Raw genomic sequence first — 144179 nt, forward strand, 5'->3', positions numbered from 1 at the left:
AAATTTTTTATTTTTTATTTTTTAGCTCTTTCACAATGCTTATCATCTCAGTATCTCAGCAGCTTCTGGAAAAATGTGAAGCACTCAAATTTTTGACGTTTATGTTCCATCCTCTTAGTAGGTGAAACAATATAAAAAGTGGTAAGTTTTTATGTGGAACTTGTGCATGTCAATATAGGTAGATTTTGAAATATTGGGGTTTTTTAAACAAACAGGTCTTGTGCAACAGATGGAACATGATGAGGTTAATGGTAACTTTATTTCTGTCACCTGTGTGTTGTCTTGGCTCTGAAGAAAGGTTAGGATCTGTTTTTCTGAGTGCTCTTGAGAAAATTTTAAAAGGAAAAGTGAGAAAGGAAAAGGGGAAGAAAAGAAAAAAGAAGAAATTAAAAAGGAAAAGGAAAGAGAGAGGGAGAGGGGAAAAAAAGGAAAAGGAAAAGCATAGATTAAAAATAAGAAGGAAAAAAAAAAGAAAAAAAAGATAAGAAAGAAGAAACCTTTCTCCTTTCATTGATACCTCTAGCATTTACATTTTCCTTGGATATTGCCCTTTCAGTGACCCAAGAATTAATACAGACAGTGAAAGTAATAGCTGATAGAGAACATACAAGCTTAGTGGAGAAAGTGTAGGAAAGGGCTGTAACTGACCTGTCTATATTTCAATAAAGTAAAATAGCAAAAGAAATAGAAAAGCTGGATACATATATAAGTAAATATTCATATGTATGGATATTTTCCAATTCTAGCCATTATACATGTTGCTGATACTAGTCAATAACAAGTTGGCTTGCTCTAGAAAGGTTAATCTTCACTAAATTGGGGTCAAATTGGGGTCACTTAGAAACTAAAATGGATTTCCTCTCTTATGAGATTTGGTTTTGCTTTTTATTTATTTTCATGTATAGACCCACACTCTGTCAAGGGACAAGGCATTAATTAATTCATAAGCAGATACATCTAACTGCTTCTATTAGTACAATTTTATTTTTTATTGAGTAAAAATTGTCTTCTGATTATGTTGGATGAGTCAATACTGCATTTATATTAGCTAGCATCTAATTTACACTATATGCATGTCAATTTAAAGTTTCAGTTAAGGACACTTATAGCCAAGAACATTCTATCAAGGTTTAATCATTTAAGTTCTTTTGTGAAACTCAAATTGCAGTCAAATTGCAGACTGAAATTCTGCTGTCACTTGGTGTTACTTGATCAAATCAAGAGGAAGACAGAAGAAAATGTACCATACTGTTAGGCTATGAACAAATTTCAGTGAGATTGAAGTACCAGGAAAAGCACTGAAGATTTTCCAGTGAATGATGGGAGCGTCAGACTGGGACAGGTGAAATAACAAACAAAGTTGTAGCAACTGCTTCAAGAAACAGAGAAGCAAATTCTGTCTTCTCTGAAGCATCATGCATGGTCAACAAACAAATAGTAAAGTATTTCAGAGTTTACGATAGTCCTTTTGTAAATCTTTGTTCTCTAAAAGAATGTGCTTCAGTGATTTGAAACCTGAGGAGAAAGTTCATCCGTGGGGATGAATAGCATCATGCTGGTTTTATTTTTTTAAGATGTAGTTGTCATAGCGATAAATTTATGCATACATATTCAAGTATTTTTTTCTTGCTAAACATAAATACAAATTTTAAAACACAGAATCACAGAAAGGTTGACGTTGGAATGTATGGCTGCAGGTCATCTGGTTCAACACCTCTGTTCAAGCAGGGCTACCTGGAGATGATTGCCCAAGACTATGTCCAGATGGTTTTTGGATATGTCCAGGAACAGAGACTCCACGGTGTCTCTGGGCAACCTGTTTGAGTGCTCTGTCACCCTTACAGTAAACAAATGTTTTCTGATGTTCAGAAGGAACCTCCCACGTTTCAGTTTGTGCCTACTGACTCTGGTTCTGTCACTGGGCACCACTCAAAAGAGCCTGGTTCTGTCTTCTTTGCACTCTCCCTTCAGGTATTTACATACATTGCTGGCTTATGTTCAATTAGGTGTCTGACAGGACTCACAGAACCTTTTCTGACAAGCTGCTTTCCTGCTGCATAGACCCCAGTGTATATTGTTGCATGGGGTTTTTATTTCCCAGGTGCAGGACTTTGCACTTTACCTTGCTGAATTTAATGAGGTTCCTTTCAGTCTGTCACAGTCCTTCTGGATTGCAGCATGGCCCTCTGGCATATCAGCCACTCCTCTCAGTTTTGTATCATCAGCAAACTGGCTGAGGGTGTACTCTGCCCCATCATTAATAAAGATGTTAAACAGCGCTGGACCCAGTATTGACCCCTGGGGTACACACCACTAGTGACTTGTCTCCAGCTAGTCTTTATGCCATTCATCAGCAGCCTCTGCGCTGCTCTGAAACCATTCAGCCAGTTTTCAGTCCACCTTACCGTCTGCTCATCTAGCCCAGATGTAATTCCCATGAAGTGAATTAAATTACTATTGATATTAGAGGCATGTGCTTTTTTCAGCAACAATATTAACTCCCTTTATCTAGAAAAAATATAAAATATATTTGTACCCATTCACCTGGGAATATTGTGTACACAGAAAATAGTGGATATAACCAATATAGAAAAGCTGAGAGGTTAAAATCAGTTGTGTTTCAACTCCATGTGTTGTCTCATTGACATAGGTTTACTGGCCTCCCGGAACCCTCATCAACACTGATCTTGTCAGTATAGAGGTAAATGTATTTATGAATTACAGTCTTGAAAACATGCCTCACTGCCTATCTCACTGCCAGACTTTACAATGATACTTTTTTTTTTTGAATCTACAAAAATTCAAACAGGTGACAAGCCAGAAAATTGTCAAGATATATTCCTAGGTACCTTGAACGTACCTTCTTTTGATCCTTCTCAGATCTGATGGTATCAAGGAACCAAAGGCTCCAAAATCAGGCCTTCACTGAGAGCTTTTTTCTATGCTCAATTAAAGTAATTTCTTCCTTCAATTTAAAACCTCAATGTGCCTGCACCAGCAGATGGCAAGGGCTGCTGTTTTTCTGTGCTGTTGTACTGGACATGCTGGAACTGCAGTGTGAACTCAAGTCAAAACAACTCTGCAGACACTGGGGTGAGTTTAGAAGGAGGGAGATGAGGTGCTTTAAGGCAGCAGAGCAAGATTCCCCTGCAGCCTGTGGTGAAGACCATGGTGAGGCAGGCTGTCCCCCTGCAGCCCATAAAGGTTAACAGTGGATGCCTAAAGGACTGACTGCACCCTGTGGAAGGGGCCCATGAAGGAGCAGTTCATGAAGAACTGCAGCCCATGGAAAGGACTCACATTGGATACATTTATGGAGAACCGTTTCCCATGGGTGAGACCCCACTCTGGAGGCATGGGAAGAGTGTGAGGAGTCCTCCCCTAGAAGAGGAAGGAGTGGCAGAAATAACGTGTGATGAACTGACTGCGATCCCCATTCCCCATCCACCTGTACCACTTGTGAAGGGAGGAGGTAGAGAAATTGGGAGTAAAGTTAAATCCAGGATTTGAGTTGCATGTTACAGCAATTACTATAGCAGGAACCTCTTGTTGCTAGCCAGGCTAGAAGCAAAGAGAGTTTATTGCAATTTTAAACCCTATAACCTCACCCAAAGGGGCAAGGGGTGGAGGCTGTAATGGATACACCTTGAAATTGTTGTAACCCATGGTTTGAGTTACAAGTTACAGGAATTGCTATAGCGGGAACCACCTGAACCAATGGAGAACAAGCCTTACAAGAAGTAGTGCAAGTGCAGCAACTGAGCTGCTGAGGTGGCAACATGAGCTGCCTTTGGTGCCCAGTAACTCCACACAACACCACACACCATCTCACCTGCCCTGAAAGACTGCTATGACAGATGGAGCCCAAAGTCATGGACTAAATTAACTCAATGGACATTTATGGACATTTTACATATATTTCAAGGGGTGATCTGTGGACTAAGGGAATGATATCGACCTGCTGGAAGGTAGAAAGACGTTACAGAGGGATCTGGACAGGCTGGATCAATGGGCCGAGGCCAATTGCATGAGGTTCAACAAGACCAAGTGCTAGATCTTGCACTTGGGTCACAACAACCCCATGCAGCATTACAAGCTTGGGGAAGAGTGGCTGGAGAGCTGCCTGGCAGAAAAGGGCCTGGGGGTGTTGGTCAACCGCCAGCTGAATATGAGCCAGCAGTGTGCCCAGGTGGACAAGAAGGTCCACAGCATCCTGGCCTGTATCAGGAACAGTGTGGTGAATATGACTAGGAAAGTGATTGCCCTCCTGTACTCAACACTGGTGAGGCCCCACCTCAAGTGCCGTGTCCAGCTTTGGGCATCTCACCACAAAAAAGACATTGAGGTGCTGAAGTGGGTCCAGAGAAGGGCAACAAAGCTGGTGACGGGTCTGGAGAACAAGTCTTATGATGAGAGGCTGAGGGAGCTGGGTTTGTTTAGCCTAGAGAAAAGGAGCTGAGGAGGACCTTATCACTCTTTACAGCTACTGAAAGGAGGGTACAGAGAGGTGTGGGGTCAGTTTCTTCTCCCAGGTAACAGGCGATAGGACAAGAGGAAATGGCCTCAAGTTGCGCCAGGGGAAGTTGAGATTGGATATTAGGAAAAAATTTTGCCCTGAAAGGGTTATCAAGCATTGCAACAGGCTGCCCAGGGAAGTGGTTGAGTCACCATCCCTGGAGGTATTTAAAAGACGGGTCTTTAATTACCATCATTATTATTATTATTGTTATTTTCCTTTTCCATTATTGTTCTATTAAACTCTTTTTACCTCTACCCACAACGTTTTTATTTTTCCCCTTTCCCCTCCTTTTCTCCCTTTTCTCCCTACCCTTCTTGGGGAGGAAGTGGGAGTGACCAAGCAGCTGTGTGGTCCTAGTTGCTGGCTGGGGTTAAACCATGACAGCTCTATCCCAGCTGAAACTATGAAACTCCCCCAGCACTGAGTGCAATATATAGCTTCATGTAACTTCAAGTTATAATGGAAATGGAGGCTGGCAGCTTAGAGAAGGTGCAGTTCTCTTTTGACATCAGACCATCAAGTCTGTGGTCCATAACATGAACATTCATTGAGTCATTTGAAACCAGACTTTTATCTGTTATTTTCTCTTCTTAAATTTTGGTAGAATCCTCACTGAGAACTCATGGCACAAAATTACTTAAAATGTAGTGTCAAGTAATTATTACAGTTAGAAATAACAGAGCCAATGCAGGAAGAATATCATAACCTGGGACTTCATATAAGCCATTTACCTGAGTGGAAATTTATTTTAGAAAATAAACGCTAAAGAACTATAGTAAGTGAGGCCCTCTAAACATACCAGCTCCTGATTCAAACCACACAGTGGAAATCTGAATAAGATCCTGGGAAGCATCTCGCAGATCTTATAACACATTTAAATATGTGTTGTATTTCAGTATCTTTTAGGTTTCTTCTAAACTCATAAATCTCTTTATCTCTTTCTCCTTCCTCTCCTTGGAGAGAGACGTGGGGGAGAGCATCTGTCGTTCATATCAGTGGCCAGCCCGACCCAAACCATGACAGATTTAGTCATAAATTAGTATTGAAGTTATTTTTTATATGCTATTCAGCTGATGAAAATGATGTATAATTTAATAGAAAATGTACTATTCACAGACAAAAATATGATAACAGGAAATTTGCATTTTTTTTTCTGGCTTTATGAGCTGAATTATGCCAGTAGATGAAGGGATGGTTAGTGAATGAAAATATTTATTTGGCTACAATGCATAGCTAGTACTTTCAGATTTTCACATGACACATATAGTCACTTTTGTATCAATTAGTTCAATTTTATATTCATTTTTTTTCTGAATCCAGAAGAGATATTATTTTCAAAGTAAACTTGGGTTCTCACTAAGAAAGTAGTGCAATTCAGGTGGTGTTACATTCTGTAATGTTATATTCAGAGATTATTTTAAAATTAAGATTAAATCACATGTTATTTTAAGCCTTAGTTTTAAAATCTTGTTTGCCGCTGCTGCCTCAGAATAAATAAGCAGTCTGATGGATATATATATATTCATATGTTTTTTTAAATCATCATCCCACTATGTTATAGCAAATTTTGCTAACACATATATCTCAATATAAATCCCACTGAAGCAGTGATATGAATTAATTTGGGTCTTGAAATATACCAGTGAAGAAAATATGTATTCTTCTGTTTGCTGCTATTTCTGAAAACCTGTCCCTCATTAAGATTCAATGATTGCCTAAATAATTTTTTACAGGTATTTTGTATTACAGTTTGTTCTAACAGATGCTCTGAATGAGATGTGCTTCGTGTGCTTTGTTTCAGCTAATGCTGAATTACACATTTATCAAAATAGTATAAAGTAGGGTTTAGGAATAGAGTGTTATAATCAAGGTCCTACAGATACTGTCCCCATCTTAATAGCAGCTTAGGAATTTAAGAACTAATTTAAGAACAAACTAACTTTCCAATGTGTTCTCATACCAGATAGGTTGTATTCAAGATGACTATACGCTAACCGATTAGAAATAATAACTCTTGAATAACAGGAAGCTCATAATACCAGAGAGAAGACCACTATTGCCCTCTCCCCTTCTCTCCTACTGTCAGCCTGACATTTAGTGGTCTCTTCTAGCTGTACCACACTGTTCTCCTCCTCCAGTTTCTGACAGGAATACCCAACCTTATTTCCTCGTGTGTCAACAAGTATTAAGAAATTATCTACAGTGGAGGATTACTATCATGAACATCTCTAGACACTGCCCAAGTAAAATAACTGTTTAGGGCATCAGACTAGAGAGATCAATAAAATGGCCATGATACATCACATGTTTTGTCTATATGGAAAATGCAGAAATCATAGAAGTCATGGGAAACTGGCAAGTGTACTCGTTGCTATTGAAGGGAGATTATAGAATGCATATTTATGATTCTGCTCTTCATTAAATTATTTCATACTATCTTCAGGTATTACATTTTTTATCTTCTATATTTCCTGGATATAAAGATTTACTTTCTGGATCTGAACTGAAATATGGGGTCTGAGATGTAGGTAAGTGTTGCGTCTGAATGTAGGTCTCATTTTGTGGAACAAAATTTAGATGAGTACTGTATTGGCTTTGGTTAAGGTTTTGGTAGCAGGGGCTCTGCTTTGTTAGCAGGGATGGCTGCTTTGAGAAGAGGTCAGGGGCTATCCTGTGTGAGACACGGACCCAGCATAGGACACAACTGATCCCATCAGCCAAGCTGTTGCCACACCTGTGTTAACTTTTTAAAGAAAGGTCAAAAAATGTCAGATAGAAAGAAGAGGAGAGAACAAAAGGCGTAAGAAACAGCAGAGGGAACACCAAGGTCCAAGGAGGAAAAGGAGAAGCTCCAGGCACCAGAGCAGATAGTCCCCTGCAGTCCATGGGAGAGCCCATGCCATAGCAGAGGAAAGGCGTGAGAAAGAAGCAAGAGAGAGGAATCACTGTGTACTGACCATAACCCCCACATCCCACCTGCGCTGCTCAGGGCAGGGTAGGGAGAGGAACTGATATTGAAGGAGTGAAGTTGAGCCTGGGGGAACATGGAATGTTTTGCCTGTGGTAGTAATTGGTAAGCAATCTCAATGTCTTTATCTCAATGAGATTTCTTGTTCTTGTCATCTGCTCCACTAAGGAGGCTGAGTGAGTGAGTGGCTGGGTAGGAGTTTGGCTACTAGCCAAGGCTAATCCACCACAAGTATCAAGTTAGAGAAAAATTTCATATCTGATCCCACCGTAAGTATGAATAATTGCTCAAAATTTTCTTTTTAACAATTTGTCCTTCAGCAACTTTTTCTGTCAAGTTGCTGCCTCTATCCCAGATTTGGCTGCCTCTATCCCGGATTTGGCTGCCTCTAAGGAGACCTATTGTATGCTTTGCCATGTCAGATCTAAAAAATAAATTACTGCTTGATGATCTGGTCTTAAATGTTGCTTTTGATTTTGTCATAAGTTATTCTAGACAGATACATATTTGTCCAAACAGACAGAGGGTCCAAACAAGAGCCTATTATAATGCTGACTTGAGGAGAGAAAACAAAACAAAACAAAAAACCAAACGTAAACAAACATGTGTCAGGTGAGTGGAATGCAGGAAAGTCAAACTAAATTGCCAACACGTACTTGTGTGAAATGCCTTAGTGCCCTAGAAGAATAAATCAATAGTAGTAGTTTTCATTTAGACACTTCCTATAAAATATACCTAAAAGTGGTAGTCCAGGAAAATTTATATTTCTGATTTAGACATGACCTCCTTTTATAGTAAAACAGATGAAAAGACCTCAAAATGTAATACTATAAATTACATTGCTGGGGCAGAGACAACGTAAACTGTCAAACAGGATTCCAGACCATTAGAGTTTTTCTATTAAGAATACTTTTTGTGCATTCCCAAGAAAGAAAAATATTCACAGTATCTTCTAGTATTCTGATAATATAAGGACTTGTAAAGGTTTAGGGGACAATTATAAACCAAAATTAACCATAGACTGGCTGAATGGGACCACTCATCTGTCTCCTTTTCAGAGTCATGAGATAAGATAGTTTAAAATGGGACCTCCTCTTTTTGTTTTTCAACAAACTTTTCTATTCAAAACAACTTGCATCAAGATATTTTTCTCAAAATTACAGTGTTGTTTTCATTATCCTGGATCATCATTTGACCCCATGTTTAACAAGGTGACTGTATGGAAGTATATTGCTTATTACTGGGCTTGAAGGCATTTTCCCCATGCCTTCTTAGAAACATTATCAGCAACAGAATTAACAAGCATTTTAAACCTCCTGTTGCTGTTGCTACAGTTGCATTATAGAGCCTGCCCTGTAGCTTTGGGAGGAATGGCCTAAATCCAGAATATCATTATTTCTTGATAGGACCCAAGCTAATGTGGTAATGAGCAAATATGTAGCAAAGGCGTGGATCTCTGGATCATCAGTTCCTTCTATGTGTAGAGGCAATATTTCTCTGGCATGTCCCTACTGGCAGATCCTTACAAAAAAAAAAAAAAAAAAGTGTCAGGTACCTGCAAGATTGTCTTTCACCTGTAGAAAATTAAACTACTTGCATGCATCCAAGACATATCAACAGAAAAACAGGACACAGTGACATGAGCTAAAAGTCATTCTGGTCGCTATTGGCAGATACCTGGTTTTACTCTACTGACTGAAGAAGAGTACAGTGCTTAGTGAGAACAGCATGGTGTTCCAAGCCCTAGGAATATAAGATGCTAGTAGATAATAATATTCTGTCTGTGCTGCTCCAAACAGTCCCTCAGGTTCACTCATCTAACTCTCATGATCTCAGGTACCCAATATATATATTCAAATTATTCTGCCAGCAATTATAATTTCTCATAGTCATCTCTCTCATACACTTCTTACGTCACTCTGCGTGCTTTTCTACTCAGTTGTTGTGCTTTTACCATGACTAGATTGCTCCTCTTCTTCCAGTCCTTTTTTCTCAGATTCTGAAGAGTGAGAGTCTCATAAATGCTGTGCTAGGGAGTGTTATGCTCAACTTCTTGTTAGGAGCAAAAGGGGAAACTCCTCACTTACAGAGACAAAAAAAAATATTGTTTGTCTTATTACAATTTTAAGAGTCTAATCAAAATACAGCAGCTATTATTACTAGTTCACTAACAATGATATAAGCACTTGTAGCCTAACTTAACTATTACAGAAAAGCCTCGTCAGTAATACCATTAATGTTTTAATAGGAAACACCCTAGTATCTGCCCCTTTTTTATAGTGTGCTATGCTTACATATCCATTCTGGTTGGTGTTAAAGTCACTGGTGCCACATTACCTCAAGTAGAAATGGAGAAAGGATGAGGTGCTGTCAGGGTTCTAAATCCTCTAGGAGGAGTTCAATGCTGGAAGGTGGTCTTGCTCAGCTCTGAGGTTCACTGGGGGTTATTTTTCCACATTTTGTTAAAAAAGACTATTTTCTTTTCAATGATTCCTAGTTAAAATTTGATAATTGCACAAGACAAGGAACTTATAGGGGCATAAAAAGAAGATTCTAAAAAGTGTACTTAAGTTGTCTTACGTTTATCGTGTTTCCAGGTATTGTGGTGAGGGCTGGATTCAAAAGCTTTCTCTAAAAACAAGAAAGAGCGATGTTTCTGCCTGCATTCAACAACATCCTTAACAGCTACTCACCATGACTAGTTTTATCCATAGAGTAGATACGGTTTATTAAGAAGGCCTTGAATTTTTCTGGTAGGACATGATACTAGCTCACCTGTACATCATACAAATAAATAAATGAAGTATGCAGTATCCTAATCTTTTAACCAGTTTTCTGCATGCAACAGTGAACTTCCTTGATAAAGATATATTCCCCTTCTCAGTTTGATTTCTTGTGCTAGCTACTGTATTTTACATACTGGTAGCAGGATTGATGGTCACAATAAGTTGACTCGGTGATCCAGGTGATCTTTTCTAGTCCTAAATAGAGGTCATCAGAAGCCTCTTTTCCTATCATTTTCAAGTATGAATGCTTCTAAACACTGAATAGAAGTGTATATAATTTAAACTTTTAATGCCAGTGTTTTCAGTTCAAATAATTCATAAGTGCAATGAGACACCAATACTTTGAAATTGCTCAAGAAAAAATATCCAAGGAAAACTGTCATTTGTGGACAGCGAGAATATGTCATAAAAATATTTTTTACTTTCTTTGTTTTGGTATTTCATTAAAATCATTATTTTATAAAATACTTTGAAAACAAAAGTAATTCTGAAATTTAAAAAAATGGTCAATTCCAACTCCAGTGGTAGTATAGCTTTATTTATTATTATTATTGTTTTTTTCTTAGATTTTGTTACTACCCTGCCTTTAAATGAAAGAAGTAAGTTTGAATAAGATTCTCATGGTTTCACAGCAAAAGTAATTGTTTTCAATACGGCATTTCCCATTTTAAAGCTCTTTAGAGAATCATTTTCTCTTCAGCTCTTAAGCATCACACTTTTGAAAGTCTGATCACAGTTGTTTGTGCTCAGCATGACCCAATGTCTTTCCCCTACAACACGAAACAGTACAACAAATTCTACTTAGGTAAAAAGCTTAAGAAGGTGATTACTTAGTATCTCATTCTCCTCTACTTTCTCTGACAACAGTAAGTATGTTCATCTCTTGAAAAGCATAATTCCAAATTTTACTGTGGAACCATATAACCATAAGCATAGTCTAGATGAAAAAATAAACCAAAGCAAATGAAAAGAATAAATTTTTAAGAAGGAATTGTAAAAAGATAAAGGAAGGGACAAAAACATATACATACAAAATGAGAGTGGTATTCTGAATTCTGTCAAAAGATTCCTTGGACGGGAAGAGGATAATAGTCAGTGACAAAGTGAGTGCAGTCAAGCTTAAATCACCACTAGGTAAATCCCTAATCTATGAAAAAATCAGGAATAAGGAACTTGAAGGTAAACTTTTTGTAATTGCCACTGACAGCTGTGACATTGAGATGTTTTCTATCCATATGAAAGCAATTTGTGTTGGTTTTAACATATTTGGCAATATAAAGGCTAAGCTTTTAAGGCAGGAAATCACTACAGATTTGAACTAGAACACCATTTGTCTCTGGGCTATGTTTATATATCATCTTCTCAAAATCTCTAGTTATCTGGCATTTCTTATGATTTCAGGGCACCTACTTTCTCCCCCTCACCTCTGTTCAAAAATCATAGTGACATCACAATATTTGAGCTGCTTTTCTTCTGGTCCCAGTGTCAACCTTCTGCTGTCACATGGCAACAGTGCTCTAGGCATCTACAGTGCTTGTGCCAATATTTAATAATCTGCAAAAACCTACTGACACTTGCAGGCATACAAACTAAATTTAATGCACAAACTTTCAGGCAAATAATTCTCCTAATTCTCCTACTTCCACCACACCACCACTCACACAGAAAAGAGAGCTAGTTTTGGATGGGAAAGAGAGAAAAGATCTAAAATAAATTTACAGCAATACTCTGAAGTCTAAACCATGAATCTATACTGCTGGGGATTACACAGCTGGAGTCAAACAAAAGTAAGTATCTTAAAATAAGGTGTAAATGAAAATATCTCAAGACTATTCACATGAAAGAAAGGGTCCCTTGTGTTTAGGGAAGGAATTTAGCTTCACATAACCTCTTTAATCTGCTTCACTGCTTGAGTGCTAGTTGAGCAATGCTAGTTTGGATTCACGTTTCTCTCTGGATGAAAAAAGAAATTGTTAGACAAGTATGTTTCCAGGAAAATTAGGGACAAGCAAACTTCAGAAATATAATCAGATAAACCCTAAGGAATTTTGGATTCTTATAATGTTTCTGGATCTTTTGCATTTTCAACTTACTCTTCATCAATGGATTAGCCTTTTGTCATGGTTTCAGTTGGGATAGAGTTAACTTTTTTTATTAGCAGCTGGTATACTGTCATGTTTTGGATTTGGGATGAGAAATACTTTTGATAGCGCACTGGTGTTTTCAGTTGTTACTAGGCAGTCAAAGCCTTTTCTGCTTCTTATATCACCCCACCAGCAAGAAGGCTGGGAGTGCACAAGACATTGGGAGGAGACAGAGAAGGGATAGCTGACCCCAACTGAGCAAAGGGGTATTCCATACCATGTGATATCGTGCTCAGTATATAAAGCTGGAGGAAGAAGGAGGAAAAGGGGGGACATTCAGAATAATGGTATTTGTCATCCCAAGTAAATATTATGCGTGATGGAGCACGGCTTTCCTGGAGATAGTTGAACAACTGCCTGCCAATGGGAAGTAATGAATGAATTTCTTGTATTTCTTTGCTTGCATGCACGGCTTTTGCTCTACCTATTAAACTGTCTTTATCTAAACTCACAAGTTTTTTCTCACCTTTACTCTTCTGATTCTCTCCCCTGTCCAAACTGGGGAATGTGAGTGAGCGGCTGCGTGGTTCTAGCTGTTGGCTGGGGTGAAACCACACCACCTTTCTCCTCTGCCCTTAATCACTTCTTTCAAGTTGTCTTATATCCAACTAATTTAATAAGATTTACTGGGAGTAGGGGGGTGTATGTTTTTATAGGGAATCTATGCCAAGTCTATTAAATCTATGTGTGGATATAACCACTAGTTTTAAAAGCATGTTGAAACGATGGTCCAAAATACAGTGTCTTCCTGATACCTGGCACATGTCAAAACATATGAAATAGCAGTTTATCTCAATTAAGAACACATACATTTACACCGATTTCAGCAAAAGCCAGATACGTAAGGAAAAATTTGCCCAAAATCCAAGCTCAGTAAAGCTTGAATAACTTCTTTGTCTCAAGTTATGAGTGACAATGCTTTAAGTAGTTTATGGTTGTTTTCTAAATTATTTCTTATTCACTCAAAAAGACTTTAACTAAATGAGACTAGTTACCCTGAGGAGACTGTGTACCAAGTTCTCCATTTCTAGAAGGTAAACATGGGGGATCTTTCTGTGTTTCTGAAAACATTTTTTGTTTTCTTTTTATCCAGTAGAAAGCTATGAGGTGGTTTGAATGTCTGAATAGGAAAGTAGAAAGGATGTTGTTTAACAGAGTTGCTATAAAACACGCAATCTTAATACACCAGCCCTTATCAAGGAAGGAGAAACAACACAGAGGTATAACAAATAAGCCTTAGTTTCGACCAACAAAAAAGTGTACTGAACTCAAATTAAAAAATCATTTGATCTCCCATGTGAGTTATATGTTTCTGTCTTTTTACTGCTTTGCAGTGACCCAAAGGCAAAATTTCCAGGCATTCGATTAGAGCATTTTGAGGTCAATCAGAAGTTGGTCAGTAGGAAGATAATTCTGAGCTTTCATAGGGAATATACATGTAGTGCTGAAGGGAGAGATGGAAAATATGAGTCTTTTGATTACAATCTACATGTTTTGGCCTTGATTTCTGCATATATTCTCTTAAGACAAATTTTGTACCTTTGGTTTACTCTATTTAGAATATAAGTTATACTGTAGAGAAACTGCTCAAATTAGAGGTTTGTGGTTTTTTTTTTTTAATATTGTGCTTTATCAGCATCAATGCATTTGTATTTTTTTAGATTTTTTTTCCAAATATTTTGATTTACCTTTGCTCACATATTATGATGTGTTGCTGAACATCTTTATTCAGTGTTCATTCACATGTCTAGAAGACAGAGAAGTTACTGCAAGCCACTTCTGAAGAGATGCTTCTGCTTCACTGACTTTTCAGTCTTTGTTTCAGATTTCTGGAAAACATTATACAAATCAGCTCCATAAAAAAATGAAGAAGGAATTTCCCCCTTCTTCTCTGTTTTTAAACAAGCAGGCATCTCTTTCTCTTAGAAGAATATTTTTTTGTGTTACTTGTATGCCAAATCATATTCTAACAAAATTGAAACAAAAATGGCTATTTTTGAAACTTTAAAAATAGAAATGCTTATTCTGTTTTGTTTTTTTTTTTTTTTTAATCTAAGCAAAAGTAACCCAACACGTGGTAAGAGCAGTGAAAAACAAAATCCAGCAGGGAGAAACTAACTGCAAATATTAATTACTAGTTTTCATACAGGTTCAATGCCTTAGGAATATCTGATTTTGAAGTAGAGAGGAATTACTGAGAAATGTTTTCTTTCCTTGTCAGTGCTAACAATATTACCTCTCATCATTATTATAGTGTAAGAATGTTTTGCATCATGAAACAGGAATGTTTTAGAATGTAAATATCCATAAGTTAATAAAAAAACCTTACTTAATAAAAAACCAGAGGCAGGAAACCTAATTAAAAAACCAAAATATTATCGTTTTCTTTCTTAGCTTCAAATTCTTGACCCTTCCTTAGAAGAAAAGTTTTAGTGGTTTTTTTGAAGAATGAGACAGATAACAGAGACAGCCTTTAATGTTTCTACTTTAAAACAACTCAGCATCATTAAAAAGGAGACCCAGAGGTTAGATAATGGTCAAACACAAGATCCCTTTAATAAGAATGCCCTACAGGTACATCTTGAGAACCTCATTATTATCAGTCAGAAGGGCAGGAGCTGCAATATATCAGGAAAACTGCAAGAATTCATCCAGTAAAACAGCACTGGGTCTGCTTTTAGGTGCAGATTCTTTTTCACTTCCCATAGTACAGGAATGGTACAGGAGAAAAGTGGGAAAAAGAAATTTAAAATTAAAGAAAAAGAGGAATAAATTGCAGGGAGCATAAAAGCAATGACTGAACAACTCAACATACAGGAAAATTTCCCTCAATATATAATAAGTTATTCAATACATTGATATTTATTTTGAGGGTTTGTTTGGGTTTTTTGTTTGTTTGTTTGTTTTGTTGTTTTTTTGTTTGTTGTTTTTTTTTAATGCTGACAAACCTGAAATTCCAAGTAAAGATTACTGTCTAATATCTAGACTTGGATCCCAGGACCGTGATGCTAGAAGCATTTTGCAAATTAGTAGATGCAGGCTACAAGATTGGTTTAGTAGTGTTTAAGTGTTAGAGCATCTTTTTGCATAGTTTTGGTCCAGACCCAAAAGCATTCTCTAAGACAAAGGTTAAGAGATATTTGGAGGACAGTGTGTGTCAGGAAGAATATGTTCTAGGTATTTTAACATGCTGGGTTTGTTGGGTTTGTTTTTGTTTTTGTTTGTGTTTTTGGTTTTGTTTTTTTTTTTGAGTGGGAGATGTGCCTGTCATTTATTTTCTTTTTCTTCCCTGACTCATTTTATTTGCTGTCATAAACTCAGTCAGAGAGTCTTCCCAAAACGTTGACATAACTACATTGATTCTGCAAGGGGATTCATGGAGTACGAGTCAAATTGCACCACTTCATCATGGAGGATGTCTTAAAGTAGACACTGTTATCAGCCCACAAAAAAAATGTGAAGGAGTGATTACTCTCCCACATATTCCTGTCCTCTATATAGGCTGAGAGGTGAGTTTACCTTTAGATTCACGGTCCTACTGAATACTCAGTTTTCTTCCTACCTTATTCTTTGAAGATGTTTTTCTAGTGTAAGATAGAGTGAATACTGTTTTGTCAGCCCAAATGCTTAAAACTTGGGAAAGGAAATGTTGTCCTGACACACCTGTTCACAGCAAGAAATAGGGAATATGGCAAGTATGCAATAGAGTCTATTGATGAGGGGAATATCATCCAATTTCATATGCAGGGAAAAGCAAAACAGCTATTATGAAAATAGTATTTATAAAAGAGGGAGAAAATTGCAAAAATCGGTAAACACATTTTCAGAAAGTGTGTATAAATCTGGTAAATCCCATCTTTATAAACATTTGAAACATATATTTTTTTTAATAGTATGCATTTAGGTTTTGTACAAAATATTTTGCATGGGAGCTTTTACATCCTTTGACTTATAAAATTATAGTTTCTATGATGATAGCTTTAAAAATGAACTTATTTTCTTTTCTCCTTTCTTTTTCACAGCTCTGAAGCAAAATACAGCTTTAGAAGGAAAACCTGTACTGCAAATCAAAGCAGATGGATAATGTCTTGTAAATGCATTCACAGATTTCGCAAAAATACATAAGATTTTTTTTTTTATTTTTTGGGGACAGTCCAATGCCAGACAGTTTGATATATTAGTAATAGCAATGAGTTTTCTCTTAAGTTTCTTTGAAGTTTTTTTTATTTATTACAAAAATTATGGTCAATAAGCATCAACAATTCTGAATTAGGATGATCGTAGCAACTTGATTTTATTTAAGACAAAAGATACGTGTACAGTTGTAATGAGTAATAAAGATGTCACCATCAACTGAGTAATGGTTGCTCAAAACATGACTGATCTGTTTGACTTATAGTCAAGACTGATTTCTAAAGTGTCAAAATATGTGTGGATAATTAAACTAAAATAGAAATAAAACACCTTAAGAGGAATAAATGTCCATAGAGTGGATTCATAATGGGATTTAGACCAGTTTTCATCCTGAGTTTCTGTGAATCAATTGTGAAAAAATGATGGACAGGTCTAGGGCCGTATGCCCACATCTGAGGTTTGCTAAGAAGATCAATTAAAGTAAAAAGTTTTTTAAAGTGAGCATAAAAAGAACAACACTCGGTGTGGTATTCTAAGACAACTGAAAAAGCAGAGAAAACACTTTCCATTATTAACAATAACACTGACTGGTTTGTCAGTGTGAGTGGAAGAAAAGCCTACGATAAGTGTTAAAATAACAAAAAGATAACCACAGAAATGAATGTAATATGTGGACAAAGTTTGAAAGGAGTTTGATAGATTGTCTTCTTTAGCCTTCCCTTTTGTCTTTGTATCATTTTATTTCTGAGTCTCCTATTTTGAGCATATTTAAATTCCTTTTTTCTTCTTTTGGGGAACATCGCCTGGGTTGTATGGATCATCTGTCAATACTAACATGGGCTAGTTGTGTCATTTCACGGAATCTCAGAATCACAGAATGGTTCAGGTTGGAAGGGACCTTAAAGGTCACCTAGTTCCAACTCCCCTGCCGTGGGCAGGGACACCTCCCACTAGACCAGGCTGCTCAAAGCCCAATCCAGCCTGGCCTTGAACACTTCCAGGGATGGGGCATTGAAAACTTCCCTGGGCAACTTGTTGCAGTCCTTCACTACCCTTACAATAAAGAATTTCTTCCTGATATCCAATCTAAATCTACCCTCTTTCAGTTTGAGGCCATTACCCTGTGTCCTGTCATTACACTCCCTGATAAAAGAGTCCCTCCCCATCCTTCCTGTAGGCCCCCTGTACGTACTAGAAGGCTGCTATAAGGTCTCCCTGGAGCCTTCTCTTCTCCAGGCTGAACAACCCCAACTCTCTCAGCCTCTCCTCATAGCATAGGTGCTCCAGCCCTCTCATCATCTTCATGGCACTCCTCTGGACTTGTTCCAACAGGTCCATGTCCTTCTTGTGGTAAGGACTCCAGAGCTGGACACAGTACTCCAGGTGAGGTCACACCAGAGCAGAGTAGAGGGGCAGAATCAACTCCCTCGACCTGCTGGCCATGCTTCTTTTAATGCAGCCCAGGATGTGGTTGGCTTTCTGGGCTGCAAGTGCGCATTGCCTGCTCATGTTGAGCTTCTCATCCACCAGCACCTCCAAGTCCTTCTCCTCAGAACTGCTCTCAAGCCATTCTCTGCCCAACCTCTATTTGTGCCTGGGATTGCCATGACCCAGGTGCAGGACCTTGCACTTGGGCTGGTTGAACTTCATGAGGTTCGCACAGGCCCACCTCTCGAGCCTGTCAAGCTCCCTCTGGATGGCATCCCTTCCCTCCAGTGTGTCGACTGTGCCACACAGCTTGGTGTCGTTGGCAAACTTGCTGAGGGTGCACTCGATCTCACTGTCCATGTCACCAACAAAGATGTTAAACAGCACTGGTCCCAGTACTGATCCCTGAGGAACGCCACTTGTCATCAGTTTCCATGTGGACATGGAGCCATTGACTGCAACCCTTTGAGTGCAGCCATCTAGCCAGTTCCTTATCCACCAAGTGGTCTTATCCTCTCAGTTGAGGACTTGTATACAAGGTTTAGAGCCAAAGGCCATTTAGTAGGGAATAGATGAAAAAGGCTTACCAACAAGAGTATTTTTTGTAGCTTTTGTTTCAATTCCTATGCTGAAGCAAAACATTTTATCAGCTATTTTAAAACAAAGCCCTGAATTTGTATAAGTTGACTCAATACTTATGGAAGCCCTGTGATTAATAGGTTAGCATTTCGTACACTATTGACAATAGTTCTTGCAAAACTAGTGCAGATAGCAGATGTTACAGAGGAATTCTTCCTGTAGATTTTGTTCACAAAGCAGAATGCACAAAAGCTGCCTCTACAGTTAAACTCTGCCTTCATATGTTTGTGACTTGGAGGCACTCTGCTACTATGTCTGCAAACACAGCAAGTTTGTAAAGTCCTGTACTAGACAGATATATAAATTGGATAGGAATTGGAAACTTATTTTATATATGAGTAATTGAATCTCATAAGCAATACAATCGCAATACAATTTTGCAAGAAGAATTATTAAATTTCACATTCCTCCAGGCATAACTTCAAAACTAAGAGAATTCTTAAGGAAACAGTTTCAGAAAAACAAATTAATATATAAAAAAAGAACACTTCTTCTAAAAGACTGTTTCTGGAAATATTAATTATGCAATACTGTCATGGAGGATTTTGTGTAGGGCAGCTGCAAGAGCAAGGCCACACCACACTGTGATGTATAACCTAAATGTTATTTAATAAGCAGAATGGGCAAGGTAAGCGGATAGCAAATGTGTGGTGGTTCCATCTTGGGCTCAGACTTCAGTATGGTGTAAGATGTTGGATGGATATGTTACCCCACAGAGGGCTAGTGTCTTAATAGTTTATTGCTTTTTTGAATTAGATTGTGGGCATAATCTGCCAATGGATTTATAAATTAGGTAACTTCAGGTCAGTCTCTCTTACTTTCACATTATATAAAGCCAATTTGCAATTGTTACTTGGGTGACTGTTATCCTTTAGTCTCTGTCCCAATTGACTGAGAAGATTGTAAATTGGGCAACAGTTACACAGAAAGACTCATCCATGCTTCTCTGTTTTCCCAACACATACAGGAGTAATCTAGTCAGTTAGATACTGGCAGATTAGTCCAGGTCTCGTTTGAGCAGTACTTTCAGATAGGCTTCTTTCTGCAAGAAATACAGAAGAATAATTTAAATATGCAGAGGTTTAAAGTTGTTGCGAAGCAAGATAAGTAGCAAGTCTTTCAGGGCTAAACTTTGTCCAAGCTTCAGACAAAGTTACAAGAAAGAGAGGACTTTCTTGTACCTGCAGGTGAGAATGTTAGCATAAAAGAGAGGTCATTGTCCAGAACATCTTGCTCTAGGGCTTTTTCTAATCATTAATGTAAGCCACATTATTATAAATAGGAAAAAATGATGTAAGTAGAGTGTCACTTATCTCCAAGGAATCTAACTGTGAGTCTAACTCTCATATTCTTCTAAAACTTGTCTGATCCCATTCTATGATCATGCTGTTGGTGAAAATGTTATTGCTTCTTGAGCCCCCCATTTATGACCATTTCCTTTTATTCTTTTTACTTTAACATCTCTTGTTAATTTAATTTAGGCTAGAATTTAAAACTTTGTAGACGTTTTCACATCTACAAAAAAGCTTACAAAACCTGTTAGTATTACTTCAACTCTAACACACTCTGTATCCATTTACCGTTTGTTCCTTTGGTAAGAAGCAGTCATTTTATTTTGTCAGTACATTTTTCATAATTGACCTTTCATTCACAATTTGGATTCGTGGTACTGTAAAAGGTTTCCAAAAAGATAGTCCACAATATAAATTAGAATAGTTGCACAGCACCTCAACATCAGATCTCCAGTCCTTTGTAAATCTAAGTACAAAAGTAAGCAGCTTTAAAACTTCAGTGTCTCTTCACATAGACGTTAGAAGACAGTTTAACTGAAGCAGTTCTAATGAAACCAATACACTACGTGTGTAAATGAGGTCTATAAAAAAGGGAATATTGTGATCTTATATATAGAACTCATCAAGACTTCGGAAAAATCTTTAAAACTGATATTTTCTTTTTCAGGTCTCCTGCAAGGTTCCCCCCAAAATGAAACTATACTGTAGCTCATTCCCTATGCAGATGGATTCATATGGGAGATAAAGATATGCAAATATCTTGAGGAATATATTGCCAGTGCTTTGTATTGTTTATACATTTTCTTCTATGACTAGTATTGCTGTGGTTTTCAGTGAACTATTAACATCTGTGAATTTAAGACTAAACAGAAGTCATTGATGATCAGAAGAGAAAGAAATTCTTAAATATCTTGAGTGATGTTTTCAAATTCATAGAGATTTTCTGCATGATACTTGAAGCACAGCAGTGAAAAGTTTTATTTAAAATATTAGAACAGTTTCCCATTTACTAGCGGACTTCAAATTCCGTTTGAAGTATGTCCTGCAATATTTTATTTTAAGGTTTACATCAGTCCTGCATTTCAGAAAGCTACTTTCTTTCACACTGACAACAAAGGCTCTTCCATTTTGATTTTCCTTACAATTTACAGTTTTAAGTGTCAAACTGATAAGTCAAAAGATTGATGAATACAATAATTTATTAGTAGATATATGTCTTTCTGACTGACAAGAAATGTATTTTTATTATAGTTTATACTTGTCCTATTATAGTTTGTACATGTCATTTCCTATAACGCTTTCATATATTTCTGCATAAAATCAAATTTGATGAAACAAGAAACTAGCATGGATTAGACATCATGGAACTGTTAAATTTTACTCTAATGTGTAGTCACTACAAACAAATTATGTCCTATCACTGCACTCCCTGACAAAGAGTCCCTCCCCATCTTTCCTGGAGGCCCCCTTGAAGTACTGGAAGGCTGCTATAAGCCTTCTCTTATCCAGGCTGGAGCCTTCTCTTCTCCAGGCTGAACAACCCCAACTCTCTCAGCCTGTCTTCGTAGGAGAGGTTCTCCAGCCCTTTGATCATCTTCCTGGCCCTCCTCTGGACCTGCTCCAGCAGGTCCATGTCCTTCTTATGCTGGGGGCTCCAGAGCTGGACGCAGTACTCAGGTGGAGTGTCATGAGAGTGGAGTAGAGGGGCAGAATCACCTCCCTCGGTCTGCTGGCCACGCTTCTTTTAAAGCAATCCAGGATACGGTTGGCTTTCTGTGAGGCAAAAATGTCATTGAGTACCTCAGCTTTCTCCATATCTTGGGTAACAAGGTCTCCTGTTTGCTTCTGGAGAGGGCCCACATTTTCCCTAGTCTTCCTTTTATCACTGACATACTTATAGAAGCTTTTCTTGTTGTCCTTGATGTCCCTGGCCAGATTTAACTCTATCAGGGCTTTAGCTTTCCTAACCTGATCCCTAGCAGCTGGGACAATTTCTCTGTATTCCTTACAGGCTACCTGTCCTTGCTTCCACCCTCTCTAGGCTTTCCTTTTGTGTTCTATTTTCTCCAGGAGCTCCTTGTTCATCCATACAGGCCTCCTGGTGGTTTTGCCTGACTTCCTCTTTATTTCTTTTTTTTTTTTTCTTACGATATTATTTTGATGGAGTTCTACCTCATTGGCTATAAACAAATAATTTCACCCACTCCAAGGGTACTGTAAAGTACTTCGAGTACCCCTAAAATCTAAATATAATTGTAAAATTGGCTTCATATGAGAAATGAATGTATTAATACTTACTATGAAAAAGAATGTTACAACTTTATTTAGATTTTAAGGTGGTTTTTTACTCTATAAAGTCTTAAAGGCAAAAGCTCTCTAGGCTGTTTTCTGCTTTAGTCATCACCAGTTATGTTCCAGGTGACAAAATCCCACTGTATATCCCTTCACTTCTGCCTTTGCAAACCATTCCCATGAAAGTGTCTTGTGCGAGAGTATGGCTTCTATGACACCCATTGTAACTCTCATGTGCCTAAAAGCTTTCTTAGTCGTTTTCACACTGCTATGTTCTTGAGGGACCACAAAATACGACACCTGTGTCATAAGCCTTGGGTATTGCTTTCTTATTTGTTATTTTGCCTCCCCTTGCCTGAATGACACACATACCACTGTGCCATCCCAGGTATTTAACTCAGTCTGACTTTCAGCAATACCTGAAATACAACTGGAGAAAAAAGAGATTGGAAGAAGCAAGATGTACTAGAGCAGGCCCAGGACGTGTGGGTTATCAGGCCTCCTTTCTGCTCCCCAGCTGTACAAGGCAGCCCACGTAAACGTCCCAAAGAGGAAAAAGGATCCTTATGCTCCAGGTTTCCATGGCCAAATTTCTTTGCTGTGCTCTGGGATCCCCTCATAATTTCCCAGGTGTAAGATCTTGGCTCTGGATGTCTTTCTTTTAGGGGCAATTGTAAGCTCAGCCTGTATATTTCAATATTTGATTTTAGTAGAATTCATAAAAATAACTCAATGACTTTTTCATTTCATGGCAAAACGGTTGAGTAGGTTCCAGTGGTAGATTATGGAGATGGTACCTATGTGTAAATCTAGTGCTAACCCACAAGGCCTGCTGTGCTTGGCCAGTGTCACCTAAGTTCTAACATGATGGATTGCTATGAGATCCATAGTAGTTTTGAAGAAAAAAAATGCATCCAGAGTCAGAGACGTCTGTCTTTACGAAAGTAACAGTGTAAGCAGATAGTATATACAGCTATATAAGACAAGGCTATGTTATAGCTGTGTAGGTTCTTCTTGGAGGCTTTCCATTCATCATTGAGGGTTGATGATTCGGTTGTGACTACACTCCTCCTTTCTTAGAAAGTCCACAACAATGTTGCCTTGCGCCCAGATGCCATTCTGGTAGTATATAATTAGCCTAGTAAATAAGATAATTGGATGTGAAAATCCTGAAAAGGACACTAAAAATTGTAAAACAAGGAGAGGTAAGAAAGGAGAAAGATGGAATAAGTCAAGTAATAACTTAAAGGAAAGAGACATGGAAGTTTAATATGGAAATCAGTTTTACTAATGAAGATTGTACTTCTTGTTTTTTTCTTTAGTACAGAGCAAAAGTTTTGCTTTAACTGTGTTTCCTTTTGCAAATGTTATCAATAGACTCAGGTAAGACCTATGTGCATTATGTGTATTATCCAGACATTGATTTAACAGACTTCTGTACCGTAATATATTCAAGGTAACCAAGAAAAGCAAAAATGCAATCATAAACCTTAAAAATTCCTAAAATTACAAACTCTGGCAGATTCTTCCACTCAATTACACATAATTATTAAGCTATTTTAGCATAAGAACTACAGTAAAACAGTACAGAAAATTGAAATATAGCGTATGATGAAAATTTCAGAACTATGCTTCAAGCTAGTGTATTACAGTTATGGACTGCAGAAAACAAGCTTGAATGTGAAATTCAAACAGTGCTGCTCTTCCACCATGTAACTCCCCTATCACCTGCCCTGTGAAACTCTAATTAGGCTTTTTGACTACTGTCTCTGAGTGACTGGTGGTTAAACTCATCTTAACAGCTAAATTCTGCTTTGTCTTATATTCAGAGTGGTCACACTGAAATCAGAGCAAGGCAGTAAAGAATTTGAGGTATTTAGAATCCTGAATGTGTACTCTCTATATTTTAACTACTCCATCTGTATATTCATGCTGTATGACTTTTCCTTTTACTGTGTCACGCTATATTTCTGCAATAATAAGTAGGAATCATTTATGAGGACATAGTTAATGGTGATTCTTAACCCTAGTTGAAACCAAATATAGGTTTAGGTAAAAATATGGCATTATAACACAGCTGGAGTGCTTAGCACACTGTGATGGGAGTTGCAGTGCAGAAAGGCTTATTCTTGTACACAATGCAAAGTGGCAATTTTCTGATGTCTGTATCTCAGGAATAATTAGAGCCTTCATCATTAAATATAGCGTGTAGCATCACAGAAGGTCAGTTCCCACAAATGTTTAGTGAAATTTTGTTCAGACTTTTCAATTTTGCAAAGAGGTCAAGGTACTGTGAGATTTATGTACTCACGGAGATGTCATCATCCATTAGTATGAATAAGGAACCATTTCCATTAGCAGGAAAAATAGAAAAAGCTGAAATTTGACTGACCTAACCAGTTTGCATTTTTTGAGAAAGATTTTATCTGTATGTAAACAAAAGTGTTATGACATGAAATCAAATTAGGCAGATAAACATCAGATTTTTATCATTATTTAGAAGTTAATTTAGACAATACAAAAACATGAAGTTGACTGACAGACTCCCATAAACTAAAGTGTTAAAAAATATCTTTTGCAATAATTAATCAATTTTTTTGGGCACAAACCAGCTCCTGTTTTAGTTAATGGCAAAACTCCAGTCATCTGTAGGGAGAACAGACAAAGGTCAGGCTCTAAACAGAAAGGAAGGATCAGAAGATTTTGCTGGCTAGAGATTAAGCAACTGTGTGAAAAATCAAAATGCCAAATGTAGGATTAGCACAGTTAAATGGATATAACTCAGCTCCCTCAATGTGGGCAGAAAAAAGAAGAAAACAAAGGATATAGCAAGTTTCTTTGTAGCCTCATTTACATTAATTATAAATTTAGCATTGCTGAGCTGTATTTCAGTATGCAGACCTGGCAGGTAGGCCCTACCAGATTAGCAGTAGGAGTGCCAAGCTGACTCCATAGCAGAATCAAACCAAATTGGCAACAGCAGGAGCTGCAGGTGGAGGTGGTTGTACCTCTGCTTGGAACTGTAGTATGGTTTCCTCTTGACAGCAACTGACAACTAGAGTAGAATTAAGTGCTAGCATTGTTGAAATAGAATCATAGATTGTGTTGGCGTGGAAGGGACCTTTCAAGGTCATCTAGTCCAACCCCCCTGCAGTAAGCAGGGACATCTTTAACTAGACCACATTGCTCAGAGCCTCATCAAGCCTGACCTCGAATGTCTCCAGGGATGGGGCCTCCACCACCTCTCTGGGCAACCTGTTCCAGTGTCTCACCAGCCTCATTGTAAAGAACTTCATCCTAATGTCTAATCTAAACCTGCCCTGCTCTAGTTTAAAGCCATTGTCCCTCGTCCTATCACTACATACCTTTGCAAACAGTCCCTCCCCAGCTTTCTTGTAGGCCTCCTTCAGGTACTGGAAGGCATATAAGGAATTTGAGTCTGCATCTGTAAATCTGTAAATTAAACGTGCCAGGGAATGTCTGATGACACTGTGGACAACTGGCATGGTGTGGCCCACATCCTAGTTTCAGATCTCTTACAGCCTGTAACAGGATAGACATATCTAAATTCACTGTGCAGAATAGTCTCCAGCCTCAGCTAACTTCTGTCTGTGCCCAAGTTGATTGAGAGAGAACTATAAGAAATGAAACAAGAGCCTGAGAAGACATGTTTCAATAATATGAAAATATGTTGGTATCCTTTTTTCCCCTGCCTTTTTCCCCTAAACTGAAGACAAAAATTATCACATTCCCCAGAATTGTCAATAGCATGCCAGTGAAAAGTAACCTGCAAAGACAACTGGAAAGGTTTTACTTTTTTTTTCATAGAGGCATGAAGTAGAATATAGGTCTGTATGTAAGCTTTACTATAGCTGGATTTCTTACAGAGAAGACCTTGTGAACAAGTTGAACCAGTCTTTCCTGATGCTACAAGCCTTTGTAGGAAGCTTTACCATTAATGTGTTGAAGTGTGGAAGAAAAATAAGTTCATATTCCTGTGTATTTTTGAGCTTTATGAGCACTACAAGCCTTCTGAATTTCCTCTGTATTTCCTTAAATAAAATGCTGAGTAACTTCATCTCCAGAAAACAAGTGTGACAAATCATACATTTAAAGTGACTTTTCTGTTAATTTTTTGAAGGAATTTCTCTATTAGTGTTTTTAAAGATTTTGAATTAAAGTACAATCAAATTCCTGAAAAGGACCATGCAAGAAAAAGTACATAACACAGTAATAGATTGTACAATGTCTTGATAAACTCTGGGTATTCTAATGATTGATTTCAATATTTTTCAGGATCCTTGTTCCATTATTTCCAAATGGAAGTCATCTTATTGTGCTTGTTTCAGTGAAAAACACAAAAAACACTCTGCAGGTAACATGACTTAAAGGAACACCTGTTCTGTTAAAATGATTCTACACCATCTTTAAATCAATATTCAACTTTTCTTTTTTAAAATCAATGTTGGACTTTTGGAAAACTGAGGAAAGGTCATATCAGCTTTTTCTTACCTCCATTTGAACTGTTTTACCTTGTCATGGCTCCTTTACTCCTACTTGCTGTAGAAAAATGTGAACTGAGCAATCCAATTTGCTTTCTGTAAGGTTGTTATGATTTTTTTTTTCCTTTGTTGTTTCACTTTCAGTCCAATGAGGTCTCATGTTTTGAATTGTGATACTTCTGACAAATACTGAATTCCTTTTCACTGTAAAAAAATTAGGGGTGTTTTCGTAGAACTAAGTGTTCGTCATAACTCTTTAAAGGAAAAGGGGAAAAGATAATGGCCACAACTTGTAAAAACAGGGTCCTAAAGTCAGATTCTAGAAGTTGCACTGCAATTCCCAAAAACACGGTCAGACAGACCATTAAGTAATTGAATCAGAACGTTTTGAGAAGTACCACCCTCAGAAAGACAAGGTAATTATGTGTCCCATAATATTTCACTTTTCTGTGGCTTTTAGAACATAAATGTGTTTATAGAGTCTCAGCTTAAGGATGTTCACTTCCAGTTGATGAGATTTGAACTACATTTGCAATTAGAAATTCTTAAACCAAGAGCTTGCAAGTGACTTGATTTTTCAGCAGTGTTGAAAACCCAGCAGCTGTTCATGCCATAGTGGGTCTACTTAAGGAATGAAGTGTGCTGTGCCCAGTGAATAAGACTGAAAGAATTTGACATTTTAAAATACAGTCTTTAATATAGATGTTTTGTTAATAATTCTACATAGTGATATACACTGATCTTTTTGTATCAGTCTAGTGCAGACTACTTTAAATTTGGAAGATAAATGTAGACAATTGTTATTGCTTCTGTAAAAAAGACAATACTAATACTTTTGCATTCTTATCAACTACGTTGGCTAAAAGCATCTATCCTCCAGCCAAGCCACTCAATCTGACAGCAGGAGTGATACTGAAAAGGTTCGTACCCTGCTATTTACCAAGATAATCTGACATGTGCTGCAAAATACAGATTGGAAACACAAAAACCAGATGACAGATGTGATGTTTTTAATGTGTTCAAAATAGAAAAAAAAAAAATCATTTTTTTGGTTTCCTTGCAACAAATGAAAACAGTCTAATTTCTTCTTCAATCATATAAAGAACTGTGTTTTTCTTTTGTGGTGAATATTGCATTTGAAGCTTTAGGAAATTATTGTGAGAAAGGATAATTACTTACATAACATACGCTAGCATTAACCATATACAGACTTCAAAGAGGGACTTGATCATCCGTTTTAATATCAAACACATTAATGGAAATTTAAGATATAAATTAGGTTAAAAATATAACAAAAGAGTACTTTTCATGAAATTTTATTTATTGTTATTAGTATTATCTGAGAGAAGTGCCAGATTAACAGTTCTAGTTGTTTAATTCCCTTCCACTTGCCTACCTTTAAAATGGGAACATAGATATTGCAATTTTCTCCCAGCTCTAAACTGGAGGGATTTGCATAGTGAGAACAGAATGAGTTTTGGATGCTGATGTGTACATGGAGTTTTCTGTCTTTCCAGAGAAAAAACTGCACCAATACAAGAGTTATCATGGTCAGGAACAGCAGCCATAATGTCCTTTAGGATAGAAAAAATTTTTTGTAATGTTACACTAGCTACCTATTATCTTATCTGCTTGTCATTTTGTTTAATAGGGTAAATTGTGCTACTGCTATGTTCCTTAGCTGGGTCTCTACCATTTCAGAAGTATCACTGAAATTCTACTTCAGACAAGCCCTCTTTTGAGATTTACCTTCTTTCTTACTGAAATATTCAATTTTTTTGTGAGACTTCAGGAAAGCAGAACTGTCTACATTTAATCTGCATTTACATGAAGTAGTGCTGTACCTTGTCAGCCACCATGCTCAAATTGCAGTTAAAAAATAACACCTTATACCACACTTCTCTACTTTATGTTCCTATGATCAGCCATTTTCTTTAGAAAACAATTTAGTGACTTTTTTTCAGTCAGCTCCCAGATAGTTTCACTATTTCTGTATTTTAAAATTAAGCCTGCCGAAATTATTTTAACCATGGTGCGCTTGTTTTGAGAATGTCTACTTATTTTCCCTCTGATGATTATTAATTAATATTGTGGAGTTCCCTGATTTGTTCATTAACATAATAAATTAGTCAGCTAAACACACAGAGAATATAAAATTGTGTGCATCTTTTTATTCTGTGTTCTGTGCCAATTGGCCATCAGAAAATTGCTTCATGACTGAGGTTGCTCATTGGAACTACAGCATAAATAATAGTATAAAAACCAGTATTCAGTATCTACTAAACTGTCATTCTCACTAGGTTTTCCTTAACATCAGCACTGAAAAAAATCACAAGCATAGGGCACTGTCATGGGCGTGATGGTCTTCACTCAAGGAATTTAACTTAATTTTAATTTATTGCTGGTTACATGATCCTGTAAATACTAATTCGGGTATAGAGATACAATGAAGACAATAAGTTAAATAAAGACTTAGGTAAAACACTTTTCCTTCTCCTTTGCCTGTCTCAGTTTCACTCCAGACATTTCCTCCCCTTTCCTGGTCTCCATTCTCCTTGCTTTTGCCACACATTACGCTCAGTCCCATCAGCGGCAATGGACAGCACAGGAGGAGGGGATTAATGCACAGCAAATCCTTCCTGCCATGCCTTGTTCCTTACTCTTTTTCTTCCTCCAGTTCTTCTCTTCTCACTTGTTTCTGCTCTGGTGTGGGTGACGCAGAGGCTGCAGTCCCTTTCAGGGTGTACCTGCTCTGGCATGGGTCACCCATGGGCTGAAGTCCCCTCAGATGCATACCTCCTCCTCTATTTCTGTAGTGTGTCCTCACATGCATCCTCACACCTCTCCTTCCATGAACACCTTTGTGTCTCTCCGTGTGCGTCCTCACATGTCACCTACTCCTGTATCTCCTCATATGTCTCACTTTGTGCCTTCAATGGCTACCACCATTTCTTAAATATGTTTTTTCAGAGGCTCCAGGGGCTCTTCTGACTGGTTCTAGTTTTGGTCCGTGACGGGTCAGTGTCATCCATTGCAGAGTCAACTGGAACATTTCACGGTCAGCACAGGGTAGCCCCTGACCTCCTCTCACCCAGGTCATACCTGCAGATTCTTGCTACCAAAATCCTGCCGGCTATGCCCAAAAGAGGCAATGATTCTTGCTGTCACAGATTTTCATTTCTTCCTCTGTACGTCCTACAAAAAAATGAAAGCTTGGAATTTTTCTTACTTTTACTTCAATTTCTACTTCTGTAGGTTTTCTGAGAACACGATCATTATCTCTATCTGTATTTCTACTTGCAACGAATGATCAGATCTTTTCTGAAGCTCTATGAATCTATACTGGACATCACTAAAGTGCAGCTTTATAATATCTACTTTTATGAGAAAAGTGAAGTCATTGTCATTATTCACAAAAGTAAGAGGAAGATTCAGAGGGTAATTCATATGATACGAGAAATGAGCCTAAAATGTAGCTAGATCCTTTTCAATCAAAAAGTCTTATTTTTACTGAGTGAATAAAACAGGATGTTTAAAAAAAAATCTCTTGAAGTACAGTGTTTGACAGATAAAACTGTGCTAATTTCCTATAAGTATAAACATATGCCTAATTATGATATTATCATTTAAAATCACTTAACTTATAGAAAAGTGAACAGTAACAGTTGTGTAGGCACAGTTCAGTAAAAAATTATTTCTGATATCATTATTCAACATCTTTCAATGTTGGCGTACTTTAGTCATATTTCATAAATTAAATGTCTAAATTTTGCCCCAAAATTTCCCTTAAATAAATTTAATAAAACCATTGCTTTTAGTTGCAATTCGAGTGGAACATAGGAATCTGCCCACAGAAGAGGAGAAAAGATATTTCTATACCTCAGTTTTCTAGGAAAATGTGGATAAAATATAATTTTCTTCTTTCTTTTTGATGTGTGCGTACTGATACAGTAAAGTCATGATGAACAAACCTTTTTTCTTTATGTTGCTTGTCACAATAATGTCAGCCTTATTTTTAAGCTTTTAGTTGATATTGTAATACCGGCAAAGAGAGCCTTGGACTCACAGCTGTCTGAATGCTACAGAAGGCATTTATTATGTGTTGTTTTTTCTAGTTTTAGTGATGTGCAACTAGTTGTTTTAAAGTGACACATGTCATTTCAATTTATTATCCAGTTGACAGTTCAACTATATCTATGAAATTTTCAAATATAGCTATTAAGTCTCCTTAAATTTTCTTTTAATATTTCTCCCTACAGTATTTATTTATTTTTTTATTTAGTTATTGGACTTGAAGAAACAATTTTATTTCATCTTCTGGCACTCTTTTCTGTACTGGAAGACAAAACATATGCATAACATCATGATAAAAAAGACAGATAAAATAAAGCTCCATGTTTCTTTTCCTGAATCATATATGTGTCCCCAAATACCAAATAGAGATATAAACCACTGAAACACTCATGCTGTGTTCCTGTATGTTTTTTTTTTTTACCAAAATACCAATTTTTTTATATATTTGTATATTTTATATAGATTATCGATTTATAGTTTAAATGGAATTCTAAATTTGTATGAAGTGAAATAGTAAAGGATTTTAGCAAAATACCACTAATTTTGATCAATGCTGCAGTAGTTTAACTTCTGCCAAGATTCAGTTGCTGAATACCTATGTACACAGAGATATCTAATCTCATCACATTTAAAAATAAAATACGCTAAGTTTTCATTAGAGACTTACTTCGATTAACAGTAAGGATGTCTGTGTAGGAGATGACAGACTGTCATGTAGAGTGTTGGAGTCCAGGCTGACATGAAATTGAAAGTAATTTGTAAAGCTTTGTTTTAATACAGCTAGACCCTTCAAGATACTTATTAAGAAAAAAAAAAAAAATAAAACAAAACAAAAAAAAACCAGCAAAACAAACAAACACAAAAAACCCCAACACAGCAGAAATCTTATTCTATGCCTGTCAATTACAAAAGCAACCAAGGATGTGACAAAGCCATAGATAAGCATGGCAAGGTCACCATTTAAATGAAAGAAAAAAACCCTTTCAGAGAAAAGATAAAACAAATGCCCTTGGGGTTCTACCATCCCCTGGGTGCCAAGGAGTAGCCAAGGAACTGAGGAGCACTAGGAATAGTTAAGACTATTTAGATGCATAACCAGCAACGAAGCGAGAAGATATTTCCTCCCCAGTCTGTGACAGCCATCCCCTATGTACAGGCAGAGTCCTATTAGCCAATAACATTTACCTTGGGTTTAGGAGTGCAGACTATTTTACTGCATCTTCTCTGATTTCTGCATCTCACATCCACTTTACAATGATGGAGATATCTGTTGTTCAGCTACCTGCAGGTCATAGCTGACTGGCAAAAAGTTGTCAACCTAATCCCAACTAGGTAATGTTGCCCCAAGATACTACAGGGAGGACTTGTCTAAGCACGCACAACCCCTGTATTGCTCAACTTTCCATGACTTGGAATTTCCATGACTTGGAGCTTTCTCAAAGGAAAGAATACATTTTGAGTAAATTTGACAAATTTTGGACTCAAGAAGGGGAAAAAATCATGTTAGATCTCTCAGTGAGAAATGTATTCTGTGATTTATATTATCCTGAATACTTAAGTGTTTTTAAGAATAAAACATTTTTAGGCTACTTACAATACTTCAGAGTCGACACAAGATGGAATATATTAAACAGGCTTTTTTAGTAAGAAGGATTTTCAAGAGCACTTTGTGGTCTCAGCACCTCAGCTATGAGGATTCAGAAAAAGCAATAGACAGAAGCAGTGCATGAACAAAATAAGCTCTGTGTTAATAAAAGCATTTAGAAATGTCATTACTGTGTTCTTAATTACAATAGTGTCAGTACATAACATAAGCCCTTCACTCTATGGATTTAAATCTTATCCTGTATTGAAGCTAAGGGTATAAGTACAGCATCAAAGTCATCTTGTGCTTGTTTCAGTTCTAATTTCACCATTTTAGGCTTCTTCTACAGACTGGGGAAGAATAGAGATATTGTTCTCATTTGATACTTGAACAGACCAAATCACATTTTCATCAGTGAATACAGTTGTACTTCCAGAAGGTATCCTCAGTTTCATGTCAATAATTGAGCTCTGTATTACTTATATACAGAACTGATCTGCTGAATTAATTTTCATGCCAGGATAGCATGGACAAATTAGCTGCTTTTACTTTTAAACATGGAGTTTCTTTTGGAAAATTGTCATAATTTAATACCTTTAGCTGTCTATGTGGTTCATTTAATTCAGTACCCTTATTCTAGCCATTTCCACCTGTGAAACATAGTCTTCGATTATCACTTGGTTCTTAGATGTCTATTCACCATAGATGTCAGAGAGGCCTTTTTGTTGTTTTGGTTTTGTTTGTTTGTCTGTTTTTCTAAGAATAGTAAGCTTAAAAAAATCCAGCCTTTTGGAGTTTTCCTTTACGTTTGAGTGGCTTTCATAAGCAGGTTTTTTTTCTGCAAATATTTCAGATGTTTTATATTTTTTAAGGAGCACTCCTTTTTACCATGTAAAGATTTGTTCAATAACTCCCTCCCTCTGTTATATGTCCTAGATATGTTTCTTTCTTCAAAAACCTATATGAAAATATTATTTTTATTATTCTTCAAGATAGCCATAGTTTTTCCTTTGACACTATACTTTTTTCCTTTGCCATTTGTAGAAATAAACAGTCAATTAACCATACACAATTGCAGTTGTCTAGGTCGTTGGTAAATTCCTTTCTTTCGTCAGTTTTCCTTACTTCCTTACTTTCTACATTTTTATTTTTTTTACCCCTTGAAGGGTTAAAGCAGAAGTTCATGTTGGCGACCTGGGAGTATCTGTGACTGGAGAAAGAAATTAGACTGGGTTGACATGCCTTCCTAGGTGCTATCTATTTAGTTTGGAAGTTTATAAGACCCAGTTAACGGATTCTGTAACACCAACCATGTAAAATGCTCTCATTCCACCAGCCTGCTGTGGAGCAAAACAAGTAGGCTTGGGAAAACAAAGAGTTCATGGCCTTTGAGGACATGACACAGCAATGTCACTGCACATTCAAATATCTTTCTTTCTTTCCCAGGAAGAAACAGGGAAATCTTTGGCATGTGAACAGAACAGTAACTCTCTGAGAAAGTTAACAGTTATTTTAAAGTATCAGCAGGGGTTCAACCTAGAGTAAAGAAAGAAGCCACTCACATCCCAAACCACTCTCTGCATTGATTTATTAATAATATTTAGACTGTGGCATCACAATCAATAAGTTGAAATTTGTAAATTTAGAAGAACGAGCAATTATGCTTGCCTATCTGCAAAAGGCTTCACTGATCTGATAGGAGTATTTACTAGCTTAAGAGATAAAAAGAATTACAGTGAATTAGACTAACAAAGAAATGGGAACAACTCCCCTTTGCAGTCTTCAGTACTTTTGTTCTGAAGTGAAAATACTTTTTTTCATTCCCTCTGATGCGTTTATTTGCATCTTGTTTACATTTAGTGTTCTTGCTGTCATCTTAGGGTTAAATGTCTTCTTGTCTGATAGTGTTTCCATCCCTTCTCTCTCATGAAGCATATCATGTCAGCTTTGTAACACAGTTTGCTTCCTGTTCTCCCAACTAGATCCACGTTTTTTCTTTTGTTCTCATAGCTCTCTCTTGCATAACAAATGTTTTTGTGGGTTAAGCTAAAAATTTCCTTTCCTCTTATTTGGATTCACCTTTAAGAAAAACTTCCATGGTGCTTTAGAACATTAATTAGTGATATATAACATTATTTTTATTAATTGTCATTTAAGGAGAAAAAAACTCATCTGCAAGTGGATTTGCCAAACAATCTTATTAATGTTACTATGTCAATTGCATTGCTGCTTCCTGCTGTTTAGCCTTCTTACCACAACATATCTGAAAAGATTAGACTCAAGAACCTTAGTTTCTCTAAGAACTTTTCTCTTTGCAGCCTATTTGGTGATGTAAAACTATATATTGAAATAAAATATCATGATATTTTTTTATTTCCCATGCAATACCTAAGAGAAGAAAGATGAGCTTTGAATGAAGGAATCAGTATTTGTTTTGCTTATGTGAGCATTTCCAGTACAGTAGAAGTGTTAGAGAATTGAGATTTAACCTTCCGTTATTACTTGAGCATTCAGCCTATTATGTGCGTTAATTTAGCTCCATGTTTTCTTACAGTATCTGAGTAAAAAGTCAAGTAAGAAGATTAAGAGCATCAACCATTTTTTTCACATATTTGAATTTTGTAAACAGTGCCCAGAAAAGTGCAAAATTGAACATTGTTTCTTATGAGGTTTCATTAAAAAATGTTTTTTCACAAAACTTTCTTGTGATTGTCAATGCTAATATATGTTTGTTAATTGATTAATGACTAATTGAACAAATTCACTGTATAATGTAGTTCTATTTGTATGGCTGAAAATCAAAGCCATATAGCAAATAAAAATTCTGTTTGAGATTTCACTGAAATCTAAAAGCAAAATCGAAGTAATATTCTCTTCTCTCAGCTGAAAATATTCAATTGTTTCTAATACTAAGACTATATTCCCACATGTGGTTGGATACATTTGCACCTTAATACTTTCTCATACGTGCACGTTTTAAAAGTATAAAATACTGCAGCCTTTTTTTTTAGATATTAGGGAAAGAGGAGTCTTGCCTATTTCATTAATATATTTACTCAGCAATTTATTTTTATAAGGTGAAAGAAGGAAACATCATATATGTGTTTTCATTACATTTCCATTTAAATTTCTCCAGGAGTCCCTGGTGAACTTGTTTAAATGTAAATGTCAAGTTATTTCTGAAGGACTAAAGTTTCTATTTTGACTTGTGAGCTTGTATGTGTGTGTTAGCATCTGCTTTCATAAGTGACCTCCATGCCAATCCACTACTGCCAATATGTATATATGATGAAAAGAAAGAACACTTACTACCTACAAGAAAACTTAAAGAATAATTCAGTTCAATGTAACATCCACAGTTCGGAAATGAACTCTGAAGAGATTCCCATTTTAAAGCTCCCTCAGTGGAGCTCAGAAGCCTGTCTTAATTCCTTATGTAAAGAATGGAAAGAAAGAGATAAAAATCATATCCCAGAGATGTTTGTGTTTTTCTTACTGAAGCAGCAATTACATATCAATGGAAACACTCCTTTTCACAATGGTAAGAATGAAAACTTCCCTTGCTCCCAGACAACGCAATAAGTAGGAACCTGTAGAAATCCCCTTTCCAAGTCACTGTTTCCTTAGAATCCTAAATTTTGCTTAAGCAGTTATTAGGTACAGTTAATTGCACATGGACCATATAATTGCATGTGCATGTGCCTTAATATCCTTCTGTAGATTAGGCATAATGGCACTTCTATGTCTCAGGGAAAAGCTTTGAGATTAAATGTACTGGAACATGATCAGATATATGGTAAGAGGTGTTGGTGAGAAACCTGAACATTTGTCAGCTGATGCACTGTAATTCTGGTAGTTTGTGTGTACTATAGGAATAATATGGAAAGTAACACAAATCAGCTAGTGCCAAGAGTTATTTCCAGTACCTACAGGAAGATTGTAGAGATGACGACTAATTTAAAATGAATCTCTCATAATCTGGTGATTCACACCGTAACAAAACTCCAATGACTGAAATATCACAGTATCACAGCTATAATCTTGTATTTTGGATGTAGTGAAGAGACTTCTTAATGTTAAACAATACTTCATTGATGTAACTGTCACTACTAGTACTTCCTGATCATTCATTAATAATTTTATTGCATGGATACAAATCTTCAAAAATGCATTTATCTATAAACAGATGCAGAAACACTTATGCATATGCAAATGCATATGCACAAGTATATAATTTTGCAATCTGCATATCTAATATTTGTAAAATTTTATCTTTAAAATTCATTTTTCTGGTAATTTTAACACAGATCTCTTTTTTCTGTTATGTAAGTTTAAATGCATATACATGTGTATACATTCTATTTTGCACAGAGACATCTGGTCTCTATTGTGCTTATCATCAGACATCATTAAGAAGATCTGCTGCCATAGGAGAAAACCAGATGATGCCACAATTTTGTCTCATTTTCCATCCACAGAAAATTTTGCTAATACTTTCTGGTATCTGATCTATCTTGTGATTCTTGTGATGTGTTAGTCCATTTCAACAACTGTGTATATACGTGTATAGAATATATCCAAAAATAATGAATAGTATTTCTTAATACACATCTTAGCACAGATTGTTTACTTGTGTGTGTGTATGTATTTAAAATAACAAGGGCCACTGAGAAGAGGTCTAAGAGCAGGATAAAGGCATATCCTGAGGCCATTACCAATCACACATTATAAGTATCTTCCTTTTTATTTAAACAACATTCTCTGCTACATTTAAATTGGAGAATGCTGCTACATCCCTCAAAACAGAATTTTATTTTTTTTTAATAGCATGATTTTATACTGTGGAAGCCCGAAGAAGCTTGCTTTTTGCATGATTTCCAAAATTGCAGCAGCTTTGAAAAGGCTAGACACTGTTTTTTCTATAAATTTTAACTTTAGGGTAAAATTAATAGATGACACTTCTGATTCTCTAAAGAAAACTCTTAAAAATGGAAGTTCTTGCAAGCAGGGGCGTTTTTTTTTTTAAAAAAACCCACAAACATGATAAGACAGTCAAAGCATTCAGGTGTACTCTCTGCCTAGAGTCCTTTAACTGGGGAAGATTATGCCTATTTTTTTTCAGGAGACAATGACACTTAGGGTTTGGCCTAGCAAGGGCAAAATTGTGTACGAACTTGATACAGTTTGTAGATTCTTCACCTTCTCAGGATGTTTTACAATACACTTAGTTTACATGAACCATATAAATCTTTGGTAAATGGCAGTTCTGTCTAATAGGATGAACATTCCTACTGGTCTAACATTTAGCTTAGCAGCATTAAATCTTACTATGCTGTGAAGGAAAATAAGCTCTTGAGAGGTACCAGATGGGCAGATGCGACACTGGAACCTCCAACCATGTGGAGAAGGGTAAAGGACGAAAAACAAAATTAACATTCAGATAATCAGCACCTGTTTTCTCAATGATGTTAAGTTTCACCTTGTGCAGGGAGCATGCACCTTATTGTGTTCTCATAAACATTTGTATACCAAGTGTAGTATTAAACTCAACAGTTACATTTGGATAAGAGCAACAGCCAGAAGAATAACTCAAAGTAAATTAGTTATGTTTTGGTAAGAACAGCTCCCATTTCTGTTATGTTTGTATTACAAACTCATGGGAGGAAAAAAAGCTTCTCTTAAAATATGTTTTCACTGTGGAATGAAAAAAGACATAGAAATACCCAACAGAGTGGAACTTTGAGTTAGTAAATTCATGTGGTGGTGTGAAATGCTGTATAGATTTTGTCAGTGGGCAGCCTGTGGCAGCAGCCTTCCTCCCCTCTGTGGGTATAATTTCACGGTATGGGGGTATGGTAGCTCATTTGGTGGGAAGCTTGTGAGCTGCTGGTCACAAGCACAAACAACCCCCAGACACATACACGATACCCAAGCCCTAGAGACCGCCTCAGCCAATGAGCCTGCCTAGGAGAACCCTCAACCAATGAAAGGTATGTATGACCATGACCAATAGATGACCAGAGTTCAGATCCGATCAGGCTATAAAATAGTGCCCCTGCTGGAGACCCCCCTTTGAATGGTTCTCCTCAGAGCAGCAGGTCTGTGATTGGAAGCCTTCCCTTTGGGTCAAGTCGTTGTCCAAAGTAACTTCCCTGAGACTAAGTGTCCTCACGTTTTCCGTTAGTGGTTTGCGCATTTTGAGTCATCATTCTAAGCTTAAATTTAGTGCACGCCATGTAGTATTAGTTCCCAACTGACATCCTGAATCTGTAAAAAGTTATGTTTGCCAAAGTGTTTTTCATGACACCATTAAACCTGGTTTTTGGAATGTATTTTATTGGTCTTACACTTCCACAACAGAGCCCAGGAAATCATGGGTCCAGCTTTGTGGACCTGAACTGCACTGTGTGACCCAAATCATCACTAGCTTCAGGATCTTTGCCATGGGCATTATTTCTTGAGGTAGATTTACTGCAAGGAGAGACTGTGTCAGCCTCTCAGTATGGTTCAGTAGGATGTACAAAGAACACAACACAAATCACAGTAGTACACAAATACATAGTGCACAAGGTGCAGTTTTTGGTGCCCTGTTGTGCTTCTGTACTGCTTCTCCTTACCATCATACTGAGGTGTGCCATCCGCATTTGCCATTTAAAGTCTGAAAAGGAAGCCTGAAAAATTAATTTCCTCCTATAATAGTTTTCACTGACAGTAGTGAAGGGGCAGCATTTGGCTGCCCATGCTCAAAGCCAGCTTCCTGATAATGAGGGCTATTTGAGAAGACTCTGCTGGCCTTAGAGGTCTTCAAGAAAAGTCTAGAAGAAGTATCAGAGAACTAGCTGTCCCAAATGACTCTGCTAAGAAGCCTCATCAGAGGGTCCCTTTCCCTCCCCATGTGGGAGTTTTTTTGAGCTGAGGCTTTTGTGTATGGTCCTGACCTGTGGTATGTTGCAGCAGCCTTACAGATATGCCCTTGCATGGCCATGTACATCCTTGATCCAGACACTGATAATAACTCGCAGATTTGACTTCCAGGTTTGACCTCAGACTTGCCTAATCACGATGGACTCGTCTGCCAGTTGCTGAATGGTGTCTGATCCTGGCTACTGTTTTCAGACCTATCCTAACCCTGACTTGCCAACTCAACTTCCTCGGTTGACTTTAGGCCTGATTTATCGCTAGGGACTTGTTTAGCTATTTGCATTCTTACTGAACCTGGTTACCATCACCAGACCTGTTCTGCTTGGGGTACTGTGAGACTGGGCACTTGTCTGTGATTCAACTGCCTCTTCCTCCCCTGGTGTCATCCTTGGATCCTGCCTCCACCTGATACTTCCTGACAGATCTAATTGCAGGCTTCCATGGCCTAAAGACAGGGGTGCTTGGAGAAGTTGGTGCCAAATTTGTCTTAGAGGTTCACAGGGAAGTACAAGAGGCAAAAGACACAAGCTGTTTGAAATTCCCACTGAATATAAGGAAAAATTCATAATCAGAGTTGTTAAGCCCTGGAACAGATTGCCTGAAGTTGTTGCAGACTTTCCATCCTTGGAGGTTTTCAAAACTCAGCTGGACAAGACCTTAAACAACCTAATCTAATTTTCCAGTTAGCTCTGATTTGAGTAGGGGTTTGGACTATATGACTCACAGAGAAGTCACTGGATGACTTCTAAATTTTATTTTATTTTTCTAGTATTACATATTATGCTCTTGGAGAAAGCAGAGAATAGACTGGATAGAGCCCTAAACTGAGGATGTTGTGCAGAGGTAGCACAGATTACAGTTTTTGAGAGGTAACAATGATTATTTTGTTCAAAAGGTAGAATGAAGTACATTCAAAAAAATATTCCAGTAAATCTTGTGTACTGTTTCTACTACTTCCTGCTTCATGTCTTGGGAAAATTGTGATGCCACTTGTGATTTAATTTGGTCCCTTTTGGAAATCATGCTTTTAGCACCTTTGTTCTTGTTCCAGTACAAAGATCACAGCTGTGATGAGCTTTCATGAAGATCATGTAGTTGCAGTTATCGCCCACAATCTAGGTTATTGTACTGAACAAGGTTGAGTGTGCTGCAGACCCACTAATTAGTAGCGGTGACTTTCCTTCTGCTCTGTCTGCACTGTGAGTAGGGGTCAAGTTTTCTGAAGAAAAGGGAAATAAATTGTATACCCTTTATTAATTTGAAACTGAATAGTTATTAAATAGCTACTAAATCTTAAATCTAAAACAGCAACAGAGACCTAGGAGACAGAATTATTATAAAATAACCACAACTGTGTCAACATAAGCCAATGAAACAAACAAGAAGTGCACATGAACGAGGTAAATATTTATGCAACATTCACACTGACAAGAAACAAAGTAGGGTGGAAAACCTGCATATTTTCTCTTCTTTGCAAATTAGCTTAATTTAGGTAATTGTGATTTCCATAATTTACTACATTTCCAGGTTGTAACAGTAATCTTTTAAGGATGATGACAGCAACTGGTAGCGTATATCATTATTATGCAAACATGAATCTATGTTTCCATATTAATAGCAAAATTTATCCTATTAAGTGAGCCTTTTTTTGGATGATTGGTAATGAAGATCAGTGACATTATGTCTTTGGTAATGATTTTTCTCTAATTAATTTTCTCAGCATATTTCTGGCTGATATCAAAGCTCCTAGCAACAGCGGGTTTATGTAACTGGACTGATATCATTCCATATCCTACTAGACTTTCTTCGCAGTTCAATGTAATACTACTCTGTCCTTGATCATCTAATTAAATGAGATATTTTCCTATTTGCTATGTTCAGTAAATCAAGCATTTTTTGAAATTTTTCTCTTAATAATACCATAGTCTAAACAAAGGTGAATTCCCTCAGGCTATTTATTTAATGTTAATCAAATTGTAATTAATTTTCATTTTTAGCAGTAATTTGCAACCATTTCATTAAACGCAAAACAGACTTGACAGCATGGTAATTCCATAATATAGGAACTGCACTAAAAGGCTTGTTTCCTTTTAGTTTTGATCATTTCTTTTAGAAAAACTGAACAAAATAAAACAGAACAAAACAACTATTTAAAACTCTCATAAGTACAAGAGATCTTTGGTGCTTATCATGATCCTTCTGTTGAGTACTTCTCACTTAATCTTGGTCCTGATATTTTGATTTTAGAAATAATGGAAGTCCAGTCTAAAATTCAGAGGATTTTTAAACCCTGTTCTTTGGGTGAAAGAGTGGATGAAACAATTGTGTACAGAAGATACAGGTCTTATTCTTGGCTTTGCAGTGCTCTCCTCTGTTGCCTTCCATAAACCTCTTCATCAGTGTATCTCCATTTCATTTTAATTTCCTTTAAATGTTAGTATAAATCATAAACTCTCCCTTTGTTGGGATGACTGTTTCCTGCTCTGGGGTTTTCTAATTAGTCCTAGTAGAAAGTTCCTACGTGGTCATACTGAAAGAACAGAAGTTATAAATTTACATCTGCAAAGTGTTCATGGTACGTTTTGGTAAAATAGACTGTTGAATATATTTATGAATATTAAGCCAACATTATTTACAGATAGGCACAGAATTAAAAAATAATTTTGACACACAGCACCATTCTAGGATAAGTTCTAACAGTTCCTTAAATTTCATACTTCACTTTGCTGGGGTGAAGTAGGGTCTTCTTCCTGCAAACTGCAGGATCATATTTTTTCTGTCACACTCTACCCCTTGCTGTTTCTTCACTGGTCTACATCACACTTGCAATTTACTACGTAAGTATGTTCTACATCCAGTGAATGCTTATTCTCTTTTCATTGCTATCCCTGTATCTGATTTTACACAGCACCCAAGGCTGTATTCCTAAAATGACCAGTAAGCACTGGTCATCAGACGTCGCTATTCTTTTAAAACAGACATACCAGTTAATCTTGTGTGGGATTAATCTATTCAGAAGCTTCTCAAATCAATTCAGAAGCTTCTTATAGATTAGGTAATCATATACCTAAACTATTAACAGATATACACACTCTAATGCTATTTTTTATTAGAATCTGTGATACTTGAGGCAGCAGGAAGAGTTGTGTTGCTACTTAAAATGAACAATGAAGGATGCGAGCAACACAACATGACTGGTGGCAGTGAACCCTGTTCTCTGTGGTGCACATGCTTGACTATGATATGAACTATTGATCCACATTTAAATGCTAATTCATGAATGACACCTAAATATTAAAGTGTTAAGTTTCTCGGAGCAGTTTTCTTTGAAATCTTTAAGGTTCAGCTCTCAGACTTGACCTCTGGTCATAAAGCCAGCAGAGTTTCAAAGCAGCTCTGCCTGGGAGTTTTCTGGAATATAAGTATATGGGGGTAGGTCAAAACTACTGAATACAGTCCACATTGATTTATAGTTAGTAAATGGCAGCACTTGCTGAAAGTTAACAATGGATTTTTTCCTGTATTTTCAAATTGTAATTAAGCTAAAAAACAATATATAAACTGGAAGAAAAAATACAAACACAAAACAATACCAAAAAACACACACCACTGACTTTGTATGATGTCTCCAGGCTGTCTTATATACCACTTTGAAATATCTGAACTAGACATCTAGCATTGTAAGTTTCTGCATTGCATTATCAATCATTTAACACATTCATCCTCCTTTCTGAAAGCGGTAAGACGTTTGAGGAATATATTACAGGTGATGACAATAGGCAGTGTAGAGATTTCACTCATTTCATTCAGCATTCAGTCCTGATTACATGTGAGTTATCTGTGACAGACTGCAGATACTCTTTTTTTTTACTCTCTCTAATCTTAAAAATCCACAAGTTCCTATAATAAAACTTAATATTTATGGACTTCAGCAAATGAGTATAAAAAAAAGTCCATTTTCTGACTTTTATTATTTATTGAATAGAGCTGGGGATGTGCAAAATGCTCGGCTTCTTCAGTGAGGTTACAGATGAGGACAAACGTAATAAAGGAAAGAATATGAATAGAAGTAGATGCAAATAGTGCCACAGGAAAAAATATCCTAAAAATGTACAGGAAAGATTTTGCTCCATGAGGAAATTATATCTTCTTTTTTTGAGCCTGATTAACATCACCCATTAAATACTGCAAAAGTGACAAAATTAACATGACTTAATTGGCCTACAATGGGCAAGCAGAAGGTTCAATATTTCCCTTGAATTGATTGAATACCTGGAAATTTATATACTTCTGGAATTATTGTTTGTCCCTGGATGCTGTTATATACCTTAACAACTCATTATACCAGATTAGTCCTTTGGAAACTTAAATCATAGAATGATTTGGGTTGAAAGAGACCTTTAAAGGTTATCTAGTCCAACCACACTGCAATGAGCAGGCACATCTTCAACTAGATCAGGTCGCTCAGAGTCATAGAAACATAGAACCATAGAATGGTTTGGGTTGGAAGGTATTTTAAAGATCATCTAGTTCCAACCCCCCTGCCGTGGGCAGGGATACCTCCCACTAGACCAGCTTGCTCAGAGCCCCATCCAGCCTGGTCTTGAACACTTCCAGGGATGTGGCATCCACAACTTCTCTGGCCAAACCGTTCCAGTGTCTCACCAGACTCACAGTAAAGAATTTCTTCCTCATGTCTAATCTAAATCTCCCCTCTTTCTGTTTAAAACCATTACCCCTCATCCTATCGCTATACACCCTCATAAAGACTCCATCCCCATCATTCCTGTAGGTCCCCTTGAGGTCCTGGAAGGCTGCATTAAGGTCTCCTCTGAGCCTTCTCTTCTCCAGGCTAAAAAACTCCAACTCTCTCAGCCTGCCTTCATAGGAGAGGTGCTCCAGCCATCTCATCATCGTTGTGTCCCTCCTCTGGACCTGTTCCAACAGGTCCATGTCCTTCCTGTGCTGAAGACTCCAAAGCAGCACACAGTACTCCAGGTGGAGTCTCACCAGAGTGGAGTAGAGGGGCAGAATCACCTCCTTCGACCTGCTGGCAATACTTCTTTTGATGCAGCACAGATTATTGTCGGCTTCCTGGACTGCAAGAACACATTGATTTCTCATGTCCAGCTTCATCCACCAGTACCCCCAAGTCCTTCTCCTCAGGGCTGCTCTCAATCCATTCACCCCCCAGTCTGGATTGATACTAGGGATTGTCCAACCTGGGTGCGGGACCTTACACTTGCCCTTGTTGAACTTTCATGAGCCAACATGGGCTCACTTCTCAAGCTTGTCCAGGTCACTCTGAATGATGTCCTGTCCCTCAGGCATGTCAACCAGACCATGTCTTGGTGTCATCTGCAAATTTGCCAAGGGTGCACGCGATCCCACTGTCTATGTCATCAACGAAGATATTAAACAGTACTGGTCCCGGTCCCAATATGGACACCTGAGGGACACTTCTAGTCACTGATCTCCATCTGGACACTGAACAATGATCAAATTAATTGTAGAAATGATCAAATTCATTGTGGGAATGGTCATATTCATTGTGGGAAGGACTCCATCAATGTCTTCAATTAATATGAATACCATTAGAACGTGGTATTACTAATCTGTTGTAATATTTTCTCTTCTATATCCCATAAGATGAACTTGACTATACTAAAGTTTGGACTGGAAACCTTTTATCAGAAATATCCTGTCTCAGCTTTTATTCCCACTTTGAAATTTTTGATGATCAGGGGGCTGGAGCTATCTGGAGCTAGCATAGGATCAGACCTATGCTATGAGGACAGGCTGAGAGAGTAGGGGTTGTTCAGCCTGGAGACAAGAAGGCTCCAGGGAGACCTTATAGCAGCCTTCCAGTACCTCAAGGGGGCCTACAGGAATGATGGCGAGGGACTCTTGATCAGGGAGTGTTATGATAGGATGTGGGGTAACAGTTTTAAAAGTGAAAGAGGGTAGATTTAGATTAGACATGAGGAAGAAATTCTTTACTGTGAGTCTGGTGAGACACTGGAACAGTTTGGCCAGAGAAGTTGTGGATGCTGCATCCCTGGAAGTGTTCAAGGCCAGGCTGGATGAGGCTTTGAGCAGCCTGGTCTAGTGGGAGGTGTCCTTTCCTAGGGCAGGGGGCTTGGAACTATGTGACCTTTAAGGTCCCTTCCAACCCAAACCATTCTGTGATTCTTTGTGATTCTGTAAAACACTGACAATAAATGGGCATATGTTTATCTTACAAACATAAAAATTTTTGTCTCATTATTTTACTTTGCTATATGAATTGTTTTCCTCCGACTCTTTGGCTAGCTAGGTAGATCACCCAATGTTACTGTCTATATTAGAATAGCTACTCTTGTCAGGACATAAAATGTAAACCCATAGATGCTTCATATTCATATTTTGTTAAAATAAAAATCTAATAGTAGGTTTCCAAAATGCACTATCTCTAATTTATACACAGCTCTCACTAAAACAGAAGCTATCAATATATAAATTAATTCACAGGAAATGAACAAACAAACAAACAAAACCAAACAACTCCAAAGACCTGGAACTGATGAAATAGTTTTTCAATATTTTACTGGAAGCATTCACATTTCTACTAATGTATTCCAGAAGTTAAATTCTACTACCATAGGGTCTAATAGTACCCAGAAAACAAACTGTTCTTGAGAAGCAAAAGGACACAGAACTATTCCATGCTGTCTCTTAAAATCAGACAAGAGTTGGACTCACAGCGTTTTGTGACAGGAATCAAGGGACAGTACTTTGTAATGCACATATTTGTTAACCCTGAAAATCCTGTACAGTCTTCTCACTAGTGAAAAATGCTATAGTGATCCTTCTGGTAAGGATTCTTGCAGGTCTGCTATTCAAGCACATAAAAATGTCTTCATGTATCCTTCTAAGACGTGATTTGAAATTTTTGTAACAACAAATTGGATTCACTTAATCCCTCATATTCATTGAAACATCTTTATGATACCCTGGTGGAAATGGATTGATAAATGTCTAATAAAGTTAAACAGAAGCATGATTGTCTTCATGCAAGGAACAAGGGAAAGTTTCATTTTTCATTTTATTTGTTAATTGTTCTGAAAATCTTCTATATGTTCTTATATTTCTTTAGTGATTTTTTTTCTTCCATTTATCTGTGTAGACAGAAATATTGATGGCTTATGCATGTTGGCCCATTGAATTTAACAAACAGTTAAAACCAAGTGTGGGATCAAATAAAGAATTATAAATAATTGTGACCTACAATGAATTTGATGTATGTGAAAAGCTGCACATCAACAAAGAAATCAAGAATTTAAAAAATTAGTAGTAAATGAAAAACATAAAGTATTTTTTGACAGGAAAGGAAGTATAAGAATATATGTTTTAATCTTGATGAAAACTCATTTGCCTCTTTTAAATGATTACACAGAATATGTTGCATTTCATCCTGTTATGAGTCATTTGTTATGAACAATATTTACAGACTTCCTTTACAACACATTTTACCTTTTTCTTAGTGTTATTTCCACTATAGCTAAATCCACAGAAATACTAATTTAAGAGATAATTATCATCCCAAACTAGGAAAATATTGCTGGTAGTACTCTTTAAACAATTATTTTATTGTCCTAAGGCCTTTGAGATTGTGTGTAGATGTTCTCCTCATTTGCTAATTTTCATTTATTTTCTATTCAACATTATGTTCTAGACTTGATAGTAGCCCTAAGTGATGTTCTCTGCATCAAGTATCTCTGACGTTTATGCTTCCACTCCTTCTCGGCTGGAAGGCCTACCTCTGCACAGTAAATTTCCTCTAAAAAGCACACACTGTTTCCCCTGCTCCCGCTGTTCCCTTGACATGTCTTAGATTGCCAATCAGTGGGGTGTTTTTTCCTCTCAGTACTTTTATCCACCTGTGTTATGTGGATTTTCAAGCAATATACCCTACTTTAATTGCTTCTGCTTTGATTTCTTTGTGCACTACATATTAGCAGACATGATTGGTGCAACTTTACTTTCTGCATGCATGATTATAATTTTTTCCCCTTTATCAAAAGAGAGACCTACTTCCAAAAGTATTGCATTGGCCAATTCTTTAAGATGCTGAATGCCGTGAAGAAGAGTGAGCAGCCCTTCCTCACCTTGGAATTACAGATATTGCCTGACAACACATTCTGAAAGATGAGACACTAAATAAAAGAAAACATTATGCTACATATGCAATTTTAAATACTAAGTACACTCCCAATGAAACAACACATTTCAGAGAGAAAGTCTTTTCAAAGTTCTGATACAGTTTACATTAAGTCTTCTACTTCAGTTCAGCTTTGAATTGTACTCTATCCATAATATCAGTCAGACTATTCTTAAATCATTCAAGGACATCCTTACAAGTGCAAGAGTCTCAGCAGACTCTTCTCATTTTATGGTTTTGCTATAAAAGGGTATTGTAACATTTTCCTATTTGTCTCATTGAAGCAGCGCTTTCCCACACCGTGCACAAAGAAGCAGTGAGAAAATGTCTGTAGCCATGTATGACTGAGAAAAGCTGATACCAGCACTCTGGAGGCTGCTGTACTTCAAAGGGTTTGAAAGTTTGTTTTGATAAAAGATAAAGGAATCATAGTTCAAGTTCTGTGATCAGAGGCACAAAAAAAAAGGGTATCTTCTGATAAGCTTCACTAGTTAGCTTTGGTCTGTGTGCACTCAGACTGTCAAAGTTGCCAGCATGGCTAAGCTGGATAAGAAAATGAGTGACACAAAGAAAATAAGGGCCACAAAGAAAGTCAGATGAGAAATGTATGAGCACTTTTCAATGGTGGAAATCATAGAAGAACTGAGTCTACTTTGGCATGCCTAACTGATTTGTACAAGGAGTATTTCATAGGCATGAACCATGCAAAATGCAGTACTTGTAGTCTCCCTAAACTGGTAATGTTTGACTACAAAAAGGGAGAATCACTCTATAGACACGTTATGGAATGGGTTCACCTGCATATATATATTCTCTCCAAGGCACTCTTTCTTTTTTCTTCAGGGTCCACAAAGCTCTAAGATTTGAACTTACTTCTGCAAATCACAGGATCACACTAAAATTCAGCCTAGAAGAGACCTCCAAAAGTCATCTCATCTGACCTCCTGCTCAAGATAGGTTTAATTTCGAAGTTGAATCAGTTCCTTCAGCCTCTTGTCATGGCATGAGCTCCAGCCCCCTTACCACGTTGGTAGCTCTTCACTGGACTTTCTCCAGAATGTCAGCACCTGTCTTATACAGCAGGGCCTGGATCTGATACTCCAGATATAGCTTTGTAAGTGTTGTGTGAAGGGAAACGATCACTCTTTTTTGACCTGCTGGTCACTCTCCTTTTGATGAAACCCAGTATGCTGTTACTGTTTGTTGCCTCAAGGTGCTATATAAGATCTGAAGATATCCTCTCTGACAGTCCTGGAATTCCCCTTTGGACAATTTTCACCCACTTATGCTGTTTCTCACTCCAGAAATTAGGTAATCATCCACTGAAACTTAAACTACTCCCCTTGCAAGGTTGCCATCAGGAAAGCTGACGTATGTAAGGAGTTACTAATGAAACTCATGCTTAGATTCAAACATTTGTGATGTAAAAGTATAAAAATGCAAGCTGCAGTGACAAATATCTTTTCTGTATGAGAGTCTGCTGCTTTTTGACTGAACCTTTTCAAATGAGACAATCTCTGTAGTCATGACTGATTTTATCGTGTTCTCTGCCTGCACCAGGGCCCAGCTCCATGGGGCAGATCTATAATTTTATCTCATTTCCCTTTTGCTGTGATGTAAAGTAGCTCGTTAGTCAGCAGCCTTCATTTTGCTAAGACAATCTTTCATTTGTTAAGCTCACTTCAGAATATGTCTGCTATTATGTTTTAGATACTGGTAATGTAATATGGATACAAAACTAAGTGCAATATTTAGTATGTTCTTTACAATTTTTTTTCTGTTTGCTCTGCAGTCTCTCAGGCACTAGAAACACTTCTGTAGTTTCCTTTTAAAATGAGTATTGATAGTACATTCTCGGTCTTCAATTTTAAAGTTACAGTTTGGAGAACCATTAAGGAAGAGAATCTTGGAAAAGTGAGAAGTCCATTAAAAAGCCCCAAGTTTTATAACTGGGAGCCGATTACATTTGAAATGAAGATTCACTTATGTCATGGTTTCAGCTGGGATAGAGTTGACTTTCTTTCTAGCAGCTGGTATAGTGTTTTGATTTGGATTTGGCATGAAAATAACATTGGTAAAAGGCTGATTACTTCGGTTGTTGCTAAGCCTTTTCTGTTCTTCACACTTCCCCTCCCAGCGAGTAAGCTGGGAGTACACAAAAAGTCGGGAGGAGACACAGCCAGGACAGCTGACCCGAACTGACCAAAGGGTTATTCCATGCTGTATGAAGTCATGCTCAGCATATAAATCTGGGAGAAGAGGAAGGAAGGAAGGAGAGGGGACACATTTGCATTTGTCTTCCCATGTAACCATTACGTGTGATGGAGCCCTGCTTTCCTGGCTGAACACCTGCCTGCCAATAGGAAGTAGTGAATTCCTTATTTTGCTTGTGTGCATGGCTTTTGCTCTACCTATTAAACTGTCTATCTCAACTCACAAGTCCTCTCACTTTTACTCTTCTGATTCTCTCTCCCATCCTAACTGGGGGGAGTCAGTGACCAGCTGCATGGCCCTGGTTGCTGGCTGGGGTTAAACCATGACAACTTATCACTTCAGCATACATTTATCTGTGTATCTCACTAACGGATTAAACTTGTCATTTTATTTTGTCATTTTTCCTTTGAGCTTTTTCCTTCGCAGGCTTCTTTTTCTAACAATTTGGCTTGTGGTAGCTCCTTAAATAATTTTTCATACATTTGCTGTGCTGGAGACTACTCAATTTAAAATGACAGTCAAACAGAGTGCTGTCCTTTAAAGATTATTTTTTTTTTTTAGATGGTATCTGGCTCTATTGGTGGTAGTTCTAAGTGAATTTTTAATCAGTCAGCATTGATTTAGATAGTTGAGGTAGTCAATGTTGCCTTAATAAATCCTCATGCAATGTAAAGAAAAATAGACCCTTTAATGCTTTCCAGCACACATTCAGCTTAGCCTATATGCCATAATGTTGCAGTTTTGAAAAACTTTGAAAAAGTTTTGAAAGAAGTATAGCATATTGAAGTCTAATTTTTTGTGTATCTGTGTTTTTTAATCCCTACTTGCACAGTATGAAAAATGTAAATTAAACAACGCAGTTGACTGAATGTGTTAGGAAAAATTACCTAGGAATGAAGATATAATGGCTTTTGTAGTTCAATTGATATTGTGCAATTTTACATTTCAGATTTGTGGTTCAAAATTAGAGGTAAAATCCTGTGGTACTGGAGAGGATGAGAACAGAATGTTAAATATAGGCATTTTCTGCATTAGCCTCTTGCAGTTCAATTTTCTGTTCCATTAACTATCACATATTTGCATGTTGGTTCACAGGTACATTTCTAACTAATTGACAATCAGAGTTTTAAGCCTCATATAATGTTTACACAGAAATATGTGGTGCTCAACTCAACTTCCCCATCATGGCATCTCCAAGCTGAGGATGAAGAAAAGAAGCTACTCTAAACTGACATTTGTCATGCATGACTGCTGGTTTAGACTGCTGGTGTCTGCTGGTTTAGACTGAGCATTCTGAAGTACACACTTTTATAGCCATAGCACCTTGACAAATATTGGAAGTATACGTGTAAAAAAGGTGAAGGACAACATTTGCAAAGTGGTTCTAAGAGATTATAGAAATCAGTTTTGAACACAATGTGCTACACAGGTGCCTGGAATCATGAATATCTGAAGCACCCTTGGGGGTTTAGTGAGCAAGAGCACTGTCTGCTAGAGGTAGAAGTGCTGTATGAAAAGCCCCTGGAATATTTCTGCATATGGAATTTTTTATGGAGGATCTCTGTATTGTCTAAAGCCAAAATGCTAAATTAGCTAAGGAACATGTGTAAGTAATTTTTACTTAGGATGCCTGATGCAAACATTGAAGAGGTAGCAAAAATTTTAAAAACTCCAGTAAGCTGTAGCTTAAACATGTAGCACTAAGCCTGAGTCATATCTTCTGTTTAGATTCCATTAGATTTTAGTCTTCTAAGCTTTTCTTGAAACAGTGGCAGCCCTCTTTCAAGACTGATTCATTCCACTCTGGTGTGTCTCCTGTTGGTGATCATTCAAAGGATCTAATCATTAGCTTTACATAAGAACCCAATCATCAGATATTCAATATTCATTAAAAGAAATACCATGTATGAATATATTAGCTGTAATATAGATATTAGATATTAGAACTCATTCATGAATGGTCTAACCACCAGGTTATAATAGGTCTGTGATGGGTTTCTTTTAGTCTCTTCTGATGAAGTTCTGGCACTTCGTATGGATTCTCTCAACATACAGAGAACATGAACAAGTGATTAATTATTTAGTCATATGGTCATCCTCAGCTTGAAGATGCCACGATGGGGAAGTTGAGTTGAGCACCACATATTTCCATATAAACATTATAGGAGGTTTAAACTGCTTCCAAATCTAGGTCACATCTGAGATCTAATGATATTTTTCAGCTAGAGGTTGCTCAAAGAGCTCCAAATATACCTAACCTGAATAAAAGATCAGAAAGTATGAGGCCACTGCCTCCCTTTCCTTTAAAACCCTAACCAAATGTGTTAATATAATTACTCAGTGAGAAGGGCTCAGATCCCCATTTTTAAAAACAGGTGTGATAACCCTGTTTGCCCCTCTGTGATCAGGTAACTACAAATATGAATTATGTCCTGTGAGAAATATATCAAAACATGCAACTATGAAATACAGTTTGCCATGGAAAAACAACATAAACTGTCAGAGGACTCCCCTTGACAATATCAAATGTGTCCACATGGGTATTTACATTGTCCAAGTTAAATCAACAAAGCACTTCTCTTGCATTTGGCATACTCCTAACAGACATTTACACCAGCAGAAGCTGGTTTAGTGGTCCTTCAAAAAGAGAAAATAATATGGAATAAATAGGTGTAGTGGTAGAAATATGGAAGGCAGTGATAAATTGAAGATACCAGTAACTTTTTTTCAGAGATATGGAGTGCACAAAAGGAAGCCAAAGAGGGCATGAGGGTGTAGAAGACAAAGACTAAGGACAGTTGAAAACATGAAAAGCTTTAATAAAACTCAGAGATTAAGAAAACAGCCATGAGGAAACAGTATGAAGAAGAAGAGGATGCAGTCAGGAGCTGCAAGAGGTGAACAATGATGAAGTAAACTTTCTGTCTTCTCAAAGCTCGGCAAAAGGAAAATGATATACAGTGCCATTATGTATATATATGTGTAATATACATGATGTCTGGGGACATCATGACCAGGGTAACAATGGAAACAAATAATATATTTTCAGTGAAAATGAAAACACAAAACTAATAAGTAGATAAGATAAACATTGCATACATTTCTGCAAAACAGCACTAAATTATTATTTTTTTCTGATGATTACTTTATGTCTGAAATGAGGCATTTATACTTGGTGAAGATCAGTATCTGTTTTTGAGCATAACATTAAAGGAATTATCACCTGGCATTTTCTTCTGTTAATCAAAATACTAAAGGTATGGAGAGGAACTGAAATTTTACTTTGCAAATGATTTTACTATGTAAAAAATTTGCTACAAAATTAGCATGAAATAAGTTTTTAATTCTAGAACATTAAAGGATTAAAAATCACTTCAAAACTATCTAACCAATCAAGACAGAAAGAGAAAATAAAATGTTAGTGAAGTTCCTTATGTGATATTTCACTTTTTTCTTAGTTCTGATGAAGAAAAGCAAAATGACTGTATGAACAGAAACAGTGTCATGGTTAGTAATCTTGAACAGTCTTTCAAAAGGAGGAGTGTAATCTTTAAGTATAACCTCTATTCCGTCATATGTCTCTGTTTGAGGCAAGAAGCAGAAAAAACGTGATTACATACATTTATTTTTATCCTACTAATATAATAATATATTTGATTTCACACAGTAGTACAGGTAAACACTGAGAGAGAAAAAAACCCAGAACAACAACCTGTAAAAAATTTGTACCTCTGGTGTTTGTATGAAATATCTTCAGGTACAAAAAAAGCAAGAAAATGCACATATGCTTTCTAAAGGAATCAGCTGCATGTCTCATACACAGATAAGTCCTAAAGATCACATAGATTTTACACTTTGCTCTGATGTACAGAATTTCAAAGGGTGCAAGTACAGATCTTTTGTTTCTTGATGCTGTATTCAATGTCTTGAGTAGCAAAATGGATAATACAATGTGCAATTTTTTAAAAAAATATTTTATGATGAGGGCAATGTTTTTTAACTTCAAGATCAGGGGAACCATTAGCCATACATAAATAGGCAATGTTAATGATTTATCATTGTTTGCTATTTCAACATATGAACACGCCTAGCACCATAGTATCATAAAATCACAGAAGTTAGTGGAGATATCCTTGTTCAAGGAGGGCCACCCAGAGCTGGTTGCCCAGGACCATGTCCAGATGGCTTTTGAATATGTTCAAGGAGGGAGATTCCACAACCTGCTTAGGAAGCCTGTTCCAGTGCTCAGCCACCCTCACAGTAAAAAAGTGTTTCCTGATGTTCAGACAGAACCTTTTGGTTCAGTTTGTGCCCATTACCTCTGATCCTGTCACTGGCACCACTGAAAAGAGCCCGGCTCTGTCTTCTTTTCACCTTCTCTTTAGGTATTTATGTATATTAAGTTCCCCCCTGAGCCTTCTCTTCTCCAGGCTGAACAGTCCCAGCTCTCTCAGCCTTTCCTTGTACAAGAGATGCCCCAGTCCTTTAATCATCCTTGTTGGACTCTCCAGTTAGTCCATGTCTCCCTTATGTAATTTCTATTTTCAATCTGTATGTGCAGAGGACAATATTAGGTTTTAATACCTATGAGACATTGAATCCCAAGCCACGTGAACATAGAAGTCATTAAATGAATATAGTATATTATGGCTATTTACACCTCAGAATATTCTTCAGTATCTTTAAAGACATTGATTTTCCTTTCTGAACAGATTGTCACAGAAGCAGCCATTTTGCTGTTGTGCTCAGTATGTTACAATGGTTTGCACCTGTACAAATTTTCTAAGTCTGTTGATGACTTTAAAGATTTCAAAGAAGGTACTTTCTCATCTACATTTGGATTTCATCCCAGAAACTTCCAGGACCTGATAGAACTGACTAGTAAGTTTATTTTTAAGAAATTCTCATAAACAGATCGAAAAAAAATGTGACACAGCTCTAAAGGTAATATCCAAGATCATCTGAAATCAAGTGTAAGTCTAAACAGTTTGTGCAGAATAATGCACTTGAATGGAGAGCTGAAGGCAGAGACACATTCTGTGAAGACAGAACTGAGTCTTTTCAGATAAACGTGATTGCAAATATACTCTGGAAAATTCTTTCATAGAAGAATCTGAATGGGAAAAAAAGGACCCAATAAAATTTTATCTAGGTTTTTAGAACATGTAAAGACATGGAGTGTTTGTAGATGAGAAACTTTGCTTAGATTGTAACCAACCATACTAACAAAGGGAAAAAATGAGATCTTTACAGTGTAAAAAGATCTTTTTTGCCTTTGATTGCCTTGATGATGCCTTGCCTTTGATTCTGTAATTTATTGAGAACCACTGAAATGAGAAAAGATCCCTGACTGGGGGGTGGGGAGGGGGAAGAATTTCATGTCTAAATGTTCTGTGGTGTTGTGGAATATGAAATCTATAAATATCAAGAATTGAATTCTGTGGCAGTATCAGCATTATGTTTCAATAATTAGTGGAGTGGCTAAATAAGGATGTTTCTATTTGCATGATATAAGTAATATTTTGTGTGCATGTTCATTTGAAAGTATTCATAGTATTTGAACATATTATAATCTCATTAGCTCAGCTATGATTATTTAGCTGAAAACTTTAAAATTCCTAATTTCTAATATTTATGGGAAAAGACAACATGATAAATACCAAGACACCATTCTTAAAATAACTACAGACAGGATAAGATATTTCTACTGAAACATCAATTGATAATTCAGTTTGCATGCTGACAAAGACAGGGGTGATCAATGTGAACCAGATTGTCAATATGATTTAGGATTCAATAATTTAGAGTCAATATTAAACACATGAAGAGACTGATGTAAATTCAATAGTCCTTCAATGGATTTATACTGTTGTTAACATTTAAGTAAGTGTGAAGAACATGAGAATTCAGTCTTGAATTCGTAGTTTAAATTATTTGAAAGTTGAAGTTTTTCTCCCAAGAGAAACAGGACACTTTTAAAAGATGACCATTTAAAAAATAATTTTTTTTTAATTCACATAAACTATTTATTATTTGATAAAAAAATAAAATATGACATGTTTTACTTAAATAACATAACATACATTATTATGGCTGATATTCTTTTCTGTAAACGCTGTCTTGAGCTGATATTCTTTACAGTGTTTACAGACCAAGAGAATGTATCAAACCTTTGGTTAAAGATATCTTATTAAATTATGATAAATACTGTGTATTTTATGTCGCAATTTTACACACACAGGCATGATATTATTTCATAAAATAAAAAAGCACAAAAATTTAATTTATTTTATGATTTTCTATAGTGGAGTTCTTGCTTCTCCTTCAAAGCACCATACAGTGCTCTGTCAGCTACTGTTATCAGAGTTTACTATGTCGGTCTTTCCAGAAGAGGTTCTCAAGATCCATATCTCTAAGTCTTTATGGTTATCTAAAAGAGAAACAAAAAAATATAGCAGTGAAAATACAGGCTAGATCTTGAGATACTTTCAGCCAGTTCATCAGCATGACTGTTATGTTGACTATGTGATGATTTGAATGATTTGGATTCTTTCATCAGGGAGTTTTAGGTGGCACTGGAGCAGACAGAGCCTATTGCAAGCACATCACCATCTGTCTGGGTAGTGGACCAATATAATTTATCAAATATAACTATTCTCTTGCAAAGTTTCATGCAAATTGAGATCAAATTTTAATTACCTGAGATTCATTAAGCCAAAATCCAGCTGTGATGTGGAGAAATGTTAAACAAAAGTAAACTATAAAACAAACAAACAAACAAAACAAAAATAAACTCACTAGAAGCATTATCAGTCTTCTTGGGGAATAAGGCACAGTTCTTTATGTTTAAGTCTGAGAAATTTTTGTCAAGAATCTCAAAATTATTGTCTTTTAATTTGTCACCTCTGCTGTGGAAAACCTACATTCTACATGACTTGTAAATCTAAATCACAAGCAATCTAATGACTTTATATTTCTCATTAGCTTTTAAGTAAGCTTAAATAGTTTCATCTTCAAAATTTCTAAGTAAAATGGTTGTCACAGGTGTGTACTACATGAATTGTAGCTTCAATCACTGAAATTACTTTCCACTTTAAATTTCCATCTGTAATCTGAAAGTCTGAATCCTCTGTGATTGGAATGACATGTTACACCGAGACTTTCAAAACGTGAAAAAAAACCCTTAAATTTATTAAAGAGATGTTTAATAGTGTTGGGTTTTTTTATTAGTCACTAATAAATCACCTTTGTGCTTGTTATTTGTGCTTAGCTTTTCCTTTCAATGAAACAGTATAAAGAAAAGTCTCTGCATGTGCATGTCATGAATATCAGAGCAGTACAAACAAGTATACAAATTCTACAGTATAAAAAGTGTAAAGAGGACAATAAACATAAAGAAAGGGTTCTATTTTTATTCCAAAATGTTTACCTTCCTTTTATTCGTTTATTTTTCCAGACTAATGAGCCAAGATATTCAAGTATCTCATAAATATATGTATATTTGTTCTAATAAAACAGATTTATTTTCACTCTCAAACATTACATAATTATTCAGTGTTACTTCTATGCTATACCAGCTTAAATAGTAGTTTATTTTTTTTTAATTTATGTTTTCTTGCACTCAAGTGAAAATACCAATATTTTTGCCTTTTGTAATTGCAGTTTAAAAACCCTAAAACATATAAAAGAAACTCATAGAACTCCATTAACAGAAAACTATACTGAAAGCATTATTGATTTGCTATCTGATGTAACTTTCATGAAAACACATGACATGCCAAAAATTGCATAGTCTGACAGTAACAGCTTAAAAATTCTCTTACGATATTTACTGGAATGTAATTTTTGCTCTTTGGATGAAAATAAGATGAGACTGGTGGTCTTACATGTTAGATATTTTTTTCCTTCTTACTAAGCCAAACTACCTTTCATGCATTAAAAGGGTGTAGATGGAAGTAATAAATGATATATTCAAAGAAAAGCTGAGGAAAAACAATCATTTAGTAACAGAATTTTCTCTGAAGACAACTAATACCACTGAAAATGGGCTTCAATGGCTTTTGCTTTAGACTTTATGTATGAACAAAATTAGAAAGTGCAGTGTTTACAGTGGGGATACTTTTTATGTGTAAGCAGCTTGCAATGGCACGTGTGGGTGTGAGATGTGGACCGTATCAGGGAGGACCACAGTGCTCCATAAATTCAACAGTGTCACTTTGTAAACATTTTTTTGGTTTTTTAATGACATTTTTGCTTTTTATTTTCAGTTTCAGCCAAGGAATATTTAGTAATCTGATTGTCACATTTATGGTTAAACCAGCAAACTCACACACTGTACGTTTATATTCAACTGCAAAGCGCTAGAAAAGGCTAAATCTTTTTTTCTTTTTCTTTTATTTCTTGCTACTACTTATAATATATTCTTATATCATTTGCCATCCTCATTTCAGAACAGTAGCTATAACTAACCTCTGTATAATATATGCAGCAAAGCACATGCAAACTAGCAATACGTTTAAGTTTAGAGTACCTTTAACTAGCAATAACTTTAACTTTAGAAATAAGCAGGGGGATGTTGCTCAATGCAACAGGGTTTTTTGGCTATTGGATTTCAGAGAAAGGTACCCAAAGTAGATTACTCACACTGAATTAGGTTGCTCCTGACTTTTCTTAAGCTACTGTGAGAAGGCCAAAGCCTCACTTAGCTCTGCCAAACTAAAAGTATAAAAGAATGATTGTATATAATGATCGTATGTAGTTGGTATTCAATCCTTTTCTTAGTGTGAAATGAGACCTGCAATGTTCCTTATAGCTTTTCCGTGCAGGATGCTGATAAGGCAAACGTAATATGTGGGATCAAGTTGGTTTAAGTGTCTCTCTTGCTTCACTCTTCATTGATGTTCCCTCTTCAAGATGTTTACTGATCTATGTTTGCACTTAAACTGTTACCAGCAGAATAAAACAAAACAGGTGGGTCAACAAAAAATACTGCGACAAACTTACTAGGGCAAAACAGGAAACTGCAATATTGGTTCAGCCAAGGACACATAGAAAGTTTCTGACAGAGACAGAAATTTAGGGCCCTCAACTTCAAAATGTCTTAACTATGTTTTCATGGAAACTCATAGAGTCTGTTATGCATACAGGAAAATCAGACATGCAAACAAACAAAACCTAGCATAAGGATGGAAGGCAAGGGAGAAGAAATTTTTTTGAACTTGTGTGTGTGAGAAAGAGGCTACAGGAAAAAGAAAGAATGAGAAAATTTAGAAAATAGAATCAAAATAGTTTCATTTTCTCCCAGTCCTGCCTGACTCCTATTCAGCTCTTTCAACACACACCAAAAAAGCTTGTGTATTCAGAGGGCGTAGGTAACTTAGATACCAGAAAAGTTTAGTGGACGAATGTTAAAGGAATGGGAATGTGAGCTAACAAGACATTTCACTGGACTCTCAATATTCTACTGAAGATTATAATTAATAAATCCATCCAAATTTTCCTCTCACTTGATAGTTCATTAAAGAACAAATAATAGTTGGAAAATCACATTTGAAGTTTTGGATCTTTCATTCAGAATTGTTAACTCCTGTTTTTACCCCATGGGGCCAGTCCATAACAGAAGAGTTCCAATGGGATCTTTGCTTATAATATTTCCAACTGTCTATCAGAGCTGATAAATAAGATGGAAAAGAAAATCTTCTCCACTGGCACTGGGGACAGGTGAAAAGAAAAAAACACCAGACACTAAAAATGCAGAAAAAATCCATAAGAAGGCTCTGACCCACAGAAGTATTACTAGTTAGTCACAACTTCTTTAACACGTATTAAATAAAATACTTTTTGTAAATTCTCCTTGGGATGAGATCCCAGATTTTGGGCTGATGCAAATGACAAGATACAATAAAGTGTCTGAAATATGACACCTCTAAATTTCAAATGGTTAAGACTTATAGGTAGGTATAACATTTTCTTGCTCAAAAAACGGTCTTTATTTTGATGGTCATCCCCAATGACATGTACGAGACACCTGCCAGATGGCATACATCTTGATTTGAGCAAGTGACTTGCACAACAGTCCCTCAGTGTTTGGCAAGTCCCTCTTTTGAGTCTGGATTGTGACATAACATTATTCCTGACTTAAAATCCTTAAACAAAATAATAAAGCAGTTGCAGATAGTAAAAATCATGTAAAAAAAACCTGCTTTTCCTGTTCAGAAATCTTCACCAAACAGTCTCAAATTCTAAGTTCAAAATTTGCCTTTTTATGTTATTGGTCTGTCTGTCATGCAGAGCAGCCATGGGCAGAGGGGAAAACACCTGCACTTGAGTAGAAAAGCTACCAGTCTACTCTTGCCTTTGGCAAGGCGAATAAAAATTCAGCTCTTGCAGATAGGACTGTCTTGTGACTGTCATTATCCACACGTTCATTGGGACTATTTTCAATTGCTGAAGCTAACAGCATTTAGCATTTAAATACTGTTAGAGGCTGACAGTATTTTTTAAAGCATGCTTAGACTTCTATTTCTAAGTGAAGCCTCAAAAAATAAACTAATGAGCAATGGATTGCCAGAATAAAGAAACTGGTGCAAGAAAAAATTCTAACATTCAAACATACTTCACAGAATTCTGTAAATGTCAAATCCTAATCTAATGGAGCTGTGAAAGCAAAAGGCTATAGATCTATGATTATTCTAATATAACGCTATTGTGAAATAGTCCTAACTTTTTGAACTGACCCAGCCACAGTTTATTCAGGGTCTATCTCTCTTTTAGATATACATAAATCCCAGCACAGTAAGGATGTCCCTTATTCCTTGAGTAATCCATGATAAATTATTATATGTCACTGAAAATTTCAGGTGATTATTAAGAATAGTGAAAACAAGGGGTCACAGAAATCAAACCAGTCTTCTCCCCACTCTCCTCTCTAGTCAATATAAGTTTATTTAAAATAATCAAGCAAGAAAAGCCTATCTAAAATGAGATGATGTTTAGGTGACAATTACTATGACTTCATTTAGACAGTTTTATTAGGCTGACTTGAATTATGTCCTTTACACAAGTCCAGATAGATGATGTCAGTTGCTCTTCCCTTATCTACCGATGCTGTAAACCCCATCATAGAAGGCCATCAAATTTGTCAGACACAATTTGCCTTTAGCGAAGCTGTGTTGGCTGTCACCAATCACCTCCTCCTTTTCCATGTGCCTTAGCAGAGTTTCCAGGAGGATCTGCTCCATGATCTTGCTGGGCACAGAGGTGAGACTGACTGGCCTGTAGTTCCCCGGGTCTTCCTTTTTTCCCTTTTTGAAAATGGCAGTTATGTTTCCCCTTTTCCAGTCAGTGGGAACTTCAGCAGACTGCTATGACTTCTCAAATATGATGGATAATGGCTTAGCAACTTCATCTGTCAGTTCCCTCAGGACCTGCTGCTTCATCTCATTACATCCCATGGGCTTGTACACTTCAGGTTCCTCAGATGGTCTTAAATCTGGTCTTCTCTTACAGTGGGTGGCTTTTCATTCTCCCAGTCCCTACCTTTGCCTTCTTTGACTTGGGCAGTGTTGCTAGAGCACTTGCCCGTGAAAACTGAGGCAAAAAAGTCATTGAGTACCTTCTCCATATCCTGGGTAACTAGGTCTTCCATTTTGTTCCAGAGAGGGTCCACATTTTTCCTAGTCTTATTTTTATCACTGTTGCACCTGTATAATCTTTTCTTGTCACCCTTGACATCCCTGGCCAGATTTCATTCTATCTATTCTGTTTTCCTCTGACAGCTGCAACTGTTATATCTGTTCTTACAGCAGCATGGATAAATATATTTATTGCTTTCTGCCTCTTTTTAGTTTATGTGTGAATTCACTTACAGTTTTTGCCTGCTGTAAATAAGGAGAACATACAAAACCCTGATGACTGCAATGTTGGGATCTTCTGTTTGAATTAATAGCCAAAGATTGCAGTGGTGCTGGAAAAGCTATAATTGCAGGGAAAGAGAAAACAGGCATCAGTACACAGTTTAGTGAATGATGTAGATGAAAAAGATGGAGTACCATTATTCACAATGTTTCATTATACAAGAACTTGTGTTGTTCAATCATATCATAAGTCAGGAACTTTGAAGCAGATAGAAAAGTATTTGGTTTTTAAGCAGCTGATGTCTGTAAGTCATCATTGTCAGGCAATATTGTACCAAAAGGTCATGGTTTAATCCCAGACGGCAACTAGAACCATGCAGTCATTCACTCACCCCGCCTTTCCCCCCAAAAGGTTGGGGAGAAGAGGAAGGAAAAGAAAAAGGAAAAAAATACCTCATGGGTTGGGACAAAGACAGTTTAATAGAACAATAACAGAAAAGGAAAATAACAATAACAATAATAATGACACAAATCACTCTCACCACTCAGTGAATTAGCACTGGTTATAGTATTGATGGCAGATTCCCCCCCCGGCCAACCCCTGTTTATATACTGAACACGACTTCTATGGTACAGAATATTCTATTAGCCATAACATTGTTCTGTTGTTCTGTGTATGCTCCTTCTGAGCTCCTATGGGAATCTGAAAAGACTCCTTGAAAAGCATAAACATCACCGAGCAACAACTGAAAAAATATGCATTGTTGGCATTCATCTCATGTCAATTACTAGAAAGAAAATTAACTCTTTCCCAGTTGATACTAGAACACAAGGATTCAGCAAAATCAAACCCAAGAGTCTGGGAATGAGTACAAACGAGGGCAAAAGTTAATATTGGAAAAACATTGAAGGCTGAAATTAGGTTAAAACAGAATTTTCCTTAGCACAAAGCCCTAATGCCTACAATTTATTTTATGTTAATAAATTTCCTTTTTTCTATGTGTCTATTAGGTTTTTTGTTCCATTGATTTTTAATGATATTGTTTATGTTTATAAATTAAAGAGAAATGCATACAGTGTTCTGCATTCTAGAGTCACTAACTACTTTTGGCTATTTTATGAAAAGAAAATATATCAGTACATTTTTAGTATATATGACAGTATATCATATATATATGATATCAGTATATCATGACAGTATATCATATATATATCAGTATATATGACATTATGAAATGGGTGGGGAGATAGGGAGAAACAAGGCAAAAAGACAACATTCACAGGGAACAGAGAAAAAACAAAGACTAGTCATCATTTGGGATTACTCCTTAACATTAACTGCAACATATTTTAATAAGAAAATGAATTAGTGCTGTGACATATTTTATTAATAAATTTTCAGAACTTTGGGGTTTTTTTCACTTTTAGGTTCTTACTTTATTACACAAGACTGACGCTTCATACTCATTCTTCTCTACCCTATCTTTCACACTCAAAAAATGTATTTTCAGAGATAAAAATAATGTGACAAAAGGCCAGGTTGGATGGGACTTTGAGCAACGTAGTCTGGTGGAAGCTGTCCCTGCTCGTGGTAGGGGGGCTGGAACTACGACTTTAAGGTCCCTTCCAACTCCAACAATTCTATGATTCTTTTTTCAATAGGTACAATATGATCCTGGAGCAGATTTGGTAGTTCCTATCTTATAAGAATGTGAGGCAGAATACAAATATAGTAGTAATATAAACTTTCCTTTTGGATATATTTATTTATACTGTTAACCTTCAGATATGTTTTATAAATTACAGTTCTGGAGATTGTGAAAACAGCCATGAAGTTTAGTTTTCCATCCCACATTGAGCCTTCTCTCAGGCCTTTGATGAGAATGGTGGAAATTATGCCTTCTAAAATTGTTTATTTTAAATGGCTGACAATTGCTTAAATGACTTTGCTATATATAGCAACTCTTCAAGGAATGTTTAACTAAGTGAAATTAAAGCAGAAAATATCCTTGTCAGGCACTACAGGACCACAGGGAAACCAAAAGACATGTAGAGGAGAATCTCATTATCAAAGATCTGTTTTATACAAATTAAAATTGACTTATTCCACATAGACTGGATGAAATGAATAGCCTCTGTCTTTGCAAATTAACATAGTTCAAACACACTATAAAATACAGATACAAGAATATATTAAAATATGAAGCATTTACTTGATTGGGATAAAATTGGTGAGTAAAGAGAACCCCTAAAATGGCCTCTAAAATTGACATGAAATCTCAACAATAACACAAACACTTCTTTTTTTTTTTTTTCTATCTTCTTGTGATTCTGTATCTGCTCCTCAGCCTTGTAGATTGTATGCAGTTTCCAGAGTGTGTTAAGCAATATGTAGAAATGAGCTCTCTCACTACTCTTCACTCTCAAAATCAAAACTTGAATAACTATAATAACATAGCAGGACATTCTTATTACTTTCATTGTACAGGGACAGATCCACCAATTGAATCAATAAAGTCAGCACCTTCAACAACATGAAATGCTGATCTCTTTACTGAGTCACTTAGACACAGGATTCTGACTTTATGAATTAATCTGGAAAATACAAGTTGTTCGTTATATGAAATATTAGCTTCTGACTCTATGGATGGATAAAGATCAAAGAAACAAGCTGTCCATGCTTGACTTTGGGAATTCATGACATTAAGATCAAAGAATAACATGAAACATTCAAAAAGGAAAAATGATATTTAGGGTAGTGTCCCCAAACCATGACAGGTAAGTACAAAATAATACTTTAAAATGCAGTAAGAATACTGATTTCTTGTTGGGTTCTTAGTAGGTGGTATGTTATGTGTTGTTATCAAAGATTTCTGTGACTTAAACTACCATTCCTATAAATAGTCAAGTCTCTTTAGAATTCATTTTTTCTTAAATTGAACCAGAAATGGTTTCCACAAAAATGAGGTCCTGTCTTCATTTCTTCCGACTTCTCTGCTCCATTTCTTCTAAAGTCTATGGGTCAGATACACAGATAGCACAAACTGGTGTCTCTTCCTTGAATTTACTTCTTCAGAAGACATATTCTGAGAATATTGGCTGTTTACACAGTTTGACAATATATTTCTCTATGTCATTTTCAGTTCAGCTTTTATGGCACCATGGAACTTTACAAGCATTATTCTTCATGATACGTGCATAATTAAAAAATGAGAAGGAAAAAGAAAGCTGACAAGAGGCTGTAAAAATAGACTTGCCCTTGATGAACATTAACATATGTTTCAGCTTCATTCCTCCATCCGACTACCTGATTTTGCTGTGTTTTTTAATTAGAGTAGAACACAGAGCTGTGTTCGTAGAGTGTAGGTTATTGGGCAGGCTTCCTGCACAATCCAAAAGAAAACATTGAGGCATTTGTGCTTCCTTCTGTTATTTTGCACCAGTGCCTGTACATCAAACTGAGTGCCTCTACACTAGCTGTTGTGGACTAACAGATTGGAAACTCACAGGCTCTCTGGAGTCTGTCCCGCTGATATCATTTTTTCATAGATTAAATAGGGAACATCCCTGAATGAACACTACGGAGCCAGTACAGAGATCATAGTTCAAAAATAAATGGTCTTTATCATTTCTTACCATCTTTCAGAAGACTGAATATCACTTGTCCTTTCTTCTTGATTGATTTACCTGAGACACCACAAAAGCAGTAGGATTTTTAAATTCTTTAGAAGAGAAGCCTAAGGATTAAACGTTTTCACCCCTGATATCCTGGGATTTCTTTTATTCACACTTCTTAAGATCATGTTGCGTTCATATCAGGGATATAAATCCTTTGCCATAATTTCGTTAACTCCCATTCACTTTCCTGAGTTAGCAGCTAGTTTACTAACTTTCTGAAGGCTGATTGTCTTCTGTGTTGTTCCATTTTTTGGAACTCAATTTACTAAAGCATTAATGGCTTTGAAGAGAAGCAGTAGTTCTCTAGATAGTAGTCTATCTAAATCTTAAGGTAAGATCTTCTCTCTTATACCATTTATTTCAGGACATACTTTAAAAAAAAATAATACATTATTTGAGTGATTGAATTTACATAGTTTTTAATTATCTGCTAATATATCTTGTATACATATCTCTGAGTATATATGAGATAAATAGGAGTATTGTATTTTTCAACATGGTCAACTAAAAATTAAAAAAATATAGCTATCTATCTAGTCTCCCTCCTCACCTCAATTTTTCACAGAATTTAACTGTGGAAAAAAAGCCTGTTGTTTCAAATGTTTTCAAGGCATGATTCTCCAACACAAATCTGCCCATTTCACAAGTTCCTGCTTACCAAAAATAAGTAAAAACAGACTCAGCAGTTTTGGAATTTCATGATTTATACTTCTAGATATTATGATGAAAAAATAATTACTTTAAAAACAATAAAGATTACTCCAATTCCAAGATCAACTTCCCTAGCCTTTCAGAACTCTTTTTTTCTTTCCCTTTATTGTTTTTTGGCTTACTTTTCCAATGAGAAACTTAGAGTTCACACCTGGACTACACCTTCAGGAGATCATGAACTGCCTCACCCTGTAATATTTCTTAAAGCTGACTCCCATCCAGATGTATGCCAAAGCAGAGACCCCATCAAATTTCTGTTACCTCATTTGTGTTTTCTCAAACCTGTCTATTTATTTCACTCACCTGCTTGTGTTTTTGTTATGCTAGAACAACAGTTCTTAGCGCAATGACAATGTGTACTGTATACCCACCTAGCGCTGATCATTTGAGGGTAACTTCTGGCATCTCTTACCAACATTTCATCTGTTGCCCGAAGGTAAAGGGTTGATTCAGATTACCCTCTCCTGCAATCTCTACAGGATGAAAGAAAAAACTTTCCCCAGTGAGCATACTTGCTTGTCATACCATGCTTATTGCTATAACTCAGTATGTTCACTTTCCTTTATCTTGTGATTCACCAGTTAGTATCAGTAAGATATAAAACAGCACACGCACTTTTCATAAAATCTCTTCTGCCACACCTTTACCTTCTAAGAGTCAGAAGATCACAGCTATAATTTCTAACATTTTTAGGATCGTGACTCTCAGATGCACATACCTCCTCTACCATTTGCCATGTTATTTCCTTTTTTTTTTTGTGTGAGTTCAGATATTCAAATAGCTATTCAATGGTCTTTAGGAATTATTTCCTTTCCTACACCCTCTCATAACTTAGAAGTCATATCACCATGTGACATTAAGACTATAATTATACAGTCCAAATCATTGAGCTTTCTACTTTGGGTTGTGCTAATAACTACATCAGGCTACTTTCAAATGTAGTTCCTGTCATTTTCTCTTATGACCAACAACAAAGCCACAAACAGACTGTTATTTGATGCAATGATGAAGAATAGGAGCAGAGGAACTTTTAAAAATGGAGGTTATATTCTCATGCAAAATTCCCGTGGTGCTGAATAGTCAGAAACAAGAAAAACAGAAAATAAAATGTGAGTGACCAGATGCCTTAACACAGAATACTCTTCTTATTTTTCAAGGGGCTATGAAACACCTTTAGATATATATAAAAAAACTTAAACGATAGACAAAAAGACAAATGCCAACTCTGGCTGCAGGTTAGTTTAGGAAATGTGAGATTTATACTGAAAATACTTTTAATATGAAAAGAACCATAGTGAACATTTTCCTGTAAAACTGACAAAATAATCCAAGCACTGATTCCTTTACAATATTATTTCCAAATATTGCCTTTGAAACAGCCTAGATAACGTATTTTCTATATTTTGAAAAGGAGAATGTCGTGATAAGTTTTGATAGGAAAGCTATCCTAAGTTAAGCAACCAATGAAACAAACAAAATAACCAACAAAAAATCCTCAAGGCAGTTTGAAATGGTTATATGAACTAGAGGGGGATTTGGCTGAAGACTGAGACATGTACTGGCTATATAAATTTTTGCTAGAATAAATGGCCTAGTTGGTAACGTAGGTTATTAATTGAAGATTTACTGCACCTCATAAACTATGGTGGGAGAAATTAGTTCTGCATAACACCTCAGAGCTTATAAAGAATGACTGTAGGAGTACGGAGAGAAGAAAGCAGTGGAAAAGAATATCCAATTCTAACCTCAGCAAGGAATCGCGCAGCACTAAGAAACAGCACAGTGGCCTGGAAAACAACTCGAGAACCTGGACTCCTCCTCACAAACCTGTAAGAGCTGATCAAATTTCATTTTAACGTAGTTTAGCTTATCTATAATAGACATGGATCTAGCCTGATACATTCTGCAGTTACTGATAAAATCTCACCTTAGGTGATGTTGTATGTCACTCAAAATATACTTTAAAGTGGCATTGTTGGCTGAAATAGGTTATTTGACCTTTGTGTAGGGATGCCTTGCCCACCTCCTTGAAGAAACAACTTGTGAAGGGACTGAAAATATTTCCTGAGATGATCTCAATGCTAAATACGGTGTTTCTCAGCGTGGCTAATTAAGGGTGGAATTTGAAACAACTAAGGAGGCAAGGTGTATTTTAGAATGAGCTTAATTGCTTTGCATGAGATGATTCAATTTATCAAACACACACATGTAGCATTATTTAAACTGTCACAAGCTATTCTTAACTGGCCTCTAACTGTAGGTGCAAAATGTTAGGCATCTCCTTTATTTCTTGTATCATATTTGACTTATATCTACAGGTGACTTGAATACTCTGCTGCTGTTATCATAGCATTTTGTATTTAAGCAACTGACATGAACTCTGCCTTTTAGAGAACTGCCTGACTCGCTCTAAGCTCTGATTCCTATTTAGATTCAGACTTTGTTGATAAAAGGTAGGCATCTGCTTTCATTGGAAGTACTGGACTTCAGCTGTCAGCCCAGAAGGGCACAGGTCTCCTGTAGATCCTGTCATATACAATCCCAAATTATGCTAGACACCTTTACTATGCAACTGAACTGAATTGCTCATATCTGAAACAGACATTTAAATGCCTAAATGTGTCAAACTTGCACTGAATATCATCCATTATGATGGATAATAAATGTTCCTGTGAATAACTGAAATATATGTTAAAAACTGGTATTCTTAGCAAAAACCATTACCTAGTATCTTTTAGTTTTATTTAAGAAGCATAAGCTTATTTAAAACCTCCAGTCATCTCACTGAGTCCTGATTGAAAGAATTAAATTTGGCTGATTAAATATAAATCAGGCATGCTTGCATTATAATGAAAATTTTGTGAACTGAACTGAAAGAAACATTTTTGTTCTTTCTGTGTAGTCCAGTTTAGTTCTTATTACAAGGAAAGAATGTTGAGCAAACTCTGTGCAATCTGACATTACCATTACAGCCTCCTGCTCAGTCCTCACAATAGTTTCTTTTCTAATTCTGTTGATGGTATGAGCTTATTTTGTGTGCTGAAGTCTTACAACATGTAGTTCATAGGAAGATGAACTTCAGGTGAAGAATGTCAAAGAAAAAAATGTTAGAGTCATTTTCAAGTGAGTGATGAGAGAAATATAGCTTTACAAGTGAGAAAGAAAAAATAAAATCCCTTTTGTTTAAAAAAAAATAATAATCGCAACACTTTCCTTGTTTTAACAGACATAACTCCCATAAGCAAAAAAATAATAAGTGATGGAGACAAGCCTTCACAGAGAACCGATATGCTGCTTCTGAGATCAATTAGGTTTGATATCAAACCATCAGGAATGCAAGACTTGTCAAAAGATAATTTTCTACACAGATAAAGTTTATTGTGTACTGCTGAATTCAGGGGTTAAGAAAACATTGTTCATATTTTAATACTCAGACGCTTTCCCTCATCTACGACTACTTGAGTGGCTCAAATTGAAACTTACCAGAGAAATTGGATAACTGTACTGTTTATCCCTTTTCTAGGTTACCTGTATTTTAGCCTTAATAGCAAACTGATAGAAACAAGGAAAGCTGCAGCAGCCATGAGCCTTCTGAAGTCAGAATGCTTTGATAGCTTCTGTTGCTGGACTGTGGTCTTTGTGCTCCACCATTGTATTGGGTTTTTGTGCCTAAGTGTTGGCAGTGGCAGAGCTGCAGGGGTGGCCTCTGTGAGAAGAGGCCAGGGGCTGCCCCATGCCAGGCACAGCTGTTTCCAGCTGGTTCCAGACAGATCCAACAGACCTACTGCAGGACACAGCTAATCCCATCAACAATTCTTGTGATGCCTCTGTGATAACATCTTTAAGAAAGCCGCTGTGAGAGAGTGAGAAAAATGCAAGAGAAACAGTTCAGAGCCCAGGGTAAGAGAATAAGAAGGGGAAGGAGGTGCTTCAGGCATCAGAGCAGAGATTCCTCTATAGCCCATGGGCAAGATCAGGGTGAAGAAAGTTGTCACCGTGCACCCCATGGAAGACCGTGGTGGAGCAGATATCCACCCTGCAGCCGATGGAGGACCCCATGCCAGATCAGGTGGATGTACCTTGAAGGAAGCTGCAGCCCATTGAAAGCCCATGCCGGAGCAGGCTCCTGGCAGAACTGCAGCCCATGGAGGACTCACACTGGAGCAGGGGGAAAGTGTGAGAATGAAGGAGTGGTGTTGAAGAGGAACTATTATGGACTGACCATAACCCACCATTGCCTATCCCCCTGCCCAGTTTGGGGGCTAGGGTTTAAATGATAGAGGAGATGGGAACGAAGGAGTAAAATGAGCCTGGGAAGGAAGGAGGATGTGGAGGAAGTGGGACCGGATAGGATTCACCCAAGAGTACTCAGGGAGCTGGCGGGAGAGCTCACCAAGCCTCTCTCCATCATTTATCAACAATCTTGGTCAACAGAGCAGGTGCCAGATGACTGGAGGGTGGCTAATGTGAAACCCATCTACAAGAAGGGTCAGAAGGAGGATCCAGGAAACTACAGGCCTGTCAGCCTGACCTCGGTACCAGGAAAGATCACGGAGAGGATCATCTTGAGGGAGCTCTCATGGCAAGCGCAGGGCAGCCAAGGGATCAGGGCCAGCCAGCATGGGTTTAGGAAGGGGAGGTCCTGCTTAACCAACCTGATCTCTTTCTATGACCATGTGACCTGCTTTCTAGACGCGGGGAAGGCTGTGGACACTGTCTATCTGGACTTTGGTAAGGCCTTTGACACTGTCCCCCACAGCATTCTCCTGGAGAAGCTGGCGAATCATGGCCTAGATAAGTGTACTCTTCGCTGGGTTAAAAACTGGCTGGATGGCCGTGCCCAGAGAGTTGTGATTAATGGGCTGAAATCCTCTTGGTGGCCGGTCACCAGTGGTGTCCCTCAGGGCTCAGTTTTGGGGTCGGTTTTGTTTAATATCTTTATCAGTGATTTGGATGAGGGGATTGAGTGCACCCTCAGAAGGTTTGCAGATGACACCAAACTAGGTGGGAGAGTTGATTTGCTTGAGGGTAGGAAGGCTCTACAGAGGGACCTGGACAGGCTGGATTGATGGGCCAAGGCCAACTGTATGAGGTTTAATAAGGCCAAGTGCCGGGTCCTGCATTTCAGTCACAACAACGCCGAGCAACATTACAGGCTTGGGGAAGAGTGGCTGGAAAGCTGCCCAGCAGAAAAGGACCTGGGGGTGCTGGTGGACGGCCAGCTTAACATGAGCCAGCAGTGTGCCCAGGTGGCCAAGAAGGCCAACAGCATTCTGGCTTGTATCAGGAATAGCGTGGCCAGCAGGAGCAGGGAAGTGATCGTGCCTCTGTACTCAGCACTGGTGAGGCCTCACCTCGAGTACTGTGTTCAGTTCTGGGCCCCTCTCTACAAGAGGGACATGGAAGTGCTGGAGCGTGTCCAGAGGAGAGCCACCAGGCTGGTGAGGGGTCTGGAGACCAGGTCATATGAGGAGAGGCTGAGGGAGCTGGGCATGTTTAGCTTGGAGAAGAGGAGGCTGAGGGCAGACCTCATTGCCCTCTGAAAGAAGGCTGTAGAGAGGTGGGTGTTGGCCCCTTCTCCCAAGTGAATAATGACAGGACCAGAGGAAATGGTCTGAAGTTGTGGCAGGGGAGGTTTAGATTAGATATTAGGAAGAATGACTTTTCTGAAAGAGTGGTCAGGCACTGGAACAGCCTGCCCAGGGAGGTGGTTGAGTCACCATCCCTAGAGGTGTTTAAGAAACATCTAGATTTGGCACTTGAGGGCATGGTCTGAAGGGCAGAGACTGTAGGTTGTTGGGTTTTGTGGGGGTTTTTTTTGGGTTTTTTTGGTGTGTGTGTATGGTTGGACTTGATGATCTCAAAGGTCCTTTCCAACCATGAATGATTCTATGATTCTATGATTCTATGAAGTGTTGTTTAAATTTGTCATTGTTTCTCACTATCCAATTCTATCTAAGTAACAATAAATTAAATTAATATTTCCCAAGTCAAGTCTGTTTGCCCATGATGGTAGTTGCTAAATTATCTCCCTGTCTTTTTCTCAACCCATGAGGTTTTCCATCTTATTGTCTCCCATTATTATGTTGAGGAGAGGGAGTGAGAGAGTGGCTGGGTGGGCATATGACATCTGGTCAAGGTCAACCCACCACAACCATTAAAGACATAAAGAGGCTATTACACTCCTGAATTGAACTCAAAGATTTTAAGCCATATAATTTTATGCTTAGATCTTGCAAAAAATCAAGGTAAAGTATACAGAATTCCATATGGAACCTATGGTTTTCAGGAATAATTATTTGGGCAAGGCTAAAATGTTTTCTAGGTCTAGATATGGGCTTACAATAAGTGTATGTGTACTGGTTTTGGCTGGAAAAGAGTTCATTTTCTTCATAGTAGCTCATATGGTGTTATTTTTTGGATTTGTGACCAAAAGAGTGTCGAAAAGAAACACTGATGTTTTACCTATTGCTAGACAGTGCTTACACAGCATCAAGGCCTTTTCTACTTCTTACACCACCCCGCCAGGGAGTAGGCTGGGACTGCATAAGAAGTTGTGACAAAGGACAAAGATAAACTGACCTTTTCAAACTTTCAGCATAGAACATAGTGGAGACAAGTAGTCTACTCTGGAAGGTAAGTATACAGTACATGTTCTTACTAGAAATATCAGCAATATGGAATTGTTTCAGTGTCCTTCCATTAAATGTCCTCATTTAATCACCTTTTAAGAAAGATGTCTTTGTTCGTAATCTAGTATAATTATTATATATACAAACTGTTTTACATAGTAAAGTTTATTGATGAATGCAAGAGGTGCATATTTTTCTTTTAGCTCTACTTCCATTTCAAATTATGTCACATTATCATATGGAGATGTCTGGGGTTTAGCCACGTAGTGTTTTAAAGCATATCTTTTATTTTTTTTTTTTTTTTTTTCAGATGGTAATTTGATTATTAGTAAAGCGGGTTCGGGGATGAAAGAATGGATTTCTCCTGAAAACCATTGCAATCAAAGGTGAATGAATGCGCAAAGAATATTTCACAATCCCCAAAGGACAGTTTCATTCCATAAGACTGGGCCACAGGAATAGGTTTGTTGAATTTTAACTTGCCTATGTTTTTTACTTCCCTAAGGCTTTAATAAATTTTTTTTTAGAACTACATTGCTGTATTACTGGGGGAATAGGTGATTGTGAATACTTGAGTTCAGCATACATTGTATACTGCCTAAATTAAGAAGTATCTCTGAGGGTATTGTCTACACAGAAGTTGTGAAAATGACTGCAGATTGTGCGGACAGAACCAGCTGTAAATTAGATCTCTCAGGTACAGCTATCGGTGTAAATACGGAAGCACAGAACGCCAAGCAGCAAAAAAGGCGATCCCAGGAAGCTGGATTCCGGCACTGCCATGACACTTGGACTGCACTGACATGGTGCTTGAACAAGCTGCTTGAAAACTAGCTCAGATGTTTGCAATGAAAAGCTGAGTAAATATATTTATGAGATTTCTACTATTTAGATAAGTAAGAATTATAGAAGAACCATAGAATATATTCTAAATTACCATGTCACAGACACACAGAAATATGTTCTGGGCATTTCATAGAAACAAAAGCATCTACAGCAGTGGAAATAGCTGCTATTGAGAAAAGGATATTACTGTATAGAATACATGTGCATGGTCACAGTAATGCTTTGTACTTGCCCTTCATGTCAGTGACATTTTTTTAATGAACAGTTCCTCCTGTTAGTCATTAAGTAATGTATAGGATTATGTGTTTATGAGTGATAAAACTTTTTATATAAGAATGTTATTTCCCATTAAATGTTTCTAAATTGTGTATTTCCACATTATTAACACCCTTCTTGCACAGAATTTAAGTACTATATGTAATTGATTCTTTCTTGTATATGAGACCTAGATATTTTAGAAAATTAGCTAACTTTCTTTACATACTGGAGGAGAAATATTTATTTATTTATGTGTTTATTTATTTATTTAATGTCACCCATAGAAATTGCTTCTCTAATCTTTATCTAATAATTCAGATATTCTTTTCAGCTTTCTCTCCACCTTACTTCATAAAAAAGGCTAAAGTTACTCCTTAGTCCTTTCTTTTTATGATCTGATGATCAGGACAAGCTCAGATTCTTTTTGGATCCACCTTCTGCAAAAGATTTTCTAAACTGCTGTAGATGTTAGTCCTCAGACATCATGGCTAAAGGCAGTTTGGACATGGCAAACTACTGCTTTCTTACAACCATGTTTAATGCTAGCAAGAGCCCAAATGACTAAGTGAGGAATTTTGTCCAGTTACAGGAGGCATGACATGAGTTTGGGTGCATATGAATAATTACGTTCTGGAAATATTAAAAAGTATAGTTTGCTGTCTTCATTGTTTCTTCTCTCCTTAGTGTGCTTATAGTCACAGTTAAATCCTGCCTTTTATGAAAAGTACCATGTATGTTCTTCTAAAATGATTATTAACTCTTTGAATTATTGACTGTTCAGAATCTTTTTGAGTAGAATTTGTATCTTTCAGCATTCTGGAATTACTTACATGAAAGCATATTTTTCCTTGATCTATGTAATTGTAAGTATTTTTTAACCTGTAATTTTGAATGCATACAGAAGGCAGAGAAAATAAAAATAAATATTAGAAATTGCTTTATATACACTATTATTTATTAGGAAGGGATGTTGTCTGATGGATATATTGTGGGAGTTCAGCAAAGTAGGCTTTCCACAGTTATATGATTATGGGGAAATCTTTTCCCATCTATGTCTCTCCTCTCCCTTCCATTGTCTGTTTTATCATTCTGGAAGCTAAGCTTTCCAGGATAGCATGTTATGTTTTTGTACGTGTACTTTAACTTCCACGTTGTTATGTAACACTAAAGTTTGACATCTTTCCAAACACAACGGAAAACAAGGGCCATAACCTTAGTTGGTATGAACTGCATAGCACCATTGAAATCAGCTGATTTATATCTAATGAAGATCAGATCACAGTCTGTGGACTAATTGAAACTACTCAGGTTGAGTATTCAACCTATTCAACTATTCAACCCCATCCCTTTTGCACAATAGGGATAACAAAAGGACAGTGTTGAATATAGATTCAAAATTAAGTGTCATCACTGAAGCAGAAAAAGAAAAACAAATCTGGAGCATTTATAATGTCTGTTAGGAACAGACACATATGATAAGTACAATGAGAGAAATAGAAGTTGGTGGCAAACACCATTTTCTGCATCTTGGAAGTCTTAATAAAGACAACTTTTCCTCTCCCCAACAATTACCAAATGCTGAACAAAATGTAAAGTATAAGTGAATATTACTGAAAGATGTGAAGACAAGGCCAAGTTTATTTCACTAAACATGAAAAGAGAGACCATTCCAGGAGTAGGAGAAAAATACCACAAAACCAAGAAATTATACAACAGAAAAGAACTACAATGTGTTTTACCATTAGATAACCTTACAACATTGGATACAAATAGAGGGATTAACTGAAACATAGAGGTTTTCAAATATCTGTGCAATAAGCAACGTGGAACAAAAATTGTTTCATTTGGATCTGCAGAGAAAGAATAAACGTGGTATAAATTTGTATTACCTCAGCCTGATTCTCCAAAATGTCATTGGAAGAGCCATTTGGCATTTCAAGAGAAATATAATAATTTGTTAACTTATGCATAGCATAGTCATTATTGCTAGCTTGCATGTGTTAAAATACTGATAGTTGTTGGACTGCCTGTAATAAAATTGTCTATGATAATGTAAGGGAAAGAAATCCATAAGAATCCACAGACGCTTAGGCTTCTGACAAGTTGGAATTAAGAGGTAGGAGTGTAGTCATTCCCCTGCCTTTCTGCTTAGTTCCTCAGGAAGGGGGTGGAGAAAGCTGTCCAGACAGTAGAAGATGTGCAACTGGGCTAAAGAAAAATTATGCACCTTGCTCTCAAAATGCTATCTGACTGAAACAATCATGTCCTCCTGAAAGGCAGCACCTTCTAAAATTGAAAAGTCAAATAAGATACAGTTAGCATAAACTCCTAGATTTATCTTGCCAATCTTGCCTTTTGCTATTAGCAGTCAAAAGAGGCATTAATTGATGGTTATTTGTAAATAATCATGACATTACCATCTTCTTGCTAACTTTGTCTATCGTCATGAGTGGTATGTTACAGTTACTGGCAAAATAACTTCTCTGTGATGGAGTTGTGACAATCTCTGGTATCATTTGTATGAGTAGATGATGAGCTCTGTAAAGTAGCTGGAGCTGGGAAATGATAGTCTTCTCTTTCCAGCAGTTTTAAAACTGAAAAACGGAGATAGAAATAATCTCCTTGGTTTTTTTTTCCTTTGTTCTTTTTCTTTTTTTTTTTTTTCCTTAATGATAATATGGAGAATTAAATAATGCAGAACCTAGGAAATGTATAGACCTCAAAGTCTTCACTGATAAACACTCACGCCTTCTAAAGTTCATAACAATACATATTTTTCTTGAGGTATATTGGGTTGCTAAGGTAAAATATATCTATAGTAAGCTTTGAGCAGCCTGGTCTTGTGGGAGGTGTCCCTGCCCATGACAGAGGGGTTGGAACTAGGTGATCTTTAAGGTCCCTTCCAACCTGAACCATTCTATGATTCTATGATTCTACGAAAAAGAAATTGAAGCAATGTTTATACAAGTAAACTTAATGAGCTCAAGACCATCCTCTGGGTACAACCATGACAAAGTGACCAATCTCAACGTTTCTACACCTCCTTACCCTGTGATTATCTGATAGTTTCTATCTTCATAATCTTCTGTGGCATATAAGGTTTCATCTCCAAGGCTCTTGGGTCCTTAAGCCATGCTTGTGAGCACACATGAGCTGAAATCCATCTGTCTGAGGACAAATAGGTTGATGGCAACATGACCCCTAAATTTGTTCAGGGTCTCTAAGTAGGGTATTTACTGACCTATTAAATTCTGCGGAGCCTAGTACAGTAGAACATGTCAAAACATTGAATTAGATTCATCTCAAAGCGCAGAAGTGAAGTAATTTTTACTCAAAAACTCAGTTGATGATAAAGGTGGTACCAGGCCTTTCCATCTTTTTATGCATGTACTATGGACCATTAACACTCATCTGAAATACAGAAGAGCTGGTTAATTATATTTTGAGGATATATCAGAAAGAAAAATCTTCTAAATCTATACACAAATATTCATGTTAACTGCTATGACAGTTTCAGTAAGTGCTGAACAAGCCCCGGCCTCTCAAAATGAAGGGTGGAAAGATATATCTACTAAAGACACCATTCAAACCTGAGTTTTCCTATTTGCAGGTCAGACATGTATCTGCACTTTTCATAAGGTGGAACATTCCCTTATATTTTCCATGAAAATATTTTTTTTTAAATTTAACTTTTCAGATGTTAACATTTTTCACAAAATTGGATTCTTGTTTTTTGACAGCCCTCCTTAATACTTTCCAGGTCTGAACATTTCTGGGTCTGACCCATTTTTTGGGGTCATGGTCTGACCTAAAAATACTCTTTTCTCTTGAACACAAGGGAGAAACTTGATATGTTCTTTTTGTTTTCACTATGATACTTGCCTTTTTTTAGCATCAGCGATAGTGCTGAACTATATTTATAATGTTGGTTATAACTACGTTATTTTAAGATCTTGAAACTCTTTCCTGAGAATATGTTCTCAGAAATATTATTAAGGAAAACTTTTAATGTGCTTTTTACCTTAAGCAAAATTTTATCGATTCTCTTACAGTATCAATGGTACTGTATCTGTATTAATTTCAGAACAATAATAATGCCCAGAAATTGAGCTTTGGTTAGTAATGAAATTAATCAGTGCTGTAGTCGTGCTTACTGGTACAGAAGAATCTTACAGCTGATGCTTTGCAATATCACACTGCAACACTTCTTTCAAGAAAAAAAAAAGATAATAGAAACACATTCTTCTCAGAGATAGAAGAATTTCAAATGGCACAGAATTTTGAATGGAATTAACAAAAACTTTAAAATGGTTAGAAAAACTCTCCAAACTTACCTGAATGATCTAAATGCCAAGAAACACATTTCATGTAAAGATTCTGAGGCACTGGATTACTCCAAGTACAGGCAGCAAAGGGCATGATCTGACTGTTCCATCACATAGAAGAACTCCTACCTATGGAGGGAAAATTAAAAATAATTTTGACCTTCGTCAAGTGGTGGGTCTTGTTTGGCTTCATTCTAAGTATGAAGAAAAATATTATTTTAGATGACAAGGTTCACTGTCTCAAATATTGTATTAGGTATAGCAATAAAGCAGTAGCTATGTTTTGGGGCTTTTTGGTGTTGTTTTTGTTCTTTTTTTTGAGTTGATTTTATTAAAAAAAATTACATTTTCATAGAGCTTAGTGCAAATTAATGAATATACCCGACGTGATCCCACAACTTGTTACAGCTCTAGCACTCCAGAAAACAGCCTGAAGAATACATGTGATTTAGCAGCGAACTTTGCCAAAACAAGATAGAAGTATAGTATCCATTTCCATCTCCCAGTAAAGCCACAGAAGCAATACCAATTATGTCTTTGAAATAAAACAATGTTTATGTTCTAATTAGATTTCTTTTTTTCTGTTGACATACTGAACGTTTAATTTCTGTGATTTTCTTCATAAGGCTTATATTTCTATACCCCATGTATTGTCAGATGGATGCATAACACCCCAGCGGCACAACTTTCCATAGTCATTAATTTGAATTTCAAAGATAACAGTGGAGAAAGCCTCTAATGTATAAATTATTTCTGCTCATCAGAATATCTTTGTTTTAGCTGATTTGTGGTGTTTGAAATTACACATGCTGAATATCTTACATAAATGCCCCTGCTGCATTTAATCAGATATGGAATTATTTGCTGTTGTTTAAAATGCTTGGATTATTAGCTGCCTTTAGGTGTTTCTGCATTGTTAACATTTTTGCAACAGAGCATCTGTTTAGTGATTTCTTTCTGTTTAAAGATACTGTAATAGATACACAGAACTGTAAACTAATGATTCAAATGAGCAAAATATCCATATAATAGTTAAACTACATTTAATAGTTCATAGAAACAATGTATTTTTTGACAAAAGAAAGATAACCATAATTCATTGATATGTAGAGTTAGATATTAGTCATGCTGAAGTTCCAATCTTTAAAGAATTTCTCTACTTAGAAGTGCAAACACATTATTTTGCAAATCTATTTCACATGGTGAAGTCTATAATGTTTATGTGGTTCCTGAACATGGAAGAACTTCGAAGTTGAACTTCAAATTTGAAAGTTAATATGTTTTATGATTGTTTAAGTTTTTAATGATGGAAAAATAAAAAGGAGCATTTACCAGTGATGAACTGTTCAAGTAACAAATTCTCTAAACACCTTCCAATTTTTCTCCACAGAGTGAACTGAAAATTCACACGTCAGGAGCAGAATGCATTGTTGCTTTTAACCTACTGAAATCTGAAGTAATTAATGGTAAGATTTAATTTTAAATATTTGAAATTTTATTTTGAAACAATACAAGCAATTAAGCCGTGCTTAAAGACCATTCAAATCAGCAGAATAGTTGTTCTTGATTTCCATGGCTTTTTTTGAGAAGTTTCATTTGCTTAGATCTGTAGGACATCCCACTGAACAATAGACCTAAACCATAAGTCAGGCCATGTTTTTTGATACATAGGAATGCTGTATTAATTTATATTAATCATGGTAAACATGTACTACATGTCTTACAAATTAGCTAATTTATGGATTAAGAGTGAAAATAATTTTATTCCTCTATTATTGGTACCTGGCTTTCTCAATGCAGTAGCAGCCAATGAAAAATAATTGTGTCAAAACTTACCTTAACACTGATAACTATCTTTCATTCTTTGTTAGACTCACAGAATCAGAATACAGAGTAATTTATGTTCAAGTGACCTCCTGGATACTGACTCATCCCCCCCAGTTTGGTGTCATCCATGAACATGGTGAGAGTGCGTTGTGTACCATCTTCAAGGGTAATTAATCAAGTAAAACTGTGCTAACCCAGGTACTCAGATGTCTGTAGTAACTGGGTGGCAAATGAGCTTTGTATGACAAATCATGAAAGTCCTGCAAGTTTTCTGCCCACTTTATAGCCCACCTAACAAAAATTTATCTCACCATTTTGACTGTAATGAGAAACATTAGACACGTAAGTCTGCCTACGTCTGATTAGATCCAAGCATAGTTTTGACTTTCTTGCTTCCAAGAATTGGTCTCATAGGTTTTCTCATGGACCACTATTAGATTTAACTCTATATAGAATATAAATGCAGGAATGTGAAATGCCCTATTTCTGCCTCTCTGCACTCCTTTAGTCAAATAGTTCAGTGGTTAGAAAACATCTGGAGAAACAGATGATCATCTGCCTAGAGAAATCCTCTTTTGCCAGATGTATATTTTACATTATAAACTAATATCCCAAAGCAGTGGGAGAGTGGGAAGAGTGCTTATTTTTATTCTTTCTGAAGCAAGGCTAATTCAATATTCATTTAACTAGCAAAAGAAGTCACTATATAGCATTATAATTAGACACCTCACCATGAAACAGGGACATGTGAGTTTCAGTCATTATCCCAGTGCATATATAGCATCAGATATTTAAATATTCATTTCAGGAAGGAATGGAACATCAATATTCCCTTGCAGGTGAGTTTCTTAACATTGTGTAACAGCGTCATTCATGTGTTTCTTCACTGGCCTTCCCACTGAGTGATTCCACTTCCATTTCAATAAGAAATGGAGAAGGAGAGTTCAAGGGAAGCACTGCACTCACGTAAAGCCAAGACTTCGTAGCATTTTGGAGAAACTTGAATTTCTCCACTCTACAGGATTCAAAGAAGCAAAAAGGATAGTGGTGTTTGCGGTGGTTACCTCAGTGTTTATTTCAGAATCCTTAATTTCACTTAGAATTGTGCGTTCAGTCTTGTTACATTCATGGCTTCAAAGGAAACAGTAAATACTAGTTTCCATTTTTAAACAGTTTTTGAAAAGCATGTAAAGTATTTGCAATGACAAGGTGTCATTATTTAAATGCACTTTGAATAGTATATACAAATGCTTACACTGTTTTCCAAGTGTGTTTTCTCCTGTGCGATGCTCTTGCTAGCTGAATAAGACCTAATGCAAATATAACATTGACCGAGTTCAAAATTTGCAATATCTGGCCTGAATCTGAGCTCTTAAAGGGCAAAACTATGTTTTCATATATTTTTGTATGTCACCTAGCCCATAAAAATCTTCATTTCTTATTGCAGCTTTGGGGCATTAATGCCATTACAATATTAAAGAGTAAGAGTACAATGAAGTATGTTTCTGACTATCTGGAATTCTTAAAGAAAATAATAAATTTCATTTTCTGTAAAAACTAAAGCACAAAATCATTTTGATATAAAAATATTTTTCCTGTTTCTAAGTACACCAGTTTGTTCTAGTGTACTTACTGATATCGTTTGTTGTAACTCCTAGATTATAGTTATTAGTTCCTTAAAATACAGGTGAGAAATTACTGATGTTAAATTTGGAAGTAATAAAATGCACAGTAGTGTAAATGAAAATTAAGAGGTGAAACAGAAGTAATGAAAAACAAAGTGAGGGATAACACTGTGCAAATAATAACAAAGACTTCTAAATATGTACATAGAGGGAATTAAGAAGTCCATTCTAATGTGTTATAGTAACTGTATGGAAAGATTGATGATCAAGAGTGATGAATTTTTACATGGAATACCTAATTGAAGATACAATGGAAAGCCACACAAAAACCAAACCAAATCAAACCAAAACACACACACACACACAAAAAAAAACAAAAACAAAGAAACATACAAAAAAAACCCAAAACAAAACAAAGCAAAACCCCTAGTAAAAATATTAGAAATCTGAAGCTGTAAATAATTTGATTGATTTAGAAAACCACTATTCCTGGGCAAGAATTCTTCTATCTCTTAGACTCCCGATTCTGCAAATACTAGCATACCAGTAGTACCATTGCTTTAAATTTTTGAGTGCATATTAGACTTTCAAAAGGTTCCCTGGGAACAGTTTAACCATAGATCTGCTGCTCAGAAAGCTGCAAACTCAGTATCCTCCATGAGCTGAAAAGCAACTGGAAAAAAATATATACAAGTAACATTGTCATTGTTAAACAGATGTTAATAACAAGTAGTTAAAGGTTTACATATTTATTAAAAGATACATATGAAAAATATATCCATACCCTTATATATCTTTTTTATTAATAAGATATAGAAAAGTATATATATGCTATATGTTCTTTTATTACTTCTATGTTACTTGGATTTCTGGACTCCTTGAGAAGTCAGAGAATCAGAACATAAAAATTATTTATGACAAAGCATTTACTAGGGCTTTCTTGAACAATGTTTGGACAAACATCAGTGATATGTTTTAAAGGAGACTAATCTACATCTGAAGAAAAAGATACCTTGAAGAATGGTTCACAGAAGGCCAGTTTTTTTTAAAAAATATATTCTCCACAAAGTATTAATGTTTCCATATCAAAGAAAACAGGAACCTCCTGTAGCAAAACAGCTAAATTCATGTTGAGGGATCACAAAATTTAACCATATGGATGGTGATTGCAGTTGACTACATCTAATAGTGTTAAGTGGAGCCACTTCTTTATGATGTATATCAGGATCTTACAAACCCCACTGACTTGTGGTCATGTAGAACTGATTCCTGATATCCTCCATGGTTCTGTTTCATATGTCTTGCAGTAACATGAGCAAACATTCTTTAAGACCATTAGCACAAAGGCACAGTTAGATGCTTTAGATCTTTTGCCTGGATGCTAGAAGCAAAGAAAATGAATTAGGTGTCAGAAAGGGACTATGAGGAGTACGCCAAGACTCAGGGAAAACAAGTGTAAAACAGACAAGTTTTCTGCCTTTTTGATCTTACTGGCATTCTGTCCCAAGTTATCTCTAAGTATATAAGAATGATTTTGCCATGAGATACTATGTGGCTTGTTACAATATGCCAAGTGGATGAAGAGATGCCTTTTTTCTCCCATTTAAGGAAGTCCTTCTAGCGCAGCGATGACTATTTTTCTCAGGAAATTTCACCTTTGTCACATAAAATCTCAGCTTCTAGTACCCTGCACCTTATGTACAACCTTTCCTTATTCTAATTAGTAAGAAAATAAAATGGTCAGTGAACTATGAGAGATTCTGGATTTAGGTCCCAAATGTTATCAGTTTCACTAATTTTAGTACCTGTGAAGGGTATAGAAATGGCATTGCTTATGATAATAATTTTGATTACCTCATAGGGACTGAGGTGAAATTTTCATACTCACTGTGTTGGATTTGTGTCTGACCTTCAGTACAGGTGATTACAGAACAGGAGTAACCCATGATGATGGACAGATAATAAAAGTTAAAAGCAGTACAAAAGCATCCTTTTCTTAAGATTGACTTTTACTAACAGGAATACAAGACATGCTAACTCTTTCTCTGAAAACATATTCAACTTGTGAAATTGACTAAAAAGGGAGCTGAAAATAGAAATGGGTCCCTTTTGACAGAACCACTGTTTTTGCAACTATATACAAAATATGTCTATTAAGATAATATTTATAATACCTTAAAAACACAGAGAAATGTGGTTGAATCGCTGTACAATTAAAATATAGGTTTGTCTTTGTCAGTTAGTTACCAGTAAGGGCACTACAAATTTGATTGCAAGGAACAGCCCTATGTCTGCACAGGAATAGAAGCATACCCTAGTCTGTCTTGTTACTCTTGATCTTTTGCAATATTTCAGGAATCATTTTAAAATTCTTATGCCACTTAGATCTCACTTTGATTTATTCCATTATTTTCCGTTCAATCTTCCTTCTTGATCTGTGTTTCTATATCTCAAACAGCTTCCATTTTACTTATGGTTGGAAGTGTACACTGCTGTTCATTAAGCATCTGCAGCTAGCAACAGTCAGTGACTTACTGTAACAGTAGACACAGAATAAACGCCTACTATGATAGATGTGAGTATAGAGTCAAATGTGACATCTGGAAATCCACATTTTTGAGATTGTTTATTTTGTAATGATGACTCTCTAACTGCTCAAATTGAAACATTTCCTCTAAAGATAGAGAAATCAAAAAGACAAAACTTTTCAAAAACTTTAATTTCTATGTAGCTGAAACAAACTTTCTATATACTGTGTATACATGGAAATAGAAAGGTATGATATGAATTATTAGTCAAAATCAAGCCATTCCATCTTATGTATATTATAACTTAATTTAAAAGTAAGTATTTCCATGTTTCAGATATGAAGGGGTCACAGTTGTAAAAATCCTCCACCCATTGCTACATGAGTAAGTCAAATACCAGGCACTTCTTTTCATACTTATTCTATAAAACTTAAATAAAATTTAGATTTATTATGCTATAGTTTTACTTATATCTGAGCCCCTGAGATCATGTCTATACTTGATCATACACAGTCTGATTCTCAAAAGCTCATTTACTGTGATGGTGGTAGAGCACACACCAGAATTATACTATTGATAAGAACTGGATATTCCAAACTTTTCTGTTTAATTTGTGTAGGTCAGGTGATTTCCTCTTATTTTCTGATATTTTATTGCCACTGGAATAAAAGGAATGTGGAAGCACTTTTTCTGGCTGTCCCTTTTAATCCATCTCTATATATTTGTTGCTCAGAGGTTTCAGCTACTTCTTTCAGAAACTATTTTTGTGTTTTCATTTCTCTCCACTATTCTTGTACTATTGTCCTGATAACATGATTATTTCATACTGGATTCAAGTATTACATTAATCATTGCATAAGGGGTTATATAACATGTTTGTTATCTCTGGCTGAAGCTCAACTTTTCTAGAAAATGCACTCTGTGTTCAAGTTTGGATTATAAATTAAGGGACCACTGTACTAATGCATCAAAATGTTTTGGTAACCATTCTGTTGCAGTTTTGGAAATAAAGTTCTTGAAAAAAACATTTTTCTGATTTCTCTTACAATCTCTTCTTTCTAGCTATTCAAATAAAATACTGTAACAATGTAAGAAATCATAAATATTAAAACAAAAAATAACTATCATAACAAGATAAAAAGATGCAAAAAGTTCATAAATACAGGTACTGATATACAATATCTTTGTGAATAAAAAGTGAGAAGTAGGTTCTGTTGCAATAAAAAATAATAAATTAATTACGAAAATGCAAGTGATAAGTACTAGAGAAGGGGGGAAAGTCAACAACAGTCAGTCATTATTAATTCAAATCCCTCTATCTGAATGCCTAATCTGATTTATAATACTGTTTTTAAACACAATGAGCATGGGCAACTCCATTTAAATTGTAGGTGTTCCGTAAAATGGAAGGTCAAGTTGAGTTTGCTTGATACAGACAGCTTTAAATATTTAATGTAAACACACAGCTTCTAAAACTTTGATCTAGATAGAATGTCACTTCGTTATAAAGAAGGACATATGGAACAAAAGGAAAACAGAGTAAGAAGTATGTGTGCGCATCTGGTATCTACTTAGTTGGGTTTTTGGCCTAAACCCTGTTTCTTCAACTGCCCACAAGCTTTTGCCATGCTTTTCTGATTAAGTTAGGAATTTTTAAAAGTGGACTTGAAAAGTTCAGAGGACTTTCAAGACACAGAATGTCTGATAAAAAGTTCCATATTCTTACAGACCATGTTGTGAATGATACATTTTCTTTTATTTTCTATTATCTATATGAAAAGGGTAGGTTTCAGGATGTCACATACTGGAGGAGGTATCTGGATGAAAGTGGTGTGTACTTATGGAACGTCTTCTGCATTAATCTTTCTTGATGATAGACCATTCTGTAGTCAACAGAAAATTAATAGTGTGTCACATCCATAGGGCAGGGAAGGAATCAAGGTTACTGGTTAAAAAAAGAACCAGTCATTCTCCTTTACCATACAGGATGTTAACAAAGCTGTCATATATTTGGTAATCAGAAGGCAGCTGATCTATCTCATGGGGAGGAGAATCTGTGGAACAGTTTCCATGCAATAATGGGTGGAACTGGTCTGGCCAAGCTTACAGATCTCAGGATGATCTGGTACTCTAAACCTTAAGAGGTTTAGTAACTTATATCTTTCCATTTCTGGGGCTTACCCGGTAGCCTGTAATCAAGCACAATTCTTCTGCCAAGCCATTGTTGTAACTCTAGCAAAAAAACCCAACATTTTACTACACAACTAGAAGTCATGTTTCGACTAGCTTAGTCATAGTCCCAACTCAGTGTTCTAAAGTAATTGTGTCAGTGTCTAAAGGGTGGGGAAAATGGCCAGTCTGGATGAATAAGGAACTTCTGATGGGACTTAGGAATAAAAGGAGGGTTTACCACCTTTGGAAGAAGGGACAGGCAACTCAGGAGGAGTACAGAGATCTCGTTAGGTTATACAGAGAGAAAATTAGGAAGACAAAAGCCCAGCTGGGGCTCAACTTGGCCACTAACATTAAGGACAACAAAAAATGTTTTTATAAATACGTCAACAAAAAGAAAGCCAGGGAGAATCTCCATCCCTTACTGGATGCTGGGGGGGAAGTTGCAACCAAGGATGAGGAGAAGGCTGAGATACTTAATGCCTTCTTTGCCTCCATCTTCAATAGTCAGACCAGCTATCTCCAGGGTATTCAGCCTCCTGAGCTGGAAGATAAGGATGGAGAGAAGAACAACCCACCCACAATCCAGGAGGAAGTAGTCAATGATCTGCTTCTGCACCTGGACGCACATAAGTCTATGGGACCAGATGGAATTCACCCAAGAGTACTCAGGGAGCTGGCGGGAGAGCTCACCAAGCCTCTCTCCATCATTTATCAACAAACCTGGTCAACAGAGCAGGTGCCAGATGACTGGAGGGTGGCTAATGTGAAACCCATCTACAAGAAGGGTCAGAAGGAGGATCCAGGAAACTACAGGCCTGTCAGCCTGACCTCGGTACCAGGAAAGATCATGGAAAGGATCATCTTGAGTGAGCTCTCATGGCAAGCGCAGGGCAGCCAAGGGATCAGGGCCAGCCAGCATGGGTTTAGGAAAGGGAAGTCCTGCTTAACCAACCTGATCTCTTTCTATGACCATGTGACCTGCCTTCTAGACGCCGGGAAGGCTGTGGATGTTGTCTATCTGGACTTTGGTAAGGCCTTTGACACCATCCCCCACAGCATTCTCCTGGAGAAGCTGGCAAATCACGGCCTAGACAAGTGTACTCTTCGCTGGATTAAAAACTGGCTGGATGGCCGTGCCCAGAGAGTTGTGATTAATGGGCTGAAATCCTCTTGGCGGCCGGTCACCAGTGGTGTCCCTCAGGGCTCAGTTTTGGGGCCAGTTTTGTTTAATATCTTTATCAGTGTTTTGGATGAGGGGATTGAGTGCACCCTCAGTAAGTTTGCAGATGACACCAAACTAGGTGGGAGAGTTGATCTGCTTGAGGGTAGGAAGGCTCTACAGAGGGACCCGGACAGGCTGGATTGATGGGCCAAGGCCAACTGTATGAGGTTTAATAAGGCCAAGTGCCGGGTCCTGCATTTCAGTCACAACAACCCCAAGCAGCGCTACAGGCTTGGGGAAGAGTGGCTGGAAAGCTGCCCAGCAGAAAAGGACCTGGGGGTGCTGGTGGACGGTCAGCTTAACATGAGCCAGCAGTGTGCCCAGGTGGCCAAGAAGGCCAACAGCCTTCTGGCTTGTATCAGGAATAGCGTGGCCAGCAGGAGCAGGGAAGTGATCGTGCCTCTGTACTCGGCACTGGTGAGGCCTCACCTCGAGTACTGTGTTCAGTTCTGGGCCCCTCTGTACAAGAGGGATGTTGAAGTGCTGGAGCGTGTCTAGAGGAGAGCTACCAGTCTGGTGAGGGGTCTGGAGACCAGGTCACATGAGGAGAGGCTGAGGGAGCTGGGCATGTTTAGCTTGGAGAAGAGGAGGCTGAGGGGAGACCTCATTGCCCTCTACAACTACCTGAAAGGAGGCTGTAGAGAGGTGGGTGTTGGCCTCTTCTCCCAAGTAAATAATGACAGGACTAGAGGAAATTGTCTGAAGTTGCAGCAGGGGAGGTTTAGGTTAGATATTAGGAAGAATGACTTTACTGAAAGAGTGGTCAGGCACTGGAACAGCCTGCCCAGGGAGGTGGTTGAGTCACCATCCCTAGAGGTGTTTAAGAAATGTCTAGATTTGGCACTTCAGGGCATGCTCCAGTGGCAGAGATTGTAGGTTGTTTGGTTGGATCCGATGATCTTAAGGGTCCTTTCCAACCATGAAGATTCTGTGATTCTGCGTGATTCTGTAATTTTTATAACATAGCAGTGATATGGCCATAACTGATAGATATTAATAGCAAATAGTTAGCAAAGAATTTTAGATAATTATATACATATACATACATATGTGTATATGTACGTATACCTAATTAGATTCTGTTAAGAACACATTACATCATGTTATCACGAAGTCACATCTTAAAGGCTGATAACAGAAATCTTCAAAGGACAACCACCAGTTGACGCTAGTTTCTCAGAGGTATAAACACAAATCATCAGTGGTCAATTCATGTTTTTACCATTGATAAAACTGGTTTTGAAGGTCAGAAAGGGAAGAAGGGAAAAATATCCAGCCTAAGTAAAACTGGCCATATGTAGTAAAATTTGAATAGAACATGGACTTTAAGGACCAGTAAGGAAAGACCAAGTAGAATGATCATGTTAGCAAATGTGTAAAAGGAACCCCAAAAGAACACAAATGCAAGGAGAAGGAAACTCCCTGCTTTGATGTCATGCCCCTCCCAGGAAAGAACTTGGGATGTTGAGGACCCGCTGCAACCCCCAAAGCTTCTTCCTGATAAAAATTGTCAACATTGACCATAGGATATTGAGGGACAGTGGAAGTGTAGAGCCCAAGTTTCTGTGTATTGCTTTTAAATGTAATGCTTTTAAATGTATTTTTTTTTAAATGTTGGGAATGAGACAGAATAGTTGGTTGGATAACTTGTCCTGTAAGTGTAAGCATCATTTTAATTGGATTAATATTTATGTTTTGAGAAGACCGCGAGGACATTAATTAGACCACCAATCGACTCTTGGCTTTGCATATTAGGTTTGCTTTTTTAGCTCACGTGAACCATAAGGTGTTTGGTCAAGTTCCACACCCTTGAGCCTTGGTTATGATTTAGATGCAATTACAGAACTCAAAAATTTTCTTTACATTACTCTGAAGAGTCTTACTAGGTCTTTAGTTTCTCCTTAAAGAGCACCTGTGATGCTTAACATGTGGAGTGCTTGCATTCACATTCCATGAAGTAAAAGGCTGTAGTTTAAAACAGAAAAAGGAGTTGAGACTTTCATTTTGAACATGAGATAGTGCTTTAAAGTCTTAACAACTCCTACAGATCCAGTTCTGTATTTTTTAGTAATTTATGTGGAAAGAGATGGTCTTGTTCATATTAAAAGAATGAATTAATTCAGCAAAGTAAAACTAATTTGTTTAAAATCAAGGTACGTACCTAACTATAAGGGTCAGGTAGGCTTTGATACAATCTGGTGGAGAGTTAATCAGCAGAAAACCTTTCTTGCATTGATGAAATTAGGCACCCTGCAAACACGGAATTCACTTCTTTCAAAGACAGATGGATAAAAGGCATGAGAACATAAAGTATAAGCACAATTAGCAGTAGAGTATGGATACTAAATATTTCAATGGTCAAAGCAATTAATTCTTTAAAAAAATCATACTGTAATACCTATGACACAACCTTTTAATATCTATAATCAAAGATTGTTTTCAGGTTGAATACATGAAAGAACTATTCCTACCAATGTTAGTAAGCCTTAAAAATCTCATTTCTAAAGTAAATTTCTTATCAGCATTCCATTAAAAAAATAATAGGAATTGGAAGGAGGGGATAGTGTATTTTAAAAAAATCTCTTTAAATAATATAAGTAAAAGTTCCTCACTCCAATTCAGTGGGAGTGCTGCCTATCTAGGGATTGGAGGGTACAACCAATGATTATATTTCTATTTCAGTCTATATTCATTTCAGTCACTAAATTTGGCTAAAGCTTACTTAAAACTACTTTTTATATATATGAAACTTACAGTAATGTCATATAAGATATAAATTTAATCTGTAGTAAATTTAGAAATAGCCAAGTAATAACAAATAGCCAAAGTAATAACAAATCGATTTTGCTTTATGTTTGAAAAGAGGACTTGCTGATTTATTCTCCCACATGGTAAGTGTGTAAAAAGTCAGTCCGGTCTATTAGTCAGCTCTGCCATTATCTGTAGGCAGGAGTTCAGGAAATGATGGAATTAACATGAGTGGCATGCCTAATGTTTCCTACTTAAGTTTTCCATGAGAAAAGGGCAGCACAGTTGTCATGGTTTAGGCAATGACAAGACAACAGATGCTCTCCCCCACCTCTTGCTCCAAGGAGAGGAAGAAGAGAGATAAAGAGGTCTAAGAGTTCAGAAAAAACTAAACTACTTTAATAAAATATTAATAATAAAATAATAAAGGAAATAATGAAATAGATATAATATATATAAATATATGCAAAACCAGATCAAGTTCCCAGGAAGATGTCACTGGCAGGCACTAGGGAAGTTCCAGACTGGACTCAGCAACAAATGGGAACTGGATTCTGGACCACACTGATCAGGATCAAAGCCAGACACCTAAAAAGTGTGGCCTTGCAAAATGACTTCTCAGTTGGCAAAGTAGGAAAGGGTTGCCATTAAAGGACCTCTCTAGCTCAATTTTCCACAAGATTGGGAGAAAAAAGTTCCTTGAAAAAGCTCTTTAAAAGTCTAAGAGGTTCAAGTAAAACCTGTAGTTGCATCAAAAATTCTGATAAAATTTTCTGTAAGATAAATGATGCAATTATTCTGTTATAATGTATAGTTCCCAAAATGTATGTTAGCAATATATACTTCATTTAAATATATATAACTCATATTTAACTGGATATCTAATAGTATATATATAAAAATATGCCATATTATCTAATTATGAAGCAGGTATGTAGAATTATTTTGGAAATGTAAAGTATCAACTCATAACTATATATTTTTCCAAAATATTTTCTTTTTCAGAACATTTAGAAAGTTAGATTCATTTTTGAATGCAGAATTAAAATAACACAAAGATTGTTGTTCTATGTGGAATTAAAATACTCCAGACTCTTTACTACCTTTTTGTCTTACTGCTTATTCTGGAGCATTGCAGCACTACATAATTGGCTTATACTGACCTTACCTGGCATGAACCTTGCTGAGTTTTAAGAAAAAGAGTTATGAAAAGGGTGTTTACTATTTGCTTTCTATTACGATAATGCAATTTTATCAATTCGTATGTTTTTTAAACAGTTAGTTTGATATGCAAAAAAAATATTGATGACTTACATTCCTATACATCATTTGGGCATCTTCCATTTTCATTTCCATACATCATTTTCCACCTTTGAAAATACTGACAAGGCAGAGGGAGTTGTCATGATGGTCTTACCCAAGCTCTCTTCTAATATAGGTAACGAGGTGTCAGAGCATCTGTTATTATTGGTTTAAATATAATACAATTCTTTATAATACGTCTTCATTCTTGATTTTAAATTGCCAGTAATGTGTATGTTACTGTATTTTGACAGTTTCTACAGTGAAGATCCTCCTGTTAAAACATCCGCCTTAATTCCAGACTGAATGCCTTTCTATACTACAGGTATTTATTGTGTGCTTATGACTTAAAGAGATGTGTAAATGCATTTCACTTCCTCATAAACTGTTATCAAGCCACCTCATAAGTTCTTCTTTGCTATGTTAAGTAAATCAGTCATTTGTATTGTCTGTCTATAAGCTATTGTCTATTTCAAATACTTATTTTTTCCTGTTCAAATACTAAATTGGACCTGTTGGAGCGAGTCCAGAGGAGGGCCACAGAAATGATCAGAGGGCTGGAACACCTTTCCTATGAGAGAGTTGGGGTTGTTCGGCCTGGAGAAGGCTCAGAGGAGACCTTAATGCAGCCTTCCAGTACCTAAAGGGGGCCTACAGGAAAGATGGGGAGGGACTTTTGATCAGGGAGTGAAGTGATAGGACGAGGGGTAATGGTTTTAAACTGAAAGAGGGTAGATTTAGATTAGACATGAGGAAGAAAGTCTTTACTGTGAGGCTGGGGAGGCACTGGACCACGTTGCCCAGAGAAATTGTGGATGCCCCATCCCTGGAAGTGTTCAAAACCAGGGTGGATGAGGCTTTGAGCAACCTGGTCCAGTGGGAGGTGTCCCTGCCCACAGCAGGTGGGTTGGAACTAGATGATCTTTAAGGTCCCTTCCAACTCTAACCATTCTATGGTATGATTCTGTGATTCCTACCTCTGCTTTGAATTGTTTCCCAATGTTGATACACCCAAAGAAATTAAGCACAACAAAGCACACTACAATATTTCTAAAGCAACTGCACTCTGGCAATTTTCTAAGGCTGTATAAGTAGCACCCTTTTAGTTGGTCCTGAATTCTCCATTTTCCATACTAAGATACTGTGTTTACTTGTTCATTTTACTAAACAATTTATAGCATCATTTCTCTTATTTGTTGTTGTATATAAACTTTATGATAAATTGTTCCAAATTATTTCTGGAAAGAGGGTTTTAACATGTCAAAATGCAACTTATAACATAGCTGATCTCTCATTTTGGTCAGAATTGACTTTTGGATTCTTTTCTAAAACGGTTTTCAGGGGACCCATATATATAATATTGTAAAGGTGACAAGAGAAAAAAGATTAAAAAAAAAGAAATTGGTACAAGACATGACATGGAAAAGGTGTAAATAAGGAAATTCATGAGGAAAAAAGGTCAGTAATAGACAAAAAGTGTCAAAATATACAGTACAACTGTACAATATATTCATGCTATCATACAATTTTATTCATAGCTGTGTTTCCTAGATGCGTGGTTCTCAGGTGCATGGTTCCCAACAAAAGATTGTTGTTTTTGATTTTTTCCGTTTTCTAAGCAGGAAAGCAGCTTAAACAACCAGATGCTGGAGCTCCTTTGCAGTCCTAGTAGTTTAATGTGCTAATGCTAGGTAAGGATCTGTCCTACAAACATATATTCTGCTCCATATTCTAATACAGACTAAAGTCATAGGAATGGCGATTAAACTGTACTACTTCTTTCTTTTTCCTCTTTCACTTGAAGAAACTGCCTGATCTCTTAAGGCTTAAATGTAACATTTTATCCTGGATAATGCTCTACTGTGTTTCTTTTTCATAGGTCTAAACTCTCCATCAGTAATCACAGTGGCTTAGGTATTTAATTGAACTGAATTTCATAAGAATTAAATTTGTATATGTTGTTGTATATCTTTCTGCCATAATATTCCTATTTTCAGTCAATCTCTATTTAATATAGTCAGCCCTTTGTACAATACTCACCATAAATGATGAAAATCGTCAGGCTAAAACCTGCTATTTTGCATTTACTAAAAAAACCCATCATTTAGATTAAAACTTAATCAGACAGGCAAATTAGAACTTTACAGAAATGTGGGTACTGGAAACCTGTGTCCAAATGAGATTGCAGCTGTCTTGAAACTAAACAGGTGGTAAATGATGGGAGGAGGTAATGGAGTAACAGGTTAGTGTCACTCTGTGGTGCCCGAGATGAACTCTAGCTTAATTTTTTCTTCCCTTTAAAATGATTACTTAACAAAGAATATGTGCACTATTTACCCTGCTTCTGAGCAATGGTATGAATACTAAGATCAGTTTGTAATATTACTAGGATTTTTTTGGTTATCTTGCTTTTGCTTCAGTTTGCTTTCAAATGAATTAGCTAGTCACATGGAACATTTATTTTTTAAAAAAATTAAAAAATAAAATTTTATTTTTTTTAGAAAGTAATGAGTTTTTCCACAATTTATGATTGAATACTTACTTAACTGGATCTGAGGGGCTTCTAGGGAATTGCTAACATTTAATCAGTTTCCAGTCAAAAATGTTAAAAATGGTTAATCTTAGAGCTCATAAAAGCTGGGAAAGTATTTCATTTATTTATTTATTTATTTTTAATGCTGGCATTCTTAATTGAAATTCCTTAATAGTCATTACCTAGTTCTGAGAAAACTATTAACTTTCCAAACAAGGTTTAGCCCCATGTTTATAAAATAATTTACCTAAAGTAATAACTCAAGCTAAATTGGTTAAAAGAAAGAGCAAATCTGTGTTTGAAAGAACGTTTCCTGCATAAATTAGGAGAGAAAATCCCTACTCAGAAACACAGAGTTTAATTGCTTCTGTGTATAACTGTTGTAATAAATTCTGCAATATAAACTGTGAAAAGTGTATTCAGTCAAATTTTTTTCTTTCACTCTATAGTTTCCAGATAATGGTATTTAGCAATCTTCAAAATATGACTTTATTTTGAAAATAATATGAGTTTCTGATGCAACACACTTCTGGAGGCTGGTCACGTTGTAAATGATAGACACTATTGCACAATAGGGGAGCTGTTCGGCAGCTGTCTATAACTGCAATGACGATTTAATCAAAGAAATGATAAAAATAAATAGTCTGCAACCTGTTTAAACTGATTTTGTAACAGAATTTTTTTTATTATTTTACAATTTTTTTTTACTTGTATGTTATTTATTTTCTATTTATTTGAATAAATCTGGTTCTATTTCAGAGGCTTTAATATATCTTGGAACTGAGAAACAAAATTAAGAGGCAGCAAATTCAGACACCAGGTGTTAAAGAACTCAAATTCATTTACGGCCTCTATCAATAAAGTGATTTGTCTCCCTTTTAATTCTCACCATTTTCCTGTGTTATTCAGTTTGAAATGTTTCTCTTACTATGTACACAGAATAGCATAACATGGTAAGCATCAGAGGTTTTGCATCCAGGAAGTATTAAAACAACAACAACAAAAAAGGCATTGAATAGTAAGAGGAATTAAAATTTGCTAGAATCACCTGGGATCCTCAATGAATATCTATCCACATTCTGATAAACAGAGTAGATGAAAAACTCAGCTTGGAGTTTGGCTGTGAAAGCCACATCATTTAACAAATGTCTTGATTCTAGTCTTTTTTTTAGGGAAAATACAGGACAATGAGAATAAAGCAGTTAAAAGCATAATGTATGACAAAAGATTACCAGAACTGGGTGATGTTAGTGTATAACGAGATAGCACAAAGAGAGTGAGAAATCATGTTTGTAAATAAAAACATTCTGTAGGTGATTTAGGTTTAATTCACCCTGCTTGAGCAGAAGAGAAGTATTGCCTGTGACTCTGTCAAACTCTGCATTTCTTATTTTATGAGAAACATAATCTTAAGAGATATTAAAACTGTAATAGTGCTAGAAAATGTCAGTATTTCCATCAATATATTTGTTAGACTGATGGGATTATTATGATTGGGTGAAATACAAGCTTAAATGAGATATTAAATGAGACTTCGCAATGCATTATTTATTAAGTAATTATTATTTATATATTTTTTACATTTAATTTTATTATTTATAAATAATTATTTATTTATTTGATAACCCATTATTCCTTAAAATAAACTTTTCTGTGAGTTAAATTAACTAAGAAATGTTTCAATAGAAATAAACAAATTATATGTATAGAAATAAACAAATTATATGTATATAAATTCTGAAAGTCTACCAGGTATTTTAAACAGAAACTGAGAGGCTGTTATTACTCCTGGATTACAAAGAAAGGTGAAGGTTATACATCTGAAAGGTAAAATCCTTTTCCTTTTCCTCTCTGTCATCTAATCAGCATTACTTCGCAAACTTATCTGGATTCAGAAATATTCAGACTCTTTGCCTAAATGACATAACTAATGCTTCTTTGGAATAGAAATGAGGTTATGATCAAAAAATAAAAGTTAGAAGGGCAAAAAAACCAGAAATTGATTGTCTGGCCATAGCTTGCTCCCTTTAAGTTTTGTCAAGAACAAAACTGTGTGTATATGATCTCCAAACAGAACTGTTTGCTTTCTTTGGATCTGCAATACACTGCTTTGGCACGGTAGTCTCTTTGGTGTCAGAAATGTATCTTTGAAAATCTTGCCTCCACAGCATGCACTTTCTCAGGCAGTTTATCATTTCCCACAGTTAATCGATCTTCTGGAAATGATGCAGCTCTGAACACTCCCCGGGAACTTGGTGTGAATGATCCTCACATGTTGAACTTGTTTGCCATTGTCCCTCCTGCACATTGTGCCTGCTGTGCTCAAGTTCTTTCAATTCTTGTACCTGGGAGTCAACAGATGATAGGAAGTATCTAAGTAAACTCAACATATCAAAAAAAATCTGTTATTCCTTGAAGTTCCAGGAATTCTTGGTAGTAGTTCAAAAAAGTACTGCGAGAAAAGAATGCTTGCATTTGATTTTACTGTAACTTCAGCAACTGAACTCGCTACCTTATTTCCAACCAACACTATAACTTTATTTTTTTTAACTTATAACTGGTGTCCTGGTATTTTACATAAAATAACCTCCTTATTGTATTTGTTTTATCAGCTACCTTGGAGGCACATCTTCCTGCATGGCAATTTGTAGTTTAAAAAATAATGTCCTATTTGGCTTGTTAAGCCCATTAATGTATCAAATCCTTTGCTTAGCTATGTTTCTTTTGTTCTTCAAGGAAAGTGAACTTACAGTGAACAGTTAACTATTGCACACAAATATATCCCACAGTTTAAGCAATTACTTTTTCTCTCTCTCTTACTGGACCACTAGGTTTCACCTCACCCATAATCAAAGCTGTCAGCTATTTCATGGAGTAAAAACTTAAAAATAAGTGTGCTAATAAAAATGGCAAGGAAGACCCATCAGAATTTTATTTCTGAGTGACAAGAAGCTCTTTATTTTGAAATTGGAATATCAATTGGCTTGGTGAAATATAAGCTAATTTCTTGTTTATAGCAAGATAAAACCACTGTTTGTCCTGATAAATTAAAGTAGTAAGAAGGAAAACCTTGTTTGATTAAAATCTCTATGCTGTGGTCCATATGGACATGTGTCTGGAAGCCTAACTGATTTCACTGCTGACGATTTCATCACAAATGATTTGAAACTTATTGCATTTTATTTTTTCCGCACAAGGAAGCATATAGTGGATTTAATGTAGGGCCATTTAAAGAGTGAAAGCAAGGCATAGCGACATTAATGCAAAAGAGAAAGGATCTTCAATCATGTATATAGCTGCCACTGCAAAGAAGGGAATAATCTGTTCCCCAAAGGGTTATTGCATGATGTGACAAGATAGCTTATGGAGGCTCTTCTGGCTTCATGGGTCTTGTAGCTTGAAGTCCAGCAGAGTTTAGCTATGTTCATGCATCTGTAAGACATCCTTCCACAGGCAATACATTTGCAAGATTCAGAAAACTGTTTAAAAAATATATTAAGACAAGTTTGCTTGTTAAGTTTTGTTGAGAGGATAAATATGTTAATGTATGTGAAAACAATAGAACAGGTTCTGAATAAAGAGTATTAAAATTCACAAATTCACCCTTGTTTCTTTTTGGCTTCTAAAATGAACTCTCAGCTGTGTCATGAGAGTAAAAAATGTTTCACAGCCTGTTCAAGTCAAGCAGTAATGGCTTGGCTTGATTTAAAACAACTATTTGTCAAGAAGAGTTAGTGGTAGTGAAACTTGCTTCATCAATTAACTGGCATATCAAAAATGAGGAATATTGTTCAAAAGTAATTTGCTGTGGACCGCAGGCAGCCCAAATGATCTTCAACATGAGCTTTGAAAATGAACCTTGAAGATGAACTGTGAACATTTCTTGCAGTATTTTTCACTCTGGCCTCATACAAACAGTAGACATTTAAGCACTTCCCTTTCTGTTAGTAAATGTTATTCAAATAAATGTTCCCAAGGGCTTTAAATTCAACTTTAAGATGTTTTTTCAGGACTATCTCTATGAATTCCATTATCCCTACTAACATGTAATACCTAAATAAGAAAACATTTTTAAGACATGTCTTTTTTTTTAACCATTGCTGCTTCGTTTCAGGCTATTATTTTTCTCTGGAATTCCACACTTTCATTAGTTTATTAAAATCAGGATTGCAACTGTGTGATTTCAGTTCCAATGAAGACAAGACATACAGTAAATTGTCACATCAGATAAAACATTTTAACTGGATTATATTTATTTTATTATTTTAATCTCTAATAATCTCAGTCTCTATGGTTTTTTTTGGGTTTTTTTTGGTTTTTTTTTACTTTGTGTGTTTGATTCTACTGACACAAAAAAGTTGCCAGAACTATCAGTAAATAATATGGAAGAGGATTTGTCAGTTTTGTCAGACTGCTTCGTAATCCCATGATTAATTTGAAATCTCTGATAACTCTTAGGTCATTAATTGTGACTATTTTTTGTAGGCAGTTCATAATAACTAAGAAGTTAAAACAGAAATATGTAAAATGACATATTTATTTCTGTTTATTTTTTCTTTTCCTCAAGATCTTCCAGTGTAATTTTTTCACATCATTTTGTTGTTGCCTGTAAATATTTCTCATCTTTTTATGTCTTGGAGACATTTACAAAAGGCCACAATTTAAGATAATATTTTAATTTAGTTAACATTTAGGGTATTGTTATTCTGCATATAATTAAGGGAAATGTAAACATATCTAACACATTTCACTGCAGTATTCACAGAGAAAATCCATTCAAATCAATCCAATGGTTGGAGGACTGTAAATGCTGATTTGTGAATTTTTTCACTCTGTAAAGAAAGTTAGCCTAATCTTCTTAGTATTACAATCATCTTAGTAAAATATGCCATAATTATTACTCAAATATTTTGGCCATGTTTCTTTAATTCATCTGCTAGCTTTGTAATTGCATTTAAAATGTTCACCTGTCACATCGTGTTCTCTCTGGGACACAGTGGTTATGCTTCACAGTTTGTTTTCTGTGGACTTTTATGGTTTTCTTTTTTAGTTTTCTGAGGAAGGTTACTTTTTTAAGGAAGGTTTGAATATGAAAATTTTAAAGCTACTGTTCATTTTTAATGAAATTTTAAATTATTATCATTTTCCTTGTGAGCTCCATAGGACTTTTGCAGAAGAACTCAGAAATAATTTTCAGACATACAGTAAATGAATCAGTTAAATCTGTTATCACTCAGGAATATGACCAGTCTGAGTGGTTTGAATTCAGCTTATGAAAGTATCCATATCTGCTAACTTTACTAGGTTTCTAGAGAGCGTCAGCAGGAATTGCACAGGGGAGGGAAGGAGAGGCAATGCTCAGAAAAAGCCAAATCATGTTAGATTTTTCCCAAATAACCAGAGAACAGGTGAGTGTGGAGTCACTGACTAGCACTTTGTCTGGGTAAAGTGTGGCAGTTAAGCCAGATATGGGATGTGATTTTTGTAAAGCCCATCTTTAGATCAGCAGAGAACAGCAGACATCATGGGGTTTTTTGGGTTTGGTTTTGTTTTCTGCATCTTAAGTCTTTCCGCAAAGAGGGATTCAGAAAATATGTCTGTAAATTGTCCTAGAAGATCATCCTTCCACATCCAAATTTATTATGATCTATTTGTTAAATAGAGTGATCTGATTCATGTATCTATCAATGAGCCACTTTTGATAATCTATGTAGTGTTTCAAGGTATTTTTTTTTTTTGTTCTGTGTGAAAAACAGATTTTGATTTACTGCTGTAAAGATCAGACACAGAAGCACTGGAGCAAACCTAGGATTTATTTCCTTGGCCTGAGTTAACTTATGTTGATTAGGATGAAAAAGCTCAATAACTCTCTAACATAATGCAGAAGGAGCAGCATCTGAGTCCAGTTGAATTCATTACAACCAGTTCAGAAGTGCCCAGTACATGAAGCGTATCTCCCTTTTGTAAGAAAAAGCACATCCACTTCCCTATTTTCTCCTCTAAACTGTTTAAAAACTGTGCTAAGCTACTTCTGTCAAGACCGGGTAAGAGGACTCAAGTGAGGCAACAACAGAATCCTATTATTTTGGTATAATAACTCTTCTTTCCCTCTAGCAAATCTTATCAGTCTCTCCCAGTCAGCAGTGTCAGTTAGTGTTAGCAACAAGCGAGCCACACTTTCCACATGGTATGCAGACTTCTTCAGCAGGCTTCTACAGTGTATATCTGTGTTGCATGAGTTATTCTCCAAATCAATAGCCAGAAGAGATGAGAGCTTTAAATATTAAGGCAGTTATGTCAGCACACTCCATCTCAGCAGGAAAGCTAAGAGACCGACAGGTTTGGTTCCCTGTGGTTTCCAGCCAGTTCCTCACATACGTGCAATTTTTAAAGTGTTTTTTTTTTGCAAACTTTCTTCTTCCACAGCAGCTTTCTCTCTTGCCTCTGTGTTTCCTGTTCACTTATTTCTGGTCATTCTTCCATTTAATGGTCCAATATTTCTTCAGAATAAATTTCTATGACCAGATATTGAGAGAATTGGAAAAACACAAAGGAGGTTCAAGTCTGCAGCCTGAGTATAGTTAATGTTATCCCTTTCTCACATTTTCTTTTGCATTTCTAGGTGCAAAATAAGTTACTTTTATGTATAAATTGTACAGATATCTCTATTCGGGTCTCTGTATGTCCTTAAGTGCACAAAATTCAGCACTTATTAAAAGACTCTTTTTGTTTTCTTCTGACCTTGTAGTCAATGTTTTGTATTAATGTTTTCTTTTATGGACTAAATTATGTGATATTTTCAACCAGTTCTAATTTGCATGTAGGTCAATAATTTATTCTAAAACATGGACTGCTTGTAATTGGAATAAACTGGCTCTTTTAACACTTTTGACTACTTACAATTTTGCTTTAAAAGCAGCAGAAGGCTGACTCCTCCCAAACACCTTCCTCTTATATGCATAAATTTTTATTTTCATCATATTTTTAAAAACTTAGATGTTCTGCCTTTGGATAATTTTTGGGGTTTTTTTTTTGTTGTTTTTTTTTTCCCCACAAAATAGATTTTATTTTCTGTCATCTGCATGTAAATTCCTCCTTTCTAGTTCTTTATTAAGATGAATAAATTTTTAAAAATACCATTAGTAACACTGATAACACAGCTAACAAAAAATTTCTTGAGTGAACATGCTCCCATTAAATAACTATCTGACAGAGCCTTTGCATAAGCGGTTTTATTGTTATATTTTTGCACCTTTTCAAAGTAAATATTTAAGCTTGTTTCATTAGCCATGGGAACAGTCAGTATGTTTTTCAAAGGCAGGAAATCAATTATTGATATGTCTTTTGCTTAAGCGTGAAAAGCAATTTTCCTCAAAGCAATTAATAAAATCAATTCAGCTACTTATTACATCAGCTAAACATAATATGGAATTACAGGTTCACTTAATGAAGCAAATGGTCAGATCCCAACCTAAACAATATGTAAGGACTCTGAGACACAAAGCAAGAACAGTTTTCACTATCATAATGGTAAAATAGAAATTTAGAAAACCAGAACTGAGGATTTTCCCAGGGTGTTTTACCTCTTCTCTAAAACCATCATTAGTTATTCCTAGATATGCTTTGCTTGAGTGAGTGGATTGGACACGCAGTTGGTTTAGTTCCAAAATTCAGTTTTCCTTTTCTTAAATTTATGGTCTGTAACACTTTGGTAAGTCTTACTTAATTGCTAAATGGTTGGCATTTAATAAGCAACTAATTGACACTGCATTAAGTAGTTAAACATGGCATCTTACAGGCTAATGAGCATCTAACACAGAACCCTTTCTGAATCCATTAATAATACACACTAGACATTAATAAATTTGTGCATGTTAGATTTCTAAACTTCTTTTTTAAGTATGTGTAGGATTAAGTGTCCAGTTGCTTTAGGAAGAGAAAATGTTAGATATTCCTCACAACTGCAATTTTAAAGCAGGTGGCTATAAACAACTATATGGATTCTGATCCACAATGTTCTTGTCTTTTACGTTTATATTTGTATGTGCATATACATGTCTAGGGACTGTTTATGCTCAGAGCAATGCAAGGACTGTAGTGGCATAGAATAAAATGTGGTTGCTTTACCCTGTTGACACACCATGAAAGAACCAAGCATCATTCCTTAATAGGTCCAAGAACTCACTGAAATGATACATTTATAAAAGGGACGAAGGGGGTGGTGTGGCTCCATTGCCACTGTACTTACTTCTGATGAGCTGGCACGGAGTATCTCCACCACACTGACTCCTTTTCCTTCACAAGAAGGAAACAAAGGTGGACCAATTTAGTGCTGTATCTATGCCAATTAAGTAATCTTTAAAAAGTGCACATATTCTCCACTTAATGATTTCCAACTTTGTTAAAATCTCATTTTGAATGACTTCTGCAAGATCCTGACTCTTACTATCTAACTGACAGCAAAATACTAACTCTGACTATCTAAATAGTAGATGGTAAATCACAGTGATTTAGTTGCCTGTATAAAAAGATGGATATATGTCATTCAGTCTGAACAAAGATAGAATTTAGCTGGCATTAATTAATTTCCTAATGAAGTTGTCATATATTTAATTTTAAATTATGCTCTCTGATAAAAAGTAATGTAAATTTTTCTTTTAGCTCTTTATCTTTTACTACTCTACAATCAGAAATCTCTCTTCCTATGCAAATCGTTTAATCATTAATCTCAAGGACCAAAAAAAGGCATCTTGAAATATCAAAGGACTTTTTTTTTTCATCGACAATAACAGGATTCCCATTTTTGCTGGACAGTCACAAAGTTGGTTTTAATATTTAATTAAATATTTTCCAGTAGATGGCAGCATTTTACAGTGATTGGAAACACTGACTGGTACCTACAAAGACTGCTGTAGCTGACAGGTTGTTACACCTTTCCTCTGCAAACGTTGGTTAAAAGGGGTTTATCACTTTGGTGTTTCAAATTAGGAATGGCCGAAACTTGTCATGCATGCCCTCTTTTATTTTCCTAGTTGTATAGGAAACGTCTACGTCTATCTATATCTGCATCAAAAAGACTTAAAGTACTACCTAAACCTAGGAACTACAAATGAAGATGATAAATGCTGCAGTTGATTCACTTGATACTACCTGAAGTCAAGATGATTTGAAGTTTTAATGGTATTAAGCTGATTAGGGGAAAGATATTGGAAAACCTTTGTGATATGACTGAGACTAGGATTTCACAGTATTGGAATTTAGATCCACATTTTATTTCAGAGCACTCATACAAGAGGAAACATGCTTTTCCACAGGTTTCCTCAGAATTTGCATCCTTGCATTTATTGTAAATATTCAGCTTATTAGGATATGATCCTTGCCCACCCCTGATGCAAATTCATTAAGTATAGTAGTTCACATATCTAATATGGTTACTATAATTCAGATTTTTAAGTACCTCCCCAGACAGAAGACCAGGACTTTTAGCACATGTGAAGTGATGTATGCACAATGTAATCTATTTTCTCAAGTTTTTACTGCACCCTCCCACCTTTACTCTTTCTAGCTTTCAGTGTCACCTACAGACCTTGTACTTTGAGAACAACAAGGATTTTTGCTTGTCTGCTTTGATGTCAGTGAGACAGGATTTGGTGAAAAGAGGTACTATCTTTTAAGAGAGCTATGTCTAAGTAAGTGTATAGTTCAAACATGACCAACCAAATGATAAGTTTGAAGTTCAACAAGGGCAAGTGTAGGGTGCTGCACCTGGGGAGGAACAACCCCATGCACCAGTACAGGTTGGGTGCTGACCTGCTGGAGAGCAGCTCTGTGGAAAGAGACCTGGGAGTCCTGGTGGACAACAGGATGACCATGAGCCAGCAATGTGCCCTTGTGGCCAAGAAGGCCAATGGCATCCTGGGGTGCATCAAGAGGAGCGTGGCCAGCAGGTCAAGGGAGGTCATCCTCCCCCTCTACTCTGCCTTGGTGAGGCCGCACCTGGAGTACTGTGTCCAGTTCTGGGCTCCCCGGTTCAAGAGGGACAGGGAACTGCTGGAAAGGGTGCAGCGGAGGGCTACGAGGATGATTAGGGGACTCGAACACCTCTCTTATGAGGAAAGGCTGAGGGATTTGGGTCTCTTCAGTCTGGAAAAAAGACGTCTGAGGGGTGACCTTATCAACGCTTATAAATACTTAAAGGGTGGGTGTCAGGACGATGGGGCAAGGCTCTTTTCAGTGGTGCCCGGGGACAGGACAAGAGGCAATGGGCACAAACTGGAACATAGGAAGTTCCACCTAAACATGAGGAGGAACTTCTTTACCCTGAGGGTGGCAGAGCACTGGAACAGGCTGCCCAGAGAGGTGGTGGAGTCTCCATCTCTGGAGACATTCAAAACCCACCTGGACGTGTTCCTGTGTAACCTGCTCTAGGTGACCCTGCTCTGGCAGGGGGGTTGGACTAGATGATCTCCAGAGGTCCCTTCCAACCCTATGATTCTATGACTCTATGACTCTATGACTCTATAAACCAAAACAAAGTACAGACAAAGAATTTCAACTGGGTGTAATGTTTCCATTTTATGAATGATTTAGCGGAAAATCTTGTATCTTCTTGACACTTAAGATATTCCAGTGCATTCAGTTCCGTTCTGAAAAGATGAAGGAATTCCAGCACCATTTAACTAAACTTGAAAAAATATAGCTGAAGTCCTGGAATTTGACAGGAAATAGAGCTAGGCATGTATGATGTTCCTGGGAAACATTTAAATCTGAGGATGTAGAATGCTTCTATGTAGAATGCTAAGGTAGAGTGTGGGATTTTATTTATTTATTTAAATAATTTTTAAATGGCTTGACTAAATTATAGATTCTATATCAAGAATACTGTATCCAGTGCTGGACTCCCCAGTACAAGAAAGAGTACAGTAAAAGGTCAAGAGAATGATCAAGGTATTGAAGCATCTGCCATATGAAATGATCAGAATGGTGTTCAGCAAGAAGAAGAGAAAACTCATAGGGCTCTTATCTGTGTGCACAATTACCTGAAGGGAAGGTGTAAAGAAGGTGCAGCCAGGCTCTTTTCAGTGGTGCCCAATGACAGGACATGAGACAATGGTGACAAACTAGAAAAAACATGAAATTCCATCTGAAGACAAAAAAACGCTTTTTCACTGTGAGGGTGACCAAGCACTGGAACAGGCTTACACCAGCTTACAAAATATTCATGCTGTTTAAGAAGTTATGATTCAAGTCGGAAGTAAATAGTTTCATATGAGTCCTTGTGAAATAATATTGAAAACACCTACTGCATGTTCACAAGTCTTCTGATTATTAAGCAAACAAAATCTTAATTAGAACTTCCAAAGTGCTCAAAACATTTTACAAGGATTGCTGTGCAGTGCCTTTCCAGTGCACTTCCCTGGGTACCCATGAGTTTGTCAAAACATTTATTACTTTATTGCTCTCCAGAACTGAATAACATATGCTAGAACACAAAATCCTCAAATCCTTTATTGTCTTAATTATATCCTGTACTAAAAGACAATGCTGTGTTAAACAGCCCATTCATTCTCTGTCTAGCTTACTTGTGTCAAGCTTTTACATTTTTATTGATTAATTCAAAAATCTCATCTAGGGGATCTAGGAGTTAAAATTATTCATAAGTGTGCAGTCAAGGGTCTGATACTTGCCTTTGCCAGTGTAAAACTGTTATAACCTAGTGAAGTGGAGAACAGGATGGTAAGATTTGAAACGAGATAAAAAACCCAAATATTTTTGTTGGGCCTTATCTGTGAAGTGATCCTCACTGCTCTGTTATGGCATCAGTCCCTTCTCTACTCTGTTTCCTGTAGAGTGGATCAATATTCTGTCCTGCTTCTTCTTAAAACATGAACTCCAGTTGATTTTTACTTTATAGGAAATCAGAGAATGTGAGGAATTGGTTCTGTTTTCCTTTTTTCTAATAAAATGGTGACTGGAAAGTCAAAGTTCTTCAATTTTTATATGAAAATCCCAAAAGAACAGGAAATAGCATGAGAATAAAAGAGGTGTTTTATTGATCTTGATGTCTGAAAACTTATTGGAAGATACTGGATATTTTGTCTTGTTTTATCACATAGTAAGTAAAGGAAACTATTAAAATAATTCAGAAGGCTCGATATATTTTGCTCAGTCCAAACGAGTTAATTTCAATTCATACATACTAAAGGTGCTGTTCAACAACTTTGATATAAGTGGTAATTAACCTTGGCCAATTCTAATACTGTTTTCAAGGAAATGTGCAGTAGGATCAAGTGTCATGGTTTAACACTAACTGGCAACCAGGACCATGCAGCAGCTCGCTCACTCCCCCCTCAGTGGGATGGGGGAGAGAATCAGAAGAGTAAAACTGAGAAAACTCATGGGTTGAGGTAAATAGAGTTCAATGGATAAAGCAAAAGCTGCGCACACAAGCAAAGGAAAACGAGGAATTCATTCACTATTTCTCAACAGCAGGCAGGTGTTCAGCCATCTCCAGGAAAGCCGGGCTCCATCATGCATAATAGTTACTTGGGCAAATGCCTCAAATCCAAACATGTCCCCCTTCCTCCTTCTTCCCTCAGCTTTGTATGCTAAGCATGACATCATACGGTATGGAAGATCCTTTGGTCAGTTGGGGTCAGCTGTCCTGGTTGTGTCTCCCCCCAGCTTTTTTGGCACTCCCAGCCTACTCACTGGTGTGGCTGCATGAGGAGCAGAAAAGGCCTTGACTGCTTAGCAACAACCAACAGCATCAGTGTTTTACCAACACTATTTTCATCCCAAATCCAAAACATAGCACCATACCAGCTGCCAGTAAGAAAGCCAAATCTATCCCCTCTGAAACCATGACATCAAGTTAAAGTATTAAGGCACAAACTTGCATAAATATTTATGCTTTAAATTTCTTTGAAACAAAGTAGTTATATATGCACATCTCAGAAAAGATTTTAGCTTTATATTTGTCTTTTAGTTGCAGTAAATGGATTGTATCCCATTAAATATCATCATAAAACTATTGAGTCACCTTGCAGTTCTAGATCTTTAGCTAAAATTATGAATTTATTCAGAAGTGACTTACACAGCTATTTAGATTCCAGTTTTATTGCTTTCTGAGAAAAATACCCCACTTCTATAAGTAATTGAAACTCTATCACCTTCAGTGGTAGTGTCTGGATTGATGCTACCTGGGGTGTCTATTAACATCTATTTACTTTGCATCTGGGTTGACCCTAGGTACTGGACAAGAAAAAAATAACTGGGAGCAAATGCAGTCTACTGAAAATGACCCATTTCTTTTATTATTGCCCTGGGTATTTCATTGTTTGACTTTAGAAGACTTTTTTTACTCATGCAGAGCCTCAGGACAAGGACTCATAGTTCTTATGAAAGTCTTTTTTTTTTTTTTCCTTTCCTTGACAGGCAACGATATTTTATTACCAGAAAGTGATTTCCTGTTGTTTTCTCTCACATAGGTTTTAAGGAAGACATGCATGTTAAGTAAAATTCTCTGTTGCTACTCATAACAGTCTATAGTTTTGCCTTTGTTTAACTTCTTTTGCTTTATACAGCTTATTTTTACATTTGAAATTCTAGGGTGATGTAATTTCTTGAGTTTGTTTATTCATAGATAGACGTGAATGCTAGATTTTGAAGAAAGACAAAAGTCAACCCTGTAGAAATATTCTGTATATGGTATTTTCTTACATTCCTTAAAAATCTATGCACTTGGTCCCTTGACTAATGAAGTAGAAATTCATAAAATGTCAAACCTCTGGTGAGGAATATACCTGTTATGATAGAGTATCTGAATGCTTACATCTTGGATTTTTCTGACATCTGTACACATCTATTTCCTGCTTTACTGTGCGGTTGTCTTCAACCAGGAAATAGTCCCTCCTTTATGAACAGTTTTCATATGTTAAAGTATAACAATGTTTTTTGTATTACATCTTTTTCTTAGTTTTCAGGTTCTTGAACTATACTCTATGTAAATGTTCTTGGCAGGAAAGCAATTGTCATAATATAGGAGTGTAAGCACCAGTCTTCCTAAGGCTGAAGTAAACATGAGTATGCCATTAACAGTGTTCTTAACATAGCCTAACAATCTCAGAGTCAGGTTGATTCTATGATTTTGTGTCAAACGTAGATGCTACTGGTTTCTACTGGGTAAGTCAGCCTTAGTGTTAATCATCTGTGCTAGTCTCAGAGTAGTAGCCTTACTTTTGTATTTTCAGGGACCTTCTGGATAAAGAGAGTTTTGCATCCCTGCAGATATGCAGTGTGAAAAGAAGATGATTGTTTCGCAATAACAAAAAGATGTTCATGGATAGGAAAGAGGGGGTAATGCAGGCTTGTAGAAACAGGAATGGCCCCAAAGCAGAGTTCTTAACATTCAGCGCTGTGCTCACAGTCCAGCTCCCAAACCTGGATTTTTCAGCTACACAATTAAGTTAGGTAAATAGGACATACATCTCTTCATGAAATGCTTCTGGGTTTTCAAAATCTATCATTATAAGAAAGGCCAAATACAAGTGATATAAATTTATGTCAGCAAAAATAGTCACATCTTTTTTACATGCATCACTGAGAAAAACAATTGTCTTTATTGACAAATACTTTATTCAAATATTGAAACATATTTTCTTTTATTCACCAAAAAATCTGATAAAGGCAAACTTCACAACAATAACTTGATTGTGCCTGTAGAAATGTGCATATATATTTATGTACAATGTGCTTGTACATTTAAAACGTACAAATTTAATTCTAAATATTTAATAATTTAATGGAACACAGAACTTTGCTAATGCCAATGTGAACTATGATGCAACCTTAGATTAAGTAGTTGTAGTTTCCACTTGTTAAAAAATATTCCAAATTGTACCATTATGACTTTCATAAAAAAACACCATTGAGCGCAGAATTTGTCCCTCAGAATCTGACTGGCAGATGTCAACGTGTGTCATCTCAAACTATTCAGCAGTTATGTAGCAAAGAACTGCTTAAACACATCTAGAACCGTCTTAATAAGTGTAACTATTGCAATCTCTATGCTATTGCCAATTTTTTACTTAAAAAAACAAAAAACTTTGAAAACTGAAACAAAACACTTCTTAGCCAGTCTCTTACTGCACTACCAGCAGACAATGGCTTGGCACATTGTTAGGTATGTGTGTCCATTCTGAGGTTGTGCAGGCCAAACTAACTGTAATTAATGTTGCTTTGTCATCTCCTCAGTGTCATAATCCATTTATCAGTCTTTCTCCATCTGTTCTTCCTGTCATATTCCTAAACTGTCAACCATTTGTTATGGACTGCTTTTGTTCTAATAAGTGAAATATGTCTAACATGATAATGCATCTGGATGTGGTTGCAGTGAAATGGATAAAAATATAATAATGGATAGCTCTGGTCTTTATCACCTTGGAAGGCTCCATTGATTTCTTGTGTAATGTAATTAAGCATTACTTAGATCCAAAGGCCCCCAAGGCAAATTTGTGGTATTTGTGTTTAAAGTGCTATGTTAGTTCTGTCTAATTTATTTTTAATCCCTCATTCCTTTGCACATCAAATACTAAAAATCAATGAAAACTGGTTGAAAAATTTGTTAGTTTGTTTTGTTCATTTGTTTTTGTGTTTGTTTTTTTTCCCCAAGGGAGTAATGTCAAGAATGTTTATGAAGACTATTTATAGTGAACAAATAATCAGTTTCATTTTATGTATTGTTTCTCATCCTGATTTCTTAATGCAGTTTATAATATTTTATTTGTCCTAAATATATCTCCAGTGATGATCCTAATGTCCAGTCTTGGATCCAAGGTTCCTTCATCTATTATCTACCAGCTCTTTGAGGATGTTTTGCACACCATCAGGAAGCATAAATACAATTTGGTTTTTTGTAAGTTTTTTTGTAAGAAATCAGAAGTATCTGGGACATATTGCAATAAGATTCAATGGAAGAGAAAATCTGTAGTGATTCCTGTAGTTTACCTGTAACCAAGTGGTTGTTGTAGTTCAGCAGCCCTCAGAATGACAGGAGTTGCTGTATAAGTCTGATACAGTCTTAGACCACAATTTGATTTATATATAAGAGTTACAGGGGCGATTGAGCTGAAAGATGAGGGAAAGATTTCTGTGTTTTTTAGAGCGGCAGCCATAAAAGCATTACCTACATCTGGTGTATCTCCTAAAGGTGATAGAAATAATGAGTAATAAAACTTTGAATAGATAAAAATAATGTTTAAAGGGTATCGTAGGGAAAAGAAATAGAGGAATTTGTCAGAGACTTAAAACTAAAAAGCCAGTCCTGTTAATACAACCTGTTAAAATACCTCATTATACAGTAGAACAATTCAGGGCATAATAACAAAAATTTATATAAACACTTAATGAGAGATAGAACAGACGTTAAACAAGGCGATAAATATATATGCATGCTAAGCAGCCAAAGATTAGAAATCTAAGACACAAGGCCACAGGTAAATCAAAACAGGCCAAATTCATTTATATTAAATGAACAGGGATGAACAATTAATTATCTCTGGTAATTAGCCAACACGTTGGAAATATTCATTTTAAAAAAAAAAAAAAGTAAAAATAAGTAGTTTATGCCAAGGTCTTCAGAGAAAACAGCAAAACATGTGTTTAAATTCCAGAAATTAATTTTTCAATTAAGAAAACACAGAATTAAAGGAAGCTAAAATTTTAATCCATTCAATATAAATATCTGTCAGATAAGTAAAATGCAGTGGAGCAGAAGCAAACACGGGAACTGTAACTGGGATGTGCAAGAAACCTTCTCCAATAGAGGAATACTAAAAATGTTAAATGGAGGGGCAGATCTGATATTTAGAGACTTCTCTATGATATAACTTTGTGCGTATGCATATATATATATATAGATTGTTTACAGAATGACTGAGCATAGGGCCTACAGATTTGAGGTAGAATTGGTCTGGTCTTTTTATCAATGCCAAAAGAGAATCAGAATCATTTGGCAGTGTATTAAATAGTGTCATGGAAGGAGAGAGTGGGAGAGGGAGAGAGAGAGATTTGTGTGTGTGTGTGTGTGTGTGTGTGTGTGTGTGTGTGTGTATAATGCCATAGCACTGTGTCTCTGAGCCAGGGCAAAGAGTATCAGGTCAGCAGAGTCAGTAACTAGCAGTAAGAAGTCCCAAAGGTATTTCTACACGTTTATTTTCAACGAATGGATAGTTTAGACTGAATATTGGTCTGAATTCAATGCTTACCTGTCAGTGTACAGTCTGTACACGCCAAATGCACTAGGTCTCCTCGGGTCTTCTGTGGAAGGGAGTAAATTTACTCAATTAAGAATTGCAAAAAGCTTGAGGCACTGACAGATCAGTCTGAGACTTTTGCTTCTCAAGGATCTGTTAGATACGGACAGTAGGTGACCTGAATCATCTCCTGAGTTTTGACACACAAATTCCGCCCTATCCCTACCTCCTGTCTGCCAGTGCAATTTGAATTGACCCCGTTGTTTCCAAACAGCTGATTAAGTGCAAGAAAGATACCTTCCAAGTAGTAAAAACCAGCAACAATATTAATGGAGGACACAATGTTAGACAGATAACATCCAGAAAAACTGTGCTTTCTTTCCCTGTAAAGCATCTATGAAATAAATCAAATCAGACACAGAGTATATACAACAGGGAAGAGGTGAGCTTGAGTAGTGAGGGCATTAATCAGACAAACAGATTGCTAGTATTATCCCCATTATTTTCCTTTAGTGTCCTTTTTAATCAGGCACAGATAGGAGTACTGGGAAACAGGAATACATACAGGAAAATACAGAAAATAAGTATTATGACAATGTTAATGGAATTTTACTGATGGCTGTTCATGCTGATGCTATTAAGTCACACAATAAAGAAATAATCTACTGTAAAGCCTTCTCACTAGGGTAAAGGGTTAAACTCTGTTTTTGCAGGTGCTCTCATGTTGCATTTAGCACTGATTTTCACCTAGCTAATCCAAAGCATTATAAAATATTTTGTGACATATGAGAAGCTAAATGCAAAGTTGTCGCAGATAGCTGAATTCCATGGGTGTCTATGATATAAAATCTGTAAAGTTAATAACTTATTAATGTGAATATAATCTTCATACATCGTATTGATTATTAATCCTGTTACTACACAGAATATATCACTGCATGTTATAATTTGGATTGAAACTGGAACAAATTTAAGTAAATTCCAAAACTAGATATTGCTAGAAATATGTCAAAGATAACACTTACCTTTTATTGCCATGAACACTGACATAGTCTGCGACTTCAGCTAATTTCTTCTTAACCAGATGTGATCTGATTTGTCCTGTTCAGGTGCAGTACTCAGTTTTGATTATCTAGTGGTGACTGCAGTAGCTACTACTGGAAACAAGCAGATGTCAGTGTCTAATATTATGTGAGCAGGTTCTTTTAGGTATTACACAAGTGGAGGACTTAATGTTTAATACCAAGTTTACCACCTTGAAGTTGGCTGATGCTATGCAGGACTTTGTTTTAGAAGAGTGATACAGCAATGTACTTATCAAATTACATTTAATGGAGCATAGGAATAGCAATATATAGCTGAATCAATACAAATATGATACCCACCATATGCTGTCTGTAACATGCTCACTGTCATGAGGCTTGACAGCCTGGTTGTCCAGAAGGAATACATGTGTTGAAACTACCTCAGGCCCATTGCTGTCTTTGAAGTTCTTTTTGTTCGCTGTTCAGTTTTTATACTCTATGTTGGTCAGACATTCATTGATTTGTCACAGCAGGTTGAAAGTACTTACTTGCCATTCATACTACTATATTGCTGCTCTTCTACTTGCTCTTGTGTTGGTGCAGGATGACAGTACAAACAGAATAATTATTGTTTTAATGGTAATGCAGTGACAGCATATTCCTGCTCTTAGATGCAAACAAGAGGGCAAAGGAAAAAAAAAAAATCCTGTATAAAACATAACAAGCATCTGGGAGCAGAGACTGGTGAAAGTTATGTAAGATTCACAGAACTTAACATTTTTATAGCAAATCTGCACTCAGCTTGCTACTTAGGAACTGTATTTATTTTTGGGGGGCCATCAAACATAATGGAAAGAGCTAACAGCTATGGTTTTCAGTTTTGTTGCTGATAAGTCTCTATAGTTTGTCCCTATAGCTACCTCTCATCGTCTCTTTGAATAGAAGAAATGAGGCAGGAGAAAGATAGTTACAGTCAGATTGTTCTGGTGAACACGTAAATAATTCTGACAGATTCTTTACATTATTCATTCTACCACAGTAAGGAAAGGCACAAAAGACTCATGTGTAGAGAACAGCAATCAACCTTACTTTTCATACAGAAGAAACTGTTAGTGTTATGCTGTATATAACTAGTATCACTTACATCTGAACAACTGTTTGTTACTCTGCAGTTTTGCTAAACTGTTCATGAAATACTGAGAAGCCCAGCTGTTTTATGGAAGAATTGTAATCACCTTGAAAATAGGTTCCCCATGAGATATCTTGTCTTCCATAGTAAACATAGAATAGTAGAATCGCCTCTCACAGAGCCACAGGAAGCATTGAGTATGTTAAAAAGCCTGTTAGAGAACAGGAGAAGTAGCTTAATTTCAATTTGATTTGTACTTCAGATGGTTATATCTATAGTACCATGTTAACTCAGGGCTTTATCTTGCACTCCGATCCACACAACCACCATGCCAAATCAAAAGACTTTGGTGCATCAGTTCATTTATTAAATGGAGATCTTATCACCTGAAACCTGAGGATACAAGTGAGGAATCAAATCTAGCACAAACTTTGGTTCTGTTCCCAGAAATACAGCCTCTAGAACAGGCATACCCTGCCACAAGCTTCCCTGCAGTATAGCACAGGTTCATCTCCACAAACATGCTCTACTTCTTCAGTCCTGTGTTCTCCTCAGCAGAAAAATGTAGTGCAGGGATGCAAGATGGGCCTATTCTGAGTGGGAGCAAAGGCATAAAAGAGAGTTGGAAAAGTATGTTCATTTGGCCAAAATGTGATGTGAATGCAACAGCAGTGAGCCACAAGGGTATGAAGACAGATGATTTGGATAAAACAGCTCAAGTCCTAGTGCGTAGCAAATTTTAACCTACATTCAGGAATTGTTACTAGCAGCAGTATAGGCTTGTAACAGATCTGGCAGAGTCCAGGAAAGCCTTCTGTGCCAGCAGACATGTAGTAAGAGATTATTTCTGTTTTAAAGAGTTTAACTATTGTCCTGGGGTAGAGTTAATTTTCTTTCTAGTGACTGCTGTGTTTTCAGATTTGCTATGAAAGGAATGTCAATAATGCATATTGTTTTATTTGTTGCTAGGTGATGTTTATACCATTCAAGGACTTTTTTCAGCTTCCCATAGAAGGCTAGATGGAGCATATACACAAAAATGAAACATCCATTGGAATATTCCATACCATAGACATCATGCTTGATATATGCGTGGGGGTTGGCCGGGGGGTTGGGAATCCACGATCTCTGGTTGGGTCAAGCTGGGCAACCAATTCACCAGGTGGTGAGAGTGACTTGTGTCTTGCACATTCTTTTAACATAATTATTATTACTACTGGTGTTTTTTCCCTTTCCTTTCCTTTTCCTCCCTCTTCTCCTTACCCTTTTTGGGGGAAAGGGGGAGTCAGCAAGAGGCTGCATGGTCCTCGTTGCTGGCTGGGGTTAAACCATGACACTGATTCAATATATAATAGAAGGATGAAAAGAAAGTTTGGCATGGAAAGGCTTGGAAAGATTTACGCTGATGCCCTCTTGGTTTTGTAAACTGTAGAAAAGAGAACTTAATCCATTAGTATCTTCAATTTTTCTCTTATGGGGATGGAGATTCAAGCGAACACAGCTTGGGTTGCCTTTGTGCTGACTATTAAAGAAGCTCTCTGGGATTCTCTTTACCTTTCTTTCTCTTTTACTTTTCTTGTTTAGCCTGCTATAGACTCAGGACTTAAACTGTTTATTAAAAGGTAGAAAGAAAAATAGCAATCCTTCTCCCACCTTCCTTTCTAGTCTGAAAGAGAGGTAGTCTCTTTTAGCTTTTCAATCGTATGTGTTAAAAGATTAAATTACTAAAAGAAAGATAAAAATATATCAGTTATGTTCTTGGTTCTACAATAAATTATTCCAGGATCATTCTTACCTCTGGTGCCCACCTAATATAAACTCCCAGGAACAGAGGGATGTAAAGCGACCATTGCTATATTCCTTTCTGTTGTCTTTCCACCAGACAAAAATGAAGGATTTGGAGAAGCTGACCTTAGCTCAGTTTTCTTGTCTTGGAAATTCTTGTGCTTTCTTCCTATTGTTTAATATCAAAGTGTCAATTTTAGTTTAGTATTGTTTTATTGTTTTAACCTCTGAAGCTAAAGAATGGCCAAAGTGTCCAGAGAGCTAAAAATTAGGGTTAAGCTTTGTGTCACTATTTGAAAAAGAAAAAAAAAAAAAAATGTGCTTAGTCATTAATAGAATGGCAAGTTCAAACTACTTACAGATTTTTCAGAAATCATCTTTATCCTTTTCTTGATTTTAAAGTTGCTGTTCTGCCTGGTGTGGACTTCTGTGAATCAAGCATATTTCCTGGTGTAGTGGATCCAGTTTAAAGTTTGCATGGATCAGAAGTCACATAACTTCTGGGCATAAAGTGTTCCTATGCATAAAGTGATCATATGCAGTGGGGCAGAAACTGAACGTCAACTCGCTAAAAGAAATTTTAAGAAAATCATCTAGGTGTAGGTCTGTATCTTACTACAAGTAAAAGTCCCTGTTTTGCTTCATTTGGGATATTAAACTGGGATGGGGGCTGGGGGGGGGAATGGGGAGGGGAAGGACACAAATATTTAAACAGCATCTAATCTTAAATGGAAGAACAAGCCCAAAATGCTTTGCTGTTTCCAAGCGAAATTATGATATGAAAAAAGTGAAGAAGCTCTAACCCTTATGAAGTTCAATGCACTCATTAAAATTATTAGCTTGTTTATTCTGGGAATGATTCTATGCACATTATTTGTGTTTGATGGTATGGATGTGTAGCTTTGCAGGGCTACAAGCACAGCACTTTAGTCTATGCCCAGCAGTGTCAAGGCTTTCACTGCTCCCACTTCCATCTTCCCAGGAGTCAGTACACTGGGGGTGGGCAAGAAGCTGGGAGTTGACATTGCCAAATCAGCTAATCCAAACTGACCAACGGGATATTCCATGCCATATGATATCATGTTCAGCCCAGGGAAAGGAGGGAGGGTGACTATTTGTGGTTGTGGTGTTTACCTTCCCAGGCAACAGGTACACGTGCTGAGGCCCTGATGTTGAGGAAGCAGCTGGACATCTGCCTGCCAGTGGAAAGCAGTGAATGAATTTGTTTTGTTTTGCTTGCAAGCATAGCTTTTGCTTTTCTTATTAAACTGTCTTAATCTTGAAACGCATATCTTTTTGTCTTCTATTTTTCACCCCATCCTGTGGGAGAGGGGCGTGGAAGTCAGGGTGGGTGTCTGGTTGCTGGCTGGGGTCAACCCACTACAGCTGAGAATGAACATGTAGAAATTCTTCTACTTACCTTCAATCAAATATGTTAGTCTATGTATCTATATATGTAATTTATTGTCTGGAATCCTAATACTGGACAGGCTGGATCAATGGGCCAAGGCCAATGGTATGAGGTTCAACAAGGCCAAGTACCAGGTCCTGCACTTGGGTCACAACAAGCCCATGCAATGCTACAGGCTTGGGGAAGAGTGGCTGGAGAGCTGCCTGGCAGAAAAGGACCTGGGGGTGTTGGTTGACTGCTGGCTGAATATGAGGCAGCAGTGTGCCCAGGTGGCCAAGAAGGCCAACAGCATCCTGACCTGTATCAAGAACAGTGTGGTGAGTAGGACTAGGGAAGTGATTGTCCCCCTGTACTCAGCACTGTACTCCCCTGTACTCCCCCTGTACTACAGCACCTCGAGTACTATGTCAAGTTTTGGGCCCCTGACCACAAAAAAATTCATTAAGGTGCTGGAGAGGGTCCAGAGAAGGGCAACAAAGCTGGGGAGGAGTCTGGAGAATAAGTCTTATGAGTAGCACGTTAGGGAGGTGGGATTGTTTAGCCTGGAGAAAAGGCTCAGGGGAGACCTTATTGCTCCCTACAACTACCTGAAAGGAGGGTGTAGAGAGATGGGGGTTGGTCTCTTCTCCCAAGTAACAGGCAATAGGACAAGAGGAAACGGCCTCAAGTTGCATGAGGGGGTGTTTAGACTTGATATTAGGAAAAAATTTTACACTGAAAGGGTTATTAAGAATCGGAACAGGCTGCCCAGGGAAGTGGCTGAGTCACCATCCCTGGAAGTATATAAAGACAGGTAGATGTAGTGCTTAGAGATATGGTTTAGTGATGATTTTTGTCAGAGTTAGGTTGATGGTTGGACTAGATGATCTGAATGGTCCCTTCCAACCTAGGCAATTCTATGATTCTATGATTCTACTGTATGAAAACTTCATAAGGTGCCCAGGAGGCATTGTATTTAGTTGTTTGGGGTTTTTTTAATTGCTTTTCCTAGTGTGAATAAAAAATAGTTCCTCTTCTTTTACAACAGTACAAACACTATAATTACTTGAGAATTTGGTCCACTGTATGGAAAAAAACTTCAAAACAATACAAAACAGAATTTCATACCTTTTCATAATTATCCAATCTCAGTTTAAACCAGACTTTAATATTAGTCTTATTTTTCTTATGTTTGAAGGAGAAATTCCTTCCAAAACAGAAACAATTTATGTGATACTGTATTTTTTCCATTCTAACAAACCTGCTTTTTTACTTCCCTTATCGTTGTTATACTCTAAGCGGTAACTATGTTTCATGTAATCCCAGCGTACCCTGGGAATGATCCCCCATTAAGGAATCCATTATTGTTTTTCTTTTTTCTTTTCATCCAATTACAGTTAATATAAAATGTGCATGCATTCTGGTGAGTAGAATCCAGTTCTGCTCTGTGGCTAATTGCTGTTAAGTGGATAGCTAATGATAACTTTCTGGCTAAATATTCTGGCTATTAGATTGCTATACAAAAGATGAGTAGCAAGACCAAAAGTAAATAGTCGTATTTCTTATTGCTTTTAACTTTTTCCAGTTCGGTTACTATTTGCTTAAGTGTCAATTACAATAAAGTTCTATACAGAAGCTAGTGACCAAACTCAAGGTGACTAGGGAATTTTAGGACGAACTAAGGAGACACCTCTGGGTTTATGTAATCTTAAACCAGAGCCACTGGATTGGTACCTAAAAGTAGGATATAATTAGGTTGGTCAGATTCTGTCTTCCAATATGAATGTTCGATGATTTTTGATGTTTAGATTTTGAATATAGAAGTTTTGATGATAGGATAAATTGAAAATCAAATATAAATTGAAATTAATTCTGTTGTGACCAAATCTGTGTTACAAAGACAGAGAAGATACTGGCCTTTTTGTAACTCTGCTTTATGGGCACAAAGGTAACAGTACACACCATGGTAAAATTTTAGTTCCTGTGGCCTTGTGTTTTTTTTTTTTTTTTTTTCCAAAGGATTTTAGAAGGAGATTAGGAATACAAAACTGTGGTCTAAATTATCCATTTCTCCCTCCAAGTGCCCTGCTGAAAAAAAAAAACCAAAAACTGTAGACTTCATCATTTGCTTTTTATCACTACAACTATTTACTATAATGTTTATAATGCTGAATTAGGGAAATAAGGTCAAAGAACATTTATCAGAATCAGGGACCTGACCTTGTGTTATGCATCATGATCTGTACAGGATAATTATATAATTTCTCAGACAGACAAAAATCACAGCTAGTCTATAAAGAGAAATTAAGATCTTGTCTTGTATTATGCTTCAGGAGAGAGGGAGGATGATCTAGCCCCTGTGGGACCTGGAAAAAGTCTGTGTCCCATTTTCCTGAATGTTTTACAGGTGCTAACTGGGTGCAAAACTCCAGTCTTGCTTGGGGAATATTTTTTATGCAAAATTAGCTGGTATATATACCTATATACAGTGAATAGCTAGATGGTTCCAATATTGTTTACAAAGGTCATATGTGTAATTGATTAGAGAATCATCCCCCAAAATATGCCATTTTTAGATCATTCTTGATGCTATGTTGCACACCATGGAGCTCTATTCTGAACATAATGCATGTTCATCATGTTATTCTACATTCAGATGATTTCATTATTCACCAAAATATTATTTAGATGTTTTGGAGGGTAGAAAATCAAGTATTTTTGTTGCTTGTTATTGCTGCTGTTGCAGTTTCTGTTCTGAGTAATGAGTAATGACAAATTAAATGGAAAGCTCACAGAAAAAAAAAAAGATACATTTCAATATTTTTACCCTTTTCCAGGGAAAGTATCTACTTGATCATTCCTAAAACTTATTTGTGTATTGTGGTCAGTAATCATGGAATATACAATATATCGAAGATTAAATTATTGCATTTTGTTGTTGGGTTTTTTTTTTTTAAGAAGCTTTTTTTTTCCTCAAGATTAATTCATTATATTGTCAGTTACATGTAATATATTTTTTTTTTTAAATACATTTAGTGAAATTGTCATTGTATATAAATACAGAGACCTCTCAACTATCTGTCCTCTGGTTGCCTTCTTTTCTTTTCCATTAACTTCATCTTCAGAAATCTTTCATCATAACTGAAGTCAGCACTGGTCAGTAATTGCCCTCTCAAGAGTTACCAAACTGAATTATCTTTATACTACTGATTTCAGATGTATATGGATTAAAGCTAAGGAGAGAAATTATATTCCCTTGAAAAAGCATGGTTGGTTTCCCTGGTCATATTTATTTATATCAAGGCAAAAGTTGTTAGTGGAATGTTTAATCTTTTTATAATCTTGGGTCATTGACTTCAGAAAGTATTAGTGCACTACTTGCAGTTATATATTCTTTCAACTTTAAAATTTCTACATTTGTTAGATTTTCAGTGAATGGTATTTTGCTCTTCAGTCGTAAGAGAGGATGAAAATAAATTCCAAGATACTTTCAGATGATTTTGAGGTGTACTGTATAATATGTAACAAAGAGAAAATATGAAAATTACAAAACCTTTAAGCGCAATATTTTTTCATAGTATACACAGTGATTTCTTCTGCAGTAATGTAATAATTAAATATGTTTATATTATATGGAAAAAAAGGCACATTTTTATATTGTTTTTCTTACCTTTAATCTAAACCTAATGAACCAGTCATATTCTGAAGTTCATAAAAGTAATAATCTTCTAACTAAATAATGATTAAATCTTTTCCTAGTCTAATTGTATTAACAGAAAGGAAACAAATACCTTTTTATATTACTGCATTTTATCAGAAAAAAATACTTTGTATTAAATAAGATTTTATTTATATTAGTAATTATATGCCAACAATCTGAAAAAGACCTACAGGAGAAGGAGAAATTTTAGTAGATGTATTAGCATCCTAAAGCATCCTTCATACTGAGGGGCCATTGCTGAGCATTTTCTATTCTTTTCTGGTCAGGGGAAGGTGTAGGGACTCGTCCTTTTCTCGGATCAGATCCAAACTGTTATTATATTGAGACAAAGATAACTAACATTTATGTAGTTATAAACTATGTATATGTGTCTATATAATATGAAATATCAAGATTAATAATAAAAAGACTCTATGGGGCTTCAGCGAATGTGAATAATGTAAATAATAAAAGGTGCATGAAAGATGTGTAACTGAATTCTTTCTAGAAACATTGTTGAGTAGTGAGAACAGTAATGACACTGAAGACATTCTGCAAGCAGATGAACAAGACAAAATAAGAATTCTCTGGGAAGCCATAAATTGTGAGAAATAAAGTAATTTTGTTAACGGTCCTGCTCCAAGGTACATCATCATAAAATCAGAGAAAGTCTGATGAAGATGTTTGATGCAAGCAACAAAACATTCCACTTTCAATTTTGCTGCTCCGTTTCTGGCAATATGTTACTTTATTCATTTTAGTAAAAAATATGAAGAAATTAAAATTACTGGGAAATTCAGAAAAGAAATAGGCTGGCTTTCATATATATTCATAAAATTATTGGGAAATTCAGAAAGGAAATAGGCTGGCTATTAGCTAAGTATGGTATAAACCAAATAGTGTATTGTATAAGTAGCATTGCATAACCTAAGTAGTAAGCATTTAGCTAAGAAGTGTGTTAGCTAAGTGGGGAAAAAAATCATACAGAAATAAACAAATGAGCAGATAGCACCTTAGTAGCCCGTACACATTATAATGTGCATGAATAGAATATTCTCTTTCTAACAAGCTCCAATTTGATCTCAGAGAAATTTTTTTACAAATATTTTCTCAAAGACGTGCTTCTTAATATTTTTACATTGTATAAGAAGGGTGATTGTGTCCCCAGCACATTCTGCTCTATCCTTTGAGATATAAAGTATATAGCAGGCCTAGGTAGTATAGCAATATTAATTAGATTTAAAAATACCAAATTGTTTGAGATGATGTTTGGCCTCTCCCATAACAAAACATGAATGGCTTCCTCACTCTTACTTGACTCTGTATAATGATATCAATTTTACCTGCAACTTACTATCGAGATTATTGGGCACTTTTTTGTCCCCACTAGTTTCTTTAAAAGAGAGGAATAGAGAGCTGATTTCCAAATTTATTTGTTCTGCTTCAGCCTAGATATATTATCTTAACAAATCCCATTCCATTTAGGAGATGTTAAAGAAGTTAAGGATGCAGTCTATGTATTCTTCTCCTATGTCTTCGTAAGAGGAGCATCTAGTGATCAAGCTGTTATCAAGTATCTGAGAGCATGCTATTTCCTTTTGGCTTTACATATTATTCTGCATAAAAATTACCTTTCTATAAAACCCTAGGAAAATCTTTCCTGTTTTTAGGCACTACTTTCATGTGAAGATTAACCAGAAATTAGTAAATCTATTTACTTCAGTGTCACATTTGCATATCAGACCACTTATATGAGGGCTTAAATATTTATTTAAAGGAAAAATGACACTATTGAGCATGCTTAATGCTCTGAAAATGGAGAAAAAAGCTCTTGTGCTTGTAACTTAATCTCAAAACCAAGAACAAAAGTATATATTCTAAAAAAGGATAGATGCTTTTAGTAACAATCTGAATGAAGTACAACCTTTTTTTGTTTGTTACCATGTAGAAAATAAACTACTTAGAATATATTTCTGAATTATATCCATATGTTTGTCAATTCAAAAACAAGACCATGTTTAACATTATTTCTGTTTCTGCCCACTGCAACAAACTTTTTTGGAACATTTCAAACTGAAATGATGACAGATCCCAGGTCTGAAATAAAGGGGGGTGTTTGTCCCTGAGTATTGGAACACTGCTGTGTTACAGCATGGCAGTCTTCTGAGTCTTATCGTGAAATGACATGCCGTAATTTTGCTTAGGATTATACAATGCAATATATCTTCTTGCTATTTAATTACAATACTGAGGAATTTAATTTCTGAAAAATCTAATTCCAAGTGACACAACTTAGATAGGAAAACATATCTGACTCACGGAGAAAATAAATAGTAGTTGGGTAAACTGCCAGTTTGTTTTATTAGTAGTCCTGTAATAAGTCTTTCAGTATAGAACATAAAAGTATTTTACGTAGTTCCTGTTGAGTTATATCTGAGGCTTTCATGACATGAAATGATATATCGAAACAGGGACTGGCTACACTAAAAAATCTGAAGAATATTTGATTCAGATAAGTGTCAAGATTTCAGGGGTTTATTTAAAATATATATTTTTATATGGAATATTGGCCAAGAAATACGTCAAGAAGAGTGTAGTATTTCGGTACAATGGCAGATTAAATGTAAGGCACTGCAGGGTGACAGAAATGTATCTAAATATGCCACTAATTTGCACTTCTCCTGTGAAATAAATGATTAAAAGGTCATGTAGGAAGTTTAAAGAAAACCTCTGTTGTGCCGCAACAGCTAAAGTTTGTCCTACATAGCAGTTAGTAATGGAGGTAAAGTCAGATAAAAGGATTCTGCTTGTGTGCTTTGCAAATGGATGGAAATCTTCATACTCTGTGAAATATTTGAAGAATGTCGTATTTTAAGAGGCAGCAAGAAACTGAGCTGAACAGACTACAACTAATGACAGAAGTATTTAGAGTATGTCTTAGCCCTTTGGAATTTATTCAACACAAGTACATGGTTTTAGCAAGAATTGGGTAATTTTATGAGCAATCATTTTTGTAATTCTAATTTTTAAACTAAAATCAATATTTTAAAAAATCACCTAGTGGCAAGACACCGAAACCTTTCATTTTTTTCATTCCTACATATCACAGTGCACAACATAGAAGTTGTATTATGAATGCAAATATCAGTGTCCTTAAAATTTATGAATACACTGTATAAAGAAAGATTTTGAATTACTAATGCGATCTGCCATGACTGCTTGACCTGTAATACTTAAAATAGTCACTTATTGTTAAACTCTTCCCTTACAGATCCATATAGTTTACTGACAAGAAATTCACAATTAATGTGCACATAATAGAACATAGAGAATAGAATAGAATAGAATAGAATAGAATAGAATAGAATAGAATAGAATAGAATAGAATAGAATAGAATAGAATAGAATAGAATAGAATAGAATAGAATAGAATAGTTCAGTTCAGTTGGAAGGGACCTAAAACAATCATATAGTCCAACTTCATGATCTAGTCCAACTGTGAGATCAGCTTCTTTCTAGACAGCTCTCTGTTAACAGGAACAACTGCATGGATGGCTCCAAGAGATGCCCTTTGTGATGGCATGTTTTACTCACACTGTTTCTAGAAAGACAAGTGGCTGTCTTACGAATCAGTCTGACAATAAAATATTACTTGCTGCAAAATAATAATAATAAAAAAGCTATGCTTTTGTTTTAATGTTAAAATAGTATTAAAATATTACTGCTTTATCTCAGGTCAAATGTAATCTTACATGGTATGTATCCTAAGTTTCAAAAACAGTTCATGCAATAATGTCACTAATAAGTGTGGAAAAAGATATGTTCTTTTATTTTCTAATCAAGAGATGCATTATAAAGAATTCCATTGATAAGGCTCCATTAACAAATACTTGACGTTGCTAGGAGCTGCTAGTCAGGACTGAATTGCAAACAGGGAACTCATTTGTAAAATGATTACTGGTGTTGTACCCCTGATCTCAATTAACTGCCAGCTGAAGTCAGATTCTTTTAATGTGATTCATTTTAACATAACAAGAGTAAATAGTTTTGCCATGCAGAACAAACTGATTGTTTCAGACACAGTGGAGACCTTACTTAAAATGTCAGCCAGATTATGAATTCATGCTAAATAAGTTAATGAAAAGATTAATATCAGTGACAACAGTGCTTCCAGACATAACTCCTTATTATGCTTAAAAAGGAAGCTCTTATCTTTTTTTTTTTCTTCTTCTTCTTTTTTTTCCCCCTGGCTAATAGGCATTTTCTTTGAAATGCATAATTTCCTGTACCACTTGAAACTAATTGGTAAGTCGAGAGTTTCATCTGTTTTCACCAAGAAAAAAGAAAGTACATATATTTCTATGGATTACTCTTGTTGGTTTTCTGTCCTTCATTATAAGAGTCTGTGCCAGTAGGGAAGTGTTTTTACAATGTATATCTTGTATTCAAAATAATTTCAGAGACCATTGTCAGGTAGGATTTATGCAACATTTAACCCTTGTCACTCCAATGCTTTGATTAAGCTACCTTTATTAGAGGAAGACATTGGTACAGGCTCTCATCTTTACAAGTATAAGTGGTCTGATGGATTTCAAACCACACATTTTTTTCCTCATTCTTCACCAGCTCCTTTTTATTTTTTTATCTTCTTTTTTTTTTCCACTTGTGTAATTACATATTACAGTCATACTCCTTGTTTCCTTACACATTCTTGAGCAGTTATATGATAAGAAAATTATCTTATATTAGAATATTAAAAAAATTATTACCTATCCCTGTGGTGTTTCAGCAGAGAAGAAACTAGTAGTCCTTTACTTAGCGTTCTCCATATCTTTTTTCCTGTTCAAAAAAAAGGGAGAAATATTCAGAGCTTTCCTTTGAAAACATTCAAGGGAAAATAAAATGCTAAGTAAAGAAACACTTTGAAAATTACTGACATAATCATACATTGTAGACAGGTGTGCTACTTTAAACTCTCAGTCCTTAAATTTGTAAGATTTATTCACTATGTTTGCTGAAATTTTTTTGCCAGTATTCACATTAAGTGGGTGAAATTAATTAGAAAAATACATGATGAAACAAATATTATCTTATTGTATAAGATAATCATAGATCTGGAAAATTCATTTTCCCTGTTATGCAGTCAACATGTGTACGGTGCATATAATAGGATTGATAGTCTTAATATTATGTTTTAAGTTTTATACATTCCTCTGCATGATGGATGTTTGTACCAGTGAATATTAAGGAGTATTTAACTTAACCACATTCAAGAAACTCAGAAAAAAAAATTCTGAATGTAGAATATGTTTAAGCAGAAAAACATAGAAAAAAACCCATATTTTCTGCTAATGTACTAGAAACTTGGAGATACAGAGAGGCACAGAATGTTGCTTAGCTCTGATATTTCCCCCTAAGATGCATATTTTGTCCATGACTTAAATAAAGAATTTATTGGAGAACTGCATATAAGGAAAGTATATTATGTTAACATACTAAACCTTGCTCATCTTCTGGAAAATAATTTATAATTCATGTTGGTGAAAAGGGAATAGCTTCAGTCTTTTCTTCTACCAGGTTTCTAAAAAACTGAAATTTATAACAGGATTGTAAAACTCGGTAGGAATGGTACTGCTCTTTCTTAAATATAGATTCATAGACTCATAAACTTACAGACTCATAGAATCATAGAATAATTTATGTTGGAAGGGAACTTTAAAGGTCATTTAGTCTAAACTGCCCCTCAACAAGCAGGGACACCTTCAACTAGATCAGGTTGCTCAGAGCCCCGTCCAACCTGACCTTGAATGTTTCCAGGGATGGGGCATTTACCACCTCTGTGGGCAACCCGTTTCAGTTTTTCACCACCTTCATTGTAAAAAATGTCTTCCTTCTATCTAGTCTGAATCTTCCCTCTTTTAGTTTAAAACCATTACAGTTTATCCTATCACAACAGGCCCTGCTAAAAAGTTTGTCCCCATCTTTCCTGTAGGCCCCCTTTAAGTACTGAAAGGCTGCTAGAAGGTGTCCCTGAAGCATTCTCTTCTCCAGGCTGAACAACCCCAACTGTCTCAGCCTTTCCTCATAGGAGAGGTACTCCAGCCCTCTGCTCATATATGTGGCCTTCCTCTGGACCCATTCCAACAGGTCTTTCCTGGGCTGAGGTCTCAAGAGCTGGATGCAGTACTCCAGGTGGGGTTTCATGAGAGTGGAGTAGAGGGGCAGAATCACCTCCCCTGACCTGCTGGCCACATTTTTTTTGATGCAGCCCAGGATACGGTTGGCCTTCTGGGCTGCGAGCGCACATTGTCAGCTCATGTCCAGCTTTTCATCCTCCAGTACCCCCAGGTCCCTCTCCTCAGGGCTACTCTGAGTCCTTTCATCCCCCAGCCTGTATTGATAATAGGGGTTGCCCAACCCAGATGCAGGACCCTGCCCTTGGTCTTGTTGAACCTCATGAGGTTCGCACAGGGCCCACTTCTAGAGCCGGTCCAGGTCCCTTTAGATGGCATCCCATCCCTCAGGCATGTCAACTGCACCATTCAGGTTGGTGTCATTCGTAAACTTGCTGAGGGTGCACTTGATCTCACTGTCTATGTCATTGATGAAGATATTAAACAGTACTGAACCCTGTGTTTCCCTTTTTCCAGTCACCAGGGACTTTATCCGAATGCTATGACTTGTCAAATATCAGGGAGAATGGCTTGGCAACTATGTCAGCCAGTTGACTCAGGGATGCATCTCATCAGGTCCCACAGAATTCTGTATGTTCAGGTTCCTCAGGTGGTCACAAACCTGATCTTCTGTTATAGGGGGAGGGACTTTGCTGCTCCAATCCCCGTCTTGCAGGCCATCCACTCGAGAGGTGTAAGGAGACAGGTTGCCAGTGAAGACTGAGGCAAAAATGTTGTTGAGTACCTCAGCCTTCTTGTCCGTTGTTACCAGTTTACCAGTCTTGCTTATCAAGGGGCACACTTTCTTTGACCTTCCTTTTCTGGCTGACATACCTGTAGAAGCCCTTATTATTCTCTGTATACTTTGCCAAGTTCAGCTTCCGCTGTGCCTTGGCCTTCCTGACCCCATCCCTGCATAACTGGGCAGCATCCCTATACTATTCACAAGATACCTGTCCCTGCTTCTACTGCCTGTGCATCTCTTTCTTGCCCTTTAGTTTGACCAGCAGGTCTCAACTCAGCCACACCAGTATCTTGCCCCTAAATATTTGAAAATACTGTTGATGATACTATTTTGTGTTATTTTTTTTTTCAGCATCTGTGTAGATATTGGTGTAAATGAATGAGTACAGTGCCAGGGAAGAAAATTTAGGTCCATAAAAAAAAAAAAAAAAATCACAGATAGTGATGCTTTGATATTCCTCGTATTGTCAGTGTTTGGAGAGTGAATCTAAAACATTTTAAAAGTTCTCATTGTACTGTCTTCAAAATATCTTTATTTAATTCAAGAGGGATATGTTACAGCTTTTCTGTTTCTACAAAGTGTTAGTCATGTTGAAATATGAAAATGTATTTAGAGGGAAAACCAGTCTCTTTCTCTCAAGACATATTCTGTAAAGGTTCACGTATTACAACATACAGTTTTCATTCTGTTTTTCAAACAAAGGTGAAAATCCACAAGTGTTAATCTTGGGGTTTTAATATTATTAATTTCTTTACACAAAATCTGGAAAAATCCAGGAGTTTTTTACAAGAAAAAACACCCCAGTTATTCACTGTATATTGCTAGAAGTGTGGTTATTTGATTTGAAAAAAATAGAGACAATAGATCCATGTACAAAAACTTCAGGTACAGGCAGGCACGTATCCTCTACCATCTCTAATCCAGTGACTGTGAATGTACAATTTAAGAAAGGAAACCAGACACTGGCTTGGCTGACATGCTCTCCCGGAATATCATCTTCTACTGTCACTGTGCTAGATGGAACACTGATCTGAAGGAGATCTTCTTCTGTTTTTAAGCTGCCTTTAAGGTGTACAGTGACAGCATAGATTGAGGTCATGAAGCTCCACAGGAGATCCGGTTAATTCATCTGCATTATCTCGGTTTTTCTACCACATGTCAGGTGCACACATGAACACCTATATCTATCCAGCCTAAAAGGGAAAAAAATGAAAAATGTGAAATGAAAAGAATAAAAATTCTGTGAAAATTTTATGTTGATTAAAAAATATTTCAAGTATACAGGGTAAATGAAATAGCTATGACTTATTGAGGAGCTGGGACCAGCTGTCAGAGTATCTTTAGCTCAAGAAGTAAACTTTCTTGTCCATTGAAATACATTTTATTTGTGAAAAAAAGCCTTTACTAAAGGAGAGGGTTGAGTTGCAGGAATAACTTCAGTACCACCTTCTTAAAGCCTGATTCTAAACAGTTAACTTAGTTAACATTGAGTAAATCAGCACATTTTAAAGAATTCTTGCCTTTTGTATCATGAGAAGACTAAGCATAAGGTCTTCTTAAATCCACAAACACTTATGTTATGATATCACATTCAGTCCACTAGTCATCTGAGTCTCACTCTAGCAATGACTGATCAGAAGAAAGCCAGGAAAATAAGCAGCTTGAAGCTACAGCATTCTCTAGTGTGAGGGAAATTTTTGTTCTTATTTTCAATAGTTTATATTTCAAGGAGCCTTTTGCAAGACTCATGCCCGTGTGCACGTTATACAAACATAAAATGTTTTAGTTTTGCAATCACAACTTGGGATATTTGAATATTCTTGCAGCCTCTATGGAATAAACCAGCATCACACTTTTATTCTACACTTAACATTTGCTATTTCCACTCTACTTTTTATTACATTGCTTTTTCTTTCCAGTAGTGTGATATGAAAGGTAATGAAGTAATTAAATCACCCATCATATTAGTAAGAATAGTAATTTTACTCTATATTATTATTCCAGTTGTATTGAGTATTTTATGATACAATAAAAATTATTTAATGAAATACGAATGGATTTTGCCCTCCTTTACATTTCATTTTTTTTTTTAAAGTGAAAAGCTCCAAAAGGAGCCTTTACCTCCAAAATTGTGGCAATTTTCCCATGAGTATTCATGCATCTGCTTTGATGCATATATATGGAATAGCTACCTTTGTCTTTTTTCTAAAAGGCATAATTATTACACTTTTTTTTTTTTTATAAAGAATATAGGATTACATGGGCACTGGAAGCTATGCCCCTTTGCTGAAGAGTTTCGTAAGTGGAGATTTATGCATACCATAAACATACTTTCCTATAATTTATTTAAGCTTTTCTCTATTATGTATCATATATTTGCAACAACAAGTGACATATTTGATTAATGGGATATGACATGACATGCCTTGCTTAGAAATTTCAGAAAGGAATGCTACTCAATATTAGTCTATCAGAAATGACACATATGTCACCATGTGACTAGCTTTCCAGATAAGACCCAGGCATGGCTTCATTTCTTTGGGCATAAAAAGACTGACACTCAAGAAAAAAGAGATGATGCCTGTCATGTCCTCCTTTTCTCCACAGAAATTCTTCCAAAAAGCCTCTAGGGCTTTATTCTGCTCTTCCAGGAGACTACAAAAGGATATTTGTTCAACGTTTGCTGTGAGAGACCTACTATTAGATGAACAAAGATCACCTTTGAAAAATGTATTTGATATTACTAACAGGGATTTTGGTTAAGTGGGGGATTCTTACAGAGATGAAGAGGGAATTAGAGATACATGTTTGTACATACACACAAATGTGCATACACTTCTGTTTAATTTATATCATTTTATATTTAATTTTGTTTTATAATTAATTTATATAATTTCTGTAAGTTCTGTGTGAAAGAAATGTTTTGTGAAAAAGCTAATTTGGACGTAGTTCTGGATACCTGATTTCTCTTTTAATTTTTGCAAATATGTAGTTTACTTTACAATGGTTTTAATCAGTACCATGAGAGGGAACAATAGCTATAGAAGGCAGATGAAAATATTAAAATCTCAATGCTTTTCACTGTAATCTGAGCAAATTATGAGTAAATAATTATTAGGTATAATATAGTAGTTAGACATTTGTATAAGTATGCATACATATATGTATATATATAAATTCATACACCTGTATTATATATACACTTGCAGGTACTCACACATATATTTTAATGCAATTATTTCTTTGTGGAGAACAAATAGGAATGAAAAATCTGTGAGACCTTAGCTGTCTTTGGGCTACAGAAAGTGTTTTTGAAATCATTACTCTAAATGACTCACGTGTTCAGAAAAAAGCATGAGAGGTGCCTGCAAGTACCTTCCAAGCTGGTATCTGACATTGAGTAGAACAGCTGTACTTTTTGTGGTTTTTTGGTTTTTATAGCAAAAGATATGAGAGATTGTAAGAAAGAAGATCTATAAATTGTTTCTGACTTTTAGTTCTGAATCAATATTAGGCAATGGCAGTAACTTTCATACTATTATATGTGCTGAACCCCTTTTTATGGGGGTAATATGACTTAAAATGCTTCTCACCTTGGCAATAGCTGTTCTGCTTTGTGGTGTATTACAAAATGACAACAGGACTTAAAGTTTGGAAGAAGGTCAACCCTTCAGGAAGTGATGCCTTGGGGAAATCAGAAAGTGTCCCCACTTCTTAGCCTATGCAGCCACTTGCATCCCAAATACTCACAAAGCACTTCACTGCCTTAGGCTATTTCAAAGGCAGAGCTTCTTCATTCTAATTAAAATATGTTTGCACTGCTTAATAAAAAATAGCCTTTTTACAAGAGTGCATTATTGTGTACAAGAAATCCTAGTTCCACTGAAAGCTACTTACATACAGCACCATTTACTAAAACAGTCTCCCACGGAAATTCAAAATACTCGAATTGGGAGAAAATGTGACAACAGATGGATAAGGAACTCATTTTAGCTATTCTCACAAAGGGAAGAAGAAGCATGGAGGCTGCTATAGTTCTTAAAAAGAAAAAAGTCTAAAGATAGGTATCGCTTCTTCTCAGATTCCCCCAGTAACTTGTTATAATTTGTCCCTGAATATTGGAACTTAAATATATATATATATATATACACAAGCACATATATATATGTCTTTAATCTACCCCAGTCTTATTTTATGTGAGTTTCAAAAGATGACTAAGCATTTTGGAATAGAAAATGAAGAGAAAAACTTAAAATTGAGAGGAGAACAAGCAAAAACACCAAACAAAACCAACAAATATTTTGTTTTCCTTCCACTTTCTTTTCCCTTCTTATGTTTTCTGTGTCAAAACCAAAGGAAATAATGCATCTCCATTAACCAATATTTAGCAAACCTACTTACATTATTGTCAATCTCTTTGTGGCTCTTTAACAGTGTTTTTAGAAATCACAATTTTATTTTTAAAGAAGATAATAAATGCAGGTGGATTCTCTAATGTTAAATACTGAAGAAGAAAAAACATTCAAAGCCAAATTCAACTCTTTCATCAGAGTCTAATTCTGAAAACATATGTGTAAGAGGCTTGACTTGTCTTATAGTATGGAACTCTAAGTTATTCTGAATGCATGATGTACTGATAGTCATCTGATAATAATTGAGTTACTAAGAAAAAGGAGATGAAGCTTGTCATACAAGAAGCCAGTAGCCTGAGATAACATGCTAAAGATACAAAGGAAATCAATTGAAATTACATGAAGAAACTTATCTGATCTGTGGTATTTTTTTCCACCAGTGGCCCCAAAAATGAAATCAACAGTGCTGTAAAAATGGTGTATTATATGTGTTTCATTTAATACTTATGAACAATCTAACAGCTGAAAAGCATAAGCAAACAAAAACCAAGGTTATGAGGATACACATGCTGACACATCATTCATAACGTTCTGCCTGTCTGGGTCAGAAGGATAGTGCTTACCTTGTGGGATAACAAAATCTGCAATGGAAAAAGGCCATACAAACTTTTCTTAATATTGAAGAGCTGAAGGAGATTGAAGAACTATGTGACTTCGGACAGCAAACTGCTACAGATTGTCCCCATTTATGTAATCGTTGTTGACTATCTAAAGTGTAGACCAGTGTCTAGAAAACTAAAGTAGAAGAAAAACATAAAAACTTCAAAGGTATTTTAGCTTATCATAACAAAGTATATTTGTATAAGCTCAGGTGCAGCAAGGGACTTTGTAAGTTAAGCAGCTAAACAGTTCTAAAAAAAATAAATTCCCCTGATGAATTATGAGGTTTTCTGTCATATGAGCTTACAACTAATGAACTTATTTGCTTCACATTTTTCATAGATCCACTTAGAAGTTAAAACTTGAATCTTGAATTCACATAATAACAAATCATATTATGCATCCTTTAACTATTATATAATTTTATAGTAAGTGGTGTATAACCTTTATACTATTATGTTGAGAAGCTTTTTGTAAAAAGGAATACACATAGGATAGAAGAAAAAAATCATCTTTAAACTTTATTCAAAAATCTTGCTGCAGTTTTCCTGTTAGTGGCTTAAAACAATACAATCTTAGCCTTGGATCATAGTCATTTTAACTTACAGTACCACATTACAAGTGTAATTCTGCATTTCTTACACATAGAAGATTTGTTGATTACTACTTACTCAGTTTAATCGCCTCAGCCTTCTGAAAACTCCAGGCTGCCACCAAGACCTCTTGAAATAATTTCTTCATAACAGAGATCCAATGCATTCCCCAGGAGTACAGTGGGCACGCAGTGATGTGTAGCTGCTTCCAACATGGGGAGAGGAGGTACGAGTTAATTTAATAGCAAAGTGGCACAGCAAGTAAGGACACAACTTGCACCTTATTTTGTAAAAGAATTATAAGTTCTGTGGCAAAATGTTGTTATTCATATGGAATATTGGTAAAAAAAAAGGCTAAAATCTAAGTAGTCTAACATTGGCATGTACAGCTGTGAGTGTTTTTGAAAAATACTCATTTTCTTTAAGAAATTGCATTGTATTGCAGTATGCTAGGCTGAGTTCATTTTAGTTTAAGTTGTTTTGTTCCTGAATTTAATCTCCAAGAAAACCCAAATGGTTTAATTAGAGCTTAAACAAACTCAACACTTTCCTAGAGAGTTCCTTCAAGTTTTTTTATGTGAGCTTATTGATTTTCTTTAACCAAAATTTGGTTTCATAATGGGACACCAGACTGATCTTTCCAATAATAAATGTCTAAGATGTTTCATTGGAATGATGACACTCTAATTATTCTACATTTTTCCAGACCTTATTCTACATTATCCAAACACTTCTATTAGAAAAAGGAAATTAAATTCGGGTAGATTTCAGTCAGAACAACTGAGCTTTTGAACAATCTATTAAATAGCCTCAATTTTGTTTCTAGATTTCTTAGGAACCATTATTTGTTACTGAAGTCTCATGCAATTTAAAGTCTATTTCAAGAACTGTTTGGTTGTTAGATACAAACAAACTGCTTCATTAACTAGAATTAATGTTTACTAAATAGCTGTCCTTTCAACTGTCTAGGGTTTATTGAAGTTAGTATATAGAATCATTCCTTTATTCTCTGACTTTTTATAGAGGAATATCCCTTATAAATAATTCATCTGAATTGTTCTCAATTTCAGATGAAGCCTTAGTCTCACTGAAGAATGGGAGCTGTGTAATTGGCTTTAAAGAGGCCATTGAGTGGTTCTCCATGTAATACTTGTGTCTGCAAAAACAAAGTAATTAGAAACACAGATTTTCATACATCAAAGCTGAAGAGGGAGCTAGGAATTAATTTTCTTTTTATTTTCCTACTGATGGAGAAAGTGACATAAGGTATTGAACATATCAGTATGCAATGCGCTGTCACAGGGAGGAATGCTGACATAATGTTTGATGCTGGTAGGACAAGTCTTCAGAATCCTGTAGAACCTGCTCTGACTTCTTGATCCTCTCTGCACCTCATTCAGACACTGCAGAAATATTTAAGCAAGTCTCTGTCCTTGTTTTTGTAGGACAGTTGTTTTTGGTTCTTTGGCAAAAACACGCATGCTGTGTATGAAGGATACTGATGTTTTCAGGGTATCAGAAGAGCAGTGAGTGCCCACAGCAGACAGTATATTTGCTGTTAAGATGGTAAATATTTCTAAATATTTCTAAAATATTCTAAAAATACTAATATATCTAAAGTTTTACTGATAGTGTTAGGAACCACATTCATGGTCTATACATTCCACAAAACCTGTTATATTTAGTGAGGATCTTTTTCCAGAAGATGCATTTTTTTTCCTTTTCCTCTTTATTCTTCTTTGGTTTTGTTCTGAATAGTACTCGATCATAAATAGTGAGATATTTATATAGGAAATACATGTAAGTGGGCCTCTAAACAGAAAATATATCCTCTTCAATATCTTCTTAAGCTCACTTCAGTTTTCCAATACTGAATTTTAAGGAGTTCTAATTGTTCATTGTCCTACTGACTTTCCATGTTGTTGTGTTTGAGACTTTGTCCTGGTTTAGGGTGGAGCAGAGCCAACTTTCTGTTCAGTGAGAGGCTCTTGCTTATACTTGTTGCTGTGGCAACCATGGTCAGCTGACTCGATTGTTTACCTCACACAGGGGTCACACCTGTGGGGAGGTGGGGACAGGTCAGGTGACCCAAACTGACCAATAAGGTGGTCCATCTCATCTGCCATGCTCAGTATAAAAGCTGAGGGACCAAAGAGGTCAGGTTGGCTCTTTTCCAGTGGGTTCCTCTCTATTGGTTCTTTGTCTTCAGCTCCTCTCCGTTGGCTCTTCTCCAGTGTCACTCTTCAATAACTGATATCTGAGGAGGACCCCATCAGCTCATCTGCCTTTTGGTCCTGCTCAGTGTGTTCCAGTTCTCATTTGTCACTGAGTCCAGTCTGGAACTTTCCCAGTGCCTGCCAGTGACATCTTCCTAGGAACTTGATCTGCTTTTGTGTATATTTATTTATATTGTATCTATTTCATTATATCCTTTTTTTAATTTATTTTATTATTAATTTATCATTAAAGTAGTTTAGTTATTTTCTAAACTCATAACTCTTTATCTCTCTTCTTCCTTTCCTTGGAGTGAGAGGTGGGAGAGGTCATCTGTTACCTTGTCATTGGCCAGCCCGGCCCAAACCATGACAGACTTGCAGTGATATAGTCAACCACTGGACTCACCAGTGCCCAGTACAGAGGGATGTTCACTTCCCCAGTCATGCTGGCCACACTATTCCTGATACAGGCCAAGATGCTGTTGGCCTTCTGGGCACACTGCCAGCTCATATTCAGCCAGCTGTCTACCAACAACCCCAGGTCTTTTTCCACCAGGCAGCTTTCCAAACACTTCCCCAAGCCTGTAGCGCTGCATGGGGTTGTTGTGACCCAAGTGCAGGACCCAGCAGTTGGCCTTGTTGAATCTCATGCAGTTGGCCTTGGCCCATTGATCCAGCCTGTCCAGATTCCTCTGTAGAGCCTTCACCCTCAAGCAGATCAACACACAGGAGGGGCTGGAAGCCATTGTGTAGCTTACTGAGGGTGCACTCAATCCCCTAGTCCAGGTCGTTGTTAAAGATATTAAAGAGAACTGGCCCCAATATCGAGCCCTGGGGGACACCACTTGTGACTGGCCTCCAGCTGAATTTGACTCCATCCGCTACCGCTCTTTGGGCCTGTCCATCCAGACAGTTTTTTACCCAGGAAAGAGTACACCCATGAGCAGCCAGTTTCTCCAGGAGAATGCTGTGAGAAATGGTGTCAAAGGTTTTACTGAAGTCCAGGTAAACATCATCCACAGACTTTCCTTCATCCACTAAGCTAACTAACTAACAAGGCCATAAGGTTTGACTGAGATTGCAAGTCCTTAGGACTGAGGCTTGTTGGTTCTGCTGTGTGAATTTTCTTGACCTACTTGCAGTTTTGTTTTACTTGGTTTAGTCATGACAACAATTTCTCTAAATGATTATGTGTCTATGGTCAATTTGTTTTACTTTTGTTTGTGTTTGTGTGGTACAACCGTAATTTTAGAGAGAGAATAGCAGCAGCAAGTACTTACTCTATGTAGAATGGGACAGTTTCAATTATAACACAATGACACAACGCAGAGAAATACAGGTCTGGTACAATACCAGAGTCCTTGGGAAGGATGTGAAGATATGCAATGTGAAGCTGGGCAAAATGGGGTTTAGGGATAACAAAGATAACGTGTAAAAAGCACTATATTTGGTGAATTTGGATGTAATGTGGAGCTGCAAGAACAATGAAGAAAGAGCAAAGGTATAAAAGTGTATTAGCAAACGTGACTGCAGGTATATCCTGTACAAAGAAAAAAGAAGACACCACTATGAACATCACATTCCTCCCAGAGATGGACTTTGGATGCTTACTTTAACACCCTCATCACCACTACAATGGTGGCTATATATTTGGAAGGTAAACATGGAAAGCTCAAGACTAGTTTTTTTCATTAAACTCTGTGCATTAATTCAGTGCATCCTCTTCTCTTCAGTTTGCCACAACAGTTATTTAATGATCATAGAATCATATGATGGTTTGGGTTGTAAAGGACCTTTAAAGATCATCTAGTCCAATGCCCCTGCAGGGACATCTTTCATTAGATCAGGTTACTCGAAGACCCATTCAGTCTGACCTTGAACATGTCCAGGGATGGGACATTCACAACTTCTCTGAGAAACCTGGTCCTGTATCTTACCCCCTGCATTGTAAAAAATTTCTTACTTATGTCCAATCTAAATCTACCCTCATTCAGTTTAAGATTGTTGCCCCTTCTTGTGTCACTAAAGGCCTTGATGTAAGTCTGTCTTCATCTTGCTTATAAGACCCCTCTATGTATTGAAAGGCTACAATAAGGTTTCCCTGGGCTCTTCTCTTCTCTAGGTTGAGCAACCCCATCTCTCTCAGCCTTTTCTCATAGGAGAGGTGTTCAGTCCTCTTACCATTTTTGTGTCCCTCCCCTGGACAAACTCTAACAGGTCAATGTCTTTGTTGTGCTGGGGACCCCAGAGCTGGACACAGTACTCTAGGTGGAGTCTCATGAGAGCAGAGTAGAGGGGGAAAATCACCTCCTTCGACCTGCTGGCCATGCTTCTTTTGATGCAGCGCAGGATGTATTTCGCCTTCTGGGCTGCAAGCATGCGTTGCCTTCAATGGTGAAGGATGTTGATAGCATAATGCCAGTGCTAGTGTCTTTCTCTGTCATAAAATTATCTTGCTTTGAGAAAACAAACCAACTACCAAACTTTATCTCTTATATTCTGCAATTGGCATTTTTGTGATGTACTACAGTAATATATCATCAATTCACTGGTCCACTGGTAATATATGAAAGTTAATGTGTAATCAACACACCATGATTTTGATGATAACTCGCTGTAATGAGTTACCAGGGCAATGCCAGCAGGTGCATACTAATGACTGATCATATCACCGTAGTATGAATTTTTTGCTGTTTTTATAAGCAAGGAACTTGCTGAGGATGGTCTGAGGGTCTACTACTGTAGAAAGGGAACTCCCAAGAGGTAGAAATGTGATTTTAAACCCCTACTGTTACTGCATTTGTAGTTTTAAATTTGTACTTGTGTTTTACATAGAAAACCACAAGCAATTCCACCTTAGTTATAAAAAAAATTGTGTGCAACAAAAAAGGCTAATTCTTCTTTTGTGTTTGCCTATTCAAGTGTTATTTCAACTTGATTGAAGCTATTCAATCCAAAACTGAAACTCATTTTCAGTACAGATTTTCATGGGAATTTGTGGTAGATGATGTAACAAGGGCAAACAGCCATAAATTGTGGCTTGGGAAGATCAGACTGTACATAAAAAAAAAAAAAAAAAATAAAATAACCTGGAGTGTAATGTAGCACTGGAACAGACTGGCTAGAGATTCTATAAAGTCTCAGTCCCTGGAGGTTTTTCAGACGCTGGCTAGACAAAGACAATGCTGAATGACCTAGTTCTCAGATCAGCTCCTCCAAGGTCCAAGCAACTTTTCAATTATTCTGAGTTATTGTAAATAAATATATCAGAAAGTCCTTGTTCCATGTATCCCCTTTCTCCAGTGATGATAGAATTTCCTCTGTCTACAGTCACTTAGTATTTACTATGAATGCACTGTGAAAATATCTGTAAGATTATTAGTTGTCCATTCATTCAAAAAGTGTAATTTATTATTAGATATAATTAGAGAATTAAACAAGATCTTTCTTTTTCCTTGAAATGGAATATGAATTGCTACTGCTTTCATTAAATCATCATATAAATACTGTTGTTTAGCAAGTATACATCTGTATAACAATAAAACGGTTGAGGTGGCGTATTTTAAAACACTGAATAAACCAGTAAAGCCACACAGCAACTCAATAACTAAGGCCAAAATGGCTTTTCTAGCCATAGAAACATGGTTTGAATATAGAAAGCTTTTTTGTAACTGTACATTCTATAGCAGGAATGTAAAGATAGTAATAACAGACAGTAATTACAACTAAACCATAATGACAGCTTCATACAATAGTAACAGTTAGATTCTTAGACTTTGGGGAGCACAATCCCCAAAGTCTAAGAATCCAGCTGTTACCAGGGCTTCTATACATACTTAGAGATTGTATTTTTTTTGTAAATTAAGGTAAGAATCCACCTTACTGAATTACAGTCTCTCAGTAACAATAAGAAATGAGTAGTAGCAAAACATCATTGAGATCTTCTTTTTTGTTGTAACCAGTAAAAAGGATTACATAAAAGTATTAACTACAATAAACTCAAAGGAAGAATAATCATAAGCAATATCTCTGTCCAACCTAGAAATTAAAAAATAATAATAATCAAACAATGCAAAATAAGTCAAAATGACTTTTTGGTTCCTTGTTTATAAATTCATTAGAGTTTCTTAAACAAAAATACACTTTATAAAGTTCTTTTAACAAATACTTCTTAATGCTTTAGAAGTATTTAATTTGGGTGTTCATGTAGATAAAGTCCTTCCTTTTCTGATAGAAAGTTGTTTGCAGATATGTGGTAAAAATCCAAATGCAGACTGAACATAATTTACATACGTTCCTAATGTATTTACGAGTACCTTTCTGATAAAAAAATTATGTTTTTTTTTTATTTGTTTACAGTATTGCACAGTGGTTTTTTGCCATTTTGTGGGCAGATGGAATTATTTTGACAATTCTTAACATTTTCCCTTATGCTTATTTGATGACCAGACATCATCAGATTGTCAACCATAAAAAAAAGTCAAACCATAAAAAAAAAGTCTATAACTACATTATCTCCCTTTAGCTTCTGCAAGAAATGTCCAGAAGACACTTTGATATTGTTCATATCTACTTTCATGTTCTTCACAAATGAATGTTTTTTTTTAATTATGAGAAACTGGCGGATGATGGTTCCCTTACTTATTTAGTCCCTTCCCTTATTTAGTCTGTATGGCTGGTTATAGAGCTAAGTTAGAAACTGCTGTCACTACCTCTCAAAAAAAAAAAAAAAAAAGTCTGAGCTTTTTAATATGTACAAATTTATGCATAGAATAAAACCTAAAATAAACAAGTTAATAATAAAAAAATGCTTTGAAGAACCTTTCCTATGAAAAAGCTAAAAAATGCTGCTGTCTTTTCAAACATTTTATCTAAGTTCTTTAGTTTCATGATTTCATGATCAAGACTTTTGATTACTTTACACATAAACATTTGTGTCCTTCAGACTTGAAAAAAAGTCCAATGTACTATTTTGGTGCCCATTTTGAGCTCTGTGCAGTCCCCATCTCTAATTTGTGCAGAGCAGAACTGAATGTGTATTGTAGCTTCTCACTCAGTAGGCACATGGGTAAAAGTTAATTAAAGTATCCTTTTTAGAAAATTTAGAAATAGATCTTTTTGTTCATCTACACAGCTTTTCCTACTTTAATGAGATGCTGTAATGTAAAGTCTTCCTCTGGGAATCCCAAAGCATAAGGAGAAATTGTGTCTACTCTGGGTGTTTCTTAAATGGTAGAATTTAACTTTTGTAATAAAGCACAAGCTGTACAACTTAGAATAGTGTGAAGGCTGAGAAAAGCTTTCTAAAAATGAACGAATAGTGCAATTTAAATACCTGTCAGACTTTAAAGCAGACAAGCAAGTACAGTGGACTTTAAACCATTACTATTTGCATTCTGTGGATTTCATCCGAAATGCTGGCACCCTTAAAACATCCAAATTTTCCTCATTGGTTTGACACATTTTTTCCAAGTTCTTACTATAAATGGAGCCACAATTCATTTACAATGGGACCATAACTGGTAAACAGATGGTGTAGGAACTGTAGTTGGCCACAGTTAGTTTTGGATGTAAGAATATTAGCCAGACATTGAAATCTGAATTTCTAGTTAGATTTTCACTTATATGGATAATACATGGAAGAGGTTTGCTAAAAAGGAAAACTTCATCTGCTGCCAAGAAAAGGCTAATTTACCTGGGGGCTTTTTGCAAAGGTTTCCAGTGCTGTTACTGTTTATGAATTTATTTTTTCCACTGCAGCAAATTCAGATCAAACTCATTCACCAGGGCTTTTTTTTTTTTTTCTTTTTTCCTTCTGGGTCACATACATTTTATGGATAACCACTAGAAATACAATCTCATAGATATGCAAGAATGAAATTCTGAACTCGCCATCTTTACTGGGAATTTTAGCATAGTATTCAAGGGAGGTATTTTCCCTAGAGATGAAAAAATGCAAAAAAAAAAAGGCAAAAAACCTGAAATACTGATTATTCACAAAGTTTAATAAGTATTTGTATTACTTGTGAACTTATATTAATATTATATGAAATATACATTTCTATTTATATAAGTTGATTTTTACTTAATTCAATCTACCCTAAAATTTATATTCCAATACGACACCAGGACAATCTATGATTCTTTTTAAAATCTTATTCCAATACAATTACAGGATAATGTAGGATTTTTTTAAAAAATCAATAATTACATCACATCTGAATATTGTTATACTTTAGATTTATTTTTCAAACAAAATCCTTCCTCATTTTAGGATATTCATTTTTTTCCACAAAGTGCGACCTTATTAAACAGTAAATTGACACATTTTTATAATTTCCTGGACAGTTTCCAGGGAGGAAGGCAATTGTTAGAAGAAAGAAACTTTAAGGGGCACAGTTCGTAAAATTTCATCCATCACTTCTCCTCCTTCCATCAGAGGTTATCCTTATGGAAACTTTATAGACAAGATTTGAAAAAAAAATAATCCTCTAATAATCTGATCTGAGTTTTTATCTGACTTTGAAGCTGTCCCTGTGTTGATCATTGTATGACTCGAAAGCAAATTCTGCCTAAAGAGGTAGCCTAGGGTGGGTTGACATTGGCTGGATGCCAAGTGCCCACCAAGCAGCTCTATCACTAATCCCCCCTCAGTTGGACAGGGGGAGAGAAAAATATGATGAAAGGCTCCTTGGTCAAAATAGAGGCAGTTTGATAATGCAAAAGCAAAGACCGCATGTGTAAGCAAAGGAAAACAAAAGATTTATTCTCTACTTCCCATCAGCAGGCGATGTCCAGTCACCTTCCAGGAAGTAGGGCTTCAGTATGCATAGCAGTTGCTCCAGAAGACAAACATTGTAATAATGAATGCCCCCCTCTTCTCCTCTTTTCTCTTAGCTTTTATTGCTGAACAAACATCATATGGTATGGAATATCCCTTTGGTCAGTTTGGGTCATCTGTCCCACCTGTGTCCCCTCCCAGTAATAGCTGGGGAAAAGAAGGAGGAAGGGAGGAACTTTTGGGATTAAGGAGTTTGTCTTCCCAAGTAACCATTATGCATGATGGAGCCCTGCTTTCCTGGAAATGGTTAAACATCTGCCAGTTGATGAGAAGCAGTGAATGAACTCCTTATTTTGCTTTGTTTGCACATGCAGCTTTTGCTTTACCTATTAAACTGTCTTTATCTCAATCCTTGAGTTTTTGCATTTTTACCCTTCTGATTTTCTTCCCCATCTCACTAAGGGAGAGTGAACAAGTGCCTGCATGGTGCTTAGGTGTGTACTGGAGTTAATACACACTTCCCCATTTAGAATTTAATTCTACAAATTTGTACTGAATTCCATAGAAACAGTGCAAGCATTAGTATGTACATCATCTGCCTTCAATGTGTCAGTAAACTTGTTTATCCTCCAGGGACCTTCATAAATGCTACAGTCTGGCTTTCTTAATAGGCAATGAGATCACTGGATTGAAAAGGGAAAAGGAAGTAATTGATACTTCTAAGCAGGGCTCCAGGCTGAATGACACCATCCTGAAACACAGAGTACTTCACTTCTCCAGCTCCCTGACCACAGCTGACATAATCATAACTTCTCAATCTCTCTTAACATATGTGCAGAATGTGACCCAAAGGTATCTGTCATTTGAGCTACATTTTCTACTACTTTTGTCATCCTCCTTATATCCATCTCTTGGCAAAATAAGAACAGCAACAGATCCTGCTACCTGACTGCTTGAGTAATAGTCCCAGGTAACAGTTCCTTGCTTTTTTTTTTCCCTTTCTGGAATATATGGGTATGTAGGTACACATATACACTCTGGAAATAACACTCTGACAAGTAGACATGGGGTGGTGAGGCACTGACTGTCTGTCCTCTGAATGCAGTAGCAGTTGCCCGGATGCTTTTCAGTTTTTGACTCCCAACGGCACTTATTATAGAGAGCCATGACGCATCTGTAGAATTTACGGAAGTGATAAGGAACTGACCCATAAACTTATGGAATCATAGAATGGTTTAGGTTGAAAGGGACCTTAAAGATCATCTTGTTCCCTTGACCAGGTTGCTCAAAGCCCCATTCAGCCTGGCCTTGAACACCTCCAGAGAAGGGGCATCCACAGCTTCTCTGGGCAACCAGTTCCAGGGTCTCACCACCCTCGCAGTAAAGAATTTCTTCCTAATATGTAATCTAAATCTACCCTCTTGCAGTTTAAAACTGTTAACCCTCGTCCTATTGCGCCACTTCCTGATAAAGAGCCCCTCTGCGTCTCTACTGCAGACCCCCTTGAGGTACTGGAAGGCCATTATAAGGTCTCCCCAGAGCCTTCTCTTCTCCAGGCTGAACAACCCTAACTCTCTCAGCCTGTCCTCATAGGAGAGGTGCTCCAGTCCTCTGATCATCTTCGTGGCCCTCCTCTGGACCCAGTCTAATAGGCTCATGCCCTTCCTGTGCCGAGGACTCCAAAGCTGGACATGGTACTCCAGGTGGGGTCTCACGAGAGCAGAGTAGAGGGGCAGAATCATCTCCCTCAACTTGCTGGCCATGCTTCTTTTGATGCATCCCAGGATGTGGTTGACTTTCTGGGCTGCAAGTGCACACTGCTGGCTTACGTTGAGCTTCTCATCCACCAACACCCTCAAGTCCTTCTCAGGGCTGCTCTCAACCTGTTCTCTGCCCAGCCTGTATTTGTGCTTGGGATTGCCATGAATATTACAGTTTATTCCTGCAATGAAAATGCTTTTGACTGTGAATGCAGCAATCATGTCCTTGGCACAGACTTAGAAACAGCAAATATGAAAGTCCCCAATTGACACAAATAAGACAAATGGTCTTCCCACAAAAAAAGAAAGAATACTTCCCATCAGAGCCATCATTCTCAGTTAAATACAGCTCTAACAACACAGAAAGAAAGAGAAATTAAATTTGTCTGTTTAGCCCACTTCTTTCTATATAAACCTTTAATTCAGTAATAAAGAGACTCCTGTTTTTAGGTCTGAATTTGCAGCTATGAGATGCTAACCTACTGCATAGAAAAATTTGGTACAGACAGATAAATAGATTTCATTTGCTTGTGAACAAAGAGAAAGGAGTTCATTAGTTTCAGCATAAACGTATACTTTCTGATCAGAACTGGTTCTCACCTAGTTTGCACAGAGTTTGAAGAAGAAAACTTGATTTTCTGCACACACAACC

This window comes from Chroicocephalus ridibundus, chromosome 2 (genome assembly GCF_963924245.1).
Source record: "Chroicocephalus ridibundus chromosome 2, bChrRid1.1, whole genome shotgun sequence".
NCBI classification, from domain to species: domain Eukaryota; kingdom Metazoa; phylum Chordata; class Aves; order Charadriiformes; family Laridae; genus Chroicocephalus; species Chroicocephalus ridibundus.